This window comes from Manduca sexta, chromosome 18, assembly GCF_014839805.1.
Source record: "Manduca sexta isolate Smith_Timp_Sample1 chromosome 18, JHU_Msex_v1.0, whole genome shotgun sequence".
NCBI lineage: Eukaryota > Metazoa > Arthropoda > Insecta > Lepidoptera > Sphingidae > Manduca > Manduca sexta.
Window position 1 is genome coordinate 5,881,555 of NC_051132.1, and position 144,179 is coordinate 6,025,733.

The window sequence follows — 144,179 nt, forward strand, 5'->3', positions numbered from 1 at the left end:
TATTTGATTCAAAGTAACTTAATAAATAAAATATTTATTTATTTTATAATGAAATAAAATAATCAATAAATAATATATTCTTAGTTATTTATTGATTATTTTATTTCATTATAAAATTATTTTTGTAATTACTGATTACGTAAAATTATTAAAGTCATGTCGGCGCCATGTTCGAAATTTAAAATAGCTTGAAGGTTACGAGTGACATTATTTTATCAGTAGCTGAGGTCAGTAGCTACTATGGACATTTAAAATCATTCTTATTCTTATAGATAATATAATTGTAGCTAAGAAAATATAACCTATTTTTTTGTCTTCGAAATATAAAATAATGTTTATAGATAATAATATAATTATAGATAAGAAAATGTGTCGTATTTCTTGTCTTCAAATCGTGTAAGGAGGTTGATCCAATAAAGTTAATTCTTGTTCTCAGTGACCCGAATGTCTGATCCGTTTTTCGATAAGTAGAACTTTCGCTTTTCCAATTCAAATACCTAATCTGCCAATACCCGAGACAAGAGACAATTTAGAACAATTTACATAAATCACAAACCTGTAATTATTGCGTTTAAGCGGAGGCTTAGCAGAAGTTTCTAGAGATTATTTAGTTAAAAACTTTGTTCACAAACAACGATAGGCCGGAGGAAGTTTGATTACTAAAAGGGCTTATCACCCGCTTTAAACCAAAATTAAATCAAACTAGTAAAATAAATTTTCATTCTCATGTACTTTGACGTTAAATGGTAATTAATGAATTTAGCATTGAACAATTGTTTTTCCGACTTAATGTACACTTATTAATTTTCTATTTGATAATTTTGATTGATATTTAATATTATTTCATTAGAAATTCGGCTAAAATATTTAGGTAAGTTCAGCAATAACTTTTTTCTTACTACTTTGGTACTTCACATCATAATAATATCTGCAAAATCTGTTTCAAAATTGTCACTTACAGTTCTATTCTTGCGATCATCGAAGAAGATTTCAGGATCATTGTGAATCCCTTTGGCCCTTTCAAAACTATTTCATTTATTGGTATTCCTTTTAGTAGGGAAAACATGTTATCGAGGACCCTCTTTAGTGTATTAGAAGCCAAAAAGTTTGGTTTAAGTTTAAAAAATATTATTTTAAGAGACGTTTATCTTGAAATCTTCATCACATTTGAACATCTATTATATTGGATATTACTATCTTTAATATGCAACGATTACCCAATACAAATTTTAGATACACAAGTATACTATAATACTGTGTTAACATTAGCTTAGTCATTGTTTCTTTGGGATATTAAATAATACAAGTTTTTAAAATCATTTTGAAATCGATCGAGCGGAAACACACTTTAATAACCAAAAACAATATCTTATTCTCAAAATAATACTTTGATAATTTGCCAATGTTTCTTAAAAATACGGCCAATATTTTTCGCTGGCCAGATGACATTCGGAATGACAATCGAACTCGTAATTGCAATAGATTCGGTCCGGAAATATCGGACCGGAAACAATTAGGTCGGAACGTGGGACCCGACCTGTGATCCGAATACTACGGAACTAATGTCTATGTAATTGTTTATTGAAATAAGACCGTGACCGATTATATTTTTAAATTTGATGATTTAAGTAAATATTTATATTGACTATTTGTGCTTGATATACATTTTTATCTGATGATAATACATTATTATTATTATATATGTCTTAGAGGACTTCTTATTTCAAAGTTACGAATAGCTTTCTGACCATCACAAAACATATGATCACAGCTGATGGAGTCTACATGCGTGCCATAAAGTGTAGGACTTGTATCTACTAATTTAAATTGTCTAACTATAAACTATAAAATAAATCACACGTTTCAGGCGTTATACGAGTATATGAATATTTTTAATAATACATATTTCCTCAATCTATCGACAGCTCGTGGTAAGAAGAAGAAGTTAGCTATCATCATCCCACTGCTGACGCTGCTTGCTACTATGAAGATCAAGTTTATGCTGATACCAGTACTTCTGGCGGTGATGCTGATCAAGAAACTATTGCTGATTGCTGCTTTGCTGTTACCAAGCTTGTTGAGTACGTTGAAGGCATGCAAGGTAAAGAAACTAATTTACCATGATGGGTTCTACAATGTAACAGTCTAAAGATTATTTTTTCATATGCTTTAATTTCACTATTTTTATAGATTGTTACATACAATATACATCCATTAGAATTTAGTTTCTTATAGAGAATTTACTCAATAACAAACAGTAGTGTCTTATATCTAAGTCTTGCTTAATGATAACATAATTTCTCAAGCAATCTAAGTTACTATTTACAAATGTAGACGTTTGTTAAAGCGATTGTTATTTGCTAAAGATCTATAACTCTGGATATAGATGAACGCACAAAGCAATCGCACTGTTTTCGAATTTATGGGCTGAACAGACATTTGGAACTCTGACGTGAAAGATAATGCGTAGAAAGTTTTCACGCATAAAAACTTGCTTAATGGAAAAGGTTGCTGGCTTCAGAAAATATATTGAAATAGTTTACATATCATATCAAGTTCTGGACAAAATTCATTGAAAATGTAACCAAATGCAAAATAATATATAGATTTAAGCGCAGTTGCAAACCAAATTAACAACAACAAGCATTATGAAGTCATCAAATTTTCAAATGAAAATGTTCGCACGGATTAAAATTCCAATTGAAATGCCACTTATCCAATTGGTCTAGTAATTTTGTAAAATGACATGTCATTTTCAATACACGATCCCAATCGCTTTTTCGATCTATCGGGAAAATGACGTATTGACAAATGACAAATGACTTTTAATTGATTGCTTATTTCTCGGAATCAGTATTCAAGGTGGATTGATTTAATTAAACGTTCTATAAACTATTTCAAGTGCAAAAAATTAGAGGGAGGAAATAAATTATTGTAAACAAATTCTACTACTAATAAATACTTATTTTCGGATTTTTTTCAAACGCAAGTTATAATATTATGTATATTTAACGTCAATTACACTCAATAAAGAATAGACGATTTATGCTATAATAATATACACAAATTCTGGAAGGAAATTCAGACACATTAAAAACAAAGACCGTAAAAGCATTAAAACACAGGCACGGAATAAAGCACTTAATATCAGTCTGTTTGCAACTTTATGTCACGAACGTCAAATAAAACAAAGCGAAGGAAGCACCTTCGGTATTGAAAATATCGAATAGCGCAACTTTGCAGATACAAACATTCAACTTTTCCAGATAAAAATTTAACAAACTGTGGTATAGAAACAAACTTGCCAATAGATATTGTTTTATTTCTTTTAAAGAATTTATCAAGTGGTTTTAAATAAAAGCCAGTTGCATGAGTATTTTTTTTAGAAGTAAATGGTAAAGTGACCTCACTGCAAACTTATGGTAAGTCGTGTGGGGTCCAATAGAATGTCGACTGACGAGAGATGATTACCCCTCGGCAGTCGACACAATTGTGCCGGCCTGTTGGGACTGCACATCACACATTAACGTGGGCCACTATGGTGGGTTTATCGAATCGGATAGCTCCTCGATGTACCTCGTGTACTGTAGTCACAGTACACGAGGTATTAAAACCCGCCATAGTGACCCACGTCGCGTTCCCGGATCAATCTGTGTACATTCGGTTCCATCAGGCCGGCATAATTGTTTCAACTGCTGAGGGTTAATTATCTTTCGTCAGTCGATCTATTGGACCCCACTCCACTCACCATCAGGCGCAGTGGGGTCATATCAGTTTGCAAACGGATGTGAAGTTTTCAATGTATATAAAATGCATTAGGTTTATAAAGGTGAAGAATAAACAGCGTTATCAGCCACTCGATGCCGCGAAGCTTTTACTGATAACCGACAGTTGCCATTTCGAGTAATATATTAATCCGTGCACTTATGTATTGTTGATAAAAACTTACCTATTGCATGTTACTGTTTATTTTTAGTTCATTTTTATTTATCGATTGGAAATGAGTAACGTTATTGGATTGAGTTCTATTTTTAAATCTGACAATGGATATGGAAGCTTTGTTTATGTTTTGAACCGTTTAAAATTTTACGTAACTAGCAATGATAGTAGTAATCAAATAGAACTAGGATTTTTTTTACTTACAGTTTACTAGGTAGGTACTCATATTATTTAACAACATAATTCTATTTTTTTTATAATGTATAAGCTTAAACTTTGCACGTTTGCATAATATTATGGTTCGGCTGCAGTGGTTTCGAATACAAGACTTGGTCGGGCAAAGTGATTTTGGGATTTTTTATTCAGTATCAGCCTGAAGTTTGAAATAACTGCCCGGTATGGTACTGAATACGCCTCGTGGAAACTGGATGCACCAGATACCCCTTGTCCTGCCCCTTCGGGGATAAAAATTATAAAAACGCAACTATGTTTACTTTGGCCATGAAAAAAAAAACGTAATTAATGTATAAAAAAACCGAATGTGTTATGCACGTAGTCATATCCTAATAGGCTTACATTCTATATTTACGTTCCGTTCTATTTATTAATTTTCGTATTTATATAGGTATTAATTATTGTCACTTTGTATAACAATTAAATCGTTTTCTTCTATTTCAGCATCACCACCCGATGACTCACTACTCATACTTCGGAGGCAGCGATTCGAGCGACTATAATTCTGATTACAGTAACAGTTACTCCTACTCCTCTGGGGGAGGTAAAGACTGGGCTGCTAATAGGGCCTACTCTATGCCCAAAAATAGACACAGTCCTACGCCTATGTACGTCACGGCACCAGGGTCTATCGCTTAGATTTGAAAGCATTGACGTATATCAGACACGAACGTTCATATAAACTCTTTGTTTAAAAGCTATTTAACCAAAATGTCAATGTCTTAATTTGTTATTCACTTAAATAACAAATAATTTTACTTATTCAATAAAAAATTTGCGTAACTTTTCCTACTTTCAACTTTGACGTTGGCAAAATCATCGTCTGCCAACGATGGAGCCACAATCTTAAAATTGAAGTGATGGAATTTTACTTACTTCACTAATATTTTTTATTCACATCCAAATTTGCACTTAGACTAGCGTTTTTATATTATGAGCGCACTCCGTACACAGCCACAAGCATCAATATTGACACCATACTAAAATCAGTTTGAATGGATAACAGTTCAATTCAGTTGAACACAGTGAATGTTTGGAACGACAAATCTAGTACGTTGTACATATATATCGTTGGTTCAAAGACTTCTACTCCTATAACGATATGTTAATGTCTATTGAATAAGATAAAGAGATCAGAGTTTATTATATTATTTTTATTAGTAATAAAAATATTATAACTAGAAACAATATTGTCATAGAAATGTATCTAAAACAGCTGCTATTTAATACAATGGTTATGTTACCAAAGTTGAGTATAAATGTTATTTTATAAGCCACATATTTATTTTAGTAAGGTAGAAATTTAAGGTAATTTATTTATTTATTCGTGTATAAATTATATTTAAGATTTATTGAATTAAGCAAATACGTACGTATAATAAAAACGTCTATTTTTAAAGCTGTTTATTCTTTTATTTGTTCGAACCGTTTTTCATGAGTGAAAATATATGAAAAAAGTATGCGTCGTTTTTATGCTTTTATTAGGTATTCTGATTATTGAAATATTATTGTGACTATTTCTACCTATCTCAAAATTATAGCAAATTTTTAACAGTATTTGACGTTAGGTCGTAAGTGAATAATCTTATGGGTGATCATTGACAGCATAAATATATCCACGATAGCAAAAGATAGTGTTAACGGACATCAGTCACACACGGACTTCAGACACAGTCAGACACAAAAATAGCTGAACGAGTTCATAATTTTTAATCGCGTTTAAACTTTTGTGTACCTATCAATGATCTTTTTTTTCACAAAAATAAACACTCATTCTCATTTATTTAAGATAAAGAAAAAATATTTCGATTGAATATATTGTTTAGAGACGTTTTGAAGTTTTCAATTTGTTTAGCTAATTTTGTTGCTGACTGTACATTAATTAATTAGTTCATGAATATATGGGGGTCGCCCTTTATAGACCATAGAACTTCCATAACTTTACTTAATGAACAAATTATGTTGATTATAAAGGGAAGTTATTAATAGCATCACCTGTGTTTGGTAATAATAATACCAGCCCTGTATTATATACTTGCCCACTGCTGAGCACGGGCCTCCTCTACTATTGAGAGGGATGTGTTTGGTAATAAACCAATGCAATAGCTTATATTATTTTTTATATTGATTAACGATACAAATTCTTACTGCGATAGTCACATAAAATAAATGAAATCTCAAACAAACGCATTCCAAATTTAAAAAATCAAGATTATTGTATAGTGCCTAACTGGTTCGACCCCTATCACTTTAAATTATATAATAATAATATCAGTCCTTATTATATACTGTCCCACTGCTGGGCATGGGCCTCCTCCACTACTAAGAGGAATCACTTTATAGGACGGAAAATTAGCTCGGTGAAAAGTGGACGCACTTGTGACGCCTCTGTCTACCACTTGAAGAAGGACACAGAATTGCGTGTGAATATAAAATTATGTTTTTATTTATACCCCTGTGGATATTTTTTCTAGGTCTGATTTTTCAATCAGGTAATATTTATTTGCACGATAAATTATAACACAAACTAATTAAATGGACAGTTGTATCTTTGTACGTCTGTGCAATTTGTATAACGATGTCAATTTATCTCACTTTTATATTCGGACAGGTTATAATTTATTTCTTGGATGTATTTTATATATTTATATAATTTATATACCGAGAGGTATATAGGCGGTTTTAATAAAAGCGTTGCTACCAGTTGATCTTGAGTGGTGCAGATATACACAAGGTAGGCGTGAGTAGGTGCATCTACAAATTGTGAGAAAAATAATTATACTGAATGTATAGCATATATACAAAAAAACAATAATAATAATGTAGAATAATTTAAAATATTAAGGCACTAAATATATATGAATTAGATAAATAAATAAATACATAATATACTTTAAATCAATATTGATTTATTGACGTAAACTCAATCGTCGAGTGAAAAGCCAAGCCTCAATGGATTCAATAGCAATTATAATATTATATAAGTTTTTGAAATAGTATCAGCGAACTTGAAAAAAGGCGAATCTAAACCGGTTTTGTGAAAGGAATAGTTAATCACATAAAACAGACTTGATATTTATAGCTCTCTTTCTTGAAAAATATAAATCTTCGAATAAATATTGCCTATTAAATCAAAATAAAACGGTCTGTTTATGCAAGTGGCTGTTTACGAACATATTGTAGGTCGAAAAAGGGACGAAATATTGTCCCTGAGTATCAAATACGATGAAAGGTTTACGTCCTGCATTTTTAAATCTATTATAATATTATAAATCTGAAATTTGTTTGAACGCATTAATATCAAGAATTCTTAAACGGATATTGATTGTCTTTTCACAGATATGAAGCAACATTACACTTTAGTGTTACAGGTTACTTTAAATCCAGAAAAAAAATCACGCGTGCGGAGCCGCAGGCAAAAGTTAGTTTTATGTATGATGGTAAATAATTTATCTGGATTCTATATTTGTCACATTATAAAAATTGGCACGAACAAGTGCACAAAGCACAGAATTCAGTTTTGTAGAACATTTATCGCCACACACATATTGTGTTCAGGAATTTGCAAATGCAAGAAAAAACTCAGTAACTAAGTCAGTAACTAAAAATCGAATATGCTGACGATCGTAACGATAATCTAAATTATGAAATAGGAATACTCATGCGTTAAAAAAACATAATAAAATTTTCTAAAAAAGACAAAACACCATAAACAACGGCAGTAACAGCAATATAATACAGAATATGAAGGCAGGCAAACTCTCGCCGACCACACTGCACAGTCGTAAAGTGCCTGCGAAATTGTAATAGCAAATACGCATAACAAAGTTTATTTATGATAATTAGCGCCTGTATAACTAAATTTCGCAACTAGGATGATTTACACAACGTATCATTAAGTATTAAGTATATGATTATTGCAAATAGTTTAAAACATGCTCCTTTAGAAGGTAATAAGGAAACTGGACCTTTTTTTAATGTATTCTATGCTTGAATGTTTGCTACAAGTATGAGATAGCTAAATTATGTACCTAAAACTCAGTAATCTATACTATTATATAAAGCTGAAGAGTTTGTTTGTTTGTTTGAACGCGCTAATCTTAGGAACTACCGGTCCAAACAGAAAAAATCTTTTTGCGTTGGATAGCCCTTTGTTCGGGGAGTGCTATAGGCTATATATCATCACGCTATATCCAATAGGAGCGGAGCAGTAATGGCTGATCTCAGGAACTACCGGTTCAAACTGAAAAAATATTTTTGTGTTGGATAGCCCTTTGTTCGTGGAGTGCTATAGGCTATATATCATCACGCTACATCCAATAGGAGCGGAGCAGTAATGACTGATCTCAGGAACTACCGCTTCAAACTGAAAAAATATTTTTGTGTTGGATAGCCCTTTGTTCGTGGAGTGCTATAGGCTATATATCATCACGCTATAGCCAATAGGAGCGGAGCAGTAATAGCTGATCTCAGGAACTACCGGTTCGAACTGAAAAATTCTGTTTGTGTTGAATAGCCCTTTGTTTGTGGAGTGCTATAGGCTATATATCATCACGCTATGACCAATAGGAGCAGAGCAGTAATGGCTAATCTCAGGAATTACCGGCTTGAACTGAAAAAATATTTTTGTGCTGGATAGCCCTTTGTTCGTGGAGTGCTATAGGTTATATATCATCACGCTGTGACCAATAGGAGCGAAGCAGTAATGGCTAATATCAAGAACTATCGGTTTGAACTGAAAAAATATTTTTGTGTTGGATAGACCTTTGTTCGTGGAGTGCTATGGGTTATATATCATCGCGCTATGACCAATAGGAGCGGAGCAGTAATTAAACATGTTGCAAAAACGGGGAAAATTTATTAGTTTTGAGTTTTGAGTTTAGTGCGCTGCGTAAACGGTTAAAGTTATGCAACAATGATGTAAGTATGATGGGATTGTTCCTCTTAAAAAGTTCTACAAAAATATATTATAAAACAAAGTCCCCCACTGCATCTGTCTGCCTGAACGTGTTAAACTCAAAAACTACTTCAACGTATTAAGATGAAATTTGGTATGAGACAGTTTGAGGCCCTGGGAAGAACATAGGCTCACGGGAAAATATATAGCGTGACTTTTATAACGGTAAACTATAGCCCGAGAAACTTTATAACGCGGGCGGAGCCGCGGGCAAAAGCTAGTAGATTATATTAAGTTATTTTATTTTATTTTAAAGGACTTTTTCTGAAGGGTGTATATTATAAATTCAACATTAATGTAATATACGAGTAATATCAATTTATGATACAATTTTGTCTGAATGTAAATCAACTTTAACAAGAGCTACAGTTAATAATACAAGAATTTATTAACTATTACAATCTTAGGATACAAACATTCACAGTAACAAGGTAAATTAATAATTATTTGAAAGTTGATAATATAAAAATATTTGTATGTCTTACATTTTACTAACAAAGTGAAATTAAGGCTTCGTTGAAGAAAAATATTTTACAAACATAGATAATATTCAAACTAACAAGATATATTATTTAATAAGAAAAACCTACAGCTACTTTTCTAAAAAGGGCTTCATAGAGTTTATCCTCAGTCTTTTGTTGGTAAGATGTTAATTCGCACATCCCAGAGCATTGTCTCCGCATCTTTGAGCTCCATTGTATTAAAGTCCGGCGAACTTAAGTCAAGTGGCCTTTGAGAGAGCACACAAAGAACACAAAGAGTGCTAAATCTGTTATGGAATTAGTCAAAAATCCAAGATAACGTTCAGTTCATGTCTCCTTTAAATGTATGACAGGGTCGCCTTCTATTACATCAGTTGACGAATGTAGACTTGGCCGTATGTCATACCAAATACGCCTCTAATATTATAAGTATAAAGACGTGCGTTTTTGCCTTTTTTATTTCCATGTATATTTATTGATTCAATATAATATTAAAATATAAAGTTACAGTTTATATTTGTTTAAACGCGCTAATCTCTATAACAACAGATTGGATTCTAAGAATTGTTTCACTTATAGGAAAGTAGATTATTTTTATAGTTTTAATGTTACTTTTTATTATGGCAGTGAACACGTGGAAAGATCTAGTTATAATAAAAGTTACAAGAATTCGGATTAGACGGATTAAAGTTTATATAAAATCTTAAATCATTCCTAATATCAAACCAAGACCATTCCGTATTCTACCACGGTTGACACGTGAAGTTTCACACAAATGAATACTTGTATTCGATAAGTATCACCAGAGACTCATGAGGCAGCTATGCTGTAGAAAAAAAACACCGTTGTATAACTTCCGCAAATCTTCTTAATTGGTCTTTGAAAGTCGAGTCCTATTTTGAATCGATGACGATGCTTCCATGTCCCTTTGTCTTCTGCTTTTCTCAGTGTAGTGGAAACAGGAAGGTCCATTATAATTCTAATTTGAAAAGACCAGTGGGTACGTTATAGTTCATGTAGTCTTTTACTGTTTAATTTATCTACCAGCAGTTTATCGAAGTTATCTGGTTGTCTTCGGCCGATATGTTGATTAATTTCTAATTCTAGCCCAATCTAGGTCTCATTAAAAAGAGCTAACGTAAATATATCGTTTAAAAGACACATGGTGGCAACGCACCTTTACGGTCAAGTAAAGTAAGAGATAAAAAAAACCCTAAATATATAGTCGTAAGATTTAATTTTGTAGGGCGGCGATATTGCTTAGAAGTATCTCTACGCACAAACAGGTTGAAACGACTTCGTAATTTTGGTTTACATGTAATTTGTTTAAGACGGAAATTTATCGAATCCTTTCTTGGGTATAATCAGTCGATATGTTTCTTATGATTATGAAAAATTATAATCTTTAACGAAACCAAAAACTGCTGATTAATTTATTGTTGTTTGTTTATTTTTAATTTTAACGAAATAAACTATCAGTTTATAACAATTTGCGTGAAAGCGATAGCTATATTAAAAGAACGGTTCCACCATCTTGTGTAGTGTGTCAGGTGCAACAAATTCCTTCAAAATATTACCGGCCAACATATTAATTATGATTAAGCATATTAATTTATGCCAACAATGCAGTAAAAGGAAATAAATATAGTAAAATCGTTTTTTAATTTGCACAATACAAACAGCTCAATAATTAAATTGCAATGTCCTCTCCAACACATCATCCCATTGTCATTAATGTGACCAATCGCCATTATCTCTGCTTATTGTTCAACTCTCTGTCCAGACTACGACCATTGTACAATACCATACAGCCCTCATTTGATGCTGAATGGTGCTTGGACTAAACTCCATTTCCGATTAAACTGGACCACTGATTAGTAATTGACAATTCTTGACTGGAAGAGAACGCTTACTGTATCAAGCGAGCCTGTTTTTATGAATATAAAGTGTAATTAAATTAACTGATAGATTATATTTTTTTTTGTTCTGCACACACACATAAAATATGAGCCTGATAGGTAAAGTAGAGGTGCAAACATTTCGACGAACTTATCAATTCACAAGAATTAATTATCGCTATAATGGGAACAAATTTCAAATTTGGGCAGTTCAATTGTTTGCTTTTCGAATTCAAAACGCATATGAATTATTAGAATAACAGATCATAGCCGAAGTACGCTGCCACTTAGTCCAAGTTTTGATTACAGATATAATTCTATTGGAATTATATTATATACCCGATTAACCGTCATTTTCAATAATATAATATAATTGACTCAATCTCTTTTTTCGATCTATCTCAAAAATGGACCAATCAGATCAAAGTATTTTTGACATGCTTATAAATTACTTATTTTGATTGGTAAATTCTCTGAATCGGATTGAAAATTGAGATTGGGATCGTATTTTAAAACGGCTGTAAATGCATTAGTAACATTTTCTAAAGATATAGAACAGACATTCTACAAAATATGTTCATTGTTGTTACTGAAGGTGAACGGAAAGTCACACCCGATAAAATAACAACTTACCACCATTACAATCCTTGGGGATTACTAAAAATCCAACCGTAACGTATATCCCAAGATAGGAAAGAAATACTTCACGTAAGGGACGGTAGGAAAGTTGAACGAAATCTAAAGTATCGATTACAACACTCCTTTGTTACGATAATGTTTATCGAAGTGTTCAATTTATTCATTCAACATTATATATTTATACATAATATTGCTTGCAAAAAATGTACTTATTTCTAGTTTTAAATATAAGTTATTATTCCAGCAACTAAGTATTATTTCCAGTAGTTGTATATCATACAAGATGACCCACAGACGTCCCGTCTTAACTATGAATTTGCAGAGCGCATTCTGTCGATCGCTGAATTTAACTTTTCTAACGGTCCGCTCAACTTCCTTAATTTTTTCTTTCATAAGGTCATTCCCTGACAAAACAAACACAACAAAAAAGTGAAATCGGTCCAGCCGTTCACGCCTGATGGCGTGACCAAGGGAAATAGGGATTAATTTTTATATATATATAGATAACTATATACATTAGATTTGTTATATAGAGTCACGAAAGCTTGCCAATTTCAAATCACACCGAAACTTCTGGTGTTGACAACTAGTGAGTCATTGTCTAATTAACACTGCTCTCATTAGTCAAGCGGTTTTACTGGTTAACCTGATAGCATTGAGTCTGGATGTTTTCCAAACGTGAACGAATTAAAATAGGAAAAATATGTAAGCATTAAATGTTTAGTTTTATGGAAAATTATTTATTTGTATGCTTTTCAAGTTTATTCGGATTTTAATGTGGTTTCTAAGTTATTTAATTAATTAATTATTAATAGTTAATTTTCTTTTAAAAAGGGTTATTTTTTTTCTTCTTAGGGAAAAAATATAATATAAAATAACAATAAAATCTTTAAGAAACATTCATTTCCCTGTCTAACGTTTACGTTAACATAAGAAATCAAATACGCTTTTAAACTGTATCAAAATGTTGTTATTTGTACATAATCATAATTTAAGATACACTTTGAACTTTGAATTTACATAATATTATACCAATACTATATTTATATATTACACAGTTATGCAGAAATTTCGCTAACCTATTGCCGAAATGCTCAAAGTAATACACGTTTGAGCATAAAGTATCAATTAATATAATTTTGGATGTAACATCAACCAAAGCGACCACGTCTGAAAATCGCAACATTCATTTATCCACAACTGGAAAACTAGTGTTTTTATTTCATTATGCATTCGTATACATAATAGATTAGGTCCCGCGACGCGCGGCATTCGGTTCGCGTGTTAACATGCCGTGTTACTTTCCACTACCACTATTTATAAGATTGTTTCGTCTTGAAAGTACTTTTTTTCAACAATTTTCCCCGATGTAATGTCGTTAATAATTCATAATGTCCATCGACTCTCGATGTTTTCATTGACGACCTCGGAGGGAATTATTCGGGTATAATAATTGTGACTTGGTGTAGTATTGCGTGCGAAGTATGGCACCGTTAATATCCCAGGTTCAAATCCAGGGATAGGCAGTGTTATTGGATTTTCTGAATCTGTGTCCGATATATGACGATAGGATCACCTTGTATCACAACGCAACACTCTTGGCGGAAAGTGGGTGCCTTAGTTGTACCTCAGCCTACACTTTCGGAGATAAAGGCATGATGTCAGTTTTTAGTGTATTTATTTAATAACTATAGTAAGTAAACAATAGTGTTCGAAGGCCGGCATAATTGTTTTAACTGGCAATAGATAATCTTGTCAGTACATACTCTATTTGAACTCCACTTACCATCAGGTGCAGTGCCGCTGCCACGACCATATACAAAGGTATTATTACAAACCGAATGTATTGGTTTATCCCTACTTGAATAATTATAAAGTATGTAATGAAATATCGATAAAATGAAAGACGTAGCTACTCGACTGGATACAGGGAAAATTCGAAATCCATCTTCAGGTTGTATATTAAGCGTTCGTTTCGTAATCTCATTCCATTTCCCTTTTTAAAGATTAGTCAAAGGAAATGTAATCTATTCAAATCTCGGATTTGTGCTAATTCGTTTTTATTTCAATTTTAATTTAGGCAGTCTTTTCAATCATTTTAATTTGATATTATTTAATACCTATCAGTTAAATTAATGTTGACGTACAATATATCTTACTAGAATTTGTTTTTTAATTGTTAGAATAATTTATTGGACACAGTAAATTGTCCCACTGTATAAATACGTATACAAACTTCAAGGACATTCCCTCTCGTCGGTCCCTCATATCTGAGGTTCGTGGTCAGCATCAGGATTGCATTTGGAGCGGATGAACTGCCTCCACGGTTTTCTGTCCAGCGCGTCACTTACAGTTGTGTTGTGTTTTTAAATTTAGAGGATACAAGCTCATGTAAAAAACAAATTCCCAAAATTACACTAATTAATTACGATATATAACGTGTAGTAAAAGTGGCCAATAAATATGGCTTCGATTAGTCACATAACAATATATCTTTAAGTACGTATATTTTGAATACAATCCACTAATTAATAGCTATAAACATTCGTCGTACTTTGCCCCACGTTCAGTTTATGTAAACGAAAATAAAAATTTATTTTAGTGGCGAATCCAATATCGTTAGGCAAATTAAGCGCGTAAAATACGTTTTGTTGTAGCCCGTAGGGATTATTAGATTGATAATTGATTGAGCGGCGATAGCTTAGTTGGATGTGGCACGGAATGTCGAGACGAATGTCCAAATTCCAAGGGCCTCTACCTGTGACTTTTCTAAAATTATGTGTGTATTTGTGAATTATTCCTCGCTATAACGGTGAAGGACAAAATCGTGAAGAAACTTACATACTGAAAAGCTCTATAGGAATTTTGAGGTTCTGTGAAATCTTCTAATCCGCACTGGGCCAGCGTGGTGGACTAAAACCTAATCCCTCTCAGTAGTAGAGGTGGCCCGTGCCCAGCAGTGGGAAAGGGCTGGTATTATTAGTATAATGACTTCGTAGGTAGTGATTAGCGGTGTCACATAAGTAAATGAAATTGACGCCCGCATTAAAGTTACTACAGAACTTAGTCTACCTACAGTTTTAATGTTCTATGTTAGATTTTTAATAAATATTAGACACAATACATGTACGAGTATATATACACATATATGTGTCTCGTGAGTTTAGAATACTAAGGGAGAGTTTTATTCACAGAACCCTTAGATTCCGACAAAATATGATTAGCATCAAAGGAAACATCGTCAGCTATCTTAGCGAGCTTACGTCACATACACACTCATGCATTTTAACCCCGAAGGGGTAGGCAGAGACGCGATTGGTGCACCCACTTTTCACCGTGTGTATTCCGTCCCACGATGTGATAGGGGACGATCCTATTGCTATATCGAGCATAAATTTCATACCATACTAGAGTAGAAAAAACCAATATAATTTTGCCTAATCGGAGATCCCAACTCGAGATATCAGCGCGATAGTCGCACGGCGAACGCAATATAACTACGACACAGAAGCTGTTTTTTTATTAAAATGATTTAAACATCGGGTGAAGTCATCACTGAAAATATTTATTTATTTATTCTAGGAAAACTTACAACGAAAGCGGGTTGTCATGGTTGCACTTCTGCACACCTTGTCGGAGATAAATGCGTGATGTGTGCGTAAAAAATACATTGTACGTAATTTATTTTTATTTGTACATATGTATTGGCCCTTATTACGTTAATATGTTCCAAAATGTTCTGGTTCACCAACTTACCTACCTCTTTATTCTTCACCTGGTATGGAGTCCGTATGGCCTGCGTGTTATTGAATCACTGGCCTGTCTAAACTATATATAGATGAATCGTATAAAATCTAACTTGACAATGACAAACAAAAACGTTTTGTTCATCACGCAAACGTAACTTTTTGTGATACGAATTAAAGTTTAATGACAAAAGGGAAAGCGGTTCTAATTTCGTATTAAAATATACTTTGTCAGGTTAAATTAACGAAATGATGCTCAGTTTGTGTAAGTGTTGAACTTTTGGTACATACGGTCCTTATTTCGATTATTGGGTATAAAAAATCTATTTTAATCTAAAAAAATTTTTGAAGTATACTTTAGGGATGTTTTAGAAGAGGAGTGAAGTATAAGAATAATCATACTTTTTGAGTTATATTAAAAAAAAATGTCAAATACTTTATTTATCACGTAGGCGAACAATATTGCACTTATGATACGTTAAAACAATGTATAAGAATAATAATTATTATTTCTAAAAATAAATTTCAACTACCAATAAAGAATTAAGTTATTTATTTCATTGTGCCTGCGTAAAATTAGTTTAATTGAAGTGCCAAAATATGAATGAAATTAAAACGGACTAAGAGCCTTTTCTAAAAAAATCATGTGTGTATTCTTTGTGAATTTATCGTTCGCTTTAACGGTGAAGGAAAACATCGTGAGGAAACCTGCACATCTGAGAAGTTCTCTATAGGAATTTCGAAGGTGTGTGAAGTCTACCAATCCGCACTAGGCCAGCGTGGTGGACTAAGGCCTAATCCCTCTCAGTAGTAGAGGAGGCCCGTGCTCAGCAGTGGGCAAGTATATAATACAGGGCTGTTATTATTATTATTATTATTAAGAGCCTGTTTCACAACTTCTGAACATATTGTATTTACAACATAAGCCGACCAAATACAAAAGTCAAACACTGATCTATGTTCTGAAATAAATGGTAATAAATAAGTACCTACTATCTGCATTAGCCGTTTAATGCAATTACTATCAAATGAAAATTAAAACTTGTACCACAGGCATTTGGTGTATATATGTATGGAATTATAGCACATTCACAATTGAGTAGTACGAACCTATCACTATGCCGATCGTTCAGGAACGTAAAATAATCTAATAATAAATAACCACACCTGTTAGTGACACTCAGTCTACGCAACCCCATATCTCACAACGGGATTGACATAACTTCGCGGCTGGTGGTAAATAAACGAAAACTTTTTTGCAATCTCGATCCCAAAGCACGGTGAAAATGGTTTAATTTTATCGCATCTAACTTAGATACCATGTTTACACGTGAAACGTATTCCCACTGCTTTGTCTTGTAACTATAGTACAGAAATACCATAGAAACTGTAACAAGTTACGTAATTTGTTATTTTCCACTATCACATTGTAACAAAATAATAAAAAATTGTTTCTCTATCCCATTTCTTTGAAGTATAATCTAACCATCAACCTTTATTTCAGTTTCAATATTTCAAAGGTTACCTTAAGGCTACCTTAATTGTATTGCTTAGAAGTCTAAATTATTTGTTTTCCAACCCAGCGCCCTCTACGCGACCGACTTTAAAACTTATCTTTTTGAATCACGGAAAATTTCTTTCCATTTTCATATTACATAACTACACCTTGCAACAGGACATACAAATGCGGGTCACAGTATACACACAGACGCACGATTCCATATATAAGCCCCACTGCATGTGCGTTCTTGCGTGCTCATATAAAACAGTATACCGTCATACATTTCTGCATTTGCCTTGCACCATTGAGACGGTTATTAAAAGTGTCAGCACTAGGTGTTAGTGAAGTGAAATTATCGATAGAATAATGAACGCGTTGTTAATATCGATCCTGCTCTTCGGCATCGCCAGATCGAGTGAAATTGATAATGATGTGAGTTTATTTTAAATTGTTTTATTGTTTAAAAATAATTTATTGATAATTATAATAAACTACATCATAACTATTGTATGCGTTTTTTAACATTGCATTAGAGACTTGTCGATTAGGTTTTGGTTTCAAATTAATTTATTTACATTTTTATTTAAAACAATAGACGTTTAGAGACTTTTTTTCTGAACGATAACGGTTATTTAAAAGCTTCAATCATCTATTAAATACATTAACATTTATGATAACAAGCCCGGAAGTTTCATATAACAAGTGGAACAAATTACTTCAAAATTCGTGTAAATTTAGTAAGCAAACTTTCGAGCCATATTGCTTAGTTTCGGACGGTCGAATGCAGCGAATGGTAGAACTAAAAAGCTCGAACGAAAATTTTACACTAGTTCTCCCTAAACTATCGTAAATAGGGATAAAACTTTCATGTTTATGCTGAGAAACATTTTGAACGTAAAAAGTTCAAATTGTTGGGCGTGTTTATTTTATAATAAACTCGGTGTTGCCCGCGGCTTTGCTCGGGTGAAAAGCCTTTCCCACTACGAATTAACCTAAAACATTATAGCGAATTATGACTGTATCTACTCCAGTAATTTCAATTATTAATTACCTATTATTTCTCACGGAAGAAAATTACTGGAATAAAGTGCCCTATGTGGTAATGCAGGACATGATCTATCAATATGTCAAATTTCATCCTAATACATTCGGCTCTTTTTGCGTTTACTTCTTAAAAATATAAACATTCAAACATTACCACAAACTTTCGAATTTACAATATTCTACAAAGTAATTTTCACTTTTCATTTCTAAATGAAACCGCATACTCATCTTTATCTCTGCTAACATTGTACAAAAATTCATCCATGAATAAAGAATATTTTCACTAAGATTCTCAGTTTTCCTTTTCTGATATTTTGTTTATTTTGTAGTTTAGCACGAATATGGTGTGTGCGTGAGTGTGTTTTTGACTGAGAGTTTAATGTTACCGCTCCAAACGAATTACTTTATAGTAACAGAAGTAGCATTAGGGCATGTAATAACCAAATTACTTTTATTGATTATTTATTTTGTTGAAAAATTACGTATTTTATTTTACATCTATAGATAGAGTAACCTATTGTAAAGTGTGAGTTTCAAGTAGACCATTACGTGGTTTATTTAGTAATGTAATTTATCAAAATAGACCTTTATAGTAAGATTATCATATGAACATATTTTATTGCGTTATAATTACAATGTACTTTTTAGACTACTAACAATCTTCAATTGTGTTAATAAGGTAAACAGGATTTAATCCTTAGATATTATGTTTCCCCGATTTTATATTTTTCCATATGAATTTTATATAACGATGTTTTGCTGAGAAAAAATATACAAACCGAAGAGTGAAGAACACAATTATTGTGGAAATGTTTTGAAAAAAGTTTATGCGGTACAGGTGTATGCAAATTTTATGTTAGTATGATGTTGTAATTTTAGTAAGCCTTTTTAGTAGAGTAGTATCATGCAATAGTGGATCGAAAATTTAATTTTATAAAGGACCCACGAGTCGGACGCGTGCTGAAGTTGAAACTAAAATATGCTAGAGTGGAGACCGCGGTTAGGTAGAGGTAATGTAGGACGCCCAGCTGCACGACGGATTGTCAACAGATGACTTGAAAAAGCGGCGGGTAACGGACGGATGCTGGTTTCTCCAGACCGGGATGGTTGGCGCTCACTTGGGAAGGCCTACGTGCAGCAGTAGATGGTGACATACTCATTGATTGATTGTTAGTCCGTCGTTTACGTCCGTCGAAAAATGATTTAAATTTCGTATCTATAGTAAAATCGCTCTGGATGTATAATAAATCCTCACAGTTCCCCCTTTCCCAATTCCTCCTCCATAAATATACACATTTATGGAGAAATGGTATAAATATGAACAAATAGCGGCGATAGGCTAGTTGAGTGTGAAACGGACTGCCAAGACGAATGTCCGTAGGTTCAAATCCCAAGCGCATACACCTTTGACTTTTCTATGAATTACATAATCGTCATTTATATTGATGCTAATAATGTTATAATCTGTATAAAAAATAAAAAGAATATTATTATTATTATAACTTTTTCCCGAAGTAAACATTTTTAAGCAGCGATAGCCTAGTTGGTTGTGGAACGGACTGCCGAGACAAATGTCCGCAGGTTCAAATCCCAAGGGCACACACCTCTGATTTATCTAAAAAAATATGTGTGTATTCTTTGTGAATTATCGTTTGCTTTAACGGTGAAGGAAAACATCGTGAGGAAACCTGCATACCTGAGAAGTTCTCTATAAGAATTTCGAGGGTGTGTGTAGTCTACCAATCCGCACTAGGCCAGCGTGGTGGACTAAGGCCTAATCCCTCTCAATAGTAGAGGAGGCCCGTGCTCAGCAGTGGGCAAGTATATAATACAGGGCTGATATTATTATTATTATTAAACATTTGTTAATATATCCTATCCAGATATTGTATATATTTGTCCTAAAATTCTTTCAAAACTATAAAACAATTTATGTATAGTTTGCTTACAAACATCGAATCAACCAAATTTTCGCATTCATTTTGCCTAATATCCGTAGAATATAACACTATAAATGTGTCAGTATGAAGTTTGTTAAATACAATATCATCCCCAAACCAGATTAACAACCCTTTAGACCATAATTACCAACTGCTATATTTGTGGGTAGATGCATTGTCAGAATGGCTCGACATCCCTGATATGGCGATAGAGTTAGCATACACCCTCATAAGAACGTTTAAGATCTTTTAATTTAGTGATTAACTTCGAAAATTAAAAGTCATTGTCGATATCACATCTGCAGTTTGATACTGAAAATAAATCTATCAAAACAATATGTTAACATAACTGACATTATTGGGATTTTTATATTTGTGATAGATCCGAAAATATGGATTAAAGTTGTTTATTAATTTCGGCCAGTTGTAATTATTAGTATGTCAACGAACTTTCCTCAAATAAATTATGTTATGTTAGCAATTTCGCACAGGTAGCATTAATTATCTATTATGTTATGATTTCTGGTGGTCCGATCGTTTGCAAACTTGACAGGATCGTCCACTGGGCTAATCAAAATGTTATACATGAAACAACGCCTTAATGCGTGGTCTCTAAACCTAAAGTTCAAATATAAATACATGAAAAAATGCAATACCATAAATATATCAATAGATCTTGCGTTCTTAAGTTTGTCAGAAATAAAGTGTACCCATCTTACGACCAATTTTACTTCACCTGCCCAGTACGTCTTCAAGCATAAAATTATTGTTTTAAGTATTTACCCTGTAAATTAATAACTAAGATAACGTTTTTCTAGAAGCCATAAATAATGGCATCGACAATGTGTGACCGAAATTTTAACCTCATTTTTAAATACCATTGTGAGCTATGCAGGTATTATTGTATGTCCTTCAAACAAAGTCTTCATTGGCTATTTACATATTAGGCACTGCTTTAGTGAGAAGATTGACGTATATAAACAATATTATGCAAATATTATAGGGGTTTCCTCGTAATCTATATGATATATCCGTGATAAAATGAAATAATTTAAGCCCACATCACGTCAGAAGTTCTCGAACTATCCGTAAATTCCTGCATTCTTTATTTGTTTACTAGTTTATGGCGGTACATTATTTTTGTGATAATCTGAGAAATTATAAATCGCAATAATTTGTAATTAACTACATCTTGATTTTGAATTTATTTTTATTACTATAATATTTTCTTTTTAAATGTGTCCTTATCACACTTTTATTTAGAAGTGTTGTACTTTTGACTATTTGACTTACTTCATTCTTACAGCCAGCTAGCCACCTCACATAGTTGGACGAGGCGGGTTCTAACCCGAGCATATCGTGTTAGAAAAACCGACATCAAGTTTCGTTGATCACATCTGGATTCTTTGATCGTCTCGGTCCTCGGCGACAATACCGTGATCATAGTTTGAGGTAGAGTTCCTTTAAACTTTGATGAAACTTTAATTTTCCTAGATTTCTGTCTTATTAATCTTATTATGTAATCGTTTTAATAACATAGCTTAACTTTTATGTAGAATGAATGCATTAAACAAAATAAAGGGCCAAAAAATAAACGATATAATATTTTTAAAAAACTATTTCGTTATGTTCGTTTTGAGAAATACCCAAATATGTTCCTATAGCAACTTAAATTCTTTACATTATCTTTAACTTTTAAAGAATACTATGAACGCAATATAACGCTATTAAGTTTTTATGTAATGGGGCAATGGGCAAATAATATATTTATTCCCTCCTGTGGCGAAGGGTACACTTTGACATACTAACTATAAACTTGCACACACAGTTAATATTCACTAAACAAACACAATTTTCTGCAAATTCGAAAAAATACCACGGTATATAAATGCAAAAGATAACGCAAATGTCCAATTTTTTATACGTGCACAACAAAATGACCCCTATGGACCTGATGGTAATTGGAGTGAGGTCCAACAGAATGTCGACTGACGATAGTTGATTACTCCTTGTCAGCCTGAAGCCGTGATCTTGTTTGAAACCCTGTATACACATTACACGGGGTGATCTTGGAACGCGAAACACTTACGAGAGCCACTACAGCGGATTTTACACCATTTTTCACATTTTCCGCCCCACGGGGCGGTCACGACTATCACGACTGAAGGCAGTCTTCGAAACGCCGAGAGAAAATTAAAATATAAAAAAAACACAATAAACAACCGAAAACTAGTTTATTTCTTAGTGTTTATTTTTTTATTTTATATCTCGCATATGGGAACATATAGCTGTCCCACCATTCTATTATATAAAAATACGTGAGCATTTTTAAAGAAAACAAGGTAATATATCAACAACTAAAAGCTGATCACTGACAGTTTCTCTACACACAATAACTAAACCATGAATAATAACCTCAATAATGTTGAGTAAAGTTTTCGAATAATTTATTCTTAATTTATTATTATTATTATTGCATTAAATAACAAATTTCACAGACTTAATTTATTATTAGAGTCGTAGTTGTACGCAATAACACTTTGTATAGAATTTTATTAGTAATGGCAAATGATTTGTACGAATGAAATATTATGCAAATATCATGTCATCTTTGCTAAAGTTGCTAAAGTTATTGTCGAATTTAAGGAATAAACAACAAGTTTTAAAGACACTGCAGTGTCTGCTAATAGGATATATTTTGTATCCGCCCGGATACAAAATATATCCTATTAGCAGAACCAGTTAAAACCCGCCATAGTGACCTACGTGCGTCGCGTTCCGGTGTCTGCTTGTATATATCCGTTTCCAACAGGCCGGCATAATTGTCTCTACTGCCAAGGGGTAATCATCTCTCGTCAGTCGACATTCTATTGAGCTCCACTCCACTTACCATCAAGTTCAGCGGGGTCACTGCTGTGCACGTTTAAAAAAGACTCCATTGAACTTGAGGGGAAATGAAGTAGCATAGGGATAGATTATTTAGTAAAAGAAGATTACCATTCGTCAGTTGACAATTATTCCACCCATTAGAATTTTATAAACAAATATTCTCTACACATTTGAAAATGCTGAATTGCGGAACCGAAAGCGGATTCTCGGTTCGCGTGTCAATTGAAATCATTGGCATTGAGTTTTCTTCATCGCTGCACGTTAACGCGTTTACGGTGCTTTGATCTTGATTTATTGATGCTATTAATACAACACAATTTAATAAGAATTTTACATCGTTTAAATCCAAAACAGGAACCGAATTTGACCTCACATATCGGTGTTTGTAGACTTTTTATTTTTAATAAGCCATTTTACTAATTTTAGCAGCCTCATGTAGTAACCTCAAAAAGGATATTTAGTTTTAATAAGCCATTTTACAGATTTAAGCAGCCTCATGTCGTGGAAAAGTAAATATTAAAAAGGATGCTCGATGGCGGTTTCGTGCGTGATATCGCGTCAAAATAACTATAATATAACATAACGCGCCCCTACATAACCCAAGAATAGATAAAACCCCGGGGAGTTCTGGGTCAGATTGTATCTTTACCTACTTCTTTATATTAAAGGCGTGTTTACGAGTTATAAGATCGTCGGCGTAGTAGCTGATGGCATATGTAGACTGCCTTTACTAAATTGTATCTGATTTTTCTGCTCAGTATCAGATGAGTTTGAAATTTGTTCCAATATGGCGTAGGCTCGCTCGCTATTTCATCGCGGGACGGAACATACGTAGCGATAAGTGAATGCTCTGCTACCTGGTGTACCCCTTTGGGAAAAAGGCGTGATGTGTCTATGTTTATTCTTTGTAACGTGACCTGATAAAGTCGTAGCAAGTGTAAGCTATAATGGATAACATTTGGGTGTGCCATTTCATCATTTGAATAGATATTTGGAGCCAGATTTGATATTCGACGGAGCCTAGTAGCACTACAAGCTATAGTTACGTACTTCAAAACATGGTCACAGATTACACAAAAAATATCTCATTTGCTTTATATTATCCAAGATAAAACCTCACTGGCTGAGATTTATTGCTCCTTACTATTATTGCTGGAATCCTCTAAAATTATCTTATACCTATGTGTCATGTAAAAAGAAGTATTTGTCTTACCATAACCGAAAACTGTATCTAGATAAGACGAAAACATTGTATAAGAAAGTATTATTTGCGAAACAAAAAGGATTAATATAAAGGAAATATAGTTTTCAATGAAATAAATGATAATTAAATAAATTACTTTATATATCACGTAGGCGAACAATGTTGCACTTATACGTCAAAACGATTTATAATAATAATTATTATATTTCTGAATAACACTTAAGATCATTTATATAACTATGGACATTTTAAATTAGAACTCAATGTTAACCCGACTATACTACTGAAACTGTAAACGGATTCAGTTATTTTTCACTACGTTGAAAATCTGGAACATTGGCCGATCGTGCAGTTAGTACACCTAAGTAGACTATACAATAGCGGTTGTATTATGCGTTTGATTTAATAACAGTTAGCCGATGTGCACCCATCTGATACAGTTGCCAATAATTAAAATAATTATTTATACGGTGCATCTTCTCAGCACTGCTATTAGCAAGTTATTAAAGCGATTATAACTATGTTCGATAATTTAATCATCATCATCATTATTGGCAATTAACATCTACGTGAGATGATTAAGTAGCGTTCGTAGAAGATGCGAGGTACGATATATACCTACGCTGGTGACTTATCAGACCGATTCTAGCCCGAAAGATACGACCACAGTTTTGGCAGCGGATTTCTGTATTTGTGTATAAATAAATAATAATAATATCAGCTCTGTATTATATACTTGCCCACTGCTGAGCACGGGCCCCCTCTACTACTGAGAAGGATTAGGCCTAAGTCCACCACGCTGGCCTAGTGCGGATTGGTAGACTTCACACACCTTCGAAATTCCTATAGAGAACTTCTCAGATGTGCAGGTTTCCTCACGATGTTTTCCTTCACCGTTAAAGCGAACGATAAATTCACAAAGAATACACAAATGATTTTATAAAAGTTAGAGGTGTGTGCCCTTGGGATTTGAACCTGCGGACATTCGTCTTGGCAGTCCGTTCCACACCCAACTAGGCTATTTGGTAAACCGGCGTAGTCGCGCCGAATTTCACGCTTGTGGGCCAGCTGCTTAAACCAGACCTTATCGTGAGCGGAAACACCGATAATTTAATAGTGTATCATTATACAGAGTGGAATTATTTTCAAAGTTTTTTAACGTAAGTAATTCCGTCAATAACGTACGTATAGTAAATTTACAATAAAAAAGTTAAATTAAATTCAAACAAAAATTGCTACATAAAGTACATTGCACATGGTACAAAGTCTAATAATGCACTGATTGTTAAAAAATATATTAAACTGTCTAAATGCTTTGGAAATTTAATTTATCGGCTAACCACGTATATTTCGGTACAGTTTATTCTGTATAAATAATTAATCTTTGTTCCATATACCTACTTTATAGCTCTACTTTTTTATATTGCTAGGAAAACGTGATTACATCTTCTAACAAGCCTCAAGAGGCAGGGAGGGGACTGTAGTGAGCTCTAAGCAAATTGCTATAACCATCTAACTTTAAGACGCTTCGCGGTAAAATTGAAAATCCGGACGCTTTCTGAATAAAATCCCCAGAACCGACATCAATATTGCATTCCGGAATATCGAGGAGAGCCAAGCGATGGTACTTTTTGGCGCATTAAAGACGATTTGGGTTTCGAGGCGAAACACGCTTCATTTTTTAAAGCAATCTTTTCTGAATATCATTAATATTATACACAGTCTGTATATATAAAAGACTAGCTGTTGCTCGCGGTTTTGCTCGCGTAAAAGAGTTTTCCGGGATATTTTTTTTCTGACTTACTTGATATGTATCATTACCAAAAATTATTCATTAATATTATGACCAAATTACACAAAATCATTATAAATTGTAGCCTATGTATTATACTGATATATAACCAATATTACTGTAATGTTTTATCCAAATCCATTCGGTAGTTTCTCCGTGAAAGAGGAACAAACATACATCCATCCTCACAAACTTTTACACTTGGAATATTAGTAGGATTTGCCTCAGCTCAATTATATTTTTTTTTCAGTAAAACCGTCTTTAATGACAATATATAGGCATCTCTTAAGCATTGTCCCAAAGCTTAATATTTGGTTTAAGTATTACACTTAAATCTTCTAATCATTTATAGTTTTATACTTCGCGTCATATACAAAAACCAATATAATAGGATATAATAAATACTATCTAAGAGCAAGACCGACGAAAACTTTATAGTGCTTATAAAGCAACTTGCAAAGCAATACTCTAAGGATTCTCAAGCATTGTGTGCACAAGGAAGTAAGGACAATAAAGGTTAATGTAATGATTAGTGGGTGTTAATTGCAAATGCTTAAGAGTTAATGGTAGCTAGAAGAGGGAATTCCTTTAATTTGTCATTCAGCTCTTAAAGGAACGTGGTAAGCCATTTTATGTCATGACAAATTCGATAAGGCCTTTGAATTCCATTTCGTTCTTTATAGTACTTAGAAATATAAGTATATTGTGTAAACATATGTACCAATTTGCTTTTAAGTTGATGTTTGAATTTTGTTTATTGAATTCTCTAATAAAAATAATTCAGTACTTGCAATTGCAACGTCGTTCGTATTTTCTCGTAATTTAAAACTTTACTTTGATCTGATGACTATGAGTTATAACGGGTTCTTCGAATTACCATTCATAACTTGCGCTTGGCATTAGGCTCAGAACGTAATATATAATGGCGACAAACCAAGCGGTAAATATATTTGCAATTGTCCCATCAGAAAAATAAACCTAATTTAATTTATGTATAACGTTGATTTTCTAATAACTTGTTGAATTAATTACGATTCACCTCCGCCGTATGTTCCAAATTCAAATCTCATTTTTTTTTATTTATTCCCACAACAAATATATTGTTTTATCTGTGGCGAAAGCAAATACTTATCTATATTCTTAGTGTTCTGGAACTAAGGCGCCATTACACACAAAGTAAATATTCGCCCGAATTACGGGCTGTACCATGCCTGCCGCGACGCAATAAGATGTTCATGGTAATTACTTTCCAACCCTCGGCTAGTGGAAGCCATAGTAGTTTTTTGGCGCAAGGAATTGCTTTAATTAAGTGTTCAGTGACAATTCCCCTAGGAAAACTTTCTAACTTGTATGTATTTAGATATGGTTTGTAATATATTGTATAAATGTGGAAAATACATTATTATAGCATGAATTAAAACTATTTCACGGATGTTATCGCGGTTTTTTATATTATAATTTTCTCCCGACGTTTCGAAGACTTTGCAGTCTTGAAGGTTACCGAGAGACTGAGCTCGTCCGAACAGACATAATATCAACCATTTAGTTAAATACATATTTAACATCACTACGTTTTTCTACGTTTTTGAACCTAGTCTCAAGTTTTCGAAAAAGGTGTAACTAAGTCAATAAGCCTGCTTTGTCGATAATATCTTGATCAATAGTATCACGAATCGTGTTTTCAATAGAGATAAGTTGTTCTTATAGTTATTCCATGGATTTCCATTTCGTCTAAAATGTATTAAGTCGAATTTTTGTCGAAGAGTAAGTATGTTATTTCCTAAAAAAATCATAATATGTTGTTATGAGGTCCAAACGATAAATAAACTACGACATACAAAAATTATCTTTATTCCTAACTTAATAACGGCTACTTTACTAAAAACCACAACAATGAACCTACATAGACATGTAAATAAATATGTTAATAATTGGCCTTCACCTAGTAAATATGATAGCTTATAATTTATGCGCTAATACTTAACGCACACAAGAATAGTTCCGGTAGATTTTATTAAACAGGACGCAAGATAAAAGCGAATCGCGTTTATGTAAAGCAATATTTCGGCTTTACATTGAAAACGTTAAAGACCAAAATGTTAAAAACATATTATGTAAATTGTTTGATTCAACTCGTATTGTATTTATTTTAAATATGTTTTTTTTCACAAGATTCCGAATTGGGATAACTTGAGGCACTTAAAAGACATTTCAAAATCATGTTATTTAACTTCAAGAACTAAAAGCACCTTTAGATTTCTATAATCATATAATATTTATCTTCATAATTATGCGTTTACTATTAATAACTAATAATTTCCTATCATAAACAATTTCCCAACCCATACCACTCTCACTACCACCTTTTCACCACGCCATTGTTCAATCTGCATATTAAAGAAAAAACCGTTTACCATCCGTCAGTGGTAATTATAATTTCACTAAACACTTTCCTAACCCGCGGTCTCGTATGACTCGGCCCGTCACACTATACGTTCGTATCAATTATACATGGAAAGTAGAAAACTGGATCACGTACCAGTTAAGCATTCCCAGAGCGATCGGCTTTGCTTTGTTGTTAAGGGGAGTTTCTTTATATCCTCCTTCGTATAAACCAAGGCTTTAAGTTTTTTTTTTTAATTTTTTTTTATTGCATTAATAGGCAAACGACCAAGGGGTTCGCCTGATGGAAAGCAGCTTCCGCCACCCATGGACTTTGCAATGCCAAAGTTGGACCAAAGAGACAATTCAGACTTTTTAACGGGCTACTGACGATACCTATTTTGATTACTTTTATGATGTAAAGTAAAAATCCGATAATAAGAATAGCAATTGTAATTCATTTATTTATAAAGATACACTAAACTGATTACTGACAGTAATAATCTAAATTACATTATAGTGGATCTAATGCCTAGTCAGCATCCAAATAGAAGTGTATACAACTTATCCAAATTAGGTGACTGGTACATGTTATTTAGTTACAAAATAATAATAATAATTATAAAATATATTGACTAAGGTAAGGCAGACGATATGGGAGTTGTATCTGACTTGGGTGCTGTGGATAATATGTATTTTACTGAGCCTCTGAAAGTACCGTATTTCGAAGTGTCAATTTATTTATTTATTTGAATTTGAATATCAAGTGCAGTGCAACCAGTGGGAAGTTTTATAAATAGTTAATTATACAGGGGACACATTTTAATTTAATTTATAAAAATTAAGAAACGATGACAAAGTGACAGCATATAACCGTTATTCTAACTTAGACTCAAGTTCTTAGCCCACACGGATGTTTACCCCATTTTGTTTTCCTTCAAGGACCTAAAATTCAAGGTCACGGCTGCATACCAAGTAGATCATAATCCCTGTAGTAAACGAAGTAAGGGCGGACCGGAAAACTGTTCCCCAGGGCGAACAGGTCATAATTTAACGTAAAAGTGGCGCGAGAGAACGGTCGCGTGTCCTGAATGCCAGTAATTTATCCTTTATAGACCAAGTTCCTGGTAAATAATGTTAAACGTTGGCTATTGTTCAGATGGGCTTGTCTGTTATTTTGTGAATTTATTTTGTAGGTAAAAGCGATAGCCTAGTTGGGTAGTTGTTGTGGTGGCACGGACTGCCGAAACGAATGTCCGCAGGTTCCAATCCCAAGGGCACACCTCTGACTTTTCTAAAGTTATGTGTGTTTTTCTTTGTGAATTATCGTTTGCTTGAACGGTGAAGGAAAACATTCTAAGGAAACCGTGCATGCCTGAGGAGTTTTCTATAGGAATTTCGCCGGTGTTTGAAGTCTACCAATCCGCACTAGGCCAGCGTGGTGGACTAAGGCCTAATTCCTCTCAGTGGTATAGGAGGTCCGTGCCCAACAGTGGGTTCAGGCGGAAAGTATTTTGACAAAAAACATTCTATAACAATAAATTTGTAATGTATAAATTTATATTGTTCCTTATAAAAAAATCGCAAAGCTATGTTTAAAACACAAATTTACTCGATCAGCTGTAAGTCAAAACCCGACATCCTGCTCTTAGTAAGGTTTGAACTAGGAAACCGGGGATGATTTTGGCTTTATGTCCCCCTCAAAGAATCTAACAAAATTCCTGATTTATCGATATTATTAAATATATATATATATAGAACGTATAATATTTACCCTATCCGTGTTTTCAAAACGCTTTTAATTGGACCGAATTATGCCATAATGTACCTAATATAATACAAAATTTGTGGGTTGTTATTAGTTACGGCTGATTTTTTCTGGGTATAAAATAATGTGTAGATTGGTACCTACACATAAATTTTTGTATCAGATATAAGAAAGACTACTACTAAGACAAAAAAAATATATCTTAGTATTTTTTGCTACAACACAGTGAACAGTAAAATATCACTATTTGTTAAATTGCAAGTTAAATATTAATAACTTGTTTTTGGATAATTCGTGGGTTGGTACATTTTGGAACAACTGGGTCCAATTATCCTTATTTTTAACCAGAAAGCCGGCGCTACGGGAAAAGTTTCTCGTCTAAACGAAAGCTGAGCTAAAATCAGTAGAAACATCGCTTATTATGAAAAGTTGTGTTGGATTTCGATACTTTGCGTGTTTTATGATTCATGTCTTAGTTGTTTATGAAACTTTGTGAAGTTTGCGTAAAATAATAATTATAACGAGTAACAACACAGAGTTTTGTTACTCTTTAAAACACTTAGACATTATAAGACAGGCAAAATAAAATATTATTAAAATGGGTACTCCCTTCCTACAATATTGTTCGCTTTGTTTAGAGTTTTAGGTGATTATTTTTTGTTAGAAGTAAGTAACACATCAAAAGATCTAGTATACACACGATGCAATGTAAATCAAAAAATATGGTGACCTTATTTTTGCCTTTTCAATTTTTACACACACGCCTGATAGAGGTATAACAGATGCACCCACTTTACACCGTGCGTATCGCGTGATATGATAGGAAACGAGCCTATCGCAATATCGGACCCAAATTCTCGACTCCAGGCTTATACCGACTGGAAAAATCAATTCCAATTTCTATTCATAATTGACCTGATAATGTTTAAAATAAATCTTACCACAATAATTGTAACACTTTGCCTTAAGCTAGTAGACATGTAAAAATTAAGTGGGCGATGCACTAAGTAACAATGTCATTAGGTATAAAGATCGTTCACACAAACAGTAGTTGAGAAAAACACTAACAACATAAGCGAGATAGGATGGATACACACACGGCGGAAATTTTTTGCTTTTTTATTATTAACTATAGATATTATTATCACATTGGAGATATAACATCAATAAATTGAAGTTTTTATCATTAATACTTAAGACGTAAAAACATTTTGGTGTATTATAACAATCTGACATTATTCAAACAGAAGAACTTTAATTTTAATATAATAAAAGATTGCCAGACGAAATATCTAAACTAAAACTAATTGGAAATATCTGCAACGTATTCAGTTTGAAAATTAAAACTCGAGTGTGAAATAAAACATTACATAAAAGTACAGAATATATCAAATCTATTGCATTCCTACTTTACTTTACTGCTCCAAAAAACCGGAGATGATCATACCTTACTAATATCTTAAAGTACGACGACATCATATTTTTTTTGCCTGTGAAGTAAATAACGTAAGTGTGTCGAAAGCCTAATGATTTCCATCTTTAGCTTCCGTATAATTGCGGATTCAATTCGAAAGTGTCATTGTATTTATTCCCAGAAAACGAAAGCACATGTCTCAGAGTAATTGCCAGCGAATTCTAAGTCTAATTATTAGATTACACACATGTATTTTACTTAAGCGAGAATAAATAAAGCAAGCATTTTTGTACAATAGTCATACTCGAATGAAGTATTTATCAAACAAAAAAACTCCCAAAACATAAGCATAATGCACGATACTGCGTATCAAACTTATAGTTTTATCTGTCTTCAATGTTTGTAAGGAAAACGTGGTATAACAAAAAAATAAACAATATTTTCGACATAGTGGACATGGGAAGCGATTTTCCTCGTCAAAGTGGCCGTTACATTGTATTTGTTTATCTGTGAGTAATATATTGAATCGGTTACAGGAGTTTGTCTGTTCATTGAATATTTTATGTGAATTATTTATTGGTTTAATTTGCTGCTTATTAAAGTTGACTTGAAAATTCCATCTGAATTCTTTTGGCAAATTAATATTGAAAATTGAACGCCATAGGCTCATGTTCAGCAGTCGACATCTTGCGGGTAATGATGATGATGATGATGATGATGAAGATGAAAGCCATAAGGCTATAACTTCAAATCGGATTACAGATCCCAGATATGTTGCGGAAGTGTCGAGACGAGGCACCCGTGAACGGAAGTTTGATTTTCGCCAGCGGATTGGTTTTGTCGAAAATGTGTTTTTATATTTTCGCTTTCTATTAGAATTCGCAATACCTTTGCAAGTTTAACATTTTTTATATATAAACTGTTATGAAACGAGCAAACCGCTCTTCTGGTGGCATTGATATGCATACATAGAAATGGCCCAAATGAGTATTGATACCAGTTATTAAAATAGATATTTTGAAGTAAGTATAACATAGCTCTAATACTGTAACTGTTAGGGTGTTATAAATAATAAACTGTGTTACAACCGCTTATAATAATGAAAGCAGGCTTTTTTGACAGGTCGATCTCGAAATTTGTAAAGAAGGCCTATGTTTAGCAGTGGAATTTATGTGGCTGATGATGATTATGACGATGACCGCTTATAAACAATCAAACACATCTCGAACTTTAAATTATAAAGCATGCGTGTCTAGCACTGCGTTCGTCACCCTGATGCCTTAAAGTCGCCAATTCTCAATGGACGAAAGAAGAAAAAAGACGAAAATTCTCAATGGATGTAACAATATTTTTGGCAAACCAATCCGGGCTTCAGAATACGTATCGAATATTTTATAGTTTCTTGGGTCTTTCAGATTCTCTGTTTGTCAATAACGATTGTAAATATTGTTTCCGTATTTTCGTTGCTGTTTTATAGGGATCTGTATTTTTGATTTATGTGTTTAAGCAATAAACAGTACGTCATGTTTTTTGGTGAAGACACAAAATGAATAGCTTGAAAATGTAAGTGGAACTCATATTTATAAATAAGGCGACTATATTTATTTACTGCCTCAATGTCTACTTTGAGGATACTACTACTACTAGGACTACTATTACTACTACTAGGCTACTACTAGAATAAGATTCCCGGGTCGGCATGATACTGAGTAGCAAAACCCATTGTCACTGCCTGGGCAAAGTGATATCGGGTTTTGCTAATTACTATCAGTCCGAAGTTTGTACCCCATATGGCAATAGGCTCGCTTCTTATCACATATTGGGGCGGAATACACACGCTGGAAACTGCGTGTACCAGTTGCGTCTCGGCCTACCCCTTCGGGGATAATAGGCGTGAGTATGTGTGACTATTTCTGAAATAATCATGTTTTTAATCAATATAATTTTTTATACAATTCAGGAAACAAAACAATCTAGATTGTAATTGCCATTTTATACTTTATTCCATAAAATACCTACATCAATAACATAAATAAATTTGAATGTTAAAAACAAATGCTCGACATAATGGCCTTGGGTGAGAATGGTGATATACTTACTATCGGTGCAATAACAGTTGGCCAAGCTTATTTCCATTCCATTATATTGATTATTTTCCTCAATAAAGGGGCTATCCAACACTAAAACAATTTTTTAATTCGAACTAGTAGTTTTTGAGTTTAGCCCGTTCAAACAAACTCTTCAGCTTTATATAATAGTATAGATTTTTCACTACCACTACAATATGATCTAGGAGACTATCAATAACTGTTAATTATAGACTACAGTAAAACAAACATTGGTCTTAAAACTTTAAAAACGCATAAATAACTAATAAATCTATAATAAAAAATACATTACAAATGTTCAACAAAAGTCAATTTTTTTCCATAAAACACTGGGTGTTCACAGACTTTCGTGTTACAAGTGAATAAACGAAGAAAGCTATCAATTCCTGGAAGTTTTGTAACGATAAAGATAAATTAAACAATCTCGAGAAATTCAAAGTCTACAAAGGGCTTTGAAAAAACCTGTTAAGCCTTCGTGATTGATTCGGAAACTTTTTTATATTTTGACAAATTTTACTCTGTAATCTATTTTGAAGGTTTAGTGAAATTCGATTCTTTACTTTACCAAGAATACACAGTTATTATATATGCACAATTCCCCTCCTAGTTATAGGTAACTTCATCCACGAAGACGCGTCCCACCACCTTTTGAGTAGGGTGTTGCGGGGTGGCGCGGGGTCAGGGGACTGAGCTAAGCACTTTCACCGACGCTATCCATCATAGTGTGTGTGCACTTGTGCTGTTCAGGCACACTGTAAGCAATAAAAGAAGGTAGTGGGGCGCGTCTTCGTGGATGAAACGACCCATAATACCGTTCCTGTTATTTTTTTTTAATGCTAAAGTATTAGTCCCTATACAAGATTCATTCATCATTTTGACCGTCTTACTTATTTAAAGAAGTTCTTATTAATTAAAGATTCTTACTGAAAAATATCTGGCTCACACGCATTTTTTTTACTTTCTAAGGTACCCCTTAAAAAGTAAGTTCCTATCGGCAGAAGCGCAATAAGTGTACCTACTTTCCACTGTATGTATTCCGTTCTATGATGTGATAGGGGGCTAGCCTATCGCCATATCGAAGACAAAGTCCAGAGGTCGGCTTAATACTGAGGAGAAAAACCCAATATCGTTGTGTCCGACCTAGAAATCGAACCCAAGATCTCAGCATTATAGTCGTACCGTTATACAACTACGCTACAGAAGCAGTCTGGAGCAATTTAAAAAAACCTTCACCGTTAAAATTTTTAAATTAACAATGCAACCACTACGATCTATTTTCCAATCGAGCAGTCTAATAAAGGGGATTTTCAAACTTTCTGCTCTCAATCAAAAACATTCTAAGGTAACACAAATCATAAACGAAACCAATACCGAAAAATTCAATTTCCATTTTAAACCAGACAGCAAAACTGAAGATTTGAAAATTGAAAATTCAAGTGCTGTGCAGTTATTGTTTAGAGTTTTCTTTTTAACTGAAGTCGAAGCTTTTAATAATACTAATTCTAGCTTCAAATATTTTGAAATCTTACTTAATCTTAACTTAAAGCTCATTGCTTTTGTTTGGTCTTATTTCATTACATTTAGTGACCGTTAGAGGGTTTTCGCTACATTTACTTAATATTAATTACCAAAAATCTTTCGGTTGTTTTAGAATGATGCAAAAAGATGTATTTAAGTCTTTTATCAATCTTGTATTCAAGAATTTGTGTCCGTTAAGGAGATACGCACCCCTCTCCCCTATCACATCATGGGACGTAACACAGGCGAAAAGTACGTGGCCTGATTACAAGTCTGCCTACCCCTACGGGGATAAACGCGTCGTGTATTTTTTGTTGTTGTATTTATTATTTCAAGAGGCGAAACTCATCGTTATTAATTCATGGCCTTGAAGAGACGCGACGTAGGTAATAATAAGTTTAAAATAGATTAGGAGTTTAAGAGTAAACCCATTACTCTTAGCACGAGAAGATAAGTATAGGTCTAGATAAGATGTGAATTTGCTAACTTCAAAGAACGTGTGGCTCTCAAACCAAATAAACGTGGCTTAATTTATATAAATATAGTTAGAATGTTATTTAATGTATGTTGTTTCTAATGTTACAACTGAATAGTTTATTGTAATGTATCGATCAAGGTTAAGATGTTAGTTATATCTTCTGATTGTTAAAGCATATCATGTCGTTGTATTTCTTTTAATAATAAGTATCCATAGCTTAGGCTTAAAATAAATAATTTAAATTTATTATATTCATTATTGAGGGCTATATTCATGTAGATACTATTATTTGTGAAAATCTAAAAAGCCGCCAGCATTTGTTCGCTTATCTGGGTTTGGTATGAAAAAATATTTTTGAAATACGAGCGTACACTGGCTAGCATACAAAATATGAAGCGATTGAAATGTTTCTAAACATGAAATCTCTTTCTGGTTGCGAAGTTCCGTACAATTGGCCTGTTGGACGCACGTAGCATGAATCCTTGATGTCTACATCTATACGAATTCGGGTATAGTTTCGAATTTTTTAGGGAAAACATCACCAGCCTAGTTGTGGTTGATCTTCAGAATACTGCAGAATGGGAATACTATAATATATCATTTTAATTTCCTAAAATAAAATCTAAAGAAAAAATGTTTTTAAAGATATGGACAATAAAATTAATATCCTTAAGCCTTGCTAATTTTATTTAGTGTAAATATTTATACCATATATTTTATTTATTGAATCAAATTCCTTGTCAATTCCAGAGAGCACCAACAGAGGACTCGCTGAAGCGAGGGCTGAGCACTAAATGCGCCGCTCGGGAGACATCAGCGTGCATCGCGCACGAGCTCGTCACATACGTAGACAGGATGCTGCGGACGGCGTCCGTACAGCTCAGTGACGACCTCATGATTGTTGACGAGAGGTAAGGATATAAATGAAAAATAAATATATTGCTGTGAAGCTAATTAGAATGCATATCTAGGTGAGAATAGAACGGACTACCGAGACGAGGATCCGCAGGTCCAAAAACCAAGGCAGACACTTCTGACTTTTCGTAGTTATGTTTATTGTTTGCCAATTATGGTTTTGCTTTGGCGATGTGGGATAACATCACGAGGAAACCTACATAATATTTAGAATTATTCATTAGAACTTCGAAGGTACATGAACTCTTTTAACCTGCACCATGAACTCTTTTAGACCAGCGTGGTGGAATAAGGCTTTAACCCTCTTTGTAGTAGAGGAGGCCGATACCGAACAGTGAAACAGTATTACAGTATACAGAGCTGGTATTATAAATTTAGAACAGGAGTGTAGAGTTCATAACAATATGATTATTGTGATATTTACTTTTAGAATGTTTTTATTTTGAAGCAATAGAGCCAACTTGAAATGACAATTAATCGTTAAGTTTCAATTGCTGAGAGAGATTTTCAGAGGCCCCGAATTACCTCCTATTCTTTAGGATTAGGACCAAAAGTGTTTCAAGGATTCTTCTCAAATGTAAACGTTAATGGGCGGTAAAGATTGTTTAAAATTAATTGGCCCAATTGCGCGATTGCCGATCTTTGATAAAAAAGTGTGATGTTATTTATATTAGGGTAGTGAAACGCGAATATGGTAGTTTAAATACGAACTGATGACGAAATTATTAATTAAACATCCCTAAATCATCTAAACAAGAGTCTATTGACAAATAACCGCTGACAATCCAATGAACTATAAACGAGCTTTTCGACAAACAGCTCTTATGTAAACACAACCCAATCACAAATGCATTCCACTAGAATTTAATTATTTCAACGTTTATAAACGAGGTCCAAACAAAAAACGAGTTACGCTTCCGTTGTAACTTTATTTTAACACTATTCGTTAAATTCAGTGATATTTCAACCTGTATGATTTGAAACCATGTTTGCAGTTTAAAAAACCATGTTAAAAAAAAACTGAACGTTTGACATTATGTATTTTCGGAACTTTTTCAGTTATTTCTTTTTAGTTAAAGTAATTAATTTGGAAGGCAATATGCTTTAGAAAATATTACAATCGTTTGAGTCACGAAAGTCTGTTTTATTAACGCTGTCACTATTTAACTCCGGTTTAATTATTGGAACATTGCGGCGAAGAAGACATAAGAGAGGAAAGCCAGACCGGATTGAAACAGATTACGTAATTAAAATTGGCAATGACAGAACGAATATTAAGCCGTAATTCGGGAAGAAAGGATCGGGTAGATAAATAATTAAAAGAGGTGTAGGTATTAAATTAGTAAAGGAAATACATAAGTAAAGAATACAGGTAGTGGCGGCCTTAAACCACACGAGGCCCCTGTAGATCGAAAAGAAAGTTCTCCGGTTTTAACAGTTTCGTCAGCAAGATAGCAAAAGGTATGACAAGGCACCACGCGAGGCCCCTGTAAGCGCAAGGCCCCGGACAGTTTCCCGTTTTATCTCCCCCAAAGCCCACCTCTGCTTATAAGATAATACGCATGATATACAATCGTTGTATATTTAACAATAAAATTTATATCTATAAACATTCAAACTCTTTACTACTCTACTTTTAATATTATTCTAGAAATATGATATTTTGATTGATAGCTCTTGTCTTAAATCAAACGACTCACTTGCACGTTTACCTTATTAACAATAGTTCATCACATCATGGTTACCTAAAACGATTCTCTTTACAGTCATGGCGCAGCAGCCGACATGCCCGTCAGTTCGGAATCCATTGGCAGAGCAGGAACCTCTCTCCAGGAGCAAGCGCAGCAAGTAATCTTCGACAAGTTGTGGACATTCGCTACCACCAGGTCTCTAAGATACAGATTGTTGGATGGGGCTGACCTGGTGGTCGCCGGGAAGCAAGAGAATGATGGAAGCTTTGGCGTGGGTGAGTTGAGACTTTTTATAATGTAAGAATAATGCACCAGACCGGTGTAGTTGGCTCAAGTTGTTCTTTCGTAGGGCATGGGCCTCCTCTTGCAGTGAGAGGGTTTGAGCTGTTGTGTACCAAACCAAGAAATCCATAATCCTAAATCCTATTTTGTATCATACGTCTGGAAATTTGATAGCCTTTACGTCTAATTGGATATAAACAATAATTTATATAGAAACTAGAAGTTTATTCAGGAAAGTTAAGAAATACGATCCCTTCATTATAACGTCTAATTAAATTTGGAATTACTGACTTCGATGAAACCAATATACTCTAGTTCGGTTTATCTATTTAGGAACAAATTTTGGGCTCAGTTAGTTTACTATTTAGTTTAATTAAGGAGACCAGTTTATTACCCTGCAGTCGTAAAGTAAAGTACGTAAAGCACAAACTTATGTAGGCGTCTTTATTTTATTTAGTCTACCATCTTCTTTTATAAAGGTAAGCTCTAAAGGATGATAATATTATGCTCGTAAAAATACTTTGTATTTAATTTATAAAGAGCGTAAACTCTGGACATCTTTTTAAGAGAGAATTGTAAATGGACCTTACAATAAACTTTTCAGTCGAATGCAGAGAAACCTTAAATTCCAATAATATATAGCTAAACTTAATCTTGAACTCAATTTAGCTAGTAATACTAAGCCGATTTTCTCTTGTAATTCGTTTTGGGATCTTTGATCTATAAATAAGTAAAATATGGCTATTATGGCCTTTACATTTAATACGCAAATCGATATGTCAATGTACAAAAGTAATTTATATGATGTGAACATATTTTCGTTTTGTATATCAATTATTTCTTTGATATAAGTATAAGGAATATATACCTACATTACCAGTACTTTTGCTACCATATTACTTTAAGCATTAACCGCTAACATTCAATCTTAAATTTTCAGGAGTATCAGTTAAAGCAGCCAAGCCCATGGAAACAGGCAGAAGACAGAACAAGAACATGGGTCCATTCCTCGCAGCGGCTGCGATGAAGATCGGTCTTCTCGGAGCGCTGTTCTTCAAGGGTCTGACCCTGATGGTTGGCAAGGCGCTGCTGATATCCAAGATAGCTCTCCTGCTAGCCACCATCATCGGCCTGAAGAAACTGTTCTCTCCTCAGGTGACAGATTAGATGCTGCATGTTGCATGATTAAATGTTATCAAGCGAAACTGTTCTTTTATTATGCACATGCATGTAGAGGATGTTGCACTTCTGAACAATAGGTTAATTTAAACACTCACATTATACTATTTCTGACTACTTATGTCTTCAAAATTCACTATTACGTGTCCTATGCATTTTCTTCTTAGGGTTTAGCACACACACACATAATATCACACATTTATACTCGAGAGGGTATGCAGAGGCGCAACCAAGGCATTCACTTTGCGTCAAGTGTGTTCCGTTAATTAGTGTGTGTCAGGTGTTTAGCGGGATTAGATATTAAAATCAGGGCAGCAGATTTCATTTAACGGTGATTATTGAGCCAAAAGAACTCTTGCGATTAAGTAATTTGTCTCTTTGTGATTTGTAATTAAGAATTTAGTTCATGAAAGGAAGTTTGAGCATGACGCATCAACTGAAAAATATTCCTATTTATTGAACAAAATAGTTCTGATCTATAATTATTCACAAGGTGCTCAAGTTTGTTCTAGAGGTATATAAATAAGCCAATACTACTACGCAATACGTGATATTCAGTATTCATTTCTCTGATGACAAAATCTACTGTAAAAATAACATCATTAAAGTGGTTGTGTAAAGTATTGAAAAGTTTCTGTTTGAAAATATTATCATTCTTTTTTTTTATAAAAATAACACAAATCGTATAAAACTTGTATATATCGAAAATGCTTGTTATTTTTATCAAGTGACATGTTTTGTTAGATAATAAAAAAAAAGTCCTTTATAAATGGTGAAAAGGTAATAAATACACTGTCAGATTGCCAGTGTTAACTACATATAACAAACTTTATCATAAGATCTTAAACCATAAGGATGGCAATTACGAAGCCATTACCATTTACAACTGTTTTATGTATTATACACATAAACTCGTTTTCTAAATGTAGTTTTCATGTAGCACTATTCATTACACTGTCACTAATCATTAAAATTATTTTAGTCAAATCACTGCACGATTCGTATCCGAAAATGGTACTTATAGAACTTATTACGATAGTAATAAAAATCTCCTTATTATCGAGAAATATTTTTTTCATTACCCTCCGTAAAAAGAGGGGAATGAACGTAATATTGACATTCATCATATTAAACAAACAATGGCTTATCACTAAATATTTCATGATCTGTTTTTTCAATTGTTGACTACTAGTTTTCGCCCGCGGGTTCCTCCGCGTGGGTGTCCACTGGTAACATCATCTAACCACCGTCGAACAACAAAATTCACGCATTGTAAGTTACACTTATATTTCAGGTGCGGTCTATTTGCAACCCTTGATGTGTCTTATTAGAACTTATTTTTTCATGAAACGTACTTATACACAATGCATCTCTAAAAAATCAGCGTTTTTTAATAAAAATGTTGAATATACGCTCTTATCTATGCTTTTTTGATACTTACAAAATTTTTATACAACTTTTCTTAAGCGTTAAAAGCCATTCATCCTTTGTTGATGGTTTTAGTACCCAATATGTATAAGATCTTGACTCAAAATATGTCAAATAGAAAATATTAGAATTTATCTAAAGATTAACTACATTAATGCATTTAGAGCCTGTTTTACAAGTTTCGAGTAAATATTTGACAGTTATCGTATTGAACAGCTAATGTAAATAGTACTCATTTTATCACCATTTATTTTGGAGCATATATTAGAGTGTGACTTTTGTATTGGGTCGGCTTATATATTTATGTGACGTTATATTTATTTAAAAGTTGTAAAACAGGCCCTTAGTGTAGTAAAAGTAGATAGCGCATTGAAATAAATTATTAAATGATCTAGAATTTATGGAAAGATATTTATAAACTTCTAACATAAGGCTACAAAATTTTAGTTCAAATTTTGCCTCACACAAAATCTACTTCTGAACTAATAGCCTAAAGGCCGACCTCTTAAAGGTCGCAGGAATATGAAAACGTAAATACATAAGCCTACGGACATTACACCGCCTCCTTATTACTAGCGACCCCAAAATAATAGGCACCTAGAAATTTGTACGCCAAATAAAGGTTTCTTAGCATTTAACTTTTAAGTCGAAAGACCGGGTAAATATCAAGGATTTATTTACCTTAAATTAAAGTTATTAATTTATGATATAGGGGGCAAATTAGTATATGGTTCACTTGATGGTAATATGGAATATGCTCTTTTTTTAAGGTTGCCAGGTCGTATCTAAATACAGCTGGCTGAAATTTATAAAAAAATATTTTTTTTCTGCTTATTCTCGTTATAATTTAATTAAGCCCCGTACAATTCATTAGACACTAGCTGGTGCTCAATAGTTGATGTCAACGTATTAGGACGTTAGTTAATATACGCGCAACATGTATATATGAACGATAATATTGTCATTATCTTGTGTATATCTAAAGAATAATCAACATAATACTCTTTACTGTGCTAGTATAGGTACAAGTTGCGCGAATATCTCTTAGTATCAAATTGTACAGTAATCCAGAATAAGACGATATTTTGGCCTGTCTGATATGTTTTAGGTTTAGATTGGTACGGTAATGACAAATTCTTTAAGATTACTGAATTGAACATTTTTATAACAAACTCAATACAAATAATTCATTCAAAAGCGCAAAATTAAACTTGAATTTAAATTAGTTTTCGTAACACAAAAATATAATTGCATTTCCGTATTCTTATCTTAATTTTATTCGTTATAATAATATGAAATATATTGATTGACGTAATTCACAATTTATTTTATTAATAACAAACATGTTCATTTATACCAAACTGATATTCTGAACTACTTTTGTGCAAGTTTTTTATACATTTATCACTAATCTCCCGTCCTCGATTCAAATTATGGTGGCAATTGAAATAAATATAATATATATAAATTGTATTAAAGGAAATCATTATGTTTAACTTAGAATCGCAAATAGAGTTATTTAAATAACTAAATCACAATGGAAACGTTACATAATTATGTTTTAATGTAAAGGTTTTGATAATTACTTATAAAATATTGTGATAAACGACGATGTAGGTACAAAGAGGACTCATGTTATATTACTTCTAACGACTCAAGACGTAAGATTTAGAACCAACAACATGCAAATCCTAATTGTAGCTACTGACAATTTTGAATCCTACTAATGTTATAAATGCGAAGTTTGTGAGGATAGATGTTTGTATGTATGTATGTTTGTTCCTCTTTCACGAAAAAAACCCTCTGAACGGATTTGGATAAAACTTTACAGTTATATTGGTTATACATCAGAATAACACATAGGCTACAATTTATAATGACTTTGTGTAATTTGGTCATAATATAACGATACATATCAAGTAAGTCGAAAAAAATTGCTATCTTGGCGTACGCTGCCTAAACCGTTGGAGTTAGACAAAGATAATGTACCGTAGGTTTGTATAGTTGACCCTAAGAAGGTTGTAGGCTACTTTCTATGAAACTTCTAACGTCTCAATACGTGAAATTTCAAACCAACAACATGCAAATCTTAATTGTAGTTACTTACAAGTTTAAATCATGTATAAAGTCATCGGGAGTTAACAAGTTCTCTTGTCTATTAGATGTTTTGTAGAAGTTTAAGTCTCAGATTTTAGTATACATTAACAATAGACGGCTTATAGATTAAGCTGAGTAAATGTTTAATTTTAAGTTATAGTTTTTATTATTATAGGAATTAAGTCTAACATTAGCATTTGTTAAAATTATGTTACAGCATATGTCTGGAAGATTTTTTTATTGCTTTGAATGACGAGAATAGTTTGTCGTTCGCCTGATGGTAAGCGATACGACCGCTCATAAACAGCTGAAACACCTCCACCCAACAATTTGAATTACAAAGTATTGTTTAGTATTCTACTGCGCTCGCCACCCTGAGATATGAGATGATAAGTCTTATTATGTCCAGTAGTTACACTAGCTACAATTTTTCAGAACACATAATAGATTTGTCATACATATGTATTGGAAACGATAATATATTGCTTCCTTTCCTGCTACAGAAGTCCATAAATCACTGTAACGTTTTATAACGTCACTAGTAAGACGCTAGCGCCATCTATTTTAAAATCAGATTAAAACATTCAATTACTTTCCATGGAAGCAAATTACCGAAATAAAACTAGCATATGTGTAAAATAAAACTACCAAATTTCATTCAAATCTGTTGCGCTGTTTCTGCATTTTATTCTTACAAACATTAGAAATCTTTCACAACCTTTCGCATTTATATTAATAATATAAGAAATTACACTTAGTGGAAACAAAACGTATTTTTTGGCGAAAATAGAATCATTAATGTTCCCATATAGCATTATTACTAGTTTATTTCATATTCACGCTTCATCTCTACCGTTATTTTAACTTCCCTTTTTTTAGATGTGATGTTAAGAAACTTCCTACGTGTGCATTGTATTATTCAAATGTCTGAAGCTAAAATCTTTTTAGAGACATCGTGTTTTAATAAGGCTCATGTATATGAAGCACGTACCAAATTTATTAATGTTAAAGTGTACACGTCTGCCTTTAGTATCTACCTAGTTCTTTTAAGGCACCAAAGGATCTATAAAACGAGTAGAATGAGTAAAACATACGTCTAACTGTGTGCTATTTGGAATTTAAAATTTGCAATATAATAATATTGTTATAGTTAGTATGATAGAGACAGTTTAGATCGAATTTTTAGTAAACAACTACACGATATTTTTTCCAAATATTTTTTTAACTTCTCTAAATATATCGTTTTCTCTGGATTATATTCAATTCGAATCGTAAATATTTTTTTCTTTTGGAATTATATTGTACAGCCCGAAATACCTAAATCCATACTTCGCTTCTTCTTCTGTAGTCAGACATCATCCATAAACGAAGTCAGTTGGCACTAGCCCAATTTATCAAATAATTCTTGGCCTATGCAAAACGTATAATATTTTTATTTTCAAAATTTACGATCGACCTTTTAAGTTCTTCCTGTCGCTATATTTTACAAAATTCTCTCACTTAAGCACGCGGAACGTGACCAAAAAAAAGAACGCTTCGGAATATTAATACGCCGCTTGGGTTTGAGTTTACCCACAAGGGGAAATTATTCACACTCACTCACGCTTCTTCAGCCTTAAATCAAGAATACACCTGGGATCGGTATACTCTGCTGGCATCCGTCTACTTAGAGATTTTTTAGGAAATTTAACATTCAGTAGATTTTACTAATGTAATATGAAATGTTGTACTATTACGAAAGTGGTAGTAATACATTTCCGAAAGATGCAATTTATAAGTTCCGTAATATGAGCTAAACTTAAAATTTTACTGTTATATAGTGATCTATTAGTATGGTTGGTTGTTATAGATTGTTATAGTTAGCAATTGTGAATCATTTAGGTCGGACCCTCAATTTATTTTCATAGCACTTTAGAAATGATAGGAAAATAAATTAACTATTTTAATCACAAACTAAGAAAATAATAATTATTAATACTAGAATGGTTCTGTTGAAATTTTAAATACTGTATACCGCTAAAAGTAATAGAATTGATAATCGTTACTTAAAATATGAACGTATGTTGGAATAAGATAGTTATCAATAATGGAAAAGAACCTAAATTCATATACTTTACAGGCTATCATCAAAAAGGACTAATCACGCGGTGAATGGGACACGAAGGAGTAACAGCGGATTTACCTCAACTAATGAACAATAAATAATATTGCACTATTTTTGACGTTATGGCACTATATAATAAATGTTAAAATGGCACAAAAAGATTTAATTTAAACATTTGCATCCATTTTGACGCCCATTGTAGACAAATAGAAGAAGGTACAACCAATAGTATGTTGAGCTGTTCGTTTTACAGTATTTAGAAAACTAATGATTTTGAATGTTTAACCACTGCATGTGACGATCTAAAAACTGTAAAATATAGTACAACTGTATACGTTAAAAATAGTGCAATTATTGAATGGTATAAAAGTTGATAAATTATGGAATTTTGGAGAAAAATATAACAACAAGAAAACTAAATCCAACGTATCTTTGAAATGGATAATGCAAAAAATTTAATATAGTTTGCAGTATTATCTGAATTATCACAATCAAGAGAAATAAAGAAGGGGAATAATGATAATAGATGGATAAATATTATGAAACAAGGACATCGAAGTCTATTATAAACTGTATTTAAAAGACGCTTCTGTCCAAGAACTGACAATAAAAATATTTTGTCAACTATTATACCATAATACATAAGTACATACCGATAAATAAAATGTAAATAGCACGTATTTATTTATTTATTTATGTTTAAGATGTACTTTACTAACGTCATGCTGGTTTCGCATTTAATACATAACACAGCATTTTGTCTCATAATAAATATTAATTTATTCGTATTAATGTACTAACAATTATTTATGGATTAAATGATTCGATTATAGACAGGTTATATCATTTAAGAATAATAAACACATACTCTAACAAAGTTTTTATTAATAACTACTAAGTTTTTACATTCGTTTTATTTTTTGGAACTTCATCTATTGGATTTGATGGTTTGCCAAATTACCCTGTAAAGAATAAAGGTTTACGTGTTTGAAAATAGCTGATTCAGTAAGTAATTATATCGTATGAGTGATTAACAGCGCAAACGTTGCTTCAGTTGGTAAATATCTTACTTCTAAGGGCCACTTCCATCTTGTATTACATCGTATATAAAGGAAATCGACCATAGTGGCTCGTAAAGATAAGTCGCGTTCCGGGTTCATTCGGGGTAAGCAGGTACTTTTTTTCTTTTGTTTTAACTCGCACGGCAAAGTGAGCACACTACACCTGATGGTAAGTTGAGTAGGGTCCAATAGAATGTCGACTAACGAGAGATGATTACCCCGCGGCAGTCGACACAATTATGTCGGCCTGTTGGAACCAGATATACACAGACTGATCCCGGAACGCGACACACCTTGTCTACGGTGATCGCTATACGGGCGGATATAAAATATGTCCAGCAAAATATACTTATAGTTAGCCAAGGTGCTTCAAAATTTATCGTTGGTCACCTCGTGATTGCATGTACTTAATACAAGCTTTGTAAGATTGTACCTAGTCTTATGGACTATAAAAAATATTGCATTCAATAAATATGGAGAGTCGCAGTCGCTTATTATTAAATATCATAAAGTATACCCAGTTATTTTACCAGACAGCCAGAAAAATATTTTTCTTAAAGCTGTTTATCTTCGCTTACGAAATATTGTTAGAAAGGTTGTATTAATTCGCCTTGGAAAATAATCCGTCAATAAAAACTAAAAGTGGCAATACATGCACGCTAGGCGGGGCTCACGAAATTCCGATACTCGTAAAAAGTATTCATGCATATAACACTACACGAAGCATTAGTGAGAAAAGTCGTAAATAAAAGGGGAAGCGGGGACCAATGACACGCAAGAAGTAGTAAGAAAATATTGTCATATCGGAACATAAATGTCAAATAAGATATATCTGTGATGTATGGGGGTAATTTTATTAAGTTTATCTGCTGCTTGTATGCTAGTTATTTTTGGTAAAAAACAAGCTTGTATGTGACACATGTTTGTGTTTACGTCGCTTTAGGATTTCAGTATTATTTCAAATACAATTTATTGCATATAAGGTTTTTAAGAGCCAAGTTTTTGTATCTGGATGAGATGGAGAAGATTGTAGCCCAATATAAATAGAAACTGGAGTAAACATATAAATAATACTGTAATTTATTTTGCACTAAACGAAAGAAATAAGATATTCTAGATTTAATAATAATTCAATAAATTATGCATAGCGTTTTTAAATCACCACATAAAAAATATTATAAGTAAATACTGTATCTTGAGTATTCTCGATGAATAATAAACTGTATCATCAATACTTATAAACTTCTAAACAGTGAGCCCTTTTAAGGTTCAGTCAGTAATGTACTTGATTTGCTATAAAACGATATATGACCTTTGAATTTTCACTTAAAATCCAATTTCGTATGTATTGTTGGATTACAGAGCCTTTTTAGAGCTAAAAGATCTCTACTACAACAGAACTTTATTTTCAAAATCCTATCAACCCAAAGCAATCCTCCAAAATTCTATTTATTTCAATGATTATGTGGATACATATTTTAGGGATAAGAAAATAGTTTCTCTTATAAATAAATACAGGTGTCAAAAACATAAAGCATCATACATCCCCAATGTCCTTTTTATGAGAACAATGAATCTTACTCGGCGCGAAGGGTTCGGATTGAAAATAAATCGAATTCCCCCGCGGTTCGATATGGTATGACGTGTCAACTCCTTTTATCGGATTCTGGATGAAATCCTCTATCGGTCTCGATATTACAAACGTTTTTAATTTGTTTTAAGGATATTATTTGGGTAAAAGAGATCTGTTGTCAATAACATTGAAAAGTCACACATGTGTTATGAATTTGAGGATTTAGGAGATAGGTTCTACAGCTTCCAGATTTTTCTTGAACCCCTAGCCTCTCGCTTTACATCTGAAATATTGACCATTGTGTCAATGTAAGCTAAATAAGATTTTTTTTATTTTTTATTTTAGTTGGACATTCAACAGCTTAATTACGAAAAAAATTCTTTGCCAATTATAGGATTACACTAATTTAAATATTAATATAAAAATGATAAGTACATCCAGAGCGGCGTATTTAAAGACACTTTAATAACCTTCTACTTTTGAAATAAATACTACCTACTATTAAATAAACATACAAATCTGTGTATTTGTAACTGTATAAATAATAAACTATAATTATCAAAACAAATAAAATCAAGCAACATATAAAATCGGAATTTAAATATTCAAGATAAGATGTAGGTAAATGAATTAATGAGTACTGAATTAATGTGGTTTCATTAAAATTTTCACCTGTGGAAGATAACGTAACGATAACAATTAGTTGATGGAATCCCCTCGAGAATTCCCGCAGACTATTTCACATATTATAACAGAAAGAAAAGCGTATAAAATACTCTTAGTCCGTTTGCTCCAGTGCCCGGAACCATTAGAGTCTAGATTCGCATAAAAATCGATCAGTCGTCTCTATAAGGTGTCATGAGTAAGGAGTTTGTATTTGATCGAAGCCAATATATCATATGAGAATTTAATTTCAAGCGAAATAAACCTATTAATCGTAAGTACCTTTTTTAATATTACATCGAAGAAGCTGTATATCACGGTTTTTAAATAATAATAAGGGCCTGTTTCACAAGTGTAAAGTAAATTTTGTTTGTCAGTTATCGTATAAAACAACTAATGTACTCATATTATTACCGTTTATTTATCAGCATAGATTATAATTACTTTTGTCTTTGGTCGGCTAATAAATTTATGCGACAAATAGTATTTCCTAGGAAATTGCGAAACAGATTCTTAATATTAATCAAATAATGGATTCTTTCTAAATATTTGTAAATATCACAAAGTAATACTCAGACCTAATTCGATTAATAAACCACTCCATAACAAACCTTATATAAATTAGGTATAAGAGTTATAATAGTTCGTTTTAGTTCTACAGAGTTTCTTATTGACTAAACTAGATAACCATGCGCCTTCCGAGAAGCATTGTGTGTCGACCACTTACTACGTAACTGCGCAGAGCTTTGATTGAGTTTGTGTTGTATGGGGTTTACGTGTCAGGTTTGTCTATATAAGTTTTAGATTTAAAATGTCCGTAGTTATATAAGTGATCTTGAATGTTATTCAGAAATAATAATAACTATTCTTATAAATTATTTTGACGTATCATAAGCAACTTTGTTTGCCTACATAATAAATAAAGTATTTTATTTTATTTAAGGTTAAGTTTACTAAGTTTCTAAATCTAATAAAGACAATGCTAGTTACTGATTCTCTAAATGAGTAACCACTTTCGAACAAGAGTGGCGATAGCCCTGAGTATGGAACGGACTACCGAGACGTGTGTGCACAGGTTCAAATCCCAAGAGCACACTCTTCAGACTTTTCGAAAATTATATAGTATTCGATTGTGAATTATCGCTCGCTTTAACGGCGGAGGAAAACATCGTGAGGATCCCAGCATACTTGAGTTCTCTATAGAAATTTTAAGGGTGTGTGAAGTCTACCAATCCGCACTAAGCCACCATGGTAGTCTAAGGCTTTATCCCTTTTAGTAGAGGAGGCCCGTGCCCATCAGTGGGATAGTATATAATACAGGGCTGATATTATTATTTTATTTCGAACAACGTGTATTGATATGACTTGTGAAATATATTATATATTTTGTTTGTGCATGGATTGTTTCTAATTGGGATCAGTAACACAAGGTGACCTCATAGATCCGCAGTCCAATTTATATATGCCTAATTTTTTTTAATAATTATCTAACAATGCAATATTTTTGTGGATAAGTTCAGTTCTCTAATTAATTTCGCATGCCATATTAATCAATGTGTCTCAATACTATACACTATAATAAGGACGGTGTACGAGTAAAACTATATAAATGGTTTAATAATACGTTTAATGGCAGGGTATAATAAAAAAAATGTATTTTGTACACACAATCACGCCTTTTATCCTGGAGGGGTGGGCAGAAATGTAAATGGTGCTCCTACTTTTCGCCGTGCATATTGAGTTCCATGATGTGACAGGGAGCGAGCATATCGCCATATCCGCCACATTAACCGTGCTGACATTGAGTAGAAAAACGCCTCATGGTAAGCAATACGAACGCCCATGAACAGTAAAAACCCTATCCAATACCTTGAATTACAAAGTTTTGTTTGGTATGGAAATATCAGATGCGCAGTGCACTGCGCTCGCTATCCTTAGACATGAGAAGTTAAGTCTTTTATATCCAGAAGTTACACTGGCTACATCGCTAATTTGTGTTTTGTCTATGATTATTATTTATATATTTGTAATATAAATTATTTTAAAGCTTAAAAAGGACGTCACCTACCAAGTGTTCACCGATCCGCATCTTCTCTACACTGACCATGAAGACTTGCAGGACTGGAACAGGCATTTAGAGTCAGGAATGGAACAATACAAAAATCCAGCTAATGGAGTTTAGAATTTATTTTAAGTTAACTAAGTACTAGTCTTTTTGTATTAATTGAATATTATTAAGTTTGTTTAAAGTACAGTCACTCCCATAAATAGCTAAATGTATTAAATATTTCAAATCACACTACACTTTTGATTTCTTATCTTAACTTTTTCTTCACATAAATAAAAGGAGAGGTTTGTTTTGATTTACACAAAGAAAACAAAATGTTACAATTTAACTCAATGCGTAAATTTGAAGATTTGAATTTTTCAGTTATATTTGTGGCTGACTGTACACGAAATTATAGACATTTATTATCAAATAAGATGACTTACATCACTAAACAGTAACTTCTATTACTTGAATTTTGATCTTCAATAAATAGGTCAACATTTTCTTATTAAAAAAATTGGTACAAATTATAATGTTTAAATTTAGAATGAAGCTATTTAATTTGATTTATTGCTTATTTTAATTAATATCAGCCGTAAATTTAGAGATTCTTGTTAATACCCTCGCTTATAAATTATAATACATTTAGTTAAACAAATTCGTTTTATATCTGAATATACTTTCATTGTATCTAGAAATTAATCGTTAACAAGAATTCGAATATAGAATTTTACCTATTCATTGTTACCTTCCCTTGAATACAATTAACTGAGTACGCTTTCGACAGAATCAATCACTGTAAATAATTGAAAATTTTACTTTGTTAGTAAATTTTAAAATAACAAAGTTTTGTTGTTTTATTTTATCGTTTGAAATGTGATATTTTTAAGGACTTAAAACTTACGTAAAGGATGAGGATCTATCAGACAATAATCCATTATTAATGGACGCTTCCTTACCAAAGTAACTTCACAGGGTACGAAATATTTTAGCCGGCGAAAGTTCGACATATCAAATAAAAATGGAGAGAGCTGTTTTTAGAAATCAAAAATCTTGCTCAACCATTGGCGTAGCGTGGCATTTAGCCGCCTGATGCAGACTTAAAATATGCCGCCAAAGGCACTGAGCGAGTGAAAAAAAAAAAAACAGGCCAGTAAAATTGTGTTGAATGACGAGGGGTAATCATCTCTCTAAGCGGCGAAAGCCTGGTTGGGTGTGGAACGGACTGCCAAGACGAATGTCCGTAGGTTCAAATCCTAAGGGCACACACCTCTGACTTATCTAAAATCATGTGTGTATTCTTTGTGAATTTATCGTTCGCTTTAACGGTGAAGGAAAACATCGTGAGGAAACCTGCACATCTGAGAAGTTCTCTATAGGAATTTCGAATGTGTGTGAAGTCTACCAATCCACACTAGGCCAGCGTGGTGGACTAAGGCCTAATCCCTCTCAGTAGTAGAGGAGGCCCGTGCTCAGCAGTGGGCAAGTATATAATACAGGGCTGATATTATTAATCATCTCTCGTCAGTCGACATCCTATTAGATCCCACTCCACTTACCATCAGGTACAGTGGGGTTATAATGAAGTGTTATAAACAACTTTTTACGCATCAGCAAATAATTATTTTATGCATCTAAAACTAAGTTAATAACTAACAGTTGATAATAAAATATGAATTATCTACTACCTAAAATGGGAGTATAAAAGCTTTAAGTTCGAAACTTTCTTGAAGAATCCATATATTATGTATTCACGTAGGCTTAAGTCAATCTTGTGTGATTGTGCCTTGCGTAGACGTCAGGCGCGGATTACAGGCTAAACTTTTATATACATATTGGATATGTGATAATGTGTAATTTATTTATATTTTTTAGAATTCTTGATGCTTTTAGGTAACGAACTTTTAATGTTGAATACACGCGAAGTCAATTTTATTTTTTATTATTTTGAATGATGAGATCAGCTTGCCGTGCGCCTGATGGTAAGGGATACGACCGCTCATGAACTATCCAACACCTTGAATTACAAAGTATTTTTTGGTATTCCTTTGCGCTCGCCATCATGATACATGAAATGTTAAATCTTAGTATGTCCAGTAGGTACTGTGGCGATAATATGAGAATATAGAAGGAGTGATAAGGAATCCAGATCTTAGTACAAAATTTTATTTCATTTCGGCTTAAGGGTGAATTGTAAAGGTTTCTCAAATTTTAATGTGTTTTACGACTTAAGAATGTCATTTTGGAATTTCAGCATAATATATACATTAGGATTATCAGATTAAAACTAACTGAAATACAATTTACCTTAAAGTTTTAAACCGAACAATTTCTTATTCAAACAAATTTATAACAATAAAGGGCACGTAAGAAAATTATGACCTGTTCTAATTCCAACTACAAAACTTTACCTAAAAATGTTTAATTCCCTCTGGCAATGAAACGAATAAAAAAAACTCCTTTCCCTTTCACGAGATTTAAAACTTTCATCTGGCTTAACAAAAGGCAAAGTGCTCGGAATAATTCAACAAAATGGAGAATTTACATCAGCATTTGATTTAAGATGGTTCCTTGCGGAGCGGCGCCGCGCCTCGAAAGATGTGTGAGTGCTTTAATTTGTTTATGAGATAGGGATGTAGAATAATAAGCGGCGATAGCCTAGTTGGGTGTGGAACGGACTGCCGAGACGAATGTCCGCAGGTTCAAATCCCAAGGGCACACACCTCTGACTTTTCTAAAATCATGTGTGTATTCTTTGTGAATTATCGTTCGCTTTAACGGTGAAGGAAAACATCGTGAGGAAACCTGCACATCTGAGAAGTTCTTATGGGAATTTCGAAGGTGTGTGAAGTCTACCAATCCGCACTAGGCCAGCGTGGTGGACTAAGGCCTAATCCCTCTCAGTAGTAGAGGAGGCCCGTGCTCAGCAGTGGGCAAGTATATAATACAGGGCTGATATTATTATTATTATTATATGTAGAATAGACCTAATTTTTAAATAACTAAGGGCGATATTAGTAAATGCAACTCAATTTCACTCTCAGTGCGGCATCTTAAGATAGTCGCTTTGATAAACCGATATTATATCACCACAAATGACATTAAGTCAATATGTTACGCATTTTGATAGCTTACTTTTATTTATGTAACAGTGCCGACTCAGTTGAGAACACGCTCTTAAATACCAGTTTAAGCTTGATTTATTAAAAGTGTATTAAATTTTATTGAAATCGTACTCAAAGATGAAATTTATTTATAAATACGGTCCTAAACAACGTAACGAGAAACTCTCGCACCTGGTGGACCTCGAAGAATACTATAAGAGTCAATATACCGTTCATTCGTTTTGTTAATGTAAATAAAATCTTTTAATAACTGAGTTTTAATGTATAAAATATTATCTTTTTCGTTTCAAGGCATTCAGATTTCTCTACAAAACCCAATGGAATTGCTATATAATTCTTAAATAACTTTTGATTCGTAGTGAGCAACGACCTCAACTAGATGAAGGTTTGTCGCAGTTGTTCTCATTATATATTGCACGAACTTTTAGAAGCAAGCGCGGCTTTGTTCGTACAAGATTCACTCTAATTTAAAGAGCAACTTCTCAACTCCGTCTCACAGTATCCAGCAATAAACATACGGACCATCGTATTTACATTATTTATTAAGGCGAGTGTGGGTAGAAATTGCGTTTCTAATTTACTTTTAGTTTAGCAATAACTTGTTTAACATCAGACTGCGTTCATTCTGAAACTACTCCCGCGGGATGTTTTCTCACAAATAAAACAAACACTCAAATTAATATTTTATTCCACTATGTGCTGAATAAATAATCCTTACTTATAATTAACAATAAATTACTTAACAAAGTCGACGGGCTCGCGCTGTTAGAAAGAAGAATCAGTCTTAAGGGGTGGGATAACTCGCTGCATTTTATCATCTGGTTTAAAATTTAATTCAGTAAAACATTAGTGAAATAGCCAATTAAGCTAAAACACTGCGAGTTAGCTAGCTAAATGCCAGGTCATCACATTTTATCACACGCACGGATCAAGAAAACGTGACGACCTGACATTTAGCTGTTTGTTTACAATCGTCACTTGATCCTTGAAACAGTCATATGTCCAATTTTGTTACGTTGCCGGCGGTACAGTTACTGTGACCTGTTCGTACATCTGAGGCATTACGTACATTGGCATGGTCATTGTGTGGGCAGGGGTCAGCGGCGGTGTCGGAAGGCCGAATAGGACTCTGAAGTAGCGCGCGAGGTTCCATAATACATTGGACGTCTGCGGTAGCCTGCATAACATAATCAATATGTAAATACGTTGCAAATATCAAAATAATTTGTCCATTCACGAGAGCCAGCATACGTTGGCTCTTTAGAATGTTGGGAATTTAGCTCTCAAACTACAGTCCATTGTAAGAGTAGTGTTTGAGTTTCACGAAAAATGTGTACAACTAAATAAATGAAGCGATTTTCTGTATTAATTCGGCTATCTCATTAATCTGTCCATATAACCTTGAATTCTATTAATTTAGTATACATAAATATCAATAAAATTATTACAAGTACTACTAATTAAGATATCATTAAGAACATTCGAGAGCTAAATTCCTTCAAAATTCTTTATTGATATTTACAAAAATACACCCATAATCATTACAAATCCTTCTTACTAAACTAAATTATACAAACCACCACCAAAATATACTAAAATACAAATGCTTATGTAAATGCAGCTACAATATTATTAAGACCTATGTACGAAAACTTATTCAGCTTTTCATAGCTTGAACTAAGTATTAACGACTTGGGCCACACCTAACATAATATTATTAGCCTGTACCTCTTAAAACCGAATTAAACTCCATTACATAATACAAAAAAAAGCCTTTTTATCTTCATCGAACCTTCATGCTCTAATATCGCTAGTCGTATTCTCAGTTCTACTCGTAATAATATTTGTCGCATTACGGAAAGTAAATCTAGGCCCCTTCCTATTTTTTCTGCGCATTCTACGACGTTTCTTATTATGTGGTTTGCGACGGAAGTGGTTTTTACGTACTTTAGTATCATTATCATGTGCAGTGTGGTTATACGTTACAATAGGTTTCCATTCAGTTTCACTTGCTATGATAATGTTATTTGAATTTAAGCCCTCTCTTCTGTATGGTACAAGTCTACTGCTATTAGATTTATAAAACATATTAGGGTTGACATAGTATTTAATTCTAGGATAATAATAGGTTCTTGGATAGTTAAATTTATACTTTTTAGTCTTAACATAATCATTTAGGTCTTTATTATACTTTAGCCTATTGAGACTAACTTTGACGTCATTAAATTTTTTGGGCCTAGGCTTTCTGTTAGCCATTTTTCGTTGCGCGAAATTCCTTGGCTGTGGGATGAGTATTTCTCTCGGACGTTTGATTTCTAATTCTTCGACTGGCTCTTCGTAGTTGGCTGTCGTGGAAACTTCAGCATTAAGGCCTCGGAAGGTCGCTGGCATTGCGTCGTACACCACGTTTGCTATTGGATTTATAATACTTTTGAACCCATTTATGAGTGGTTCGAAGAATTTCTGCAGTTTCGACTTACCGTCCCATCTCTCCGCGGCTCGCGTTGCGTTTACGAGTTGCAGTGTCGTTGCCTGTTGCGACTGCTGAGCGCTGGCGTCATTTTGGAGTATTTCGTGCGAGTGCGCGTGTGTTCCCAATGCGGTTGGGTTATACATCTCTGGTGACGCGAACTGTGAGCTCACTCCGCTAACGGAGTATGCGTGCGATGAGGCGCTTGGGAAATCGATCGGGTATTGCGAGTAAAGGTACGGGTGGTTGTGTAAACCGACGCTGTAATACAAAATTTTATGTTATTCGCCGATGTAAGTATTGTATGTAATTAACATTTAATTGTCATTAAATATAATCCTAGACATATATGTCTTTGATCAGAATAGAGATAGAATCGGTCAATTGGTTTGTCAAATAGCAGTCTCAGTAATGTTGTCAATCCAGGTATGATTCGAAGTTGTGTTTTTGTTGTTGACATTAACATTTTTATTTTTGATTCATTGTTTGTATATTATTTTAAATCAAATATGCACTCATGTTTCTTTTAATCATACAAAGACTTCAGAAATTTCTTTAACACACTTGAAGTACGAAATTTCATCTCAGTTAATCAACAGAGTCAAACTGCGGGTGAAATCTCAATACAATCTGACAATGTTGATAAGTCCCGCGACGTCTCAAAATTTTATCTAATTTCATTTAAGCCCATTGTGATACAGAAAGTGTCTCCGACTTTGATTTCATATTTGAATTGCAAACGACAAATTTTTGGAGCCTATAATTAATATTCAACGAAACGTATAGTTGCTGTTACAATTTATTTTGTCTAACTTTGAGGAGTCAGTCATGCTGAGATCATCCACTTAGGCCTACATATTTTATGTGCTTAGAAATATTTACGGTTGATAGATTTTTCGATTTAGTAATTGTGTATATATTTCAAGGCTTCGAGCGAACTTATAATTTTAAATCATTTAATTAATGTTGAAATGGGTTGAAATTTTTTGATCATAATAAAATGTTTATCATTTGATTTTGGTTTGAATTTGCAGTGTATTTAAAATCATAAGTATGTTGGTCCATTCAAATTAGGTAGAAAATTTCATAGTCAAATATAATTCCTTATAAATAACAGTTGCAAATTGTCATGAAAATATTTTCAAACAAAAGTGATATTTAGTTCGTTGACTGTTATTACTTGGTATGGTAAAAGAGTTTCCACACGCAATGGTTTGGCAAATGGGGTATTTTCTCTGAAATTGAGTTCGGTCCCACGGGATCTTGTTCGATTGCAAACGTAAAAACTTTTCGATAAAACCGATTTTATAGTAAACAGTGTTTGCAAGTTAACAGCAACGTGTATTTTTCTCATTTGAAATTGGATTTTTTACAGTTCTGATGCGCCGAATCCATATTAACTATTAATTATATAAATATTTTAACGCTTCGTGCGAATTTATAATGTATAAAATATTTAAATAAATGTTGAAATGGGGTATAATTTTTTGATCGTACAGAAATGTTTTTTATTTGACTTTGAATTTATATTTTGCTATATTTTTTATATCGTTTAACGTAATAATATAGTCATAAGTCAATCGACTTCAATATGTCTGTTGTGCACAAATGTAAGCAAATTTTAATTTGAAAACTCCATTTAATTTTGTAACACTTCAGAGTTGGGATCATTTATTGTGCTATGAAATATCGCTTCATGCTTCTACGAGACAACAATAAATAAATAACATGTATAGATCATTTCATCCACAAAGACGCGCCCTACTACTTGCCCTCATCGTTTATAGTGTGCATAGGCTGCATAAGTGCTCATGCATACTACGATTGATAGCATCGAGAAAAGTGCTTGGATCAGTCCCCTTACCCCGCAAAACCCACGCTGAATAAGTAGCGGGGCGCGTCTTCATGAATGAAATTATCTATATAGACAAATTACTGGGTATCATTGCTCATAATTACAAACATTTATATTATTATAGTTACTATAGCTATTTTTAAGTGAATTTTATGTGATATAAACTACGAAATAGTACTTACAAGTGCCGCGTGCATATCAATACGTCGCAGTCAATAAATCAAAGTCTGTTAAAAATGTCACAGTAGATTAAACACATACAATTCCTGTTTAGTTTCAAACTATTAAGATTTATTCTTGTTATAATGCATGTTCTATTAAACATGACTAAGGTCAGGGCCTTATTCCGTCTATAGGAGTGAATCCTTCTTTTTGCAATTACGGGCGTTCTATTCAAAGGAAAAATTTGACAAAAGTCAAAAAATCTCCTACTTTGTTACAGGGCTATCATATCTATCCTTCGACTAGAACGCCCGAAATTGCAAAAAAGACTTATATGCCCCCCTAAAAAGAATAGATCTGACTTTATTCTAAATAACTACCCTGGCAGGTAAATTTATTATTAAATAGCTTTTGCCTGCGATTCCAGCAGCGTGAAAATAAAATATATAATAGAAAGAAATATAATAGAAAATAGCCTATAGTTACTCAAGAGTAATATACCTTGCTCGTAGTGAAAAAAAAATGGGTTTTGTAGTTCGTGAGATATGCGCGTTCAAACAAACTTTCCAGTTTACAATATAGTTATAGATAAATCGAATATAATGTAAAATCGTTTGTAGAAGCGAAACATCGCATAATGAGTATTCAGAAATTAATTAAAAGGCCATAGTGAAAACAATTAAACTTGTTTGGCATGTATTTTCTTTAAGTTGTAGAATATGCTAAGAAAATTTTAAGCGCTCTCCAGATCTTTCATGGAAGCGGAGCAGCAGGCAACGGCTAGTGCTATTAGATACATTTTCATAAGTAGGTACTGATAATGTCTCGATATTTTTGTTGTTCGTTCCAAGAATAATATGTGTTTAAAAATATAAATGTATTTTTATATACGAAGTCATCAATTTGTAACGAGGCTGCTCTTGGTATTTTTCAGTGAAAGGGTTTGAATTATTAATATAATCATTTGATGAGACTGTTATATCCCTTGTCATTCTTATTCACATAAAAAGCTTTATATGTTTTTTTTTAAACTGTCAATAGATGCATAATAAAAGTATTTGTGATTAGATTTTTAATTTTGTCATGAAATATTTCAACATTCATTTAGCCTTGTTACACATTGATGCTCGTACTAAGTCTTTATATACAATCAGGTCTCGTCAATTCAGATAAAAAAAAAATTAAAGACCCCACCACGATATCAGACTTACCCGCTACTATAAGAATCGTAGAGTTTCTTCATGGCCATGCCGACTGTCACCAGGAGCGCCATCTTGCTGGCAACGAATGCCTTTATCGTAAGTACGGCTACCAAGGTAAACGCGAATATGACTGCCCCGGCAGACTTCATGCCAAACAGCAATGGTACGATCACTTGGAGCACCTTCTTTTTGTGTCTGCGTCCTGGAATTTTTAAAAAAGAAAATATTAATTTATTAGTGACTGATTGATAGTTTTTTGAACTAAGGGATTGACGCTTCTGGTTAAATAATTGATGAATTCACACATATCTGTGGGTCATGTCATAGACCCGAGATATTCCAAGCTAATCTATTTTGAGTATAAATTATAGTCGACAATTTCCTTACGTTTTTTACTTTTGTTGTTTTTGTCTTTCAATGTCTGTATTGCTGACAATATATTGTATTCACAAATGCTGTTCAGAATAATAAAATTCGAGAACAAAGGATATATTACAATATGCAATAAATTAAAATTTTATATTATATTCCTATCGCAGACAGAAGCTATGATACTCAGAGCAGCGTATCGAAATTCGAAACACTAATTCAAAATTCAAATTCGTTTCAACGAGAAAAAGTCAGTTTCACTAGCAATACAACAATATGTTTTATATTCACATTTCATCAGAACGGGGTGTCGTATGACATACGTCATGTTAACTTTATTTCAAAAGCGGGATTGTCATGGATATTTCGCGAAGTCTGATAACCGGGTTAGTATTCTGAATTTGCATAGATTTTTGCATAGATTCCATTCATTTGAATTTCGCCATGACAGTTTTAGTTTTTTGCACTTGTAAATATTTAAACTGTTGATCGAATTTTCTGTTAAATCTCTTAAATCTGACACACATGTTTGCTGTTGTTCACATCTTTATAATATCGATTAAAAAATATTTTACTGTTTAAAAAGCTAAATTCAAACCGTAGAGTAAATGTATGAAACATAAAATAAGATTTAAAAATAAAGAAAAATCTTAGATTTTCCGGTACCATTATAAATACGTTAAACGGATGAAAACTTACGTATAATTAATTTACTTACACACAAAATTAATTACACGAACATTTTCATGTCGACAAATCGAACAATATTTAATATGCGGGTTCGTGTAAACATTTGTATAAGAACAATTCCGTGCAAATCTCACATACTAGGTGAGTAGAATTGCAAAAACAATTTAAAAGTTTCCTCATGCAACATAATACAATCAAGCGTTTTGTGACTCTACTTCCATCGTCATAGAGTTCATTATCTGAAGTACAATGGTAAAAATAAATTGGCAAGATCATTAGAGCCGCTCGAAAGCCGATGGGTGTCAGATTCGTGTCCGGTACCAATGAAAGTTTGAACAGTAATCGATTAAAAATGGTTTGGAATGCGAGTATGAGAGGCGCGGGGAGCGAGCGAGGCCGCCGGATGTGTATAGTTAAAATTGAAGTTTGATTAGTTTTTTGTGGCTTTTCAATATACATTTATGGCATATGATTGTTGATCTCATTTTAATCGAATCGATAAGATTTGGAACGATGAAGCGATTAATGAATAATTTTTAGTAAGAAATTATTTATTAATAGTACTGTGATTTTATGCTCCCTGATCGAAATAAAGTATACATTTTTTGTTCATATTTATGTTTTTATTTTAATGTCTGATTCAAAGGTAATATCAAATTATTTTAATTTGGACATAAGTATTGACTTGTCTATTTTATAAATTAAATTTGATAATGATGTAATCTAATATAAATAATTTCCTACCTACCATTGTCTTACTCCAATACCTAGTTAGCGTAATACATTTTTCCTTACAGATTTTTTTTTACTTATTTTTACGAATGGTCTCTAGTTTTCATAAAATCATATTAAAAATTCAAATAGTTTTCCTCAACTAGGGACTTGAACCTGGTATCCCGCAATGCACCGACCAAATGCACTAGTCTATAAGCAACTCTGAGATTAATTCCTTCCTAACCAAATTTCGGCCATGGCGGCCAATCTCAACGGAGATCAGCTAGTTACGCAGGAGATATAGTGCACAAGTGCTTGCGCAATTCACAGGTGCACTCTTTGTTCCTTTATTCTTATAGTTCGGTGGGACGGCAATCCCACATGACTGGAGAGATATCAGGCACAGGACTATTGGTTTTACGTGTCTACCGAAACATAGGGGTATCACACTGCCAAGTTTCAGCAGCCACTGAGTAATTTAAAAGACGGAAAAACCTAGTCACTATTATTTTGGCCTGACCCTGGATTCGAACCCAGGACCTAAGCGCAGTAGTCGTACTTATATCTTGTACAATTACAACTACGCCAGCGAGACAGTCACCCTGAGACTACATTGTACGTAAATAATAACAGTTTTTATTAAACAAAAAGCCTGACGGTAAAAGTAGTTAAATATTTATTTTATTTCAGTATTAAAGTGCGAAAAAACATATTTTAATTAAACAGCGTGTCAGAAAACAATTATATTTTCATTGAATATGTATGAAAATATTGTTTTCTGATAGGCTTCATCCTGTCAATTTCGGGAATTAAAATAAACTGAAAACTAAAACGTTAAATGAAAACAATTTTTTACGTACATTTAAAAGTTTAAAATTTGTATAATTACGCAAAAAGGGTCGTATATAACTATATCCAAAAAATATTTGAAGGAAAAATTATATTGATTAAAGTATATAGATGATTGCTAATTTCTGCACTGCCTTGAGGTTGCCTGGGCCTTATATCCCGCACGTTATTTTGACAGTGCGTAACAAGCACGTAACACAACGCATCATGTTTAGGACTATAGAAATTTGGCTTACAGAATACCATTCCACACACATTTCTCGAAGATAACATGACACGGCCGCGTTACGCGTTAACACTATCATACAGAATAAGGGCCCTGGGAGAGAATGCCTACTGCATAAAGTCCGTCTTGTATATGAATTGTGTGAAATGCATTTTTTTTATACTTGTACGGTGACCTCAATGCACGACGATTGATGATTCCCCTTCGGAAGTCGACACAATTATGCCAGCCGACTGGAACTGGATATACACAGACTGATCGGGAACGCAACACACGTACGTGGAGCACTATTGCTTTAATAACCAGCGCATGGTGGTTGCTATCCAGGCGTATATGAAATATAGCCTACCACCAGCAAAATAAATAAAATAACTTACGACATACAATTATAATTTATTCCTAGAACTTCTGGTTAAATGTCAGAAAGTATAAAGAACTTTGAACCAATATTCATTTTATACCGACCACAAGCTTGGGAGGAATATTGGTTAAACATTATAATGTGATAGATGATAGATCTATCTTATCTTACTAATATTATGATTGCAAATGTTTGGACATTAAATTGGACGTTTGGATGTCTGTTAGAAGAAAACCCAGAAACATATTTCTTTTTTTTTAAGTGTATAACGCAGGCGTCGTACAAAAATGTAGTTGTAGTAGGAAAAAACAATGTAATGCAATTTATGTTGTGTTAATGGATTTTGAATATTACTCGTATTTCAATGAAGACAACATCGATAATAGTTTGAAGGTAAAACATACATACTTTCAGTCAGAAATAAACTCACTCACACGCTTTAGTCGCACCAAACTACAAAATAATCAGAAAATTATAACTGGATTTTTTGGTAGAAATGATGGTTTTTCAATGATGACTTTTCGCACAACGTTGGTAAAGGTAAAGATGAGGAGAAAATGGTTTAATTTATTAACAGAATATTAAAAAAATCTTGTATAAAAAAGAAGAGGGAGCATATTTTAAGGGTCAAGAATTTATATTGGTTTTCTAAATAATAAAATTCTTTAAATAATTCCAAAAACAATCCGAAAAACACCTATTTTAGTAATAAAAATATTTTGGAATAACAAAAATATTATTTTGAGGAAAACCGATAATTTTTTATCACCCCATTCGTAAAACAATATCAAACACTTGTTTACAACATGAATATTTATGGATTTATGGAGTTTGTAGATCCGAGAAATTGGTGTTAGAAAATTTATTGTAGGCGTAAAATTCGAGTTGTTGGGTTATAAATAAGGTATATCCAAACACTTGATAATAACGATTTCCTTGAAAGATCTCATATTATATTATGAAGGTAATTCATTTTAATATTTTGTTTGTTTACAAGGTATACGTGCCTATTTTTTAACTATTTTTCTTCATTTAAAACATATTAAAATATATTTTTGACTATTTAACAATAATTCCAAACGGCAATGGATATTTCTGTCAGTTACGTTGATAAAATACTTTTTTCAAAATCAAATATTCCATATCTAGAAGCACCTTATTATCTTTAATAATCAATGTATTAAGACAATGTATGTATGATTGTAATAAGTTAGAAATAGTCTATCTGTAATATACAAAATTATAACCAAATTTAACCGTTTCTGCGTTTACATCTAACAAATCATACATCTTTGCAAACTTTCGAATTGCAAATATTAGTAAAATTACTTTTATCATTGCAAGTTATAATATATAATGAGATTTATTTTCACCACCCTAAGTATAATTATTCATTGTAATAAATAACATTTGGTGTAACGAGTAATGCTTTCTCGCGACAAATTTATCTTAACTATCATTTGATCGTGATTTACGCAGCGTCGCGTCTAGATTTATTTCCTTTTTGAATTTTCTTTCGGTTTTATTACCGCTCTGTAATTTATAGAGGGTGATGACAATTTACTACGTTGCATTTATTTTTATAATTCTTTTTTTGTAAAGAAGGTTAAAGTAACAATAATTAAGACTAATATTATAATATACTAATATTATAAAGTTTGTGAGGATGGATATATGTATGTTTATTCCCCTTTCACGAAAAAACTACTGAACAGATTTGGATAAAACTTTACAGTAATATTGGTTGTACATCAAAATAATACATAGGCTTAAATTTTTAATGATTTTGTGTAATTTGGTCATAACATAACGATACATATCAAGTATGACGGAAAAAAATATCCCGAAAAACTCCTTCACGCGGTTGAAGTCACGAGCAAAGGCTGGCACTATAAATGTGAAAGTGTTTGTATGTTTAGATTTTTTTTAAGTTAACGCATGACCAGCTGAATGTGTTTGGATGAAATTTGGCACAAAAATCGATCATGTCTTAGATAAACACTTAGGTTGCCTTTTATCCTAATCATTTCACAAATTGAAATCATGGATTTCATTCTTCAGATTTTTCAAATAATGATGCTGGCATCATACAAGTACTATAAATCTCTATAGTGTTTTATGATTTTTTCCAGAGAAAAAAGCCTTGCACGTGGGCCAAGCCACAAGCAATGCTACCTTAATAACTTTATTATGGTAGCATTGCTCGCGCCTGACTTTTCTAGTATCGTATTGTATCCTTCATCCTTTATTTAAGTCTATTTTTAACACTATAAGAGCAAAATTGTATCCCTACGATTCTATTTTATACTATTAGGTATAAAGTACTGTTAACCTCATCGATAAGGAATCAATAGCACCGTCAGGATTTTGATGAAAACCGTGATGGCATCCTTATCCGAACAATAAGCTATTACGTTGAGAAATGAAAGCCGTAACCTGAATACAGTTTTTTATTAAGTACTAAGTATGGACGTCTTTTTCAACACTCAAAATTGACGTCGTAGGTCCTTCATTTATCTTTATTTCGCTCACGTAAATTTCAATTATTAAATTGGCACCATGGAAGGTCACGTAATTCGAAGAGACGACACGAATTCAAAAGATACCATAGTAATGTTTACAAAAGAATTCTGAGTTACTATCTTCAAACGATATGACGGTATTAAATAAGATTAAGAAATAACTCGGTATTCGCATCTAATAAATTTGTTGCAAGAAATAAATATATGACCAAAATAGGAATCATTGCAGTTGTGCTCGCACTTTTCTCCTTGTTGGCATATACATAAATTTATGTAACTCCTATTCAGACGGAATCATGGATTTAAAAAGTACAATAATTTAAATCTGTTTATACATGTCTTTCCAAATAAGACTTGAAGTCAGAAATGCGTCTATTCGTAAAACTATGGGCTAATATTTTAATCGTCTGATACAATTTATTCGTAAGATAAAGTACAACGGAAACAATTTAAAAATGACAGCTGTATGTATTGATCCCGGCGCGCAACTCACCTACTTGAGTCACTATGGCAGGTTTTAACACCTTGTACACAGTGGTTAGCTCCTTAACAGAGATTTAATTTTTTACCACCAGTCATATTTCTCTTATCTTGTAAATAACCGAAAACGTGAGTAAACAAATGTTCATCTTATTTCTTTAGTACCGGGATTTTTTATATCCCGTACAAACGTGTATTCGCTTAAAAAAAATATGAGAAAACGTATAAACGAAGCTAAGTGCTTGAATTAGCATGAGGCAATATTTTTATGTTAAATATTTTTTAAGCTCGTTTTACGAATACATTTAGATATGATTCATCAAAGAAATGAGAGAATTGCCGAAAAAGCCTTTGAGCGCGAATTTTCTACCCAAGCATAGTAACAGAGTATTTATCGTAATAAATTATATAAGTGAAGAAAATTTTAACCGACTTCCAAAAATGGAGGTGGTTCTAAATTTAAAGTATTTTTTTTTAAGTTTCTTAACTCGGAACTTAGTCAATTATTAACATTTAGATCAGGTTATATGCTGATGATAAGATGCTATACCCGATAGCAACTTGCTACAATAAGGCCCTTTTTCACAAGTTTCAACAGTTTTATTTGACAGTGATCGTATTAAACGGCTAATGTAGTTAGTACCCATTTTATTACCATTGATTTGGAAGCTCAGCATACTTTTATATTTGGTCGGCTTATACTCGTGGGTCCTCTCTTGGCTTGCCGGCAAGCCCGACAGCCACATGACATGACGCGTGACATTACGCGTGTCACGGAAAAACAACCTTATTATGTAGTATATAAGGTTATATTCCCGCGACACACGTAAATGTCAATGTCACATTGAGAGGACCCAAGAGTATATAAGACGAGTAGTACTTACTCCAAAATTGTAAGTACCTGTTTTATTACATTTTATGTGGTAAATTAGCTTACAGTGTGACTTTTGTATTTGGTCGCCTTATATATCTGACGAGTAGCATTTACTCCAAAACAGGGCCTTAATAAATTATCAAATCTAGCAAAAATAGTAGTCCTATAAATATCGAAAAGAGAGTATTCGATGAAAGTGTATCACTTAACTATTTGTTCTTAAGTCAACGCATACCTTACCATAAACGTGTAGAATAGTCTACTGAGAAAGAAAAGTAAAATGTTACAGTTACTGGTCAACACGCATCGCACGCTACATTAGAAATTAATACGCGTGCCAGAGTGCCATTGTCGCAATGACTAGCTTTTTAATTGCATTGTTTCAATTTCAAATTTCTAAATACATTTAATTGGTTCAATAATTATTGTTTACAAAACATTAATTATGTTTTTATTGATGGTATTGATTTTACTGTCTTGTATATTTGGTTTTTAGTTGATACTTTTTTATGTGAAGTAAAGTATACCCCTTTTTGTGATGATTTTTATTTGTTGGTAAGAAAACTATGTGTAGGTCATTTGAAATTTTGAAGTCATTCAGCTACTTATGTGGGTAATTGTATAGGTACTAATTGTATAATATTTCAATAGATTATTTCAAAAGCCATAATATTACGATTTAATCTGAAAAAGAGTACCTACTGTCAACTCTCTTCCATAAAATAAATCCAAAATTTAATAAACAATTAAGTTATATTGTTTCCATAGATATAACTTTAGAATCCATCGTCGTTCAATTGGAAAGGAAAGGAGTGACAAATTTTATTAATCGTGTTTTAGATCATTATTTTTGACGAACATATTATTGTATCATCAAGAAAGGTAATCAAATGTTATTTGACACCGTAAATATATTTTCCTATAATAAAAATGTGAAATAGGTTTGAATATTAGAAAATGTTGCACCAATGTTTATTAAAGACGAAAGAATAGGGAGATGTTGTCGCCAGCAAAATATTACTTGCAGAAATATAAATCAAATATATATAATTATTATATGTCATATTAGGGACTTCGGTATTGCTAACTGTATTTTATGATTATTATTCGTTTTTGACTTTTAAAAAACCAAATCAGCATTCAACATTTTTGTCTGTTTTTATTTATTTGAGTTCAATTTTGAACTGATTATATCGATTTTAGAACTATTATACTCTGCAAGAAGTTAACTTATTATCATTATATTTACAAAATTAAGAGTATTTTGGAATACAAATAAGCACTATGTTACATACACCACAATATAAACTACAAGCTTAAAATAAATGCAAGCTAACTTAAAATTCTCAAATGTAAATACATTTCTTAGTGGATTAAGCGAACGAGATTTAGTACAAAGCCGTGACTTGAGTCGACTATGTTGGTTGTAAATGTGGAGACAGTGTCACTGTAACATGTCAATTTTAGAAATAAAAGATATACAGAAATATATTATTAAGACAAATCCTCCACCTCAGCAGAACTAGTGTTTTAAAATTATTAAATATGTAAAATAATTAAACATCATACTTTTATAGTATCTTTACTGGTTATTTCAAATAATTTGCATATAGTTTTATTCATTTCATAAGAAATTACCACTGAAATTGTCGATTCTGTGCATATCCTTGAATACACGTCTTTTTAATTAGAAATATTATATAAACAATTTAATAAGAGTATATTGACAGTTTTTTTATTTTTTTCTTAATTGTTGAATATTTTTTTTAAGTAATTATATTATGTACCTTTTTGCATATTCCTGCCCATAATTCTTGCATCGTAAAAGTATGGAACGAGAACTCAAGACTGTTTTCTTAGGGGAGGGCTTTAATATAAATGCAGAAGTTTGTCAAGAAATTGTCAGCAGTTCTTTTTATTTGTTCAGACGAATTTGGGTGAAATTTAGTATGTAGATAACGTATGTCCTGAATTAACAAATAGGTTACTTATTATAGAAAAATCCAGAGTATGACTTTTTTACCCGGGAAAAATCTGCAACGCGGTTGAGGTCACGAGTAACACCGCGTACTGAATAAATATATGAACAAAAATATCCATGATTAAATTTAAATCTACACAAATCCATTCACGAAAATAAAATGAATTGCTTAAAAACCGAGCGGCGAATATTCCTTAGGGGCAAAAGTAAATCCGTAAACAAATCCAACATCTGACACGTTTCCAACTTTGAACGAATTTGTTTTGTGGCATCGTTATTTATATTGGCAAATATAGAATTTACTATGTAAATAAAACTTCACGGGCAATTTGTTTAGACTTATAACTTACTAGCTTTTGCTTGCGGCTTCGCCCGCTTGAAGGAGTTTTCCGGGATAAAAGTCCCACTAAAAAAAGTCTCCGATTTAATTATATTTATGACTCACTATTTTGGTCATATTGGCTTTCAGATAAAAGGTAGATATATGCTGTCGCGGACTTTTATTTAGAACTATTTAAGACAAATCATCCTACGGTACATTATCTTTGTCTAACTCCAACGGTTAGGCAGCGTACGCCAAGCTTTTCTTCCGACTTACTTGATATGTACCGTTATATTAGGATCAAATTGCACAAAATTTTTATAAATTGTAGCCTATGTGTTATTCTAATTTATAACCAATATTATCGTAAAGTTTCATCCAATCCGTTCAGTAGTTTTTCGTGAAAGAAGAACAAACATACATTCATACATACATACTTCCATACATCCATCCTCACAAATTTTCGGGTTATACAGATATTTTTTATACAAAATTTATTATTGACATTAATTGGAATTTTATATGGCAATCATTTATAAAGCCGTAATTTGAAGCAGCTACAGAATCAAGATTAGCTCAACTTCAATTACACAGACCAAAATTCAGTTGAACCATTTCTGAGCCACTAAGATTGAATGAATCAATCAAGCTATTGATTATTAACAAATACATCGAGTATTCTCTAAGCTCGTTGCTAAGTCTAGTTTTGATTACAATTTGTGCGGATTACAATAGATATTAAATGCAATGCACGTATAGACAGCCGCTAGCCAGGACTGTGCAAGGAGGTTTGCGTTGATTAATTGGGTATTTGAGTCGGGAATCTGAAGCCATTCCTAAAGTATCGACGAGGGCTATACCGCTGTGTTAAATGCAAAAGCGGTATGTCAGGGAAACCTTATTTCGAGATAATCAAAGTTTTGTAAATATAGTTTTGTATGTAAAACTGTGATTGAGATTTTTTTTAAGGTTTTTTAACAAATTCTAAACAAGATACCGTTATTGAGGTAAGTTCATTAGATGGGTATTTCTTTAAACTCTCTGACGACATAAAATCAAGATTTTGATTTTTTTAGATACCGTCTGGGCGGTCGTATAGTCACCCCTAAGTTACAAACAATTTTCACTTTACAGGCGAAAACGAAAAAAAAGTAGATACATAGAACTGTTATTGCGTCAACAAATTCTCTTAAAATATGTATTTAGAACGCGCGTCATCATTGTGACTATAATCTATCACTGATGACGTAATCGTAGTGTCATCGTTCTAATTACTTACATTTAGTCTCGATGAGAAATTGTATAACTGTTATTTCTGGCAGCGTTTTCTATAACCTAAGGAAAAGATAAATTAACCATGGAATTAACTCGCACCTAATTTCGTTTAAATACATCCGAAAATTAATAGTATGTTTTATTTTATGTCTTATTTATAAAATTGAAAATTAAAATACCGACTTGAGAATAAGGCTAATTATTATTTTGGATCTTATTTTATATTGCTATAACGAACATTTTCGTCTCCAGGGGAACGTTGGAGGATAAAGGTTTGAAGTATAATAATGTGTACTAAAGATATGAACATTGAATAATTCAATGGCATGTTTAACAACCTTATAATATAATTGTTTATATAAGTCCCTGAAAATATAATTTTATCTATTATAATGTAAAGCTATATCATTTAAATTACATTTAATATTTTATGAGCAGGCACGACCCCGTGAATTACCCTTACCAAATGATATCGGACGGCGAATTTTTAAGAATCATATTTTTTTATTCGCAATGAATACCAAAGATATGGGCTTGGCAAATGTCTGATTTTATGTTTAAAACGTGGCGTAAATTATCTATCGACGGATGCAGAGTTTGTTAATTTTAGTAATATATATGAATATCATAATATCATTGGAAGCAGGAACTAGAGATTTTATGCTTAACGTATCCCTGGTAATATTGCCTTATGGCCAATTCCTATAAACAAAATGAAACAAACGAAATTAAATTTGCGTGACATACTCACAGATGAATTTCATATTGTTAGAAAATGTAGGAAAATATTGTATTTTAACTTTTCAGACAACCAACAGCTCGGTCCACTCCGTGACCATGTATCTACAGTCTTCGAAACGTCGGGGGATAGTTAAAGAATAAAAATCGCGATAAAATCCCAAAAGTAGCTTAATTTCGATACAGATGAATTATTTTGATTTATTTATTCTTACAGGTGAAGTTCAAATATATTTTAATCCAGGACATGTCTGCTCGCGTGACAAATTTCAACCAAATCTGCTCTGTTGTTTCTGCGTTTATTTCTAACAAATATACAAACGTCCAGACATTTCCACAAACTTTCGCATGTATAATATTACCAAGAGTAAGTGTTTTACATACTAAAAAATAATAGTTATATATCACTTACTTATACCCAGCTTCGGTGTTTTGTCCTCTTCCTTTTCTTCTTCTGCCTTGCTGCTAGATTTCTTTGAACTTGGTTCTGAAACATCTGAAATTAATACATTTTAAATTAGAAATTAAGTAAAAATAAAATGAAAATCGAGTTTTTCATTTCCAAGTCAATTACAGAGGTTTTTAAAGCAAACACTTTTTATGACCTAAGTACTCTCGGAGTATCATTAGTGTTCAAAAGCGAAGGGAAATAAAACTTTAAAGCTTACTATTTAATTTTGAGCATTGGACAGAGCAAAGGGATATTTTTAGCAAACAAACAAGGAAATGAATGATCTTATGTTAAATAGTGATCATCATTTATAAACACTAAACAATATCAGAAGTAACACGGATACAGTGTTGGTTAAAGGACTAAATTAGAAATTAGGCAATGCAAATTAATTGCAATAAAAACCGCAAAATAGTTTTATTTCAATATCTAAAATTCGCGTAAACATAAAAATTCACAATATAATGTGGAAACACTTATAACACCAGCAAATGTCGCTTCTGTCAGACCGGCCCTTAAATGATTCACTCGTTTGGTGTAAAAAAAAGTAGAATCGGGAGGCGACAGTAATATTATTAAAAAAAAAACGGACAAGTGCGACTTGGGCTCAAGCACTGAAGGTTCCGTAGAATATTATAGGTAAGGTATCTAAATATGTAACTTCAAACTTGACTTACTTAACTTTGTCGTTCGATCCCTAGACAAGATTATTTTACCAACAAATTTGTAATAGTAAATAAATTTTTTGTTTTTAATATATATTTTACATTTTTTTTATTGCTTTGTATGACAAGACCAGTTTGCCCTTCGCCTGTTGGTAAGCGATACGACCGCCTATAAACAGTAGATACACCATCCAACACCTTGAATTACAAAGTACGAGTATTGTTCGATATTCCACTGCATGTTTCAGATTTTTATATGTGCTATAAGATATTGCTTTCCCCAAAGTTTATGAATCTATTTCAACGGAAAGTAAGCTGTAGGTTTTGACACCCTTGTGAAATATTAAAATATACCAGATAAAGGGTCATATTATGTTTCAACCGCGTTGGCTTGAAAGTTTGATTTCTTCATATCCAAAGGACTCTTTATTTCGTATTAATTTTAAATTTATGCCTTAACGCATTCTCGAGAAAAAGGATCTTGACAGGCGGACAACGAAGTGATCCTATAAGGGTATTTGGAATACGGAACCCTAAAAAACAAAAACCTAATTAAAAATACTTGTGATCCCTGTTGTAGAGAGTTATAATAATGTGTTTAAAATATTTACTAGTTGACCCGACAGACGTTGTCCCGTCTTAACTATGAATTTGCAGCGTGCATTCTGTCAATCGCTGACGGTTATTTCAAATAATTGACAGTTATATAAAATTAATATTTTCGTTAAGTTTTCTTAAATTTTATAATTTTCCGCGCTTTTTTTTTGATTTTTTTCTTTCATAAGAACCTTCTACTGACTATAATTAATACAACAAAAAAGTATTAGTGAATTTTTTCCATCCGTTCACGCGTGATGCGATGACCAAGGGAAATAGAGATTCATTTTTATATATATAGATTACTAGAACGTGGTTTTACGGGCTTTAAAGCGATCAAAATGAAATGTTCGTTCATTTGATTTACCCATAATATGAATATAATATAATAATTATTCGCAATCTCTTAAATCTCCTCGTACGTTAGCTTCAAACAAAACATGTTATTTGATTAATGTTATGCCGAAATTACAAACCACTTGAATACGACAAGCAAATATTATGTAGAATGTAGTATTAAACGTAAAACGCTTTCCGTAAATGAATGAATGAAGGAATTCACTTACAAGTTAAATATTATAGCTTCATTTGGATTCGGATTTATTCGCGATTTATTCGTACTTATGGTTGACTTCCGTGTGTGTTAGTATAATGCTGAAATAGATTCATAGGTATTAAAATAAAACTATTTTGCTGGTTTTATCGCGGTTTTTATATTATAATAATTTTCTTCTGACGTTTCAGCCTTCGTCTAACATTCGCTTAATCTTAATAAATCATTACGCCGCTCGTGAGCCAAAAAATAAAAATCTAATATCTCAAGGGTGTCAGTTGTCCTGAGAGTACATTGTCACTAAGTTTTGGGCGGTGATACTGTGAATAGTCGCAACACACATGATGCTTGTCGGTCTCGCCACTGATGTGTATTGAAAAAAAACTGCTTCTTAGAATATCTTAATTGGTATTTACAATTCAGTATCAGCACCGCTGTGCATATATTATCAGGGTACTAAAATACAGTTAAAATCTAAATTGCACTAGATCGTAAAATTGTATACATGAAAAGTACACCTATGAATAAATTCGACGAACATTTGAATACCATACTATCAAAGTGAAATAACATACTAATTAAATGACATTTCTACTATTTGATTTCAACTGAATTTATTGTTAGTTGTACCACTTGTATTGCTGACTTCAAAACCTATTCAAATACAACCAATGGAACTGATAAATTGATGTCAGATTATTTTACCACGGAGACAAAAAAAATGTATCTCACGATCCCCTCCCACCAAAAATGTTTTAATATATTGAAATCGCTGTTAGCAGTGTGCAATACACTAGAAAGGCTAACAGGGTTACATTTGTTTAAGATTTATATCAAATGTTCCTTATCGCGAGTGTATCTTAGTAGTATTGATTTCTTAGCTGTAACGAGTTTAACACAATATTTTGTGGGACTTTTGGGGTAGTAGTTGTTACATGAGATATATTAGGATAGTCTTTCTTGGAAGATTGTTTTGTTTAAACGCTGTTAATTTTCCGATTAAAAGAGAAATAAAAAAGATTGAGATACTGATTTTATCCTATTATAACGATATAAGTCCAAAAAATGTTGATCACTCTTATCTACTCACTGATCAACGTGATATTTTGGGTTCAATTCCTTATTAGAGCAATACACATTTCATAACTAAGGCAACTGTAACACAATATGATTTTTGTTCAACCGATGTAGTTTCATGGAGAGGCCATGCTATATGATGTTGACATGATATGATAAGCCTCCGCTTACCAATCACAACGACCCGCGAGGGAGAATGGAAAGAGGAATTTGGGAGAAAGGAAAAGAGGTTCCCAGGAAAGGAGGAGAGGATATGATCGCAGACTAGTTTAGACCTTAATATATTGATACATCGAGGTATAGACGTGCACTGTGTACCTCTCGAGACAAATGTCTTCCCATGCATAAACGTGCATGTTGTGTGAAGACTTAGCGGACAAGAATTGCCTAGGGAGGGACGGAGGTCACAGAATAAGTTACTCGGGATTAGATTCCATCGTACTTGGAAATAAGCTACTCTTATTATAATGCATCAGAATAATATAAGCAAAGCGCTATGGAAGTACATGCAAAACTGGTTGCACATCTGCGTTACTCTGTGGGATTGAAGACGCGAATTTATATTCGCTTTAAGTACTACCAGAATATTTAAGCTACCTTCAAAGTTTCACATTTGAATGACCTGTATCAAATGCCAGGAGATGGGTGTTCCCTAGATGAGACGTAGCGTATGAGTTATTGCAGTGGCATTTAACATAACTTCTCCACTCTAATGAGATGTGTACTGAACGTATACACTATTTAATATTTGTATATATAATACAAATGAATATAATATAAAAAAAATAAAGAAACGTCGTGATAAAATCATAATATAAAACTGCAGTAAAATCCAAAAAAACAGTTTTATTTTACACACACACATCACGCATTTATACCCAAAGAGGTGGGCAGAAGGGCTCTTCTGCCCACCTCTTGCCCTGGTGGCTACCAGGGCACCCAATTTTGCCAAGTGTGTTCCGTTCCATGGTGTAATAGGGGGCGAGGCTATCGCCATTTTAGGCACAAATTTTAGACTCCAGGTTGATACTGTGCAGAAAAACCCAAATATCACTTTGACCGACGCGGGATTCGAACCCAGGACATCCGAACGCTGCCGTACCGCGCATGCAGCACAACTACGCCACCGAAGCCGTTTTATTTCAATATATAACATTTGCGTAAACATAAGAAATCATTACACATTCAAATTTCTTTCATCTATTTTGTTCCTTGAAAGTTGAAACACCCAGTTATGTTAAGTAAATAGCTTAGTTTTATGAGATCCTTGAAAATGTCGCCACTAAGTCAACATGAGCATTAACATAAAACTCCTAAATAAAACATGATACAGCTCCCAGCAGTTCCCGCTCTTCAGAATACGTTACATTTCTTATAAGTTTGAAGTTGCATATATTTGTATATGTTTGAACATACTTTAGTGTATTCCTAACGAACTGTAGATGTTTTCAGTCTTGTTCTTGTTAACGTTAAAAACATGGGACTATATAAAATAATATATTGTGAAGTTTGTTTTCGTATACCGTGATAAAAGCTGTCATAGAGGTTGGTTTTGCAGAACTGCTATCTGACATATTCTGGTGAATATCTAATAAACTAGGCCGACAAAATTGCGATGGCTGGCGACGCAACAGCTCTAGTTAATTGAGATCACATTTGAAGAATACTGTAAATGCCATCAAGGGCAGTATAGCCGCTATGCAGTGGCTCGATAATAAAAAAAATGGTAACAAAGAAATAATCAAAATATTCAATGAAATAAAATCTTATCCTTCATACGAAGGCTCAAACGATTTAAATAGCTCCAACAATTGAACGAGAATAGTTATTCGCTCCAATGACTTTGAAATCAATCAATCGTTATCGTTAAATATCTATATATACACGAATAAATATAATGTCAATAAGGTTTTCCTTTAGTGTTAGAAACACTTTATATTAAATAGATTCTAAACCCCAGATTTACACACCTGAAAACGTTATGTCCAATAAAAAGATAGCTCTAATGTCATGCCATTTATACTGCCCTATAAGTGTTGTTTCAGCTTAACCCACGTGATATGCCTTTTTCGCTCCAAAAATCTTCAAAACACTATAGCGATACATAGCGCTATCTGTGTATGTGCTGGTGGTGGAATATGTTTATATTGAGTCCGATAATGATCACAGTACACAAGATGTTATAACCCACCATAGTGGCTCAGGTAAACGTGTAGCGTTATAGGATCAGCCTGTGTATATCCGGTTTCAACAAGCCGACATAATTGTGTCGACTGCCGAGGAGTAATCATCTCTTGTCAGTCGACATTCTATTGGACCCCACTCCACTTACCATCAGATGCAGTGATGTTACTTTGCCGTACACATAAAAAAAATAATGGCCTTGAACCATCATTTAAAAAATGAAATACTACCTACGGGAGCAAATTATCATGACAAAAAGTAGCCTATAGGTATTTTAATCGAAGACATAGTCTGTGTGCCAAATTTCATCCAAATCTTTTCAGCGGTGACTGCGTTTACATCTAACAAACATCCAAACATTTGTCACATCACAAACTATCGCATTTATAATATTAGAAAGAATAAATATACGCGTATAACTTTAACTTCCTAGAACGCGTTCCACACCGTGATGCTATGTATGTCGTTAGCGGATAAACTAACGTGTTCATTGAATGTTCAATTTTTCTGGACTACTTGTTGTGTGAGCGTGCGTTATAAAAATTTAGAAAATATCATCAATTATTCATTAATTCAGACAGAGATTATGTTTTCCATTGAATGACTGAAGAAAGGATTTGCGAGTCTAGTGTAAATATTTTAAACAAGCTTATCGTGCAGCATCGCTCGCGTAGAATTCGATTTGTGACAAATATAAAAAAGTAATTTTTGACATTTTACTGTGGTTTGACTCCCTCTGAACCAAATTTTAGCAAAATCGCCTTTATAGTTTATCCTTGAAAGAATAACAAAGTTATTTCGGTTAAATCAATATCAATAAACATGTTATGTAATAGATGGTAATACATAATTTTTTCTTCGGCCAACGTGCGGACTTCTCGATCCTGTGTGGTCTTATACATACATACTAATATATAATTAAATAAACTCACCCCCAAATTCCTTTTCTTTATGCATGTGCTCCGGGAGCCCCTTTTGTTCCGATTTATAAATTATAATTCTCTTTGCCGACTCCGATAGTAGTTTTTTCTTCAATAATCATGTCATTCTTCTTTTTTTTAATATTATTTGACAGTTTCTTTTACCCCCACCGAAAAGATTTTATATTCGAATACATACTATATATATATATTTATGTGTGTTGTGTTGTGTGTAAATTAATTTGGCCGAATCTGTCCGCGCTTCCAAATAATGAACTAATAAAAATTAAACATCCCGCCGCCCGAGAAAGGCTGTGAAAAGCCTTTATCAAATAACACAACAAGCCCCTTTCATTGAAAGTTATACTAACATTCTAAAACATAAGCACGCAATATAAATATAATAAGTAATTAACCATTAAAGCATCGGAATGGTAAGAAAAAAAAACTTTATCACTGGAAACTAATCCAGCGGCAACTTCGCAATTTTTACTACAGGCCTCAGTAAATTCCCTGAGGCAGTCTTTAACCTGACAATTCGGATAACCCCATTAATCCCAGGTAAAAGTTCTAAAACTCTCCCTCTCTGCCATTTAAGGACAGGGACATTCTCCTCTTTTATTAAAACGAGGTCCCCTACTTTAGGTGGATCAACCAGCGTTGTCCATTGTTTCCAGAAACGTTGGCCTGAACTAATCTAAAACGTCCCAACCGCGTATTAACTACGTGTTCGAAATTATACTCAGGCACAGAAAGCAATGACTTGCCGACTAAGAAATGTGCTGGGGTCAACACTTCGAGATCCGTAGGATCATTTGATAGAGGACATAGTGGGCGAGAGTTGAGTACTGCTTCAACTCTTGTGAACACTGTCGTCAATTCCTCATAAGTCAAAACCTGCTCCCCGATCATCCGCTGTAATAAGGTTTTGCAGATTTGACAGCCGCTTCAAACAATCCCCGAAGTGAGGTCCCGAAGGCACATTGAATAACCAAGTAATACTACTCTTGGCTGCAAAATTCTTAAGACTATTCTCAACATCCCTATTCCGAAGATACTTGTCAACCTCGTTGAGGTGTTTGTTTGTCCCTACATAATTAGTACCATTATCAGAACGTATCACACTCGGGAGTCCGCGCCGAGATGTGAAACGCGTCAACGCAGCTCCGAACGCTTCTGTTGTCAAGTCTCCAACAACCTTCAAATGCACCGCTTTGGTTGCAGAGCAGACAAAAACACACAAATATGCCTTCAACATTTTTGCATTTCTAAGACGTGAGGCTCTAATTGAAAAAGGTCCTGCAAAATCTGTTTGCACTGTATGAAATATACCAGTTGTGTTTACCCTGTCACTTGGTAATGCAGACATAACTGGCTCATCCGGCCTAGCCTTATACCTGAAACGCGATATATGCTTAAAAATTCGACTCCGAATGGCATGCCGAGCCACACGAATTTTAGTCGCATTTGTCTTAAAAATACCGTGATGAGGTATAATGTACCCTTTACCTTCTGCATAGTCCTCTGGCTGCCGATCACAGATAGACATATGCCCTAATTTTTCATAATCTCGCATAAATGCAATATACTTTTCCCGCAATGCCTCATTCGAGATTAACCGCCTTTCCATAACCATGAACCGTTTCTTGGCTATCGAAATTGAATCCCCCAAATTCAGGTTTATCGTCTAAAAGGGTAACCGCACTATATATCTCCCCGTTTGATCCCGTTGATGCGTTTCACGAAACCTATTTTCGCAATCCGCATCTTCAGGATTAACTAATACCGATTCCGGTATATCTTCCACCTCCCAGAAATTTTCCAAAATCTGGTTTGTGGTAACATATGCCGCGAAAAATGTTTGAGACCGCTCATCACATTGAGAAACCTTATGGGTTACTGGACCCATCAATACGTAACCAAACACCGTATTCATTGCGCGTGGCAAATAATCATTAACTTTCACACAATCACCAATCATGATTTCACCCATGAGATCGGCACCTATTAAAATATCAACCGCTCGACTAACAAAGAATTGGTCATCCGCTAAATAGATACCTCTATACCATTCCGCAAAATTTTGAGACAGAGTTTGAGTCGGCAGGTTATGAGTGATAGTGCCTAATACTATTGCCCTTGTTACCAATCTAGGATGTTCCGAATATTTAGAACACATAACCAAATTTACGCCTCCTCTACAATCACTCACAAGTCTCCCTCCCCCCTAAACCCGTTACCGAAATAGAATTGGACTTAAATCGTTTTAATCCAAGCCTTTTAACAACGGTATCGGTGATAAATGTAGTCTGACTACCCCCATCTAGTAGCGCACGAACTTCATGGTACTCCCCATATCTGTCCATGACACGTACTATAGCTGTTGCTAGTAGCACTGTCCGCCTATAGTTTTTATTTATGTTAGAGACAGATAAAGCTATATCATCATCCACTACTGACGCAGTTACCCCATGATGATCTTTAACAGGTCCCCCTACCCTAGCTGTGGTACAAGTAGCCTTTTCCCCACTAGTGTCCAATTTGTGTGCAACTACCCGATTTTCATTAGCACTTGGTGAACGTGGTCCACCACCCGATCGTGGAACCCCTGACACGTCCCCTGCTGTAACCACCGGCCGCAAATCAAAGTGGATAAGGTAGTGGTGTTTATTAGAATTGCATTTGTAACATGACCAACTCGATACGCACTGATCAATACTGTGCTTCCCTAAACACCTAAAACACAGCCGAAATTCTTTTACATGCTCCTTCCGCTGGTGTGGATTCAATGCTAAAAATTTCACACATTTTGATAAATGATGACTTCCTTGCTTACATAGCTTGCAAACCATCATTGGTTCACCTACAAACGTGGCATGGTGTGTCCGAGAATTCACAGAGCCACTTTTACTGCTTTGACCATCGCCACTAGACTCTAAGATCCTAACTTCCTTCTCCAAAAACTGAATCAAATCAGAAAAATCAGGCAATTCCTTATTAGATAACCTCGCTTCAAAACGTTTTTTTCAAACTAGAGTCAAGTTTTTGAAAATTTATATAGAATAAAAGATAAGACCACTCCGATACAGGGAAATTCATTTTTCTAACCCTTTTGTATTCACAACCAAAGTGTTAAGAAATTGTTTCAAAGAAGAATAATTATTGATAACCCTAGTCGTTGCCAACAAATTTTGTAACAATTTATCGGCTAATGCTCGTTTGTTACCATATTGTCTTTTCAACAAATCCAAAGCTATTGAATAATTGTCACCTGTGACGGACAAATGCTTAGTAAGACTCTTTGGCTCGTCATCAAGAGACCCCAGTAAGTAATATAATTTCTCAGTATCAGACAATTTTGGATCTTTACCAACCAATGATTCAAATAATTCCATAAAAGATGTAAATTCCTCTAATTTCCCGTTAAAGGTTTGTAACCGAACTTTTGGTAAAATGGCATGCTCGTTCTTTTTCCTATCTGTGGAAGAAGCAATGCCATATTCAGAAGACCGACAGCTGCCCTCAGGAAATAAATCTAAAAACTGCCGTTTCACATCATAATATTTTTGGTTATATACCATGTATTTTTGGGTAAACTCCTCTATTTCAAATTCATCCTCCAAGTTAGCTAGGTACTCCATATGACTAGAAGTGAATTCCGTGTAAATGTGTTCCAAATCGGCATATCTTATTTTGAATTCACTTCTTTCCCCTCCGAACCTAGCCCTGACTGTGAAATCTCGTGAAGCTTGTTTAAATTTAATAACGCTGTATCATACTTCACTTTCAAAAGTCTTAGTTGAATTTTAGGAGGCATTTTAAGGAAATTTAAAATTATTAAATATTAAAATAATAGAATACTCCCTCAGACAATTTGAGGCCCGCAATAAAATATCTATATTGTTATACAAAAGCAAGGAATACAAATACTTCAGGTGGATTTGAACCCGCGTCCAAGATCACACCACACTATGAAATTATACCGCACCAACCGCTAGACCGCTAAGCGACAAGAGAAAATCGCTTTTCAAATACTTTTCTGACATACAATTGTCAGACACGCAAATAAAAATGTCACCATAAAATAAATTATTATTTGCGTTTTATATTAATATAATCCCTAAAACCGCATAACCGCACAAAATATATGTATATTAGACCACTTACACAAATATTAATTCTTCCACAAAGAAACGTACACAGACTAGACCAAATCAATTTCGTTGTGAGTGTGCAATGTATCTTTTGGATAAAAACCAGTATATCCGGCTCGAAGGACCAAATGTTATGTAATAGATGGTAATACATAATTTTTTCTTCGGCCAACGTGCGGACTTCTCGATCCTGTGTGGTCTTATACATACATACTAATATATAATTAAATAAACTCACCCCCAAATTCCTTTTCTTTATGCATGTGCTCCCGGGAGCCCCTTTTGTTCCGATTTATAAATTATAATTCTCTTTGCCGACTCCGATAGTAGTTTTTTCTTCAATAAGTCATGTCATTCTTCTTTTTTAATATTATTTGACAGTTTCTTTTACCCCCACCGAAAAGATTTTATATTCGAATACATACTATATACCTAGTCTTGCCATAAATATTGTAATAAAGAAAAAAGAAAATTGTTAACTGCAAATAACATTTATTACTTTTACAGTGTGTCAGTTTAATACATAAATATAAAACAATTAAAAATATAAAAAGCTTATTCGAAGTGGTCTCCATTGGCTGCAATACAGTCCTTTAAACGATGAGGCCAGTTATCAATAGAAGCACGCACTCTTTCCATGGGAAAATTCTTCACTGCCAATCGTATAGATTGTTTTAGGGACTCCCAAATTATCATGGCGTTTAGAGCAAGCTGTACTCTCTAAAACTGACCACAAATCATAATCCAGCGGATTAAGATCGGGACTAGACGACGGCCAGTCTTCAGCTCTGATGAAGTCCGAAACGTTCGATTCCAACCAAGACTGCGTGGACCGAGCTTTATGACCCGGCGCCGAGTCTTGCTGGAAGGACCATACTTGGTTATTGAACATGGTGATGTTAAGGGGCTTAACTACCTTCTCAAGAATGGTATCTTGATACACTTGTGCCGATGTTTTGATACCTTTTTCACAAAAATATGGCTCAGTCACTCCTTCATAGCTAACACCCCACCAAACCATCACTGAAGTCGGATAATGTCCACGTTGCACTCTGTCGACTAATTGGGAAGCTTCCTTAGAGCTTTGAGCATAAATACGGTCATTTTGTTTGTTAAAATGTTGCTCAATTGTAAAAATTTTCTCATCCGTAAACAAAATTTTTCTGTGACCTCCCTTTGCGTACCGCTTCAGTAGTTGTTTCGATTTTACCACCCTATTCTTCTTTAAATTATCAGTTAAGAAATGGCCAGTGCGTCTCTTATAGGCTGCAAGTCCTAAGTCATCTTTTAAAATACGCGACATGGTTCTAGGTGCTATCTTCATTTCCCGAGATAAAATCTTTTGCTTTCGGACAGGATTTCTTCGAATTCTTTCCCTTACTGCTTTGACCACCTTTTTCGTACGAACACTACGTGGACGGCCAGATCTTTTTCTGTCACAAACAGAGGAGGTCTCATTGTACCTATTAATAGCCCGGTACACAAACATTTTACTAATACCAAGTGTATGGAGAGTTTTAAAATTGCATTTGGCTCCATACCTACTTTGTGTAATGCTATCACAGCGATTCGGTTCTCTTTATCACCCCACACCATTTTAATATCGCAAAATATTTTACAATGTATTGGCGCCAAAATGAGAAAACACAATGAACAATCGTATAAAAATGACAGATTCGAAATTCAAATGTAATATTTTTTTATAATTAAGTGTAACAGTATTTATGGCCAGACTAAGTATATATATTTATGTGTGTTGTGTTGTGTGTAAATTAATTTGGCCGAATCTGTCCGCGCTTCCAAATAATGAACTAATAAAAATTAAACAAAACAGATATAAGGCTCGAACTTGGTACAAATACATACCATTAAATATTCTATGGTATATAATAATAAAGCACAAAATATACGTGCAACCTCACGCTATATTTCGCAGCTACGATGTATTTACGATATTGATTCGGATTTATTCGTCACAGGTGCGACGCCAATTCTATATATGACATGAATACCAAACCTGTACATCTCAGAGCCATTTAAAGGTTGACGTTTTATAAGCAAATAAATTTGATGTATATATCGTGACCGAAAATTATTAGTCAGTGGAATTTATTCACGAAATTTAGATGCCAATTTTATATATTTTGCTGGATTGCTATTTGTCGTTATCACAGCAAGTATAAATTGATAATAATTATTATGATTAGTGTTAGGAACTGTTTCAAAACTTCTGAGTGTAAGTGAGGATGTATTACAATAATAATAAATGTAATTCCAATTGTAACTACTTGGACAAGCAAACATTGTAAATACATAATAATTTCTTAAATTAAATATAGGTAGATTCCACCGCAGTGAACCAACTACCCTAGTTTTTGGTGGTGAACGTAATGCATGTATTTTATTTATGGTAAATCCTAATGCATAATACTGAGTAAATACTACTCGTCTCTAAAATAAAATCCATATCATAGATGTCATTTTTGAACTTAGGGAACCGAAGTGCACGTGAGACCGTTCTGGACAACCATTAATTTTCGAGTGAAGTTGACAGTGTTACCCTTTTATTTTGTCGTTTTCGTATTATATAATGTCTAATGAGGAGAATTTATTTAAAAAAGGTAAATCCAGAAAATGCAATATGATAAAGTGTCAGCAACGAATCGCAAAACATTCCGTTTAAAAGCATTCTAGATAAATAAGAGACAATTTCAATCATAACATTGTTGAAAACGACAGATCGGTATACATAATACAAATATAAAGTACTTTATGAATTCATTACTCTAAAACTATCGGTGCAAGTTCCAAACTATCGAAATACAGCGCCAAGTTGAGATTGTGGCAATAAGATGAAGCCTGTATCGCGAGGTACTCTTGCCAAATAAACGTCTAGATAGAAGCCAAAAACTAAAACATACAGAATAAATAAACAACAATATTAAATTATATTTGATAATATCTATGTTTGTGTTAACCTATATTCGCATATTTCGAGGTCTTTATGCGATGAATAATGCGACAACAAACTTTGTTGTTAGAAACTAGATTTGTTATTTAACCACCTTCAAAAAAGGAGAATGTTATTTTTTTTTATTGCTTTGAAAGTCGAGATGAGCTTCCCGTTTATGTGATGGTAAGTGATACGACCGCCCATAAATAGCAGAAATACCATCCAACACCTTGAATTACAGGTATTGTTTGGTATTCCACTGCGCTCGCTATCCTGAGACAAGAGATGTTAAGACTTATTATGTCCAGTAGTTACATTGGCTACAATGTCCTTCAAACTGGAACACAACAGTGACTACACACTGTTGCTTGGCAGCAGAAATAGACATTGCGGTGGTACAGTCAGCAACAGAAGTCGTTGAACATAATTTGTTTCCAATATTTCCTAATCATTATCATTTACCATAACTTACTGATTACATTAAGTTCAAAATAACTTGTCATAATTGAACTACAAAAGTAGCTGAACGCAGTCAAACCATTGAATGTCAAATATTACTAGCGAATTCTTTTTATGATCTGTAATAAATACAAATGTGGCTAAAATTAGCACATTCTTTGTTTTATATAAGTACAAGCTTTTTTCCTATTCGTTAAATTGAACCCATCAAGCTTCAATACACCCATCTCGCGAAACGCAGCGCACCGCGTTTTTTACTATCAAAACATTGCCGAATAATTCAACAGTCCAGAATATCAATTAAATTGTTATTTTATAACATATGAGCTTTGGTTCGCTGCTCCGCCCGCGTGAAAAAGTTTTTCAAGGTCAAAAGTCATGCTATATATTTACCCGGGATAGAAAGTAGCCTATAGCACTCAGGAGTAATGTAGCTTTCTATTAGTGAAATATTTTCAAAATAAGTTAAGTAGTTCCTGAGTTTAGCGCATTCAAACAAACAAATTCTTCAGGTTAATATAATAGTACATATTGAAGTTAATAACCAGAATTATATATTTTTTAAGTATGGGCAAAACATTGTTTTTTTCTCTTTATTTGTTTAGAGGCTTTAAGTCTCTTAGGAGACTATGCCAGCCCCATAGTAAAAGATACAATAGTACAAATCATTTTAAATTAATTACAACTTAGTATATTACAGGACAGTTGCGTCAGATTGAGGCTCTGAGAGAATACTCTGGAAGATGCCAATGTCCTTAAGGTTTATGCTATGAGTTCTTCTCAGAGCCTCACGGACATCTCTAGATTTGACACATTCCAGCAACAAATGATATAATATATAAGTAAGTAATATTATAACATTAATAGGAATAGGTTAGTTACCTTTTAAACATCCTATTTTATAGAACACTGGTCGGTTTAAAAACCAAATGTGTAAATTCAAAATTATTCTGGCAGGAGATTCTCTTCGAAGGATGCAACGTAAACGTCAGTTTCTTTTTCATAATTTTTCAGCCAATCCTTTACTTTGGTGTCCATATTGAAATGATAACCTTAATCTGTACTCTTCTTTGGTAAGTGATTTATGGTCCGTTTCAGTGTTCAGGTGTTTTGTAAATTAGTATCTGTTCATCGACTTTTGTTGCTGATCGTACCTATCCAGGCGGACTCTCACATATAATAGACCTACCACTAGTATCAATTGTTATCAATTCGACGTGTATTTTTTGTACCTATATATCAACAGCATAAAATATTTTTGCAGATAAATAATTGTCGGAAATGGAATGACATTTTGCGGAAGTGAGAGAGATGTATGGGAAGGACTGAGAGGCAAGATGGCGATAAGTGCATAGTCAGAGGAGAAAGATATAATTTGTAACGACATAATTTAAGTTATTTTGCAAGAACATTAAAGATATTAATTAGACGGTGTTTTCCTCTCGACGATTTATCCTAAATAATTATACGGTTTACGTCACGCGGACATTCGTGGACAATTAGTACCAGGATTCTTCTATTTAAACAAGGGCTTACCAGGGCCGTAGCTGTGGGGGGGCATTATAGGGCAATGCCCTACCTTAAAATATTAATACCCTACCTTAATAATTAACTAAATTGTACATTACTACTCAATGAAAATATATGGAGCAGCGGGTTTTTTATTTTACGATTTGGAAGTTGGCCCCATAGTAAGAGTTATTCGTATTGATGGATGAAATAACTCTCTTTCGACATTTATGGGAATTTTGTTACAATCTGTATATTACCTTAACAATTACCTAAGTATAATTTTTTTTTTTGCTCACGTTCACGAGTCAAGGAAACCAAAAATCGATAGAGCAGATCGGATTTAGTAACATTTTTATTTCCGCCCTGCTTATAATAACAGCTGCCTTACCTTAAATTCAGTCTAGCTACGACCCTGGGGTTACTATATTGCGCAACTCGTTTAAATTTACCTTGTCATCACTATGTGCAGAAAAACAAAACCCGCATTCAACGTCATTATAAAAGTCCTCAATTACATAGCTTCGGTATCTATTACCATCATATTACTAATTCACATTAGCAAAAGACACGCATCGATAAGTACGATCAACATTTTCCGCCTTCAATCGACGTCATGACGGAAAAACGACATAATTCATACATATTCGAACGGCTATTGATGAATATTAATACATTAGCGGATTTCCGTGACCTTATGAATAATACTAAAATTATGTTAAGAAGTTGTGCGATACAAATTTGACCTAAATACGGGCTGTTAAAATATGTCAACAATTTGACACCGATTTATATTGTAGCAGTGCATAGACATGGAGCCGTTGTGATTGGCGAACATTGAGATACAACTTGAATTTAGTTGGCTGTGAGATAAACAAAGTCGAACAAACAGCAAGCTATCAGATAAACAAAGCTGAGAAACAGACTTTTTATGACAGCAATGCTGCGTACATAGATAAATTACGTCTATGAATAAGGAGGTAATTCGTCGGTTTACTACAAGAACTCACTTATGGCAAAAAATCATCAAGTACAGATTATAACGCCCTATCCCTATAAGTTCACTGGAACATAATATAATATTTAACATACTCACTTGATTTTAAGAATCAAAATATTCAAGAATATAATAGTGTTTTACTTTTTTTTAACATAATTATTTAAGATGATATAGGGAAAACAATATAACTAAAACTAAAAGTGGCTTAATTCATACATTTGTTTTTGTCAGTTAATGAGTTCTTGCAGTAAACCGACGAATTCACCTAAGGTTGGCAAAATTATAAGAATCGTATTGTATATTTTTGACTATATCCATAATGGCCAAAATCCATTCGAGTATTAAATTTGAGGTTCCCATTAGCACCATTTTACTTATAATACTTATCTATTGATAATATTTTGTATTTATTTTACACGTTTTGTTCTTTTTTCTAATTTTGTCTCTTTGAGAAATTCACAGACACTATTATGTGCAAGTATTATACATAACATATGTGTAGACAACCAATAAATATACAAATTGAACAACAAAGTCTGTGTACACTGAAAGAAAATTCGATTTCGCTATTATCTCTCGATCGTAATAGAATTAAACATTAAAAGGTTTCGAAAGCCATAATAATATTAATGAAGTTTACGTTGGTATCTATGGTTAAAAAGCTTCTACGATTTTCATACAAGAAACTGAGGACGAATTATTGTGGTAACTAATGAGCTTCTTATATACAGTACATCTTTGATAGGTATAAATACTATATTATATTAATTGTTTGACTCTCATTAGTATAGGAAGCCTGTACTCAGGAGTCAGCAATGTATTTATAATACAGGGCTAATATCTTTGTATTTATAGACAGAGTTACACTTTGTACTCTTATTAACCCTTATTATTTGTAACCCCTAACTTATGTTGTATAAACATGTATCATCACTTTGATCTATCATTTTTTATAATATCATGCAAATTAAAAAAAAAAACGTCTACAAGTGATTACCAGATATATTTTTGTAATTGTTTGCATTTTGAAATACGCTAAAACATGTATTGTGTAAACGGTTGTGAGGTCTAGAATTTCTCGCATCGTTACTTCGCACCGCCTGTGTTCAACAGCTTTATGCGACCTTTATCAAACGTCTCGTTCATCCAGTGCCAGACACATATTAGACTCTAGTGAAAGAAGCACAATAAAGGCAAAGGAGTGACACTAGAAACATGAATAGGTTTTTCATTGAGACCTTTTGAGAAAACTATGCGAGTGGGTTTAACTGGGATAAAATTTAACGAGGAGAGAAGTTGAGAAAAGGTGCTACTCTAATATTGCTTTCAAGTTTATTAAACCCCTCTCTTCTATCTTGTCATCCGCAATTAAATTAGTCAGTAATTTATGATAGATCTTAGACTTGAAAAGTCTGGTAGCGGAGGGATGCAGTCTGTTCTGCATAGTTTTTGCTCAATTTGGGCTTGAAAGGCCCACATTTATCAGAGAACGACAGTTAATTGATAGAGTTTCTGTACTACAAAAATTATAAATAATCCTGACCAAAAATATCGTTATGTTATCTAATTCTCTTTTTAGTACTATGTACCTACCTATTACACTATATAGTACAAAGATTCAATATAAATATTCATGCTATCCCCATTTCCTTATTGAAAGTTACATGTATACTTTGAATTCTACATGTCATATTCAGTGCCAATATTGTTCCATCTCCTCATTTCGGAAAAGCAGCTGAAGCAAACACTTATTTTACTTTCGAAACTGTATTGAAAGGTTTTTGTTGTATAGTATTATTCACTTCTAACCGCTTTCCTATCTTTATATATTATTAAATAAGAAATAGTTTACTTATACGTTATACTGGCGACACAGTGTGACGTATACGTACGGGTCATTTCATCCACGGTGACGCGCTCTTTGAGCGGGGGTGTTGCAGAGTGTCGCGAGGTAAGGGCTCATCCAATCACTTTTCTCGATGTATCCATCGTAGTATACGCATTTATGCTGCTCACGCACACTGTACTCGACTAGGGGAAGTAGGAGAGCGCATCTTTAATCGACTAAGTAAGTATTATACTAAGTAGGGGAAGGAGTAGGGCGCGTCTTCGTAGATGAAATTATCTATGCATATTTTAATTAGTATGTAAAATATGCTTATAATAGTAACGAGAATATATACCACGGATAGCGATCACCGAATAACAATACACCACAAGGTGTTAAAACCTACCATAGTGGCCCACGTAACTGCGTCGCGTTCCTGGATCAGCCTGCGTATATCCGATTCTAACAGGCCGGCATAATTGTGTCGACTGTCGAGGGGTAATCTCTCGTTCGTCCACATTATTTTGGACCTCACTACACTTACCATCGGGTGCAGTGAGGATACTTTTCCGTGCCGTATAAAAAAAATGTTATTAAATAGCTATCAGCTGGATTAAACGTACCGTCCAGTTAGAAGTTTCGAGATCGATGGAAATTTCAAAATTTTGTTAAGTCTACAACTGAATAAGCCTAGCCTAGCCTCCTTCACATAAATGTTACGTTTTTCGTTCATAGGAACGAAAGACGTAACCTTTATGTGAAGAAGGCCTACTATCTAGAAGTGAGGAAATTTAGACATTTACTTACATATGTCTCTTTCCTATTTTCACTTCAAAGTTCAAAATTTGAACAATGATAATTGGCATTGATAAAGATAATTTGGTCGAACACTATATATGTGAAAGCGTTTGTTTAATATGTAGCGTTGCTTGCGACAACATAAATGAGCTTTTTTCCTAAAAAAATACCCTTAAATCAATACACACAAAATCTAATTTAATTTATTATATGCAGAACTATGAACGCGTAAGAGGCGGAAACAATTAAATACGATCATCCAACTGCAACGTGGCATCTAACCGAGTTCAAATCTCATATTAATTACATTAACGCGTCTAAACTCGTGTGCACACGTACTAAACGAGACGTCAACAAAAACGCAAACCACTGGAGCTTCACTAAACGAATTAGAGAAAACCAAACCGAAATGAAATTCTTTAACAGGAAAGTACGCGTTTTCACAATGAGCCGAGTTAATTACGTGCCGTCATGACATCCGCACAAATTGTCACGCGTACACACCGACAAACTGAATAATATTAGATATACTTAACTTGGCTGTTTTTATGCTAAGTAATTGGACAATTTATCTGCTTACTGGATGGTACGTCACAACTGTGCATATTTAGCAATGCTAAAACTTTGAATTCCAAAGTCACGTGCTTACTGGTCACTTTTAAACCTTCGATATTAGGTCTCATAATGCCAGGTAATTACACTGGCTGAACGTCATTAGAACAAGACCAGGGCTGAAATAAGCAATAGATGTTACACTAATATTTAGAATAAATAAATGGGTTCTAGCGTATGCGAGATACATATATATATATATATATATATATATATATATATATATATCTATTTACCTGTATATATATATATATATATACAGGTAAGTATTTACCACCCAATGCTTTTTACTAATTCTTTGATGACGTGTTGGTAATAAATTGCCTAATAAACAATATTTTCATATAATTACAATATTTTTAAGAAATACGACTAAAACATTTGCTATTTAAATAATAAAAACACAAATTCAAAAGACAACGAAATACCTAAAAACTTTTACAGAAGAGAATTAATTAAAAGAAAAAGTATACAAAAGTTTTCTATTCCCCAAGAAACTTTATTCCTCCTTAAGGTTTTTTAAGTCATCAAAGTCGCTATTGCCCTGAGACTTTTAAGCAATAGATTTTCATGCTCTCTGCGCATTATTTTAATGATTAATGACCAGACTATTGTTCTGCGAATGTTTTTCAAAGGGTTTGGGTTTCCCTGTCGTATTGTTAAACAGCTATGTGATGTTAGGTCTTTTGAATATATTCATTTTGAGATTAATGGCTTCGCTTTCAACACCTATTTAAATAAATGATTCTCATGATTCTGTTGGACCTTTCCTCTAAAATATGATATAGTTATACCTCCATCTCAGTATAATAGCTGAAAAACAACTTGAGCGACATAGACATTCAAAAAAAATCCTACCACACCTACCAGTGTGCTCGGTTTGGACGCTTTTTAACCGACTTAAAAAAAGTTCTGTATTCGACCCGTATATATTCCATCTTGACCTATATGTAATGTATACTGGCGATATGTTCATAATCCTTATCTTTGCATATTTTAATAAACAGCTATTTACAATTTTTCTACTATGAAAAAAAAACGAAGATATCTAATATTAAAAATATCCATCTCAATATATATACAAAACTAATGTAGATTGTATAGAACAACATAATGTATAAAAAAATATTTGTACTTACTTTAAATTTAAATTCAAACTTAATAAAACATATTAAAATATGTATCAAAACAGTAACCAATGTACACAGAACCTAACGCCATAATTGCATGACGAATGCACCAGAGCATGCATCCAGCGAAGATTACATTAACAATCTGAGGATAGATCTTCGAATGGTATTTGTTTATGATTTATGGTTTTACATTTCTAGAATAATCGATATCAAATATTACCTAACATACTTAGCTATACCAGAGTTGAGTTTAATATTATAACTGGAATTTAATAGGTAGGAGTTATTTATAATTTATGTTACGCAATCAAGTAAATGTTAAAACATGTTATTATTTTTGTGAATGTTATTTCAAGAAACCATATTAATATCTATTACAAAGATGAACAAAAATTTAACGATGGTACTTGTTAGTTAGCTTACAAATCAGTAAATATATATATATTTTTGTGTCAAACACATCGATCATTTCATTTACTTTAATTTTTATGTGAAATCGTTAAATATAATGTAAATCATAGTAAAGAAAATTATTCTATAGAAAGATAATCTCACCTTTAGCAGTCCTGCTCTCGAACACTTCTACCTCCAACTTGTCGCTGCCGTCGCGGGGCTGCGAGATCCTAAACGTGAAGTCGTTCCAATCGAAACTGAAGGCGTGACTCTCTAGAAATCTCGTTAGCAGCCCCGGCTGGACCTCGCTTGCCTCGTTCCCAATGGCTCGATCGTCATCAGGTCGAATATCCTCACCGCTTTCTGCTGCCTCAAGCTCCTTATCATGTCCCTGGTTGCATGTTCTATGCACGTCGCGTTGTCACTACAGTCCAGTCGTACGACAGCCGCTGCGCTGCCGATCAGCAAGAACGCGACAAATGAAACTAGAGGAGTCATTTTGATCACAATGTCACTTGCACTGCACACGTCGTCAATCCATTTGGTCACGCCCGTACCACCCTCATCGGCAGTTGGTTCAATAATGAGACCGGGTGTGGCAGGTGGATGATTTTTATCCACGGTCACGCTGCACTGACCACTGCTTGATGTGTGTGCATTATTTTTTTCATCAACTCCATCGTGTTCCTTCATGCTACTTTTCTTTATAAATCGTCGTCGTAGGCGATACTGCCCCGTGAGTGGATAGAGTAAGGTGCACTATTGTGTGGATAGTATGGTAGAAAAACGAATCCGTTTCGCTTTACTCAATATGCCGTTTATTTAATAGGTCTGGCGCATTGATATTTTACTTTCATGTGTAGTGTTCGCAAAAAATATGTGTGACAGGTATGGTGGAATGCGAATTCCATGTTATAGTTAACTACTAAGTATCAAGACTATTGAAGGAATCTAGCTATTGCATGTAAGAGAAAATCGTTAAAGCTAAAATTATTGGGATTACTTCTATTTATTCTATTCTCTTAATACACGATAGTCAACAATTGTTATTGTGAGGTGTGAATAATCCAGCGACATGCGATAAATTCCTAGCTTTCGTATTATCCTCTGTTCAACAAAATTCAAATACGTAACATTAAGGATTCCATGTAGACAAATCAATCGATAGTTAACAGGAAGGTTATGGAATCTACAATCCAATATCTAAGTTAGGAAGTAATGATTGCAACTGCAGTTAATGTCGTTAACAAATATTATTTTTGTGTGTGAATATTCTGACTGTACAATTAAAAACTAAAACATGATTGTTCCATTATGATAGACTCACGCCAAATATTGTCTCTGTGATAATGTGCTATTTACTTTTTAATGAACTTCTTGCAAAGTCAGAACATTAGTCAGTGATACATTCTAAAAACACAAGACACACATCGCAGCTTAAGCACCGAAGGAGTATGCAGAGGTACATCCAGAGCACCCTCTTTGGCCATACGTCTTCCATCCCATGATAATGAGTCCCATGAGAGTGAGCCTATCGCCATTTCAGATACAAATTCTAGACTCCAGGCTGAAAATGGGCAAAAAAAAATCATCATCACTTTGGCCGATCCGGGTTTCGAACCTGGAACTTAAACCGGCTACGTACCGCGCAATACAACTACGCTATCGAGGCAGTCCAGTGATCGAAATATTATTAATTAATTTATGTACTGGGTGGATTATTGAGACGTAGGTTACTTTACCGCCGTTGTATGAAAACATTCTTATATGACTATCCTTAATTTTCTGAATACAAATTAACCTGAATTTACAGCATTTATAAGTAAAATCAGAACAAAGTGGGCTTTTTAAATATCGGTCCTCAAAATTACAATAATTACAAGACTGTAGAATCAACCTAGGTTTGGATAAAATTACGTTGCAAAAGCAAAGCTTCAACACATAATTTGTTAACCACATTCACGATTAAATACGAGCAGGCTCATGCATGCGGTACAAAGAACAATTCATAATTATAATTAGGTATAATTGTGTCGACCGTCGAAGCGTTATCATATCTCATCAATTGACATTCTATTTGTCCACTTACCATCAAGCCCAATGGGATCATTTTGCCGTGCACGACGCACGTATACAAAATATATATATCTATATTGCTCCATTGCCACTGAAGCCACTTTAAATATTTTGTACTCTATAGGGATCGATCAAAATATATCTTGTTGTGAGAGACACTATAAAAATCGTTCTAGTATAACGACTTACGCTTCGTCGGCAATGAAAGTTATTCCCCCTTTTTAGTGTATCCGCCACAGAGATTAAGGATGTTGGAAAGTCCAAGGAATATATGCGATCGAAAATAATTTTTCGATGACAAAGAATACTTAACGTTTATATTTTTCGTAAATCTAAAATATTTTTGTGTTAAAAAATGGTTAAGGCGATACCTCAAGGTCCATTTTCATACATTTTCATACAAATTTAATATGACGAAATTTTAAAGGCCGAAATATCCATGATTATTAATTATTTTTACGTTTTTCTTTCAACTGCGAGAACTAATCACTAACTAGACGTGAATTTAAATTCTTTACTTGCCAATACTTGTTTAGTTACCCAGATTAAAGGTGAAACAAAATGTATGAAAATGGACCTTGAGGTATCGCCTTAATATTGTTTTCCATTATTTAAGCCAGTACCTAATACAATATGTTGGCCATATTTTGCAATATTTAATTGTATTTAAAAAAAACTAAAAAGAATCCAAGTAAAGTAAGTTAGCTAACATTATTTATATTATCGACGAATATTTCATGTTAGATACCTTACTCGCTTTAGCTAGGGCTCAAAAATAAACTTAGAAATGGTAGACAGGCAGATGCATCGCATTTCGGAAGCTACCTAAGTTATTTATCTATTTCCATATTGCACGTCTCAGCGATCAGTTTTCTTCATTGCTTCTTCGCCTTAAAATAGTCGTAGAACACTGTCACCTACGAGTGAGGTTACATATATAATATGTAGATACGTCTAACTTGACGATAATGTTAACAATTAAGACCCGTATACTATTTCCAGACTAACTGAAGCGCCGCCCACATACAACTATAATGTTCTATTTTATTATATTGTGCCGTATAAACTATGCTTCACATAAAACTTGTATGTATAACTTATGCAACTATCAATTAATTTTGAATATTACTTCACCCATAAGATAATATGTACCTCATTTGTGAGTACTTTAGGCCCAATTTGATCCTGGAATCGAAATTTACCAACAGAGTCATTTAATAATTTCCTTATATTTAATAATTACGCAATAAAACAATGCAATAGATATCTTTAAACGAATTTAAGAAATAAAAACAACTTCAGAATAGGACAGCGAATACATTTGCATTTAGTGTCTGAAAACCTGGGGCATGATTCTCTACGACAATGTCGAACTTGTAACACGGCGTGTTTCGTTAACTTCGTGTTATGACTGTGTAAGAGTATTCTGGATGCTAATTTGACATTTCATGAACATGATGAGGTGTGACACATCCGCCTTACGGGCATGTTACGAATTGTCAAAATAACGTGCGGCAATCCAGCGCGTCTATGCGCGTTTAGACAAATTAATTATTTAGATACAACGACTGTATAATTTCTATTGACGATAGTATCCTCTTTACATCGTGAAAACTCAAATATAATATTCTACCTTATCAGAAACAAAACAAACATAAATCCTAAATGATCGAATTAATATTCAAACCTATGTTTTTGTATCTTGATAGTCAAATTTGTGTTATGGGCTCAGCGGTGAAAAATAAGCTACTTTACTACTGGCAACCCGACTTTTGACAACAATTGAGGTCAATCAAGTTTATTTTTTATTACTTCGATGTAATATTTCTATTAGTAAATAGTGTAGTGTATAGATAATAAATATAGACACGAGTACTGGTGGGACGTACGGGAGTAGGGAGAACGGGGAGCGACAGCTCGCCGCTCACTTCCAGCCCGGCCGCCGCGCGAGTAGCAGTGTCAGTGATTGCATGGGAATTGTTTTATTAAGTGCCCTCAAACCAAACATAACAAATAGATAGGCCAAACAAATATAAAACACTAATGAAGGTATCTTTTTAAACAATGTTTTCTTAATTATGTACATTACAATTAATACTATGTAGTTTCTTTGTGGTGAAAGTTTTGTACCTATAAAGTTTGATAACAATAAAGATTATTGAAGAAATTTTTACTAGTTATACATTATTGTTGTTATAAGTAATTGGTAGAGGTCTTAATCAAGGGCTTAGCCAGCTTTAAATTAAATATCAAAATCTTCAAAATGTGAATATCGATCCAGGGAAACAAAGCAAAAGTTTCATGTAGGTAATCCCAATCATTTTATACAATTATATACAAAAGCATGTAATCATGTTGAATCTAAAATTGTTTGTACAAACACTTTCTTTTTTATTTTAGGAGACCAAAGGCATCTTACATTGAATACTAATGTTAACAAAACTGATAATATCAAATGTAATAATAAAATAATTTCTTTTACAGGATAGTGAATGTAATGCAAGATATTCCAAATAAATAATAGTAAAATATACTCAGTTTTAACAACACATTATTTTTGTGTAATTTTTTATTTGTTGTTCAGTCTTAGATAACATAAGTAAAATTTCTATACATGAGTTTGAATGTTTGTTAATTAATCAGTTTTACCTTAATAACTAAACGAATGTGTATGAAATATGGTACTCAGACAGTGAGCTGTGGATTGAATAGAGTACTTTTATTCCAAAAAGATTAATGCCGGTTGAGCGGCAAATAGAAGTTACTAGGTAATAGAGCTATAAATTTTTAAAAACAACGTTTAATAGGCAATATACACTTATTTTAATTATTGGTGGTAAGTCTGTTATATGTGAGTGTCTGTCTTGATAGTTATAAGGTGTCTACGGCAATGTCTATTTCTATAGCCAAGTTAAACTGTGTCCATGCACTGATGTGTACCAGTTTAGAGGAAATTGTAACTAGCGTAATTACTTTATAAGACCTAAAATCTTTGTCTCATTCTGAAAACCTACTGTGGAACGTCACATAGTGCTTTACAATTCAAAGTTCCGGATGGCATTGTAACTGTTTATGGGCGGTCGTATCGCTTATCATCAGGTAAACGGCATCCTCGTCACATTATTTAACTAAATAAAAAAGAATTTGAGTTAATGCCTTGTCGATTGCAACAAATTTTATAATGGAAGGTCCGTAGAATTCCTATTAATATACGTTGTTAGCGCTAATTTAACATAAACTGCATAAGCACAACAGCATTTACTATTATTCATATAACAGCATTCGAGTAAAATCTTCAGTAGCATTCAATATATCAATTCAATTCAATTTTTAAAATGTGGCTTTAGTAAACAAATCAAGTAAATAAGTCTATGACATTGACATTTGACAATAATTTTGAAGTTATATTTTTCGTTTGAAAACAATCACAATCTACAGAAATTTCTTTAAATTATTTTTATATTCCTTTCATGTTTCTTACTTTTAAGTATATACAAAATGGGATTAAATAAAGTTTGGCAGTGATTTATTCGAGTTACATCATTTAATATCACGAATACAAACAAAAAAGCCTTTTCAAAAAAAACCGATACTTGCCGATTCGAGGGGATGAAAGATTTCTGAACGCATTAACACATCGTAATATCAAAAATATTAAGCATAGACAACCTATCGTATGGCATACACAATACCTATTTTTCAATTACACATCGTGGCGCGTGTATGAAACGCGTTTGTGTTTAGAGCTTGTTTTGACAACACGCGTTTACGGTGTGTTATCGCGAGTAGCATAGGGAATCAACCTACTGACGACGAACATGCTAACATGACTAACTGTCTGCACCGTATAGTTCTAACTTCTCCTTGATGCGGTAGTTTGAAGTCTTGTTAGACTCACAAACTCCACCTTATTTGGCGTCAACACAGCGTACAGGATATATTGTCCCAAAACGCGTAGGCAGAGGCACAACTAGGGCACTTTTGGCAGTGTAAATTCTGTTCCATGATGAGATTAGGTGACCCTATCGGGGTAATACTAAGAAGGATACAAATTATTAATACCCAATTACGATTCAAACCCTAGACCTCAGACAGTCGTAACGCACACACAATACAACTGCACCACTGAAGACGACTTATATTGGTGTTGGTTCCCAGGTCTTTGTGTGGTCATACATTGTAGTGCAATAATGCCAGTTAGTAGAAATCTTGAGTACATACTTAGTGGCAACTAATTACTGAACATTATAGAACTTACGGCCTAAACTATAGAGCCGACAATCCCATTTATAGATAGCGTGCTGTAGTAACTGTTTATGGACAATCGATTATCTCATAGTGATATGCTCATTCCGTTGCTTAGTTAGATAAAAAGAATAATCTGACTGGAAATAATTTAGTGCAATCTATACTATTATATAAAGCTGAAGCATTTGTTTGAACGTTCTAGTCTCAAGAACTATTGGTTTTTTTTTTTTTTGCTTTTTATTATTTAACAAAAGGCATAACACAGAACACAATCATTATAAAGAATACTTAAGCACTAAATTACATTAAGACTAGATTGTATTCCTTAAACCTATGCCCTAATTGAAATTATACTACGGAAACGACTCTACAAAAAAACAATAAACAATTAACAAAATAAACATCTGCTTATACTTAATTGAGTTATGTAGACATAAATTGTATGGAAACTAAATTGTGCTACCTACAAACTACTTAATTTTCGAATACTATTTAAAAACAGGTTTGAATTGAATTGAAATTAGTGTTGGATACCACATTTACCGAGGAAAGGCTATATAACATCACGCTAGACTAATAAGCAACAAATATGTATGACAGAGTAGATCCTCTTAAAAAGTTCTATTAAAATATAATATTATAAATAAAGTCCCCTGCCGCATTTGTCTGTCTGTCTGGAAGCAATAAACTCAGAAACTACCCAACGGATTTCGATGAAATTTCGTATAGAGATAGTTTAAGACTCTGGGAAAAACATAGATTACTTTCTATCCCAGGAAAATATATAGCGGGACTTTTATCCCGGAAAAACTTTTTAACGCAGGCGGAGCCGTGAGCAAAGGCTATAAAATAATAAAATACAGTCACAGTGGTTGCAGCCAGTGAGCTGTGGCAAAGAGACCGCATTACTCTTAATATGATATTATATTCGATAATTTTGTTGGTAGGTTTTTTCCATTCAACAAAAGAGTAACGATATTATGTTTTTGAAAGAGTTCAATCCAAAGTGTGATAATGCTTCAGTGTTCCGAAAATAAACCCACGATACTCCTGAGACCTAATCCAGGAAAACACTTTCAGGAGAACAAATGACAAAAGTTAGTAATTATACGACTGTCGTAAGCGTTACGGTTATTACTGTGAATTCGTACTTTACGAATTAAAATGTTAAACGGTATCAGTCGTGCTAAACAAACTTAGGAAGTATTTAAGGGAACAGGAATGAACTCGATGCACGCACACGCAAAAATCAACGATATTATTAGCAATTTCCTGTCATAGATTAATATACTGAAGAAATATAAGGATATAAATAGGAGTGTAGGTATCGTTGCTAGATTATGTTTATCTTGTATTCATAAAAAACAATGATAGAAAAGTGGAAAATGGAACGGACTGCCGGGAAAAATTTCCGCAGGTTCAAAATCCAAAAGCACGGCACCTCTGACTTTTTTAAAGTTATAAATGTATATTTGTGAATTATCGCTTGATTTAACCGTGAACGAAAACCTGCATGTCTGAAATTCTTTATAAAAAGTTCATAGGTATGTGACGTTTGCCAACACGCTAGGCCAGCTTGGTGGATTAAGGCCTATTTCTTCGTAGTGGTAAAGGAGGCGCGTGCCCAGTAGTGGGACAGAATACAGGGCTGAAAGTATTAAGTATTATTTTTATGTATATTTATTGATTTATTTTCGTAATACAACTTTGATTGTAACAGCTGTGTTATAAATCAAAATATTTTGATTTAAATAAAGTATAACTTAATCTGCAATATAATACAATATTATATTTGCTATAATGTTCGTAATTCCGGATTGGAAATAAATAGAAAATTATATTTCTATAAACATTATGATTTAAATATATGGTTCATTGCCTATATTTTTATTTCATTTAAGGGGGCAGCGCGAACGCTATCCCCCACTCCCAAAAATTACACGTCCGAGTTACCCACTTTAGGGGTAATCGCGGGGGTCATACTCAATCGCAATGCTATGATTGAGCCCTCGCCCCGGGGGAACTGCCTTTATGATTACAGTTATCCCTACGCCAGGTAAGTATGCTATAACTCGTAATGCGTCAATCAAGTCTATATTTAACGGAGAATCTTGACATCGCGATTCAGATTTATGGAGCAGCGCCGCCTGTTGAACATTTCACGAACGTACGAGGGATGCTGGGGATGTATTTTCCACGTCCGAACAAAATATTGCACCGGTATAAATAGGGCGGGCGAGTGTAATGAAACGCTTTGAGGTTATAGCGAAAGTTCTCGCTTTATATACTCAAAGGATTATAATTGATTTTCATATTAAATTGGTTTGTTAATCATATTTGCAAACTTTCACGTCTATATTTAACTATTCTGTGACTGGTTGCAACGCTTGACATATCACACGAAAATCGTGATTGTAATTACAAGCCGCGGTTTGGTCCGGAGTTTCCGATAAGTGGCGGAATTAAAAAAAGTTAGTTTACATTCCAATATTTTCTTTATCCAAACGTGGTCTTTATTACCTGTTAGTACGAGATCCCGCTGCAGAATTAGTGTACTCATCGGTTTTTTAGAGTCTTTATGTGTATTATCATGAAGTGGACGATATTTTATTTGAAAAACAAATGAATGAAATGTTTTCCGAAAAATCAATTAACAATAATTTAATTAAAAATATTAGCGGCCAAGTTTTAATAGGCAACCTAGTAGATATATATTCTTCTAAGCATAAATATGTGTAAGAATGTAGTTTTTAACATATACTCGATGAGTGCACTAATTCTGCAGCGGGATCTTAGACTATATTGTCTTAAAGCATATTTTATAGCTTTTCATTGAATTTAAATATTAATTGATTGGTTATATTTCCAAAAAAAGAACAAAATACGTCATGCAATAAAATATTTTGTACTATTTAGAATATGCACGAGTTTTAAACACGCATGAACTAGAATTTACCGTAATAATAAAGCTATATAACTAGCTTGCGGATACTCAAATAAACCTATTCTTGTTATAATGAATAAGCCACCTACTTTAATGTCGGCTTCATGAATGAAACGTAATTATAGGGCTATTATCATTCAAACATAATTTATGTTTTACATAGAAAAATGGCAGTCATATCTGTCTGTGTGTTCATATAATTTTCGTTGCTTTTACTTCTTGGAATAAGGTTTTTCTTTAAATATATTATAGTTTAAGGATAAGATTTATTATAATTTATAAACATAATGGAGTCTGTGAAAGAAAAAAGTCTATTATTTATATTATCTCATAGAGTACAAAAAGTATATTTCACTGAAATTCTCTATGTTTTTATTTTATACAAAACCCTCTATAAAGTCAAAAATAAAATGTGTTTTTTGTCCTTTAAATATATAAATGCCTATTAATATTTTTAGATTAATATTTTTTAGAACTAGGGGAATTAATAAATGAATAAAATAATATTTAGTCGTGGGACCGTTAAGGAATGACATCATCAAATTCTATTATCAAATCGCCTATACGTTTAGTTAAATATAAAAAAAAATTGTTGTAAAGCAAAGTAAGCAAAGTATATTTTTATGAAGAGATCCTATCAACAAATCGCCTTTTTTGTGTGAAGAAAATTAAATACCTTTGTTTTTTTTTAAAGTGAAAAATATTGTTGATAAGAACACAAAAATGTGGGAGCGATTAGAAGTGAATTTGTTCATCTTATGTAGACGACTATACCTACCGACATCAATTTTACAAAAGACTTATCAACGTTATCCAATTTCTTTTGTAGTAGATAAAATCTAACCTACCCACGTCAATTTCCTCGAGCTTGCTTTGACTTGCTAAACGTGCAATACGGACCACTTCCCTTGTCTTGTTATTCAGCGCATTGAATTTATATTGTATCCATCCATTTAAATATAACCCGGTAATGCACCTACTGTAAATTTGTAATAGAATGTTATTTGTTTGAAACCTTTCTATAAACTAAACAACGAATTGACAATAGTTTAGCGAAAATAAGCAATTACTGAAACAAAGACAGGTGTTCGAACTAGTATAAAAAACGGTTAAAGTTAGAAAAAGACAGCAATACATAAACAACGCGCGTGAAGAGTGAAAGTGCAATGTTAGAAAGCCAAAAGAGTACTAAAAAAACATCAATTTGTTTCTTTTTCGAAATAGTACGAAACATCGACTTCTTATCGATTTATTTGTTGAAAACGATAGTTATTACAGTTCGCTACAGGCCACAATAGCGCCATAGAAAAAACACAATGGATTGAGTAACTGGTATACACTTTGGTATTTGGGAATGGTTGATTGTAGTATCATTTATAGCAATATGACTAATAAATAGGAACTCTTATATAGATATACTGACTTAACTTTAATTATATAATGTGTCGTATGACCTACGTATCTAAAAGTAATATATAAGGAAAATCTAGAGTTTCTCAGTGTCTAGGAAGCATTTGTTACTGTTGCTGTTGTATATTAACTATGGAATCATTCAGGAAAAATGAAATTCTGATACTGCACTTATTTTTTTATTCCAGAAACATTAGATTATGTAACGTGTTTTTACAAGGACTGTAATTAATAATGAACACGATATAGATATTTTCATATAAACGATCAACAAATGCAATAATAAAACGCCTAAAACACTAGCTGGTTAATGCTCAAAGCAATTAAAGATGACGGAAAATCGCCTGGTTAATTGCCGTTCATTGATTATAATGCATCACCTATGTAAACACTAAACAGCAGGCCACAAAAAAACAAGTAAACAGACAAGTACGAATTATAAGTAAACAAAAGAAACTACCGTTTATTGCCAGCCAGTGTTATATTTTTAATTTTAATTCTAGCATCAGTTGGACTAATGAAGTTTTAATAAAAGTTGTAGATGCTTCATAAACTGTATTCTAGTGGCATCCTAAAATTTAGATAGTTACCACAATAGACTATAGATTACGTTGGCATAGATTAAAGTTTATCGTCATCGAACAAATGTTCCATAAAATGTCCTATATAATACAAATGAACATGATAACACGCTCTTTACTTTCATGCGCCATATTGAAGCTTATAATAATAATAATAAGTTATCTATGTGTGCGGTAATGCGTCATTTTTGAAAGCAGAGTTCAGTGCAGGTGCCGTATCTACTTTTTTACTAAAATATCATTGCCTTGAACAGTTAAGCTGCTATTAAATCTGCGGACATTTAACCAAATGTCGTCTTATGACCACAAACTGTAGTCAGAGATTAGTGAATCGAGCTTGGAGCTAGCGTGAAATTTATGTTACCATTAGGGTTGAACAATCGGACAATGCTTTATCCCTCGTAGATAAATTATTACTTCAGACACTAAAAGATTTTAGTTTAGAATTAAGAAAAAATATTTTATATCTGTTTTACGATGCAGTTCGGTTCACTAATGTTTTTTTTTTTTGAGGCAAAGATTGCGTAATGCCTTTTGAATATGAATTTCAACTAACAATTGAATTAGTTACTTCTACGTACTGAATAACTTATCTTAATATATATGGTTGAAATCTATAAAATTTGAAATCAGTCAGAAACTTGTAAATTCCGAATCTGTTGGTCGCCTTTCTTTCATTATATCAAAAGGGCTCTACGAATAAAATCTCTACATAAAAAAAACAGTCAAACTAACTTTCTGTACCACATTCTTACCTGTTTCCGTTTTACACAAAGAGGGGAAAAACAAAGATAGCGTCTACACCTCGCCGCTGGCGTTGAACGTTCAATAAAGCACTATTTCACTATCTACGACACAAACGTAAAGCAATACTGGATGGGGCATTACAATGATATAAAAAAAATATACCTATATTTGATTAACAATAATTCAATTAAATTGATGTTTATCATTTACGGTATTGCCTAACCATTCTTAGGTCAGAATAAATGTGAGTATAACATATAGAAAAATCACAGGTCTCTTGAATTTCAATATCATTGGCCCTTTTAAATTAATGTTCTAATTGTGTATTGTAAAAATGGTTAGATGCTAGAAAATAACAGCTAGCCCAGCATAGTAACTATTGTGGATTTGGATGAGATTTACGAAATAGATAGACCAAGTCTTGAATTACTTTTCAACCAGGAACGGAGAACAATGCAATGTTATTCTGAAAGTAAACTTTCATGTTTTCAGACTCGGTACATTAGTAAAAGTTAATAATTAAAAAATAAGGTAGTCAGGGGGCCCTATTTTGTCTACAGGTATTCTAATGGAAGGATAGTTTGGAAAGCCGTATAGGTCAATAAGAGGTTTTTGGCTCTTATTCCTATGCGGCTATCAAATATGTCCAATTAAAATGCCCGGAATCGGAAAAATACGGATATGCCTCGGTAAACGAAATAGAACCCGCTGATTATAATGTAATTTGTTCTATTATATTATTTTCCGTAGTTTTCTCTATTCACTTCCAGTAAACAATAATACTAACAAATTTAAATTGTTGTTTACTCTTATTTTATAGGCGGTTTCAATGTCGCGCTATGGTGAGGCTATTCTGCAATTTCTTGGCAATAATTTATATAATTCATTTATAATATTATTTTAATTTCTATATAATATTTGTATTTGTAAGGTTGATAATGAAAATTATGAATTGTTAATAGCAACGGGTACTTCGCTGAGGTTTTTTCATAAATTATGAATTATTTTTTCCAAATAAGGTTTTGGGTTCTATAAAACATTAAAATTTATAATTTCGACGAATATACATTTGCTCTGTTTTCTTAACATATAATTGTGAAAAGATGCGACGGTGACAGGACGTGAGGGACAGTACTCTTCTTTATAAAACAAGCTCAATGATTCAAAATAAGAAATGTTGAAGTGCTAATAGAAAAAAAAATTAGGCATGACAATTATAACTTACGACATTTAGAGATCTTAAATTAATTCAGTAGGACAATATTATTGTATTTCAAAACAAAACATGATTACGAAATAAAGACGTAATCCTACACTACCATCAGATTTTAATGAAATTTGCTTTTATTAGATATTTGATACACGCGAAGGATACTTAGACTTTAATTATTAACTTCAAAGACTTTTCATTAAACATAAATGTGGATCAAATGGTCGTATTAAAAAGAAATCTCTAAGGAATACAACATTATAATAATATGATGTAATCTACCAAACTATTAGTAAATAAAATTTTATGTCCATTATTCGTGTCAGATAGCCAAAGAATCTAACTTTACACATCTTAACTATCAAAACTATATATAAAAGACAATAGTTAAACATCTGTAGATCACAAAACCGTACATGTAACAATTTTCCACTATACAATTATCGTTCTAAAAACACTATCTTCCGAACAAGCAGAGTGTAAAAACCATCGCGTTGCAGAATCTCTCTGCTACTTTTTTTCATTCAACCGCCTCGTCGCAAAGCAATTGCTCGGCTTTAGTTGTTATTTTTTTGAAAGCTATCACTATATAAGAGTTCGAACCTCCCTTTCATACCTATTAGACCAACAAGAGTCGGAGAAAATGTATCGGCTGGTGTTGTTATCGGTTCTTGCTTCGGCTTTGGGATCTCTGCTCGACGGTGACTTGCAGTTAGCAGATGGAATCAAATTAGTCAGCGTGCCAGTATCGAACAGTTTGGAGGATGAAGGTAGATCGTTTGGGAACTCGCCTTTATTCAAGATGGCGAAGTTTCTTCAAGGACACGAGTTGCGAGTGAAGTTGCCCAATTTGATCGAGAAGGATAAGATAACGCAAGTCTTTGCTGAGTCGCTGAAGGCAGTTGATGAGACGTACAAGGAAAATGCGGGTAAGCTGTATGTTAACTGTGCGAGTGAGGAAATGTGATCGGTGATTTAGATATTTTTGATACGTGCGACTTGTAGTGCGGTGATAAACTTGCATTTGTGTTTCATATTGATTGTCATCAAGTTAATGATTCAGATGTGTTTTAATAAAATAATAAGGAACGAATATTACAATTAATAAGTTGAATAGTTCTTCAATTGAAATTTTACTTTGAATAACTTGAGAACAATGTTTCGTAAATACAAATATTTTAATAAAAATTAAAGCTTTATTGCAATGTATTCGATTGAATTTAACGCCATCGATATTGTGCAAATATTCAATTTCTGTTCTGATCTCTCTTTCCTCTGAAATATTATAGTAATTGTCCTCGTGTGAATCAGTGTGAACAAATATTTCCTTTGAATTGTTTTCCTATCGAAGGAACGTGTCGTAAGAATTTAAATGAAACTGGTACTTTTGAGCTTCACGGCTTAAATCTAATAAAGAAAACTATACTTCGTGTTTTCGAAATTGGTTTTCCGATATGGTTTTTGACATTCAATAATGATATTCTATATCTCATATTATGGCGTGTGAAACGTTTGTAAAATCTTAAGTAAGTTTATTAGTCTTTTATGCGGAGAAGTTAGAGAAAGAAGAAGAAAGAAGAAGAAGAAAAAGTAGTATTAAATTAAACACACATTTATCTCCGAAGTTGTAGCCACAGGTACCCACATTTCACCATGTGCGTTACGTCCTATGCTGTGATAGGGGGAAGGTCTATCGTCATATGCACAAATTCCAGATAATACCCCAGCATCAATGGCCGACCCGGGATTCGAATCCGGGACTACAAAACAGTTAGTGGTCCTACCGCGCACGCAATACAATTATGTCAACGAGGTAGTCTAGTCTCAAATAAATGTGGCCTCATTCATTCACTCATTCTGTATTCCATCTTTTCAAGCCTTATCATAAACAAAACTCAATCTGCTCGTCCCACAAGTGCCCTTGAGTTAAATGGTTCCATTTCTTCCGAATGGATAGCTTTAAATGCGCGCTCAAAATGTAATTTGTCCCGTTTGCAGTCCTTTTATCTTATATGCACAGAGAAGTGGTCACAGCTTTGTTTTGAATACATTGTTTCTATACCAAATCTTACTAATATTATAAATGTGAAAGTTTCTGAGGATGGATATATGTATGTTTGTTCTTCTTTCACGATAAAACTACTGCACGGATTTGAATGAAACTTTACAATAATATTGGATATTAATTAGAATAATACATAGACTACAATTTATAATGATTTTGTGTAATTTGGTCATAATACAACGATACATATCAAGGAAGTCAGAAAAGAAAATTATCCCAGAAAATCCTTCCTTCACGCAGGCGAATCTGCGAACAAAAGCTAGTATTTTAATAAAGTTGCTTTTATTACTTATGAATAAAGTTTTTTTTTTTATTTATAAACGCTTTCTTTCATGCTTATGGTTAATTAATACTATTCATAGTTTTATTAACGACTTCCTATAATGTCATATTCTTACATACACTAAGTATTTTATCATATTATTTCTGTTATTTTTCATACTTTGTTTTTTTTTCAGCAACTGGAAGAGGCAAAGGCGGTGGGGGAGGGGGAGTTGCTCTTCTAGGTCTGATGTTTGCTAAAGCGCTTGGTGCTGCTGGAATCGGTGGATTAGGTCTTCTTACAATGAAGGTAAGGACTTAATGCTGTTTTAAATTATAAAATGATAAATAAGCTGCTAAGTACTATATTTAATATGACATCTATCTCTAATCTTATTTTATCTTATTTCTTATAATATTATAAATTTGAAAGCTTATGAAAATATTTTGGTGTTTGTAAGATGTAAACGCAGATTGTAGCTGAACGGATTTGTATGAATTTTGGCACGCAAGTAAAACATGTCTTGGATTACCATATATAATACTTTTGTCTCGCTAATTTGCTGCCATGGGAAACAATTGAATTTGTAGGCCTAATTTTTAAATTGACAGGGCTGATGTCAAAGTGGCGCTGTGAATCGCTATAACGTTTTAGGGACTTTTGTAATGGGAAAAGTTTTAGACATAGGCGAAGCCATTTTTATGCATACAATCGTTAAAAATAATCGAGTGCTATTAATAAGTAACTATTCATAATTTTAACTAAGAGAAAGTTTCCTTATAATATTCTTCTACTGATGTAGCCTTAAAACACAGTATCTACTTAAAAACAAATTAGTTACAAGAGATTACGCAACAACAGTCTTTTGTTACTGTTGAAAGTAGTGTAATCGAAAAAACTAAATGTTTCAGTCACTTGCCGAATTCAATAGAAGTTATGATAAGATCTTACATCCGTAAAGAATTTTATATTGAAAGTAACAAAAACTATTATGATTTAAAAAAAAAACAACTAGCATTCAAATATGGTAATTACCCAATTGAACAACGCTTTGAATTGTGGTTCTAAAAACTTTCCTAATTCAGAAATTTGGAAAATTTTGGAGATCATAATAATAACTTTATAAAATGGGCGTAGGATGATAGTCCATTTTTTGTTATTTTTATTTACCTATCATCCAATTAATATTGAATGAATAGTTCGAAGGGACTTGTTTTCATCTAAGGCTTTCAAGACCTATTGTATTATTTAATGAGAAATATACTTCAGAGATTTTAAAAATGAAAAGGATTCTTTATTTCGTAGCTGTGTTTGATTCTTCTAAACGTATCATTAAGATAATAATTATTACTTTGATTTTGCAACAAAACAAAATCATTTTTAGCCAAGTAAAACTATTTGTTCTCTTTAATTTTTATATTCTATGTAGTCTAACCCAAATATATCCCAGACATGTATTACGGAGATGGTCATAACTAAATAAGGTGGTGTGTGTATTTAATTGGTAAAAGTGAATAATTGTCGGCAGTCGGCAGACCTCGATGCGCAGCCGCCGTGACTCGGTGAAATTGCTCTGATTCCACAAGATATTTATAAAATTTATTGGGTTAGCTGTTATCTTGGATGATTTTATTATTATGGTCATAATCCTGGATCAGCATAAGATTAATGGCCTCAGATTATTTATATATGAATGCTGATGGAGCTGTAGTCTGAACTTGATGTTCGGAAAAACAAGCTCTTAGTAGTCAAAGTAAAAATTTCTGTTTAAAGACCCCAAGATACATTATAACCTGGATAAAATACTTACCCAAAATACTACTCCATAGTAGTACGGGCTATGACTTAAACCAAAGCTTTATTAGTCATATAAACTCATAAAATTAAATGACGCACAGATGATATTAACTAGATTGCGCATATATACACTAGGTACGCTAGAGAACTTTCTTAAGCATCTGCATGGTGCCTTACTGTCAGTACATTTGTATTACGTGCATGCTAACTAATTCTAAGGTAACTACGACTAAATACTGCTCTGCACGTAATGAACATAAGAAAATATGTATAAAGCATAGTGCAATCTGCGGTAACTAAAATCCTGCCCGTAGCCTCGATATTCGCGCAATATAACTAAGCGCCTTTTCATTTTCAATTACATGCCCGGATGGATCCATGAGTTGATTTGGGACTGTCTATTAATCTTCAAAGAGGTTTTGTGGTCGTTTTCATTTTATATCCGAATCCTATTTACATGGCCGTACCTAAAGCTGGTAGGGCAGGTCAGCTGCCCACTCCTGGACTCAATACAGTACATACATACAGTGTTAAATGTAATGTATTGCATTATTGGGGATTATGCCAGTGTGTACCCCCTCTTAGATCAAATTGTAAGATCCCCCTCTGAGTTGAATAATATATCGTCTCAATTTCATCGTTGTTCTTTCATATTCTTGAACGTCAGGGTATCTATATAAATACTACCTTCCTGGGTCAAATAAAGTGATATTGGATTTATCCGCTCAGTATCAATCCCGATTCTAGAATTTGTGCCCGATATGATAAAAAAATGGGTTCTTCAGTTATGAATTCGCCTATGCCTTTTAGATAAAAAGGTTTGAATTTATGTGTCTAATGTCTATATAAAAATGAACTTTGTAATTTTGATATAGGGTTATACCAATGGCTCCATTCGTATAAAAAATTTAATTATTGCTGGCTAGAAATCATTAAACTAGGATGTTCTTAATAGAAGGGATATTACTATGAAATATAGAGTCCTCAAGTTTCCAATTGCATTTAAATCATTAGTTACAACGTTCATCATATTTATTGTCTTCTTAATCTTGTGAGAGCGGTACTGGCTTATGGATTAAGGGCTCATGCGTTTAATTCCAAATCCGAACAACAGACTGTGTTTTTTAATTGCCCATATTTTGATCTTTCTGAAAATTATCGTCAGGGAAGTAGTGTGTCTTAAAACTGAGCTAAACATTTTCAGCAAAGTTCGCAAACGTTTTTAGCAATGACACCATGATGGGGAAAAGACTAGCCGCATTCGCGTTATAAGAAAATTAGTATCATATATCCATAATTTTTATTGGTTTATTCCTAACAAGATACAAATATACCTACTATGTACAGTTTAAGCACTGGTATAAAATAAAACAATGATAACACACATTTTAAAGCAGTTCAGTAATGAAAATTATGACGACAGCTTTGCTATTTAACACAGTATTTATGATAATCTTAACCCAAGTGTTAATTAAAATATATTACGTCAAACGCCCACCCTACATTTAACTAACGATGAACTCACTGGCCTGATTGCTAATAAAGCGACACATAAATTATTATCCCATAAACGAACCCATTACTTCCGCAAATAAACTAATATTCTACATAACTTCAGTAACTGTTGCATATGCATCTATTTTATCGTGGAAATTAATAGGAATTCCGCCATCTTTAAAGGAAGTATTGGATTAAAAATGATTTAATTTTTGCATGATTCAAGTAATGTAGTCAATTGGTTTCATGTTCAAATGTTTATCCGTAAAGAATTTTATAAATACAAATGGAACGTATTCGTTTGCGAGTTTGCTAAGCGCAATCAAATTATAAGTGCTCATTGGATTGGATAGTGACAGATCGTTCTTATTTTAAATATCGAGATTCTATGGAAAATTCTTTGAAGCTTAGATTCTAATAACGATACATAAGAAGAAAAATCAATAAGAATGTAACTATGCTTATAGAATGTAGTGATACTAAAACATCTCGTTATCTAAAAAGGTCAAAGCGTTTACGCCATCTCAATCAGGAGTGATAGATGCGTCATACATTAAATGGTTTATTGAGTCATAAAACGCAGAAGAAACTACTTTCCAGACGTGATCACTAAAATATTGGTGTTAAAGTCATAATCGGGATCATAAAACCACTACTTTATTGCTAGGAAAAATCTTATGTTTCAAGGACTTTTTAAATTGTATTGTTGGTCGCGACTATGCTAGCATTAAGGTCCTTTTTCGGAAGACCTATCGCATACATCCGCGGAATAATAAATACCTATTTTTGATTTCGAACTTAGCAATCCGTTACTTTTAGTAATTTCTGAGTTTATTTATAACGAACATTCAAATTCATAAAAATCATTTTACAGTCTACTAAAAACATTAGAAGCTGTCTCTCAATCATTATAAATATTCAAGCAATTACTCTAGGACGTTTGAAATTTGTTTGAATTGGATTTTATTAAATCCCAAGGCAAATCAATTAGAAGCTTAAGAATTAGAATACAAAAATCCCCCCCTAAAAATCTTTGTGGGTTTTTAAATGCTTATTAAGTCATATGTTGAATATGATTATTTTGTAAACATGATAAAATAAAAAAAATTATAATGGAAATATTATTCACTAAATTGTTATATTCCAAACACGGAAGGCTATCCGGATTTATAAAGCCACTAATACTCTGAGGATTCCACGATGATTGAATGTTGTTGTTCTAAACTGCCGTCTGTCTAAGATTATTGTCGGCTCGCTGTTACTGTATCGTATATCAGTGAATACGATGAATTTATGTTGCGTCGGTCAATACAGCGCCATCTATAACTGTTGCAAGACATTATTCTGCAATTAATTTTATTTAACTTCATATAATTACCTTAATGATTACAATGATAAACCAAAATACATAATTAAAGTCCTCCTGTGCTCTTCAAAATTAGACTTATAATATTTTTTATATGTCTGCTGGCAATAACTCTGTGGTAGGTACAAAAATAAATATAATTTCTAAAAATTTATAAAAGCTGTAACTTTCCAGGCCTTGGCGGTATCAGCACTCGCTCTCATGCTCTCAGCAATCGTCGGAGTCAAGAAACTAGCATCACATGATGATCATGACGATCATCAAGTCATCTACGCGGGTCATCAAGGTCATCATCGCAGAAGAAGGCAATTAGACACACCCTTACCTTACAAAGGATGGGCGCAGTACATGCAGAAAACGACGTAGAATGTTTAATTTAATTTTCTAAAGGTTTGGGAATGTCTATGGTGTTTCCGACTGGGGAAAGGTAGTGCCACTATGTCCCTAACATATCCTTTAATTAACACTCGCGGTCACACTAGGCCCTTTATATGTATGGACAAGTTCTCAAATACTTGGAATACTAAGTACGATTATGACTAATGAATTATGAAACGATAGTCAATGTAATTTCTCATTTCTATCGTAAGCAATAGAGTTTATTTTCCAGTCCAATCAAAAGCTTTTTAACTTATTGCGTCTTTTATGCTTTGCTTTACCTAGTTTTTTATATGCTTGCTGCTTATTCTATCAATTTAACTCTAAGCGTCTCTGTCACAACTTCTAAGTAAATACTTCTGGTCGCATAAATCCAAATACAAAAGGCGCACTCTAGATTTCCAAATAAAGGCAATCAAATTAGTACTAACTACATTAGGTATTTATTACGATAACCGTCTTATAAAATGTTTTTAAAAGTAGTGAAACATGCTCCAAATATCTTGTAAAGAAACATAATACAACCTCCACAGAAATTAAAATCTTCACTACCATGACAGAAGAGCAATTTTGCTCATCGACCATAAAACTATCTTTATTTCCAGGTCGCAGGAACTTTATCCCAAATATTCTTTCATTAATTTTAGATGTGTTTCTAATATTTATTGTTGTTCATTGTATTATTTATTATTTTTTTACCCCAGGCTATCCATTTTGTAAATACATTAATGATTATAATAGTTAATGCGATGTTAATTTATTGTTATTTATTGAATAAATTATTGTAACGAGTTGAGTGAATAAACGTTTTAAAAAAAATAATGTGTTTTAACCGATCTCACTTCAAACGACTTTAGAATGATTATCACTAAATAAATTTATTAAAATAAATACATAAATATTTAGTTTCTTAGCTTTATATTTTAAGAAAGTATCGCTTTCCGTATGACATCAATGAAAATAATTGAACATTACTCGAGAGTTTCAAGGTAAAGTCAAGACGGGAGAAATTATATTATTTTATAATCAAAATACAAGAACACGCAATTATATTGCAATGAAACGTGGTTCAAATTTTTGCTATGTTGGAAATTAATTAATTCAGACAGAATCACGTTCCTAAACAAAGTAAAAGAAAAAATATTAGAAAGAAATTCGCACTAGATCGTATCAAATGTAATAAAAATGATTTTAGATACATTTGGAGCCACAATTGTGTTGTATGGGTATCTAATTAAATTATGGCAATACTCTTAGAAAATCATCATTAGTAATCTAAGTCAGTAGCTACAAAAAAATTACAAATACCTATTGATTATAATAAACAATAATTTATTACATGAATGGTGTAGTAAATAATAAATAGTATCTATGATTCTATGAAATTCTCTCCCCGTCGAAATCAGAAAGTCTACCACGCGGCCAGCATTTAAAATGAGAATCAGACAATTGTTACTGGATAGAATGGAAGAGTCACTACCATGATTTACAGTATGTCATATTAGTCCATTGAAATGTTACATTTTTTAGGCCTTACCTTGCGTTTTTTAGAGGACGCAATTTTATTTTTTAGAAGTGTAGGGGGGGTCAGTGTGAAGCTAAAACCAAGTTTGTGGGGTCGCCACCCTTGTCCCACGGCCGCCATCTTGGGTTGAAATGGTTTTACGATGTATCTCTTAAACTATTTATCTGACAAAAAAAAATATAAACATTTTTTGTTGCAAATTAAATTCTCTACAACTTTGGTCTAGTAACTTTTTGTCGTAGAACTATAAATAAAAAAGTTATAAGCGAAAATATTAAGAAATTCAATCTTAAGCAATGTCCATTGCAACGTTATCAGAACGTGTGTTTATAAGGTTCATAATACGTACAACACAAACCCGCGGTTGTCGGCTTGTACGCGAATTACTTGGATCCTGAATCGCTTTGGGACAGATAAAGCAGTTGCTTAACATTTTGCTTATAACTTTTTATTTATAGTTCTACGACGACAAAGTTTAATTGCAACAAATGTTTATAATTTTTTTTGTCAGATAAATAGTTTAAGATACATCGTAAATATTTCAAAGATGGCGGCTCAGAACAAATTTACAGACTAAAAAATAAAATTGCGCCAACTTTTCAATGGACTATATATTATGTATTCATTTATTAATCTTATTCTTATACGTGTAATATTTATATATTTCAAATAATTTTGTGTCATATATACATTATTGTTATTATTATGAATAAATCGTATCTCACCATGTATAAATGCACCTACCTAATTTATCTCTGCACCACGTGAGGTCGACTGGTAGAAAATGTCTTTGGCATTGAGTCCACCTATATACTATTCAATACATAAAATGTATATAAGTGTAATCAAAAGAGAAAATGGTCGTATATTCAAAATTATAATAACGTATAGTGTTCAAAGGGTTTAGTTAAATTTAATAACCTAGTTCAGAATATACTCTAAATACTCGTAAACAGACATCGTAAACACTTTGGTTTATTGCTTTTGATAGAACATGCGTGAACTATTAATATAAGGTAAGATGTAATTTATTTATGAAGGACAACAAAAATACTACCTACTGGATGTAGGTATCTCATATGTGAGAGCCCGCCTGGGTAGGTATCACCGCAATGTCTATTTTGGCCGTCAAGCAGCAGTGTACAGTTACTGTTGTGTTCCGGTTTGAAGAGTACTTCAAAGTCAAAGACAAAGTCTTGTAGCCCGTGTAACTACTGGGCATATACCACCCATAGCACATTTCATGTCTTGGCATGGCGAGCGTAGTAAAATACCAAACAATAGTTTGTAATTCAAAGTGTGCAATGGTGTTTCTAATTTTTTGTGGCGGTAGTATTGCTTATCATCAGGCAAGTTCGTAACTTCATTCAAAGCAATAAAAAAACCCTTTAAATAAATGGTATATTGTATGAATGAATTAATTAAACAGAATACACATATATACATTAAACATATACACTGTCTCTCAAGATACAGGCTTGTCTAATTTGAGAGGTAAGGTTAATTAATTATGTCAATCTAGAAATATTAGATTCTTCTATTATTGTAACAACGTATTGTGAATCTTTGTTTTTCTATTTTCACATGGTCCTGTACCTAATCATTAAGAAAAAGTAAATAAGTAAATTAAGGAATTAGAATAAATTTAACAGATAGACAAACATTTGATGAACATTAATTATTTCTATTTAGTTCCCAAAACACAACTTCATCGTTAGTCCAAATAAAACATTTTGGTATAAAAGAACATTTGGTCGTATGTTAAACTTTTGAAAAATATAGCATGTTTACATTTCCTCTGCATTTCTTTACAAAATTCAAAAAGCATCCACCGACCCAGCCGGTCCTAACAAATGGATTGTCTTGGATGTTGCAATAAAAATCGTGGCTCCATTGTGTGTAAGGAGACAGATTTCAGTACAAAAGCAATTGACGAAGTTCATGATGTCAGGGTCTTTTAAATAAGGGAACAATTTTCTTGGTAGACCTCTTTTGATGATAGACTTAGCGGTTTGAAATGAAATTGTGTAATTATTTTTTAAATGGATGATGTATTATTATTTTGTTACTTTCATATAATAATTCCCAAGAAACACTATTAAAGTACGTTTTTTTTTGCTATTGGTTTTATAAGTGTCAAGTTAAACATAGTAATGGTTATTTAGATATAATATATTGACTGGCTGAATGACTACTGAAATAAAACTAATTAACAAGATCTGTTTTAATATGTTTATTATCAGTTTCATACATTTGTTATTCCGCGACATTATAAGGAACTTCTACAATGTTCACATGATTTACATCGTTTTTATTTAATGTTTATTAGTGCAAATTTATCAGAATCACCTACAATGAGATAAACAGCAGGCTTTCCTAGCTTTTAAAATTGCTTTAAACCAGTTAAAAATTATAAAATTTAAAGCACTGTTGAAGACTGATTTGAGAATCTAACAGGCATAGAAATTACGCTCTAAAATCATTGTTCTCATACCCCATGGCTCGTCACTTATCACGCTGTAGGCAAACATTAAATAATACATACAAGCCATGATAGCATAGGTACCTTGATACGTAAGTTTGAAGTCTACTCTAACGAAAACCCGCCTTTTTTCAAGTAACATAAGTAGAGGTTTACCTTATTGTAAGAATGTTGAATAGCTTCATTCCAAGCGGAACCGAGCGGGCCCGCGACGTATCATTTGCTTGAATTCACTCACAAATCTCAATGACGTGAAAAGAAGGTAATTCTCTCCCCAAGCATATAGAATATTAGTTGGATAGCTCAGGTAATTTATATGGAGATTTTATTTACGTACGAATTTAATTTTTTAAATATTCTTGTTTTTTTTCTCTCTCTCTCTGGCAAGGCATATTCTAGGTTATAAGATCTGCATGCCTACCATCAAAGTACAATGGTATTGTCAAATTTAATCGCCAAGCAGCTCAATAATAACACTGTGGTCCGGTTCCAAGGAATGATTAGGTATATATATATATATATACATATACATATACATATACATATACATATATATAATGAGCAATATGAAATCTTACTTCATCTTATCTTACTATCTACTTATTACTTTATTTCTACTACTATTATGTTTGTATGTTTGTGAGAAGTAAACGTAGGTACAACTGAACTAATTTTGATGAAATTTGGCACACAGTTAGGCCATGGAAAGGATTAACACATAGTATTTTTATCTCGGTAATTTGCTCTCATGGAAATAAATGAATTTCTTATTCTTATTTTTAAAACAGTTGGTGCTGGCGTCCAAAAGTTTTTGTAGGTACTTTAGGAGCGGAAAAGCCGTTTCACGCGGGCAAAGCCGCGCACAACACCTAGTTTAATATAAAAAATGTCTAGATAACGAGCGCAAACCTAATAAACCTATGAGATATAAATAAGTCTTATTGAATAGGAGTTATAAATCTCATATTAAATTAGTCGAAAACCTCTCATATTAAATGTTTACAAATATAAATATCCAATGGAAAACTACGCTCTGCTTATCTTCTATCAAGTACAGGATATTGCTCAGTTCAGAGGCAGGAGATGAAAATTCCAATGGGCCTCATGTTGACACATTATTGGATTTTTTGGTACGTATCGAAAACTATGTTATATATAATATAAGTTATACGATTAGTTTTGCAGCTTTTGCCAACAATATATTTTTAGGTTACTTATTATTTAAAGTACTAAAACTAATTTAATACACACACACATCACGCATTTATCTCCGAGGGGGTATGTAGAGACGCAACCAGGGCACCCACTTTTCGCCAAGTGTCTTCCGTCCCATAACGAGATAGGGGGTGATCCTATCGCCATATCGGGCACAAATTCCAGACTACGAGATGATACTGTGCATAAAAACCCAATTAGGACCTCAGAGCGCTGTTGTACTGCGCGTGCAGTACAACTACGCCACCGAATAATATAATAATATAATTAATTACCTAATATTGATGCTAAATGAAACAATAAAACGATGTTATATCGGTTGGTCTGATACGATAGATGATTAGGCAAAGTTTACTGAATGATTTATGACAGCTAAAGATACCCATGTGACAGGACTTTTTAAATTAAAATTTATAGTACTCGAAGACAGAAAATTGTCCCAGAAAATAACAAATGATATAGGTAAAACTAAAATTTTGTAACTTATGCCATCTATGATAGAAGCGATGAACTAAAACATCCGGAACTACAATGATGTAGCGCTAACTACTTATCTAATCGTACCTTACTACCGGTGCGGCATCTTACGGGTATGTTGTACAGCGGTATGTCTAGTGAAACGCTGTCATACGACTTACTGCTTTCTCCTTTCACTTCAAAAGTTCGTTAAATAATTTATAGATGTCGCTATAACTTATTACAATCAGCGGTAATACATCTAAAGAGATGAATAAAAATGTACAGTTTATATTATCTTTTCATTCGATACTCTATCTGGACGGCATCGCGCTTACCGTCATGTGCATAATTAAAAAATAATTATTATTTAGGTATCATATATTAAACATACATTTTATGAATAGGTACTTAATAGTTGATTTTCCTAGTGAATAATGCACTTCCTCTTTAAATTTTTCTATATTTTTCATGATTTTCTGTATCATCTCGAATATTCTTGCCTCGCTTAGGTATACCTAAGTGGAAGTGGAAGTATACTTCCATTAATATCTGTGTGCCTATTCTGTCATATTTTATTCCTCTAAACTCTTCGCAATATACAAAGATATTTTTCTACTTTATATATTCCTTGAGACCTTTATACTTATAATACGGGATCGAATCTTTAATTGATTTAACATAATAATATTAATCGAATATTATTCTATTTCCCAGCCTGCGTCACTACTGGACACCAACTTCCTTTATAATTAAAAAGGTTTAGGTCTTAGTAAATAAGAGGGGCCTAGTACGTCGCGTTGTTTTGGTCTGAAATGTTCCCTTTCAAATACGGAATATGTTTAATTAGAAACTGATCTAATTCCTGCAATTACACACCTGCATACTTCATTGATAGTATATTATTATTGTCGATATGATACGTAATTGATACGAGTTTTGCGTCCAAATACATTCACTCAGTATGTGAAAGTACATTAAAAATATTATTTAGACCATTTCGATGAAACATCGTCAGGGCGTCATTGTTCTTAGATCAAATGTCTGTAATATTGAATTTTTTTTTAGTTACATAATATTATTAGTGAACTGAGAAAAGGCTATTACAAATACTTTAAGCCATTAACAACTCCACAAGAGGATAATTTAACAATAAGAAATAACTTTAAGAAAAATATGCATAAAGTAAAATAAACGGTATTTAATTTATCTGAGGCTGCTTTTCACTTACTCAGCTTTATGAAAACCTTCCTAACATATTATATAAAATCCCTAAACAACGACATCTATGTGCGCATATGCAAACTAAATTTTAAAAAAGGAAGATCAGTGAATCTTTAACCAAAAAAGCACGTGCAGAAGTTTCTAAATCAAATGGTAGATTAAGTTGTAGTACTCGTAGCAATGAGTTTAACATTCAACTCAGTACATGATGTGTATAACAGGTTACCGAGTCATTTGTAGAGATGTGACTACGTGATACAATTTGGACTCGATGTTTTCAATTGATTTGTGTTCTGGGTTTGTTTATAATTATTATAACCTTTATAAGATATTATTGTTTTATGTTGGTATTGGGTGACTTTTAGGTCATACTGCTACAATGTAATGAATATTTCAATTATTGAGATAACTTATTGTAGACGTTGTTTCATAATATTATAAGTCATAATATGTTAAAATTTGGTGTCTCTAAATTTTACGTCTTTAAAATTTTAATAATCATAATAATATAATATAACTAGCTTTTGCCCGCGGCTCCGCACGCGTTATAAAGTTTTTCAGGCTAAAGTTTTCCGTTATAAAAGTAGTGGTTTCCCGGGAGCCTACGTTCTTCCCAGGGTCTCAAACTGACTCTATACCAAATTTCATCTTAATACGTTGGGTAGTTTTTGAGTTAAACACGTTCAGGCAGACAGATGCAGCGGGGGACTATGTTTTATAATATATTTTTTACAACTTTTTAAGAGGAACAATCCCGTCATACATCATTGTTGCATAACTTTAACCGTTTACGCAGCGTACGCAACGGAAGCTCTCAAAACTAATAAATTGTCCCCGTGTTTGCAACATGTTTCATTACTGCTCCGCTCTTATTGGTCATAGCGTGATGATATATAACTTAGAGCACTCCAAAAACAAAGGGCTATTCAACACAAAAAGAATTTTTCAGTTCGAACCGGTAGTTCCTGAGATTAGCCATTACTGCTTCGCTCCTATTGGTCATAGCGTGATGATATATAACTTAGAGCACTCCAAAAACAAAGGGCTATTCAACACAAAAAGATTTTTTCAGTTCGAACCAGTAGTTCCTGAGATTAGCCATTACTGCTCCGCTCCTATTGGTCATAGCGGGATGATATATAACTTAGAGCACTCCAAAAACAAAGGGCTATTCAACACAAAAAGATTTTTTCAGTTCGAACCGGTAGTTCCTGAGATTAGCCATTACTGCTCCGCTCCTATTGGTCATAGCGTTATGATATATAACTTAGAGCACTCCAAAAACAAAGACTATTCAACACAAAAATATTTTTTTAGTTCGAACCGGTAGTTCCTAAGATTAGCCATTACTGCTCCGCTCCTTTTGGGTATAGCGTGATGATATATAGCCTATAGCACTCCATGAACAAAGGGCTATCCAACGCAAAAATAATTTTTCAGTTTGGACCGGTAGTTCCTGAGATTAGCCATTACTGCTCCGCTCCTATTGGGTATAGCGTGATGATATATAGCCTATAGCACTCCACGAACAAAGGGCTATCCAACGCAAAAAGAATTTTTCAGTTTGGACCGGTAGTTCCTGAGATTAGCCATTACTGCTCCGCTCCTATTGGGTATAACGTGATGATATATAAGTAGCCTATAGCACTCCACGAACAAAGGGCTATCCAACGCAAAAAGAATTTTTCAGTTTGGACTGGTAGTTCCTGAGATTAGCGCGTTCAAACAAACAAACTCTTCAGCTTTATATAATAGTATAGATAATATATTGACTGTCTCAGTGGTGTAGCTCTATTACGTTACGAATGCAGTGTGCGGTCTCGGCTTCGATCATCGGACGACCAAAGTGATATTAAGTTGTTCTACTAAATGTAAGCCCGGTGTTTGGAATTTGTCTACTTTCAAATCATGAAAGGGAATACGTACAGCGTAAAATGGGCATACATCGCTTACCCCTTCGGAAATAAAAGACGTGTTTGTGTATAATTCGTATAAAGAATGTACGTTGCACAGTTTATCGACAAAATACTTCCCATCACTATATCGAGTACGCTGTACAATCTAATACAAGTGTGTGACACGGTGACACAGAGATCACTGCGTTGAAGAAAAAAACTACAATGAAACACCGACCTGAATACATAAGCTTGACGTATTTTTTTAAATCGTGGAAACGCGGATGTGGTAACGAAATCGATCTTCAGTAGTTGTCAACTCACTATTAAAGTTTTCTTATATATATACATATAGATATTGTCTACGTATGAATAATTTACTGTATTGCCTCATGCCCGTGCCGCTGAAGTATGGACCAAAAACATTTGCGATGAAAATCAATCGCAATTAAAATGTTTATACAATGTATTGTGTAAATAATTTGTAGTACAAAATACTTGCCTTGAATTATGCTATCTTACAGCTGAGAATAAGAATGTAATGTAATGTATTGAGTTAGATTATTATTATGCAATTTTGATTGATATGATTTTTCTATTGTCCTAAAAATAAATTTAAGATTTATCAAAATATCAAAATTTATAAGCAAGCTTCACATGCGTAGTACGTATTATGCTGAGTATACAGTTCATAGTAAAGAGTTATAAAGCAGCGGTAACTTATATATGCGGACTAGACACGAGATCCGAGCGGTTTCTATCGCAAGAAGGCCAATGGCGATAGTCAAGTGCAATGTATAAGTGCACGCAAAAATGTTTTCTATAATGTAAAATTACAAGAAGTTGTCAGATATTTATTAAGTGTTCACATGTAAGTAGTTAAGCCTTGTTGAAGCTAATTTAGCTACAGCACGAAAAGGCTATAAGTACTTCCAATAGTTACAGAAAAGAAATATGAAATAAAAAAAATCTTGTGACTAAAAACGCAACATGAGAACTTTTACTTTGTAGTACTGTAAAGGTTTCAACTACTACTCTTCTGATAGGTAATTTTTCGGATGTAGAGACCTCTTTATATCATTAGACGAGCATTAAGAGACCACAACCTTATAACATGAAAAAAATATGCATGACTGTTAAGGTTATATGTAATAAAATAAAACAAATTACCAAAAAGTATCAGACCTCAATTATCATGACTTCTTGCCCCATAGATTAGAATTTAACAATGCAGTAGAACTACCATATAGATCAGTTCATCAAATCATCATCATTCAGCATCAAGAGTTCTTCGTAACTAACTAAAGTAATAATAAGTTGTGGCTAAATTCACCATTAATCATTAACTCTTCCATCCAAATGCTGATTATAACCTATTAATATATTCCTTCTTTCAACGTATTTACGAATATAAATACTATTGTAAGCGAGTGTAGAGTCAAGTCCGGTTGTAATCTGTCGGGAAACTGTCACCGCTTCTCTCCAATAATGATCGCATCCGCCACCGCGACCGGCGACATCTCACCGCACGTGAAATCTGTTTTTTCACTATAACTCAATCTACTATTACAAAATAGGTACTTGAGAATGTATGGCCCTTGAAGTAAAACTTATAACGAGATGCTATGTCCGGGAAGGCATCCAAGAACTTCCTCTTGTTTCAAAGTGTTACTCAAAGTACCGATTTGTTTATTAAGATATTTTTGAGCTTCTATTATTCATCTTTACTCGTTGTACTCTAAAATTACTTACAGAAATTTTATGTAGATAATATAATTGCAACGTAAATAATATTGCAGATACCAAAATCTTTCAGTAGTCTTTTACAAAACAAAAAATATCTTTTAACTTTTCTCAATTTTGTCTACCTATATTTTCGAATTCCTTGAAAATATATGCAACATATTCAAAGTTTCAAACAAGCCTACAGAATACTGAGTTGACTTTGATTTACTCCTATATTCTATGCCAAGAATTGCGGGTACACCGCCTCCGTCGCTGGTGTAAATTCTAACATGGACTATAATAACTAAACGCAAGTTATATTATTTACTAAGCACTATTTTACCAAACCTTATTAATTTAGAGATGGTTATATATAAGAAAAAATATATAAGATAGGTAACAAAAAACCACGTTCATAAATAAAATATTAAATTATCTTGAGTTTTTATAACCATTAAAATATTACGTTGAAGTATATTTAAAAAGAAATGTATTTTTTTTGTAATTATACTGAATACAAATGCTCCTCATACTAAATGTACATTATAGCGTACATTGTATTTATAATTATTAATACGTGATTCGCCTCATAACTAACTTTAAAATCATGTACTCATTAATTCGTTCTCTATCATGAAAATCTGCTCTACTTTTTTAATAAAGGAGAAATTGTATAAGTTGATTTCTTATAATATTTAACTACATCGTAGTTTAAAACTTAAGGTTATTTAACGAAAATTTGTCTATACTAATGCAACATAATTAGTATTGCACACTCTTTTATTTTCCCTATTTATTATCACTTTCAACAGCACTGTACGTGTACGACTATGGCTCTGACGTCCCGGATTCGAATCCCGGGTCAAAATAATTGTGAGTAGAATTTTCCATCTTAAAAATTACTCTGTTGTAGCTCGGAGTCAGGAAGTTAGCGATGTGGTACCCCCGTGTTTCGGAAAGCACGTAAACCCGTTGGAGCTTCATCTCTCTCCGATCATTCCGCATTGCCAGTCCAGTAAGATAGTAATGCTTAATGATCGGAGGTGAGAATGAAGGAATAGAGAGTGCACCTGTGTACCGCGAACACACTAGTGCACTGTAATATCTCCTGCATACCTGGCAAATCTCCATTGGGTTTACTCGCCGCGGCCGAAATTCGGCAAGGAAGGATTCATTTATTAATTTACTATCAATGTTACCTATATTTTATAAGGTAAATTGTATGCATTCATATCTAATTAATATCTTCCTAATATTTATTCATAAAAAATCGTAATTTTACATACCGCGGCAATGTATTACGTTACCAAGTTGCAAGAAGTTACTTCATTAAAACTTAATAGGTATAAAACACTAAGAAAACTTGTTAGTACTATATATTTGCATCATAATGTAAACGTAACAAGTTATTATCTTTTCTCTCTCATCAACATGTAAAAAAGTATTCTAAAACCAATAAACGCCATGATTAATTTCATTTTCATCCATATATAGCAAAGCAAAAACTAACAATGAATAGAAGCTTAATGCAAATCCAAGTTTTGCCTGACAGAGCGTCGGTCAGAGCGAAATCGTGGGTAAATGCCACTGGTAATGTTTCTAGCTACTTATATTCTAATTAAAGTGCGTGTGGGAATTCATCAATATATCATTGATGGTGAAAACAACATGGAACGAGCTATTTACTGAGACTTACTTTAACTTTGCCGCTCTTAGTGCCTGACTCGCTTTGCCTCATTTTTACAAGCAAGTGACGGACCTCTACGCGTTTATGATAACTGAAATAGACATCCAGTATACCATTCCACGTTAATTTCACGAAAATAACAACACACGGCCGTTTACGAGTTTACACTATCATCAAGAATTAAGCTTCTGTGGCATTCTTCCTCTAAACAATAATATGGGAATTAGAAATGCTTCAATTTAATACCTTTTTTTTATAGTAGGTACCCTGGCAGCTTATACTTTATCATTTTAGACTGCCTCGTTGGTGTAGTTGTATTGGGTACGAGTGCGACTATTGAACTGAGGTCCCGGGTCGGACTAAAACAAATAGTGACTAGGTTTTTCTATCTTAAAAATTACTCAATCGCAGCACGGAATCTCGAAGTTAGTGGTGCGATACTGTCATACCCGGCACGTAAAGTCGTTGGTTTTGCACCTAATCTGTCTCTGGTCATGTCGGATTGTCGTCTCACCGGACTTTGAGACTGATGGAGCTGTGTATTTGGCTGATTTGCGTTGAGATTCACCGACATGCCCGAAATTCGGCTAAGACATTTTTTTTTAAACATACATGGAAACAGGATTTAATAATAAAATGTACGATATAACATTACGGTTCCATAAGGTATATTCTTAACAATGGTGTGCGCTAAATCTATTACTATGAAAGAAATACTTTAATTGAAAGAGTAATTGTACCATGACGTTCCCACAATTTCCTTCACACGTATTAATTGTGCAACAATTATTAAAATCGTGGTGACCTGCGTCTGTAAACGTGTTATCAGTATGTGTGTACGGTTGTGGAAGTCTACCAATCCTCACTAGGCCAACGTGGTGGACTAAGGCCCAATCCCTCTCAGTAGCAGAGGAGGCCCGTGCCAGCAGCGAGACAGTATAATAATACAAAGCTGATATTATTATTAGTATATTAATTATAGTTGGGTTATTGACCCAAGTGATTATAATTAATACAAAATATTTTTTGAGAAAACTACTAGACAAAAACAAAATGTGCTATAAATATGAATCATAAAATTTCATCGCAACAATTAGTTCAGATACGATCTCATACAATAATACGAAGTTGTGTGTGAATTTTGACGAGGCAAAATGAAACTTTCTACTGGCTCGCGTTCAGTCATAATGCCATACAATCGTGGACGTGATCGCCATCCGGATGTGTCTATGATGATAGCGGTTTCTGGTATATTATTGTAAAAAGATTTGCATTTTCATGAAAAAAAATTTTGCCACACGGAAAAATGTCGTTTCCGTACTCTCCTGCTCATTCTAGATAAAAAAAAATATAGAAGAAATTGATTATAAAAGTAAGATCATTGGGCATGTTCCAATTCTTAATAGCACGAATTATATTAATTCAACATGGCACAATTTCATCCGCTATAATAATCGCTAACCAGCGTCAGTCACACCGCACCCTTACAGTGTTCAACATGAAATTATCTAATTCACAAAACGGCAGACCGATTTATTGTAATGAACTATCAAACGCAATAAAAACGAAAGTTGGGCATGTTACGGGTTTTGTTTCAATGTGATCACCATTATTCTGATGGTTCTCGGATCGCGAGCATACTAAGTCATGGAGAAACGTTTGATACAATCATGACCTCAATGAGGATCGAGTTGTCGGTAAAATGTTGTTAAAATGTTCTAAAGCGGTTATCATAAGGATCATTTTTAAATGATAAATCTAACATGTATAGTGGAAGGTTATGCAAATTTTTGAATGGAGTTGCATTGTCATTGACAAGGTTATGCATTACCATATTATCAAACATTACAGATTGATAACGCAAACGTAAAAGTAAAATATGAGAAACTTAGCATGGGACGCCCTCTGGCCAGATGGCGAGACGATTTGCAAAAGAGGGCTGGCAGCGACTAGATTAAAGCAGCAGATCGTGTTCTGTGGCGTGCTTAGGGAGAGGCCTATGTCCAGCAGTGGACTGCAACCGGCTGATAATGACAGGATAAGCACAAAGCAGTGCCGTGCAGTACTTTGTAAATACAAACCCTTGCGTTATTACTGTCTACGTGCGAGCTTGGCACTTACATTTAATCGAGGTTTGGATTAGCAATAAAACTTGCGGAAGTTGACTCCCGCAAGTTTTATTGCTAATCCAAGATAATGTTTAATCCAACAGGATTAGGCGAGACTGTTTTGTAATGAATTATTGAAATATAATTCAATACAAATCCGACTATTATTATATGAAAGTTCTAGCGCAATATAATTTTGTTATTATTTTAAAGTATTTTAAAATAACCTAAGTTTAGGTACGTAAGTAAGTAAACTTTTGTTAACATATTAAGATTTCAAGACGATAGGATAAAGTAATTTTAAAAACTATCTGCGGTGGCTTGTCTATTGTATTCATTTCGTCCTATATTTTTTTTGTTTTGGATAGCTGTGAGCCACCCAAATATAATAAAATAAAATAAAAAATAATATTGTTAGAACAGCTTGCTAGTATAAGCTTAATATTAGATGTATGACTAGCTCGTCTCGTCATTAGTTAATATAAAAAATCTAAGTTCGTTATGATGAACATTTTTTTTTCAAACCAATTTTGAAATTATCCACTAACATTCAAACAGTGTGCGTTAGTGTTATGAACGTGAGTGTTTAAATATTTGCTCCATTGTCTTATATTTTTGATCCAACGTGACATTTCACTTTCATTTTTATTGCGCAGTTCGTTTTTTTTATCTCATAGTTACTTTTTATTATGTTAGTTTTGAGTAATTTTTCCCGGAATCTAACTATACTGGAAGTACAATGTCGTGTATTAACCACAGAGAGATAATGCTACCATCAATAGTAAAATATTAACTGAACGTGTACTGATTGATCCATGAAAATGAATTAGAGCAACTATGGCAGATATTTCAATGAAATGAGATGAAGTAAATTTTAGGCATACTAAGTCTATTTCATTCATTATCCATGGAGCAAAAGTTTAACCTTTTAAAATGAATTTGACGTTACTCATTTGATTGGCTGTGTACAAATTATTCTGGTCTTAATTTCAATACTAGTAAAATATATTGAGAAAGTAAGTCCAAGATATTGAACTACTGCTCTTCAAATTCCCTCGACGCTAGCAATACATTTGCTGGTGGTAGGATATATTTTTACTTGCCCGAATAACGGTCACCGTACACAAGGTGTAAAACCCGCCATGGTGGTTCACGTAAGTGTGTCGCGTTCCGGGATCGGCCTGTGTATATCCGGTTCCAACAGGCCGGTACAATTAAGTTGACTATCAAGGGGTAACCAGACCTCTACTTACCATCAGGTGCAGTGGGAGTCACTTCGGTGTGCCTGTAAATAAAAAGAAAAACGATCAAAATAGATCTAACTGACATTGTGACCTTGTTCCTCGGAAAAAAACCGTCCCGAATGCCCCAGTGACACGGACGCTATTCGCACGAACACAATGCAATCTTGAACGTGGGTTATATTACATGCAATCGCGTTGTTAGGTCATGATAGTTGGAAAATGGAAGTTCATTGATTAAATAGGGCAATGTTACAATTATATAAGCTTGGGATTTAAAATGTTAGAAGATTTTATGGAGTTACTAAAATAAAAAAATAATTAAAAAGTGGCTAATTGCTTATGCCATCTTCACAATTACCCATAAAGAGTAGCATCACTTAACACTCAAAACTGTGAGACAGATCGTAAACAATGAAATACAAAAACAAATCAGGAAAATTGATTATAAGTATATTATACTGAAGGTAATTGCCGTCACCGTCGCCATAATTAACCATAAAAGTTAGTTGCATCTTTTAGATCTTCATACTATAAAGTATTGCAAACCACTGCACTATGCTCATCTAAAATACAAGTTTTAATCCTATATTAAGTAATCACGGTCAGAAAAAATGCAGTCCACATTGGAATCCAAAAAAAAAATCACAAAACAATCCAGTGCATGCTCACTTCTACTAGAAGAGAGTTAGACAAAGGCAGGCACAATCACCTCGCCCCCCCTCCCACTTGGCTCCAATATATTCTCGTATACGTAATTTTCTAGAAAATATTGAATTGTTAAGTACCCGAGAAAGGTATTACCATTTATTTTTACCATTTTACCATTGAAAGTCAGTTACTGTAACTCATTAAATTATGTAAAGATTCATCACACGAGCACAAATAAAAGATGGGGCATTGACCGTTGTTCGAGTGAAAGGAATTTTGTATGAAACTTTATGATGATTTTATGCTGTTATGGTGTAGAACAAAATAGATATTTCGTTTACTTCCGACTTAGTTGAATAATACAATTTAATATTTTGTATTCGTTTTTAAACATAAGATTTAAATTAGTATATAAATGACTGCTTGATGTAGTTCATTTTTGTTATTCCGGATTTTTAAATTGAACACCAGAGCTGATGATAAGTATACTTTATTTTAAATATAATAATACTGACCGAGGAGGTACTGTGGACATCCTCCGCTGTCGCATAGAATTATGCCCGTCTTCCTTGCTGGTCACTAGATGAATTCGAAAATTGCAATTTGCATTTTCTTTTGTAATAAGTACAATAGGTACCTTATACCACGTCCTCAGATAACAACAAAATTGCGTTAGGTTGCATCTTAAAAATTCCTTGACAATCTTTAAAGACTATGTAAATATTGGGTGGGTGTTCCATCAAAGCCCGGCTACATTAGTCACCTTGGGTAGGTCTTAGAAGACATATAATCACGTACCATCAGGCGACATACTTACTCCTTTGGTATTTGTGTATAAAAAAGTAGAAACAATATGATCAAATGAAGTGGCAACCATTGCGAAATTTACCAGAAATTTATATGAAAAATTTTGTGAATGACTAATGTTTGCTGTGTCATCAGTGGACAATATGCAATCATATAAGTGCTGGATACACTTATAACTGAGACTCAGTGATTTAGCAAAAAAAATTATCTACTTGACAACGTATGACAGACAGATTGTACTCAACTTTACGGCCTCGGGGCAAGAAACTTTTTCATAGTTTTTGTTTAAGGGAAAGCGCTTCCTTTGCCTATAAACACTAATTACTTATAAAAAAAATACTTAGTGGAACTTTAAATTATCTAGGTGGGTGAAATTCTAATAAACTTTAGGACGTAGAACATTAGGGCGCGTAAAATTAAAATTATATTATTATTAAAATTAAAATTGATGTTTATATTACTTTGGCCGAAACTTATACTTTTTTATTTCACATCTATGATTCGAGCAACTTATTGTAAAATGTTACTTTCAACAAGATATGTATGTCGTTTCATTTAAATACAGATTAACGCAATTTCAAAATGACCCTTTGGGATTTGAATCTACTGTTTTCCAATTCAGTTCGTTAAACTTCTATCCAATAAAATACAAATGCACCACAAATCAGCAATAAGTTCAATGGTCGGACTCTTTAAACTGAGTCGATTTTTTTACACTGACCACCAATACAATGTCGTGACTTAGTTTATTTTGATACTTTTTGCTTCAAATAATGCTGAGTAATCTGTTACATCATTCAATAATGGAATTTAAATTACGTTGTTTTATTATTTGTGTGATCTTTATTATGATTAGGAAGATACTGAATTCCGTTAAACTGATTTTTATTCAATAATTGTGAATTGTATTTGTGGATACGTCATAAGCAAGCATTTTCGTATTTTTTTTCTTATTTTCACAATATTCATTGAGTAGTTTTTAGGGTACATTACTAGGAAATTTTAATTTTGATCGATTTTAATTAACAATTGGAACAAAAATGATTCTTTTTACAACATTTTTAATTTAAATACACACTTTTAAGCATGAATTGATTTAAAGTTATAGGATTTTTAAACATTATTATAATTCTAGAAAAAGCGACGATAGCCTAGTTGGATATGGAACGGGCTGCCGAGACGAATGTCCGCAGGTTCAAATCCCAAGGGCACACACCTCTGACTTTTCTAAAAAATCATGTGTGTATTCTTTGTGAATTTATCGTTCGCTTTAACGGTGAAGGAAAACATCGTGAGGAACCCTGCACATCTGAGAAGTTCCTCTGTAGGAATTTCGAAGGTGTGTGAAGTCTACCAATCCGCACTAGGCCAGCGTGGTGGACTAAGGCCTAATCCCTCTCAGTAGTAGAGGAGGCCCGTGCTCAGCAGTGGGCAAGTATATAATACAGGGCTGATATTATTATTATTATATATAATTCTTCGTAGCAATTTTGAAAATTAAAATATCATTAATTAGTTTTAAATTTATGTAACGAAAAAAAATCATAATAAACTGTGTTATGTATATTTGCCAAAATTCATACATCTGAATCAAACTTGTATCAAGTCACATGGCGCCTCGAAGTCTATCCGACCAAACAACGTATAGTCTCGAGAAATAATCATAATGTACAGTGAACAGAGGTCAAACTCGCACGCAATTATATTGATATAAAGCTTTCTAACGATCCTGGAGAAATGTATTCTACATTATAAATTACGACTAGACAAATGTACTGAGAAACCAAAGGACGAAGAGGAAGCGTGTAAAGTATTACATTACAACCCATAAGAAGACATGAAATAACTATGACATTTTTATTTGGATTTAAGCCACTCCGTAACTATCAATGAGAAGCTAATTTTACTTAGAATCTGAAATAAAAATAGATTTATGCTTTAAGTATTTCATTTTTTTTACAATCTGATTTAAGGACTTCGTCGTATGCTTACGACTATGTTGCTTCATATGTCCGATTTGCTTGGTGCCTACTTATTTCCAATTATATATTTTTTTTTATCTATTTCATTGTTTTGTTTTAACTAATGATTAATAAACGTGTTTTACATTGCGATTGCCTTTATACAAGAGTTTTAGATGCAAATCAATATTGCATTTTTGTTGTAATTAAATTTGGGTGGTTAAGAACGGGGCTGGTTATAATATTATCGTAAGATGCAAGTAAAGCTCCATTATATAATCGATAATTAAATTCGAGAACTTCATTACCCATGAATAAATTATTTTAATTAAGCTAATTTGTAAAACTGTACGTTAGTATTTATTATAACCTCCTTTAATTATCAATTGAAATAAGTGTCCATATGGAAGTAACCCCGTTTTAATGCTCGAGTAAAGCATCTGAACTAGTGTTAGTTTAAAAGATTATAGAGTATGACCATTGTTTAGGAGTTTAATTATTAAATAATTATTTCCATAGAATTATAATATTATTAGTATTAGATATTAAAAATGCAAGTGTATTTGCAAAATAAATAACTTAAGCGTTACAAATACTGTAAATTCACTTAACAAATTGACACCTCAAAGCTCTAACATAACACTTATTCATAACGTCTAATGCATAATAGTCAAGTACACGACCTTTACAATGACCGTTCTAAGGCTTTCGCGCAACGTTATGAAACCTGGACTTTACTTTTACTCCCGCTGAGAAAGTCCAGTCAAATTCGGTTAAGTTCTTCAACGCCACGAGGGGTGCGGAGACCGTATTTAAGATGACACATTCGCTCGCCGGCTCACAGTTAGTTACAAACAGCAGAATGTGGCGGACGGGTGGCATGTTATTACTCGCGACGCTGTGCTTCGGGCATCCGGCACAAGACACACAACACTCCGACAACGACATAGAACTCAGCGACTGCTTACGGAAGGAGTCGACGTCATGCCTCAAATACAAATTCTTCTCGTACGTCGACAAGATGATCGGGCAGAAAGACAACTTCGCTTTAACCGAGGGCGTGACTGTCGTCAAAACTTCAGATGTGAGGGAGACAGGAGCACCACGATCCCTGGATCCAATATCAAGACTGAAAAGCTATTTCGATACCCATTCGTTAAGAGTTGAAGTGAAAGGTGCCGATGTTATCGACGCGGTTTCGAGTGCGGGACGAGCTTTGGAGGATACTGTGTCGTCGTTCGTCGAAGATAATGAAGTCAGTGAGGAGGGAAGAGGGAAGAAAAAGAAGGCGGCGAAGATCCTCGGGCCTCTGATGGCGGCGCTGGCGTTGAAGATGATGGCGCTGATGCCCCTGGCAATAGGAGCGATCGCTCTCATAGCCGGAAAGGCGTTATTAATAGGCAAGTTAGCGTTGGTGTTGTCGGCAATAATTGGATTGAAGAAGTTATTATCTCAACAAAAGCACGTGACGTATGAGGTAGTCGCTCATCCGCATCATACATCAAGTCACACGTCGAGCCATGATTACGGCGGCACGAGTGGCTACGGGTCCGACTCTGGAGGCTACAGCAGCAGTGGCGGCGGCGGCGGTGGGCACAGCAGCGGCTGGGGCAGATCGTTAGAAGCGCAAAACCTTGCATACAATGCACAAAAACCTCAATAACTGACGACCCGCATCTCCAACATTTTCTCTTCGTTTTAAGTATTTATTAAAATCGCGAGTGGAACATTGTTCGACTGAGTTAACTTAAGTTATTTATTGAAGCCATCTTTGTTTTTGTTAGTCAGACATAAGGCACATATTGTATGTATATTTTGTATATATTTAGTCTTAGTATATTTATAGAGTACCTGGCTTTAATGTTTCGTAAGTGTATAGATTTTATTTATTACGATTGCACGAATTATAGTTTATTTCTACTTTATATATGTAATATTAAATATCTACTTTATTATATTCGTTTGCAATGAACTCGACAAAGATTCTTTACGGTTATTATAATATGAAACCATGCAGTTTATTTTATTTTATCACCACCCTTATATTAGAAGACATAAGTGCTAAAAATAGAAATAAGTTGATTCTTAACGGTTACAATAATATCAACTTCCATAAAGTGAACTAAGTTACATCAATTAAAATGATTTTATCTATTATGAAGTGTTTTAATTTTTCATTTGGAATTTGAATAGGTGAATCTATACAATTCTACTTTATTCGATGATAAACAAAATACAAATACTTTTCACCACATAGTAAGTAGAAGCATTCTACATTTCGATCTCAGTCAAAATGCCGAAGAGCGTTCAACATTACAAATATCATACTATTTCACTGTATATAATCATAAAAAAACAATGGTGCAAATAATTTCCCTCTTAAAAAGTACCGTTATGATGCATATTTTATATATACAAAATTAATAAATTCATTCTGAGAGGCACTTGTTACTCATACACTCAAATTATTTTCTATGCATGTTTACTGTGGTAAGAGTAATAAGTGAAAAGCGGATGTCTTTAATATAATTATGACGCATGTTCACATGGTAACGTGTGATTAAATTGCTCAATAATAACAATTTACAGGCATTTATTAAATGAAATTAAATGCTGTTATGATTGAAAATTATCTAGTAAGTTTTGATATTCACATCTGCATAAATTTACATTATAATTCAATATAATTCAATACAGTATAAGATGTGTTGCATCATATACTTTTATACTATATATCAAACTTTACTAAAATATGTATTGCTATATTCATTTTATAATTTTTTTGTTTTCGAAATAATCATAAAAATATTTTAACAGCTTTCAATGTAACAGGTTGCGATCAATTACGTCGAGTACTGTATCTAAGCCATGAGAGCCGGATATGAGATGCCACAGTTCATAAGATGTAAGACCCATTCGCCACACCTTATCTGTTTCAAAAGTTAATAATTATCTGTTTACTATTCAATGATATCGTGTAATTGATCATGGCTAATTTAAATCTTAGTGTTTTTTATTCATTAATTTTGTACTATATACAGGTAAATATACTTTTATAAAAATTACGTTGTATTTTATAAAGGTATCTAAAAAAATCTCTTAAATTAAATGAACTTTAACATAGTTTATTCACAAAATTTGTTCAATTACCTATCACACGATAACCATCTACATTGGTCTTCATATCATCTCGAAATTCAGTTAACTAATTATTGATTATCAAAACGCCACAAGCTCATTACTTGCGTGCTCGCAGCTTTCCTTATATCCAGGTCGGACGTCTGCCCTCTAACACCGGAGAAAGGTAAGCCGGGTGAAATCATACCGAGATACGACGATTACATTTCATGAAAAGTAAAACTGAGATTTGAAATAGGATGTATATGTTTAATTAAAATAATTATAGCTTGCAAAATTAGAATACGCAAATATTATTTTGTAAATATTTAAAATGTACATACAACAGTTTGTAGGGGAATACGATCTAGACTTACATTGGTTAGGTTTCTTAATCTGTGCGGGTCAATATATGAAGGACCTTAAAATACTACCTACACATTCATTCAATGGTCTTAAAACTATCACAAATAAAATTTATTCACATATTAATTGCGTTAGTTCTTTATGATGCATTGATAAAAAAAATGCTTTTTTTGTCAAATGTAGAGCTAATACAATCAGCATCAAATAAAACGAAGACAGCAAATAATTATGAGTCGTTTAAAACATATTCCGCGGTGTTGACTTATTTTTACAAAGTATTCAGTATATCATTGAATCATAGAATAAATTATTGAGACCATGTTAAGTGCGGTTAAAAGCTGTTATACTTATGCTCTAGATTTCACCAGTGATTTGAATCGTTTATTTAGTTTAGCAAACTTAAATGGTTTAGTTCAAATATTCAATCGTGAAATATTTTACTCTAGCAATATCATTTTCTTTTCTATGGAAATTCATAAGGGGAATAACCATTTTAGCGTTTTTTTTTCTGATGGAAGAAAACGCTATAATTATTTTCGGATAAAAGTAAATACCACATAGTGCCTCAACAAGGCAAGTTGGATCTTGAGATCAGTTGAGGTACAATAACATAGGCCAGCATAATTCTAGCCATTGTTGCGAGGTACTAGTTACCTAGTCCGATGGAACGATTTTTCATGCGTGGTAAAAATTAACGTTCTGACATTTGGACCTCTAATCACTCTAATATACCCTAACTCTATTTAATCTATATATATATAACTGAAAGTGAGTGAATATCAAAGTAGCACCTGTTAACTTTGTCTGCTATACGAAATATAATTTATCTAATTATAATGCTAATGATATTATGACTATAATTAAGCAGCGCATTACATTCTCCTCCTTTATATTCATGCATTCTGTATATTCACTTAGAGATAATTAAGTTGAATTATGTGAATTTGATTCGAAATTTGTACAAACAATATTCAATTAATTTAAAGTGCTTTTACTCATCATCCTGATTATTTTATCAAAAATGAATGATTACAGGTATAGTTTGGATTTTAAATTTGTTTTAGTGGAAGTATTTTCCCATCTTTAGTCGGTCATCTGCCACTTTTGAAAATCGCATCATTCAAATTGCAAACATATGTATGCATGCCTAGAGACGCGTCTGGCGTTACTTAATCTGGTTGCGTTGGTTACTGGGGACCATTGCGACCAAAGATGCGGTGTTTACTCTCAAAGAAGAAATGTACATTGTCGTGCTCTAATTTAAAACAAATAACAGTCAGTGTTATTCCAGTGCATTAAAACATAAAATCTAAAATTCCAGAATAAAGAATGCAGTACGTCACCATATAGAGTTTGTTATTTGAAATATTGCATATTATTGCTACAGTTTTGGATTGTTGCGTTGTATCGTTTACCTAAGATGTCACTGGCTGCTTTGTCATTTACTTGAAAAAAATATATATTTAAGTTAAAAACAGAGTAGATGTAGTTCCATAAGAAATACTGAAGTAACTACATAGAAAATGTATGATATTTGTCGTAAAGGAGGCCGGAAAAAGCGGGCGGCTCCAAGCTAGTTGCTTTACTTATGGCAGCGCTGTGGCCTTGTATTCTACTGTCTTCGATATTTTCTAAATATGGCCTATCATCTGCACTTAAGACGGGTTATTTTTCTAGTTTAATGCATTTCTGTGGTCGGTTTTACGTGGTACAACTGTATATCGGAGTTATTTTATCAATATGTATTAAGGTTATGTCAATTCATTCCCTGATAGAGTTTGTCATTAATTATGATGGTAAAGAAGATTAAATATAATTTTTTAATAATAGTAACTTAATTATGACTAAAAAAATATAAACATATATAACGTTATTAACTTAGGTATTATCATTTATATACACTATTCAAACGCATCATAAAAAAACACAATATTAGCAAAGCATAATAATATTACGATGAAAACAAAATACATAAACTTCGTACTATTATCGAACTTTATTACAATAGACTTCATAACTTTATATAAATAAAACAAGGCACGTTACGCCATCTCGGAATCGAGGCGAGAAATAAAACAAAAAGACTTCAACGCGCGTAGCTCTATGTAAGTGTAACCTTGATACAGAAAAAACTGACGAGTCATGGGATTGTAGAGCTTTATGAATAAAAACTTGGTTGTTACAAAGCACATATAAATTTCATAATACATTATCAGTTTATTGGTATTTTTATTAATTACTCGTGTGTTTTTTATTTTATTAATAACAATAAAAAGTATATTAAATATTTTAGTAAATATGCTGCTGCTATGTATAGAACCTGCAAGAGGCCCTAATATCGAATCCTGAAATTAATTACAAAAGTAAAAAATTCATAGTAATCACGCCATCTTGAGCAAAGAAACAAAATAAACGCCAGCCAAAAATACACGACCGGTACATTAATAACCTTGGCAGAGAAATCGATAATTTAAAAAGTGGCATTTAGAAACGTAATAATTAAATACGACGTCATAATATTGAAATGGCAAGATTCTTTAGTTTTTTTTTATAAGACACGAACTGTATTTTAATATACATAATATGACTTATGGTCAATATTAGGTGACGGATAGACAAAATAAAACTATTTTAATAGTTCTGGAATTTCAAATATAAAATATAACGCGTATATAGCCCACTAACAGTATGTCTATAAATACCTAACTAATAATATACTTTTTTTAATACTATTATTTTGTTAGACTTCATGATAGCTGTATTCTTCATATAGCGCCATCTTTCTAACTATAACATAAACAAGACAATTTGATCAATAATTTTAGCGTTTTGATATAAGCATATTGAAGTTTTACCATTCATGTATAAAACGAAGAAATAAGTTGTATACAGAAAATTAATAGAAATATAGTATATACATCTTAATATTATATTTATTATATGTATCTTTTAAAATGAATTATTAGCCAAGGTAAACATAAAAATATTCATAAAATATTCATTTTATTACACTAATAATAATGAGATTATATTACTCATTACTCTTTTCCTGTCTTCTGTTTATACTTCAAAGCGTTTTATGAATGAAACTTACTACGCTGGGTTCAACGACTCGCGACCTACGTTCTGTAATCGAAGCCTTGAACTTTTGTTCGCTTTGTAAACAAACTTGGCAATGAAGTTAATTCTACGAGTACATACTAGATGGCGCTGAACAGTGAATTTGTATTTAATATTTTTTATTGATTTAAATTCTAAAGGAAATATACCTAGATGTATGCAACTGTCTTCTATGTCTCTCGTATGCAGAGTGCACCTAAACTTAGTTAATAGATTGTTTTTATATTGATCTAGAGAAAAACTATACCAAGCCTCAGATTCAAGTTTTTTTTATATATCAGATATTTTTTTCGAACTATATATAGGCTGATAATTGTATAAATGGGTGATCTCATAATAATTGAATATAACGGCAGATAGAAACCGATGATACCAGATCGCGGGATCCCTGTGCCTGCCTCTTCACAAATGACTCCAATTACAAATGTTGTTTGAGAGCAATGTCTCCGAACGCAATTATATGCACGGAATGTCTCAGTTTAGGTCACTGTGTCGACTCAAATAGACTATTAGTGCCCAGGTCCCATTAGGTATTAGATACAACGCATGAACTATGAATAGCCAATTGTAAAATCGAACGTTGTAGGTTTTGCTTAATATTTATTACTTATAGTGATTTTCTTTCTATAACAATTGTGTCATGTTTGGCGAATATAAGAGTATTATTCTTAAAAATATAACAATATTAATTTATTATAATCTGTGTTATATAAAAAATATTTTTTCTGCAACATTCTCTGTTTTATTTTGTGCTAAATTTGATTCTATGTTATTGAAATAATTGTTCCAATATTACAATGTAGCAGTATAATTATTTTTAATTATTTAAGTAAACCAATAACGTTAATATAAAAGTAAGAACACTAGATAAAGATATAAAAAAACAATACAATGCCGCCTGACCAAGGATTTGAACGTACATACTCCAAATCATAACCCTATATATGCTAAGACACTACGATACAGGACTATTAAGTCATTTTACTCGTACGTTACCAAAATTTTGCAAAAAAATACTTACAAATATATGAAAAAAAAAAAATATCAATTATGCGGCGATAAAATGCAAGACCATCTCAAGTTGTCTATCTATGTTGTTCAAGTCGCGATATACCATTGAACAACTTTCGTGTTCCCGTGTAACTCCATGTGGCAAATTGGCGTTATGCGAAAGTGTTCTAACCAATTAATCTGCGTGGGAAAATTAATGTTTTCATGGTTACCTATTGTTTGTGTTACATTGTCGCTGTTATACATGATTTAAAGCTCTTCTTTAGCTATAATTTCGAATCAAACATAACCATATTTTTTTTATGTAATCTATATTAAATATGTTATTATCAACCTCAAATAAAGTCGTCATGTGTGTTTGTTTTTTGTTTCATTATGCCATTACCAAAGACTTTCAAACCGATCCATTGGGAACGAGAATATTAATGAAGAAGATAGATAAATCAGCTATAAAAACTCTTTTTTTTTGTGTTTATTTTGTGTAAAACGACAGTGATGTTATCTTCGCTCTATGAGGGCAAATTTCGTATTTTTGATGATGTGTACTCAAATACACTGAAGGATGTTTTAATGGAATCGTAAATCTATTAAATATGACATTTTGTGTGAAAACTATTGAAAATCAACATAAAATTTATATTATTTAGGTTCATTCTTCCGTACCACGATTGTAATTAGTATTAACTGCAACGTTATTCTTTATTCATGCTATTATTTTTTAATAAGAACATACAAATATTTTTTTATTTTTGTTGAAAACTATGTTTTTTCATATATAAGATAATCGACGATTTTTTACTTCTACGAACTTAGTTTATATAAAATTTAGATTGATTAAATTATTAAATATGTTACACATCAGCTATTATTCATGTTATTATATTATACTAATATTATTTCTCTAAATTTTACAAGGGAATATTTTAATTATAATAATACAATATATAAAATTGCATGACTGATAATTTTGATGAGGCAAAAATATAATTCAATTGGTAAGTAGTGTGATAAAATATACTATATCCGTCATTAATCGTCACGTGTTAGGTAACTTCATTAGTATATGTATATTAACCAAAAATGAATTCTAAAATATTCTACTGTATTATGGAGGCTGTTATGTCTATGAATAATTGCCGTACATCCATTTTAATTATGTAATACGCATAAAAACTCTTAATTAAATGTTTGTTACCTTATCTAGTTTAAAAACTAAATAAAAACTTTTATTAGAACACGGGAAGCAGGATTATCTATTTTTAGAGTACATTTTTTATGTAATAAAACAATAAAATTTTAATAACTGTTATATTTAAAAACATTCGGGTGGTTTTAGTTAAAATAACTAAAGGGAAAAAGTAAGAAAAAGATTTATACATAACACGAAGGAAGCATCACCTAATTATATAAAGATACATAAATATTTACAATAACTTGATAAAATACTATATATAATAATAAATGATAAAATGAAGATGCAAAAAACAATATGTTACACAAATAAAATGATATGAAGCATATTTACAAAAGTGATGTAAAGATGATAAAAACAAAACATAAAAACAAAAAAAAAAAACAATAGACTAGATAAAGATGAACACATAAATTACTAAATTAAGAAAAATAGTTAAAGCTATTCATGAAAATTTGTACTATAAAATAATAATTATAATACATTAAAAACAAAAAAAAAAACAGGTACATGTTATGAGTCCGGCGATGCGTGGAAAATCAAAGACAAGATTCACTCGTTCTAAACGCTCTAAATTAAATAATTTAAATAAATTATTAAATAAATTAATAACGTTAATATGAGGTCCGTACTAGACTAACCATTGTGACTGTAAGTCTAATCTTAGGTTTAGTTGGAGTAGGCGCTGTAGGCCAGGTTTTGGGCGTCTTGAGATGACCTGCCCCATCCACCGTGACCACCGCTTCCGTGGCTGAAGTGTTCCTCATGATGGGGATGGGCTACAACCTCGTAGCTCTCATGGTGGTCATTCTTGGCCGAGAGGAGTTTCTTTAGGAGTACTAAAGCAGAGGCGAGGAGAGCTGCCTTAGCTAACATCAGACCCTTGACAGCTGCGAAGGCGATGATTCCGAGGAAGAGAGGAATGAGAGACTGGATCTTCAGTTGCAAAAGAGCGAGGATGGGCAGGAGCTGCTTCAGCTTCTTCTTCTTGCCACGACCTGGAAGAGATAACCAAAGTTTTTAATAAAATAATGAAAATATTTATCGAAACAATATCATTTTAAGGTAAAGCAGCTGAATTGTTTAGTTTTTTTCGTATCGAGTCTCGTATTAAGACTAGAAAAATAAAAATTACGATTTAACTAGAAGCTGATGTCGAAAAATCATAATAATTGTTATTATGACAAAGTACCTTTTATTTGTTAACACAAAATGTGAAACCTAAATAGGCATTCGTAACTACATTCGATAACTTCTGTTTGCTTTCTTTGTAATTTTATTTCTCCTTAACAAAACATAAATAAATCTGTTATGACACACAGTAAGTGGCAAAAATAATTGTTACCCTTCACATAAGAGCCCTCAAGAGCCCTCTTTGCCAAGTAGCAGTCATTTCCGTTGACCACTAGACATACAAAATAAGTAGCCCGCACTCGATAAGGGAAATTTAAAAGTGAAATCGCTATAGACGCGGAAGTAAGCTACGAGGATGCAAGAATTCCAAATTGTTTAGATATTGCCTTGATCAGTAAACACGTCAAGTTCATCTAATTCGCATTCACTGCATACGCTGAAATTTGATGCCGCATTGAAATTCACCGTGTTACATTTTGCATAACACATTTGCGTAGAAAGTGTTTGGAAAGCTTTGCCTACTTAGGAATCGCCTGGAGCGACTTTTTTCCTATTAGATTTCGATAATACTTAGCGGAACTGTGGAAACTAGTTAGGTCTATGGAAATCTAGCAAAAACTAGACCCGCCCGGTCCGCTTTCCTTCGTGATCAACTTTGTTAATGGTATGGTGAAACTTTAAACTTGTCTGGTTGGTATTTTCTAGTATCCTACGGTTATGGCTTTGTCTTGCTGCGTTTTCTTGTATTTGATAATTTCTATTATATGTATTCCTTGCTATGTATAGATAGGATTGGATGGCTTTGATATCTTTTAAGGTAAATCAACCTCGGTGAAAATCGTAATAATAATTTAGAGGAAAAAGTAATTCAATTCTTATGCCATCTGATTAATTTCCATTTCAAATATTAAGAACAAAAAAAATAACTTTCCATTTTTAATTCTCATACGAGTTGAACCGGTTGAATTTTAATTTACAATTCGGCGAGAGTTATAACAACAAATTATATGCGACCAACTCATTTTTATATAACTTACTTTTCAAATGTAATTAGTTTATAACGGTTTGTGCATCTTCAAAAACTGGTTATTTTCTCCTAATTTTTTACATCGTCGACGCGATGACATGCGTTATTGGTTATAAAACGGTTATTCTATAACATATTATGTAACGTTATGCAAATTCGACATAATCATAAACAAAGAATAGTCAAATTAGTTACAGACAATGGAGTGTCTATGGGTGTTAGACGGGTAATAAAATTTGCATTGTGTATATTTTATTTGAGATGCTATTGTACTCTGTCTATATAATTTTCGCGGTAAAGTGACGTTAAACGTGATGAACTTATCGCGAGAACATTACAAATATTTTGTAGTTTTTAATATGGAAATGCTTGTATTATGTTCTTGGTATCCAATAATATACAATAAAAATAATATGAACCGACTTCGATCTTGCACCGATTCAATGTATATGGGCATTTGGCATATAATATGTAAAATCCGCAACAGAGAAACAGAAGAAAATGCTATTATCTATTACGTTATCAAATTTATTGTTTTATTTTAACAATTCCAAAGTTGAAGAAAATATCTACTGAATTATCACTGGAGATGTATACACCATCATTTTATTAGAATTTCTAAGACTTGCTACTGACATGGGATCTTTACCTCCGGATTCACTTCCTCCTTGTAAATATAAAGATTGAAAATAGTTTAATAACATATCATATATTTAATGTGCATCGCTCTTAATTATCGAGAAAAGTTGGTTCCAAATAGGAACTAATGTTACACGGGATTGTTATCATTATGATTGAATTAACACGCATAATATTATACGAGATTATACCACCCTTACACCCACCACTGCAACTCCTGGAAGCTAGGAACGACAGTGGTACGCATTTAGGACACGGAGCGGTGAATCTCAGCGAATCTTAGGGACCATTAATTAGTCCTAACTTGCAACGAAATGAATCAAATATATAGGAAGGAGTTGAAAATAAGTTAATACTTAGTTAACATGCATTTAAAATGATACTTTGAAGCTCACAGAATCCTAAACCGACGCGGTAATCAGAGCGTATTAAATATAATCAACGCCGATTATCTATTAAACAAAGCGGCCAACAATTTAAAAATATACAACAGAACAATACTGAGCAACAAACAAAACAATTATAAAAAGAAAACAAG

At 33.0% G+C, this 144,179-nt stretch overlaps 4 protein-coding genes and 2 non-coding genes across 6 annotated transcripts in view; 3 read left to right on the plus strand and 3 right to left on the minus strand.

Annotated features, from left to right (window-relative positions):
- LOC115454627 overlaps window positions 1-5,568 on the plus strand; it is a 16,340-nt gene extending 10,772 nt beyond the window's left edge. The window contains exons 3-4 of the mRNA XM_037439808.1: window positions 1,926-2,101; window positions 4,618-5,568. Of these exons, the coding sequence (XP_037295705.1) occupies window positions 1,926-2,101; window positions 4,618-4,812 (371 nt within the window). The 3' untranslated portion in view covers window positions 4,813-5,568. The remainder of the gene's footprint in view (window positions 1-1,925; window positions 2,102-4,617) is intronic.
- Window positions 5,569-17,658: 12,090 nt separating this feature from the next.
- LOC115450382 lies at window positions 17,659-40,026 on the plus strand. Its single transcript, XM_037440163.1, has 4 exons — window positions 17,659-17,828; window positions 36,684-36,844; window positions 38,615-38,814; window positions 39,762-40,026. The coding sequence occupies exons 1-4, from the start codon at window positions 17,763-17,765 to the stop codon at window positions 39,986-39,988; spliced, it is 654 nt and encodes a 217-aa protein (XP_037296060.1). The 5' UTR covers window positions 17,659-17,762; the 3' UTR covers window positions 39,989-40,026.
- A 14,746-nt stretch (window positions 40,027-54,772) lies between these two features.
- Window positions 54,773-93,043, minus strand: LOC115450375. The gene is made up of 5 exons (XR_005112562.1): window positions 92,640-93,043; window positions 71,604-71,687; window positions 59,800-59,992; window positions 56,582-56,832; window positions 54,773-55,278 (listed from the first exon to the last, which is right to left on the minus strand). It is a non-coding gene; the product is annotated as an uncharacterized LOC115450375 (transcript).
- Window positions 93,044-100,699: 7,656 nt separating this feature from the next.
- LOC115450386 lies at window positions 100,700-100,865 on the minus strand. The gene has a single exon (XR_003939279.2). It is a non-coding gene; the product is annotated as a U1 spliceosomal RNA (small nuclear RNA).
- A 32,024-nt stretch (window positions 100,866-132,889) lies between these two features.
- Window positions 132,890-134,048, plus strand: LOC115450374. The gene has a single exon (XM_030178375.2). The coding sequence runs from the start codon at window positions 132,898-132,900 to the stop codon at window positions 133,696-133,698; it is 801 nt and encodes a 266-aa protein (XP_030034235.2). The 5' UTR covers window positions 132,890-132,897; the 3' UTR covers window positions 133,699-134,048.
- Window positions 134,049-140,943: 6,895 nt separating this feature from the next.
- Window positions 140,944-144,179, minus strand: part of LOC115455124 — a 5,135-nt gene continuing 1,899 nt past the window's right edge. The window contains exon 3 of the mRNA XM_037440203.1: window positions 140,944-141,839. Within this exon, the coding sequence (XP_037296100.1) occupies window positions 141,511-141,839 (329 nt within the window). The 3' untranslated portion in view covers window positions 140,944-141,510. The remainder of the gene's footprint in view (window positions 141,840-144,179) is intronic.

Bases quoted from the DNA above. Each gene is read 5' to 3' on its own strand.
- LOC115450382 (XM_037440163.1), top strand. From the start codon at position 17,763: ATGAACGCGTTGTTAATATCGATCCTGCTCTTCGGCATCGCCAGATCG. The intron at 17,829-36,683 runs GTGAGTTTATTT...TGTCAATTCCAG, and splicing joins CGAGTGAAATTGATAATGAT to AGAGCACCAACAGAGGACTC. The intron at 36,845-38,614 runs GTAAGGATATAA...TTCTCTTTACAG, and splicing joins CTCATGATTGTTGACGAGAG to TCATGGCGCAGCAGCCGACA.
- LOC115450374 (XM_030178375.2), top strand. From the start codon at position 132,898: ATGTGGCGGACGGGTGGCATGTTATTACTCGCGACGCTGTGCTTCGGG.